The 138691-nt window shown below is 39.3% G+C and overlaps 5 protein-coding genes and 2 pseudogenes across 56 annotated transcripts in view; 5 read left to right on the forward strand and 2 right to left on the reverse strand.

Annotated features, from left to right (window-relative positions):
• The first annotated feature begins 1336 nt into the window (after window positions 1-1336).
• LOC143857152 (putative F-box protein At4g17565) lies at window positions 1337-3153 on the forward strand. Its single transcript, XM_077367478.1, has 2 exons — window positions 1337-1536; window positions 1770-3153. The coding sequence occupies exon 2, from the start codon at window positions 1810-1812 to the stop codon at window positions 2941-2943; it is 1134 nt and encodes a 377-aa protein (XP_077223593.1). The 5' UTR covers window positions 1337-1536; window positions 1770-1809; the 3' UTR covers window positions 2944-3153.
• A 2329-nt stretch (window positions 3154-5482) lies between these two features.
• On the reverse strand, window positions 5483-66478 carry LOC143857156 (uncharacterized). Of its 50 annotated transcripts, none has more exons than XM_077367491.1 (28): window positions 65912-66461; window positions 65638-65695; window positions 65137-65233; window positions 64978-64997; window positions 64840-64906; window positions 57703-57826; window positions 56914-57250; window positions 56385-56720; window positions 55814-56131; window positions 55217-55493; window positions 54012-54374; window positions 53398-53789; window positions 52910-53218; window positions 52271-52628; window positions 51709-52043; window positions 51231-51466; window positions 37028-37063; window positions 36634-36767; window positions 36500-36541; window positions 33229-33362; window positions 33095-33136; window positions 32242-32319; window positions 30203-30238; window positions 29802-29935; window positions 29668-29709; window positions 28815-28892; window positions 8026-8210; window positions 5483-5994 (listed from the first exon to the last, which is right to left on the reverse strand). In XM_077367491.1, the coding sequence occupies exons 1-6, from the start codon at window positions 66108-66110 to the stop codon at window positions 57740-57742; spliced, it is 528 nt and encodes a 175-aa protein (XP_077223606.1). In that variant the 5' UTR covers window positions 66111-66461; the 3' UTR covers window positions 5483-5994; window positions 8026-8210; window positions 28815-28892; window positions 29668-29709; window positions 29802-29935; window positions 30203-30238; window positions 32242-32319; window positions 33095-33136; window positions 33229-33362; window positions 36500-36541; window positions 36634-36767; window positions 37028-37063; window positions 51231-51466; window positions 51709-52043; window positions 52271-52628; window positions 52910-53218; window positions 53398-53789; window positions 54012-54374; window positions 55217-55493; window positions 55814-56131; window positions 56385-56720; window positions 56914-57250; window positions 57703-57739. The 50 variants fall into 50 exon arrangements, 46 of the variants coding, with proteins under 46 accessions (XP_077223606.1, XP_077223598.1, XP_077223641.1 ...); XM_077367483.1 differs by having other exon boundaries at window positions 8026-8213; XM_077367526.1 differs by lacking the exon at window positions 28815-28892 and having other exon boundaries at window positions 8026-8213; window positions 57707-57826; window positions 64840-64865; window positions 65912-66478.
• A 1139-nt stretch (window positions 66479-67617) lies between these two features.
• On the forward strand, window positions 67618-67953 carry LOC143857468 (18S ribosomal RNA; annotated as a pseudogene).
• Window positions 67954-70968: 3015 nt separating this feature from the next.
• On the forward strand, window positions 70969-76625 carry LOC143857236 (uncharacterized). Its single transcript, XM_077367653.1, has 2 exons — window positions 70969-72846; window positions 75081-76625. The coding sequence occupies exon 1, from the start codon at window positions 71367-71369 to the stop codon at window positions 72765-72767; it is 1401 nt and encodes a 466-aa protein (XP_077223768.1). The 5' UTR covers window positions 70969-71366; the 3' UTR covers window positions 72768-72846; window positions 75081-76625.
• LOC143857237 (F-box protein At2g26160-like) lies at window positions 76590-84659 on the reverse strand. 2 transcript variants are annotated; one of them, XR_013238535.1, is made up of 3 exons: window positions 83202-84659; window positions 78502-79909; window positions 76590-77358 (listed from the first exon to the last, which is right to left on the reverse strand). XR_013238535.1 is itself a non-coding variant. In XM_077367654.1 (2 exons), exon 1 carries the CDS (start codon window positions 84367-84369, stop codon window positions 83224-83226), a length of 1146 nt encoding a protein of 381 aa, XP_077223769.1. In that variant the 5' UTR covers window positions 84370-84656; the 3' UTR covers window positions 76590-77358; window positions 83202-83223. The 2 variants fall into 2 exon arrangements, 1 of the variants encoding a protein (XP_077223769.1); XM_077367654.1 differs by lacking the exon at window positions 78502-79909 and having other exon boundaries at window positions 83202-84656.
• Window positions 84660-109693: 25034 nt separating this feature from the next.
• The window catches only part of LOC143857330 (disease resistance protein At4g27190-like), a 63035-nt pseudogene continuing 34037 nt past the window's right edge, over window positions 109694-138691 (forward strand). The window contains exons 1-2 of the transcript XR_013238620.1: window positions 109694-110154; window positions 124683-124757. The product of XR_013238620.1 is annotated as a disease resistance protein At4g27190-like (transcript). The remainder of the gene's footprint in view (window positions 110155-124682; window positions 124758-138691) is intronic.
• On the forward strand, window positions 113100-114234 carry LOC143856939 (uncharacterized). Its single transcript, XM_077367220.1, has 2 exons — window positions 113100-113855; window positions 113950-114234. Exons 1-2 carry the CDS (start codon window positions 113100-113102, stop codon window positions 114232-114234), a joined length of 1041 nt encoding a protein of 346 aa, XP_077223335.1.

Below are 138691 nucleotides of genomic sequence, written 5' to 3' on the forward strand. Positions count from 1 at the left end.
AAAATGAATGATCAAGCGTACAACAATGTAATAAACTACATACATTTCAAACCAAGTTGCTAAAATGTAGGGGTGAAACTCGGGTCGGGTTGGATATGGTTGAGACCAACCCCGGCAACCCGAGATAGCATTCCCCCGACCCTAACCCCGAGCCTCAGGTCGAGGATGGTCAGCAGTAACCCAGCCCGCCTCTAAATCTCTCAGCCCCAACCCAGCCCATCTAACCCCAAATCGGGTTAGGTTGAGTCGGGTTCACCTAGGACCAAAAAGAAAAATACAAGAAGAAACATAACCCAAAGAAAATCATGATAAAATTACAGGACGGAGGTCGGGTTCGGGTTCGGGTTGGGTTGAGTTGCCAAGGCCTCAATCCTAACCCAACCCGAAATTAAATCGGGTTTCCTTTTCCCAACCTAACCCAAAGAAAAGCCACCACAACCCGAGCCAAAATCGGGTTGAACCCGTAGCGTTCAGGTTGAGCCCAGCCCAAGTTGCACCCATACTAAAATGTAGTGAAGGCAATAGTCCCCTCTAAAATTAGATCAATACAGTTTAATAAAAAAATGATAATCTAATCATACCTTCTTTGCAATTAAACAATGTGCAAGACATGGTTTTTCATCACATAAATGGTGGAAGCTATAAGCAACCTGGGCATCCATTCCTGTATTATTTACAGCAGAAGAACTAAGAAAATGCACAAAAACATCAGGGACTAACTAAGCGCTGCACGAAAAAGAGAGAACAGCATGGGATATAAAAGCAAAAAAAATGTTGATGTAAAAATTGTAGCAATAAGGTGGTAGCTCAACAGATGTTTACCAGCTACAAATATGATTTTTGAGCAGATGAACATACATGGAGCAGCATTTGTAGTTTCCACTGGAGAGAAAAAAGTTTCGAGCATATAACTTCAGTCGATGTAAGATAAAAACAAGGTGAAACCTTGGATACTGCTCGAAGCCCCTGAGTGTTGGATTGCTCAGAAAAGTAGAAATCAATAAAAAAAACACTAAATAATGGTGGGCCTGATATCTCATAAAAAACTAGAGCTGAATTTGGATTGAGAGAATCAGAAATCGAAATCGTAATCCGTACTCCAATTCCTACAACCTCTTGGGGGGGGCTAACAAATGAACGGTTTGGATCATCCTATGAAGATGATATATGTGTACAACTTATTTACATTGTAGATCATCCTAAGAAGTGGGTCCCACTCTCATTTTGAAAAAATAACGGACTTATATAAAAAGTCACCAAGTCTCCTAAAACAAAGAGAGTGCGAATATCATTTTTGACTCATATGTGTTTGTTCTATAGAAACATACGGTAGCCATCGGGAAACTTTAGTTGGCACTTTCCCCTTTCTTCTAACCTTTTAAATTTATTGGATTTGAGTTTCTAGGGTTTGTGAAGAAGAAAACCCTCCTTCTCTCTTTTTGACTTCGTGTAAAAAAAAAAAGGTTGAAGGCTTTTGCAGTTGGGAGAAGAAACGAAGAGAAGAACACGGTTTATTGGGGGAAAAATCTCGTTTTGGTAACATTCTCTATTACCCTTTTCTCCTTTCTTCTCCCCTTTTTATTTGATTTGAGCATCTAGTGTTGTCTTACCGCCTTTTTCTCCTTTCTTCTTCCCTTTACTTGATCTGGGTTCCTCGTGTTGTGGGTATTCTAGACAAAAATTAGATTTTTTTTTTCTAAATCAATGGATGCTGTAGAGCGTAGGTGGTCTGAACTTCCCATGGATATCATAGTTTTTATTCTAAATAGGCTATCCCTCGAGGATCATATCCGCTTTGGTGCTGTCTGTATGTGGTGGACAAGTGTCGCGAAAAAGAAACCTAACACATCATCTCCATTACCATGGCTTCTGCTCTCTGAGAATCAAAACAGTGTGACTCGGAGTTTTTTCAGCCCATACGAGAGCAGAGTTTACAATCTAAAGTTGCCAGAGGCACGTGGATTCGAATGCCGTGGATCTTCTGGCCAGTGGATGATAATGACAGATGGGTTTGCACGGTGTTTTCTCTTGAACCCATTTTCAAGATCCAGAATCCAGCTTCCATATAATGTGTCTTTTTTGCGTGGACTTAAATTCGACCCCTGGAGGTTGAAGAAGGCAGTGATATTTCCACCACCCACCTTTGAGGATCAGAAAACCATAGCTGATAACCGTGTAGTTGTGGCCCTTACTGTTTATGGAGGATTATTCTCCTGTCAAATTGGAGGTGAAACATGGACTCCCATTGGGAAAAAAGGCAGTGAGTATGAGGATTTCATATTCTTTAAGGGATTTTTTTATGCCATGACTGGAAGTGGAGAACTTCAGGCTTTCAATTTGGGAGACAAACCTAGACGACGTTGGAGCAAAGTTCTGTCACGGTTACCATCCAAGCCTAATGGATATTTGAGGGTCGCCCACCACTTTTCTTACCATTTGATGGAATCATGTGGAGAGTTGTTGATGGTTGTAGGATATTGTCTTGAACCAAGAGATTTTTGTTCTCATTATGAAGGATCCCTTTTCAGAAATATTTGTGCTACTGGAACCTTCCGTGTTTTCAAGCTAGATCAGAGTGCTCCAAAGTGGGTTTTGGTGGAAAGCATTGGTGACTACATACTGTTCTTGGATACGAGTGGCTCTGTTTCTCTTAAATCATCTGGCTTGTTGGGGTTCAAAGGAAACTCCATTTGTTTTGCTCACAGGGATAATGAACACCCCAGTACGAGTGGCTCTGTTTCTCTTAAATCATCTGGCTTGTTGGGGTTCAAAGGAAACTCCATTTCGTCCGCTCACAGGAATAGTAAATGTCGGGGTGTTAATTTATGGATGTTTTGCTTAGAGAATGGCGAGATCAACCGACACATTCCAATCTATCCACATCTGTCTCAGCTTTACAATTCATTAAAGTGGACAAACATTTCGTTTACACCGCAGTCATAGCAACAACAACTATATTTATTTCTTTATTTCTGAGTGGAGACTTTGAGCTTATCTTTAGTAATTTTTTCTTTCAGTGAAATTTAGGATTTTAATTGAGCTTGTATTCTTGTTTTGCTTTCTATGTTTCTAATTAAAGAATTTGAGCTCGTCTTTACTAATTTTATCTTTAGGGTAGGATTTACAATTTAAATTGAGCTTTTCTTCTTGTTCTGTTGTGCTCAAAGGGATTTGACTCTAATTTTACTACAATTATTTCCGATTTTAGTAGCTTCATCTTATTGGTATGGTTCCATAGTTTTAGAAAGAACCAAAATCGTTCTACATTGTTGTATATTTTTTTGCAAAAGAAACAAATATCATTGGCAGGTTTTCTTGCTTTATGATAATAGATGGCTATTAGTGTTGTTATTTTGGGACCCAATGATTCTCCACCCACCCCGTTTAACATGGCCTTGGAAGTGGATCATCGGCTGAGCTGAGTAATTCGTAACCAAGGGTGGACTTGAAAATTTCACATCCAGTGTTTATTATTATTTTTAAACCTTTTGCTTTTAAAGATACAAGAACACCCCCGCCCCCTCTTTCTCATTTTCCTGTTAAAGAAACAATGAGGTTTTAACATCCAGTGTTATTCGTAACCAGAAACTTATTGCCTGTGTGTGTTATGTTGAGCTTGTAGTGCACACAGGGTTCTCGAAGGTGTTGTATGAGTAGCTTTCACTTGGTCTTTTTGAACTGAGAATCAAGGAGGTTATGATTTTTTTTTTTTTTTTTTTTTTTTGTATTTTCAATACTTTAAATTGTGGTGTTAAATTGTGGAGCTATTCAATTTTTCGTTCTTATGATGTCAATGAAATGGAAGAATGCCAAAGAGTTCAAATTCAATTCTTGATTCCACTAGATTTTGAATCATGTAATGTATGGCATTTCATTGAAGTGTACTAACATATGGGTTGCACCACATTTTTAACGATAAAAATATTTATTTTGTATTTCTGATTGATGTGATCCAGCCAGGGTGACTAGACAATTTCCGTTATTTTAGATTAATTTTATTTCAGCACCTTGGATAGTTTCTATTTTTCAACCCTTTTTTTAGATTTAGATTGCCAGGGCTCACACCATCTCACTATTATCTCTCAATTTTGCCTTCAATTTTGCCTTGAGTGTTTTTCTTTACTTGACCATTAAGTATGAGCTTTGAGTCATTAACTAATGAATTAAGCGATTATATCCTATTGACTAATAGGGAGAGCCTATCAATACTTCACTTAAAACATTATAAAAGGATGCTGGCTGAGTGAGTCCTCAACGTTATAACATGATGCCTTGAGTGATTATATCCTTTTTTCTCCATCTAAACTCATGGTTTAAAATTTCGATTTCGGTACCGGTTTCGGACTTTCAAAAAACCGAAATTTCGACTGAAATTCTGAAATTGAGGTCGAAATTTGGTAATAATTAAAATAGAATATTTAATTAATTTCGGACTGAAATTCCGAAATTTTGTAACATATTTTTTTTGTTGAAAAAAAAAATTACTATTTCTCAAAATTTCGGACCGAAATTGTGGACCTCCTTACATGCTCGAATCTCATCAAAGAATAATTGTCAGGCTTAGCCAATTTGTCAGGCTTTCTATTAGCTGACCCCCTTAGCCAATTTGTCAGGCTTTCTATTAGCTGACCTCCTTACATGCTCGAATCTCATCAAAGAATAATTGGCACCAAACAGAAATAAAAATTCATGAAAAATTTACAATATTCTTACATGGTTCTTATCATGCTTCTGTAAAAGTTTCAACTGATTTGGATTTGATTTGGTCAATCACCGAGGGAAAAAAATCTCATTTTGGTAACTCTCTTGCTATTTGATTTGATCTTCTATTGTTGTCTTACCCCTTTTGTTCCTTGTGCTGTTGATGTTCTTAACCAATGTTCTTAACCAAAATTAGATTTTTTTTTTGAGTGGTTACCACTTGCCAAACTAGATCTCGGGCTATTTGAAAACTGCATAGTTAGGAAAACACGGGGATTTTTTTTTTCTGTAGGAAATATGGAGAACTATGATGTTGATTTGAGGAAGAAGTAAATAAAAAAAACAAACACAAATATCTGCCTGTCAGCCAGAAGGGGTAATCCGTCCTATTTATTGATGTTGCTGTATTTTATCACAAAGATATTAGAATCTGTTTCCACTTTCAAAATTTTTAAAACTAATGCAAAAAGGATTAGTGGGTGCTCTTTGAAATTGCTATCTTTTTTTTTTGAATGGTCTCTTTGAAAGTGCTGTAAGAAGTTTAAGGTGTGCATATCACAAGGAATTTAATATTTGTGAAGGAATTGAATTTGTATGTGATTAATGGTTTAGTGGGAAATAACAGAAGCATTATTGAAATTGGTAAAGTGTGCATACTATGAGGAATTTAATATTTGTCAAGATATTGAGATTTGTTTGTGATGGATTGTTTAGTGGAAAAAAACAGAAACATTTTTTTACATTGAAAAGGGTGAAGGGGTACAAAATGAGTTTTCAAAAGTGGTATGAAGACTAATTTCTTTAGTAATGTATGAAGACCTAGGGAGAAAACCCAAAATCTAGTCTACCATCCTGTAGTTGCAATGTCATAACAAGAAATTGAAAATCGTCAATGTAAATTGCACTTCTGCCTCTTCTGTCGGGCAAGCACTTGTAATTCTGTGATTGAAGGTCGATTGTAAACCTTTCCCGATATCATCCGATTTATTAACGCTGATTCTTCTGGATACTTTTCTTCAAAATCATGTGGCACTCCATGACGCTGGATGTCAGCAAGACAAAGACATCTTTCCACATTTGCTGCGGGTGATGTGAATACATATAGGAGCTCAAAAAAAATGACTCCTAAGCTGAAAATGTCTACCTTTTCATCCATGAGGTTAGCCTTTCTCTTCTTTTTCCCCTTCTTTTTTTCCTTCAATTTTCTCTTCAATTCAGGTGCTACATAAGGGGTAGGATTTCTGGAAAGCTGACCGATTTCACTGTCCTGTTGCAATAATGGCAGAGGCATTGCTGGAAAAGAATAAAAAAAAAAAGAAAAAGAAAAAATTAATAACGATGAATGGCAAAACACACACACACGTGTGCGTGTGTGTGTAAGAATTGTACTTACTGGGAATAAAACAGATATCATGAACAAAGTAAGCCAAAAACAGTTTACATAAATATTTCTAAAAGTATGGAGTCAACTCTCTACAAAGATTAATAAATTACACCGCTTCTTCTAACATGTGAATGCTTTAGCTGATTGTGGAAGTTTCTAGCCATACGATAGAATTCTGCAGGTTTTGTCAGTTGTAACCAATCTAGTATGTGGTCTACTTGTTTGAAGCAATTTTTTTTTATCGTGGATGCCATACAAAAAAGAAGGTGAGTGCTGTAATTGATTTTTTTTCCCTAAGAATTATTTCAAATTTAACAAGAAATTTAGATTACTCTTGATAAAATCTGTAACCTGAAGCTGGTGATTTGTTGAGCTGTAAATGCATACTGTATAATCTTAAATAAAAGATTTAAATAAACTGTTTATCACTAAGGTTCTATATTTGGAAGCTTGGTCCTATTTTTTATGTGTGAATGATAAGAGTATTTAGCTGTCATCAACCAAAATTCAAATGGAGTGTAACTCTATTATCAAATATGTCTAGTATACAAAAAATGAAGAACTTATTAGTAGTAGAAGAGGCAGTCTGAGTTTCATTGCTAGAAAACTGCCACAACTCTAAGTAATGATTGAGATTGAATGCAGATTGTGTAATGTTGTTGAGTTCAACATTTTGGTGTGCCTTTTACCATTATGGTGATATCCTTGGAGATTCTGTTCTTTTCTCATATGAGAAATTTCACTCCAAAAAATAACCTGCACTGAACCAAAATCGAACTAACATTAGTAAGGTTAATCAAATTCGGGATGACCTTGGTTGACGAACCTACACATGTACCTTTCCATTCCAAAGTTGTGCTCAGTAAATATTCAGCACATCCACAATACATAATGCCTTACAAAGTCTATATCACAAAGGGTTTAAAAGGGTTCTAACATGAAGTTTTGGAAACTATGAGAAGAATTTTTCTACTTTGTGTGTATTGAATGCGTAACTGGAGACAACGAGAAGTCCAATTTATGATCATATTGACACTCCTTTTAAAAATTTCTTTTTTTACTAGCATAATTTGTCTTGTATGCATGGACATGATGCTAGTAACGATCGGGAAGGCATAATGCTTTTTCAAAATCCTTGCACCGTACAAATACCAGATTCCCAGCAATCTTCTCCCCATATTTCTACCCAATATCTACTTCAGTAGGTTGGTCCCATCAATGGTGCCAAAGGGAACAATTGACCATGGTTGATCAGCCTGGTCCAGATATCAGATCTTTCAATAATTGGAGAAACTGAATCACACACATTCTCGACATCCCTAGTTGAATAATGATATGATTCACATGCATTTTAGGGTTGATGAGCATCCGAGTTGATTTGCATATAATGAGTGATGATATTCTGGAAAGGTTTTGATGTTCCATGGTTTGCAACTGAATATAATTGATAGTTTGAACCCATGCTTTGTCCTCCAACAGATTACATACATATAAAAGAGCCAAACACATAGTTTTCTCAAATTTTCAATATGCATGTTAGTAGTATGAAGTAGAGTTTAAACATAACTTCATACTAAGCTACTTAAGAATTTGAAATCTTCTCACATGTTCAAGTTTTCCGACCTTCGCTGACCCATCCTAAAAGACGAACACTTCTTCATTTCATATCCTATTCATTCATCTTGTTCAGAAAAATAAGGAACCCACTATATATATATATATATATATATATATATATATTTATTTATTTATCTATATGACCTGCATTCAAGCAGGTTACCCACATAAAAAGGTAAGATGATAAAGAATCAAGGCTGTCAACATGTTGGAAACAGCATACTAATCTCATTGAATAGGGAGATGATGAAACAAACATGAGAATACATTAAAAAAAATGAAGAAATAGTAAGACTTTAAATTCAAAGATTTGTGAATCTTACATTATCCAAAATCTGCAACTTTAATTTCGTCTCGCGCATCCAGAAGGATGTTGTCTGGTTTCAAATCGTTATGGACGATGCCGCGCCCATGCATATATGCGAGAGCATCAACGATTTGTCCAAAAAAATGCCACGCCAATTTTGCGGCGCCAGGAAAATTCGGAGCCTCAATGAATTTTTTCAGACTACTTCATTCCACCATGAAAATAATAGCGAGAAATAAATCAACAAATAGTGACCAATAAATCAACTTAAAACCTAAGTTGTAGAGATTGAAAAATTACCTTAACACGAAAATAATAGAAGCATCAATAATATGATTACATGTCTAAAAAGTAAATGCAGTTCAATTGTGTTCCCCAAACATCAGCTCAGATAGTCACAATACCAGCAACATAAACTTTATCAGAAAGAAGAGGAGGTCGTCAAATAAGGCCACGAAAAAGTTCTGAGCTGATTATATTCTAATTAGTCAATAAAAGTTTAGTTGACAAACCTATACCAAATTTTCTCAAAAGGATATAAAGTTAAAAACAGTTTAATATTCTGAAATTACCCTGTAAAAAAGAGTTGGGCATAAGAATTATTGATGGGCCGTTTTCTTATGAACCTTCCTCTCCAACATCCTGTAGTTGTTATCTCATGGCATGTTTCTTCTTACGTATGGCACCTTAATTTGTAGTTAGGGGTTCTATGAGGCTTAACTTTTCATGGGTTGGCAGTGATGATGATGCAAGGAGAAATTATGAACTCAAAGCCGCCCCCCCCGCCCCCCCCCCCCCCCCCACCCCACACACACCGCTTTGGTTTCATCACTCTACTTCCTATTTTGCTTGCGTAGGCAATCAAGGGATCATGATCCTTGACAACTGCAACGGAGACTCCATTTTTCTTGACGAAGTTGTGCCCTAATGGTTCAACATCTAAAGAAATGCTTGGGTTTGTGGGGCGGAGACTCTATTTTCCTCGAGGAAGTTGTGACCTACCGGTTCAACATCTAAAGAAATGCTTGGGTTTGTGGCAGAGGGTTGTTGTGGGGAGTTGTTGCAAAGAGAATGATTGTCAGCAATTTCTACCCATAAAAAGGTGAGGTATTACTCAATTCATGTCCCCTACACTGTTCACGTGGCAAGTGACGCTTCGGAGTTCATGTGTAGAAGGTTGATGATTGTGTTGCTGCCCTGTTAACAAGTGTCTAACTTGCTACCTAGATTGAGTAAATAGTTGCTGCCCCATTTGTAATCTGCTCGATTTCTTTCCCACTTGTTAATCCTCATTATCGGTGAAACTAAACATAATATTTCAAGCATTAAGGAGATACCCAGGATGCAACTTACATCTTTTAAGTTGAATGGACCCACTTATCTCCTGGCTAAATTTGTAGAGGTAGACGTGGGTTTTGACCATTTTGTGTGGGTGTGTGTCAGTGGCGGGGGGAGGGGGGGATGTTGTATTTGATATGCTCCTCTAGACTCCACCCTACATGTGATATTTAAATGTGAGTGAACATTCATTTGATGGAGATAATCCAAAGCTTGTCACATCAATTAAAATTTCAAACCATGGCCATCCACAATGTGCCACATTGATAAAAATAAACAGTACTAAACAGCATAAATTGGGTACATTGCTTAGAAATTGGGATGGGACTCACCTTTTTTTTTGTATGCCAACAGAATTGAAAGAGGCACAAACCGAGGAGAAGTGTCACATTGCAATATATTATACTCTATATAAGATAATAAACCCCAAAACTTGAAAGGCATGGAAGGAGGGGTAGAGCTGTTTTTTTTTTTCTTTCTTGTTCTTCCTCTAGTCGGAAGAAGAAAGGGTTAATTATCCTGCACTGAAGAAGAATATCACATGGATCTGGTACAATCAAACTCATCTTGCCACATTGATGAGCAAGTTTCACAGCTAATGCAATTAGGCCTCTCTCCAAGCAAGAGTTTCTCACTGTTTTTTTTCAAAACGCAGCCGCAGGTGAAAACGACGCCAAAACAAATCCTAGTCAACTCGGCACAGTGCGGTTGTGCATTCAGTTTACGTGGCTGAGGACTTGATTGATGCGGTCGTAACTTGGGAGAGTCAAACGAGTTTTGATTGATTTTATAGGGCAAAATGCGGACTCAGACAAGAAAATGGCCAAGGTAAAAGGGAGTCCACTCGGGGAAGTCCACAATGACGTGGGGGAGTTTTGAAACTATGGTTCTCACTTTCCTTCTGATTTCTTGTTTTCCTCTAAAGTACCTAAAAAGTATGGCTATAGTCCAATCCAACTGCCATGGCCACTGTAATGACCCTTTTCTTCAACCTCTATAAAGAACATTAAACACTCAAGAAAAAGACTGCATTGCATTCATATAGCACTAATGGCAGCACTCCATTTAATACACCATATGCAAAAACACAATATAAAGATAGATGGAAGATGGGCAATCTGAAGTTAATCTCTTCATGTAACAATTCAGTCGCATACAGAAGATTGGGGGCATTACATGGAGGGATGTTGTGGAGAATATGTACGGAAGGAGAAGAGTAGATGGGGAAGGATAGATGGTTGTCGCATCCAAGGGCGCACTGCTCATGGAGGGGGTGTTCTCTTGAATGCTTGTGGAAGATGGGTGATCTCTAAGTGCACACTGCTTCAAGGAGGATAGGGGATATAGGATTGATGGGGTGCTCACTGCACCTTCACCATGTAGGAGATGCACTATCTCACTACCACGGCTGATCGGCTAGACTAGCCAACTTCACTTCGAGACATGGAGATAATAGGCAAGCATACCCCTTTCCTTACCTATCCAACCTACTTATAATCGATGTTGCACGGATTCTTTGCCCCCCTATGCCGAAACCGTGTCGACACGTCTCCACATCCGAATCAGACTTGGATTCACGTGGGACACACCCGGATTCTTGTCGTAGCAGTGTCCGGGTGTGTCCCTTTTTTTTCGGGCGAATCCGATTCATTGTTGTATCTTTTGAAATGCGAATCCTGTATATTTTCCTTTTAAAGGTATTTTCTTCTTAACTTTTTTATATGATAGCAAAACCGGTACTCTTTTAATAAAAACCCTAGCTCCTCGATTCTCGATTATCGACCCCCTTCCTCCTTCAACTCTCTTAATAGAAAACTCACCTCAACCCTCTACCCTCAAATTTTTCATGAACACACACACACATATACTATGATTTGTGGACACAGACATGAGTGTCGCGTGTTGACACGGACACGGAGTGTCGGACACGGCAAACGTCCAAACTTTAGAAACAGGGACACGGCTAAAATAGAAAGTATATGTAATCATGATCTGTGGATATGGATTCGTGTGTTCAGTTTCGACATGGATTCGAGCTTGTCTAAATGAGGAAAACACAATATTCAATAAAAAAAACAGAATGTCACACTTGATACGGTACACAAACATGCCCACAAACCCACATTAAGTCTAATACTTCCAACAATACAAGTAAAAGTGTCCAAAGGAGTTTCGACACGTGTGGACACGCGTGTCGTGTCGGACACGGCAGGACAGGTGAGTCGGGAATAAATTTGAAGTGTCGACCAAATCATAGCATATATATATATATATATATATATATATTTAAATTTAAAATTTTGAAAATTTATTTTATTTAAAAATTAACGAATCCGAATCCCACTTTTGGGGGTTTGCCGAATCCGACACCTCGAATCCGTGTCGGATCCCGACACGCGAATCCGAATCCATGCAACACTGCTTATAACCAATATAAAACCAGGTGTCCATATCAAATCAATGCCCAAGCAAAAATGTCCAAGAGAGTGGCTTTTGCCCAATGCACACAGAAGGGGTGCCCATATCATTTTAGTACCACTCTGAGACACTCCAAAGTGTCATATCATATCCTCTTTGAATGCTATATGGCCCTTGACCCCATGCCCTATAGAGGGACTCCCACTCCATTTGCCTCACAAGTAGGTCACCTCCGCATGATCCGGCCCCACGAATGATGTCCAATCACACAAAAAGCTGTCCCATATGGCCCATCCATTCGATCCACAAACACTAGATCAATGTTCCTAAAAGAGAACATTACAAATCTCCCCTTCCCAAATTGCTTGCCCCCAAGCAATTGGAAGAGAAATGATACTACCATGTAATTGTGTTGTCCGCGATCAAATGGGAATCTTGGTGGTACATCGGCCTCAAGCGCTTGATGTACTCCATGAAAAAGGAGCAAATACTGATGGTAGCTCCGTCGATCAATGTTGAGGTCCCGAGGGCTCGGTTCCTAGAGATAGGGGACAATTATTGAGTGAGCTTCTCTAGGTGGCATGCTCGTAGGTGCTCCTTCCAATGTGAGGGTCAACAAGAGTGGGATCTGCAAAGCAATATTTCTATCACGGAGCACAGACCAAATTGGTAAGCCATGCACCTTTATTGTGCCCTCTACATATGGAGGAACATCAATAAGATGCATCTAAAGAGTTGGTGAGCCATCCCTACTATCACTGTCATCATTAACAGACTCTTCACCCTCGACCTTGGAATCAATGCCAAAGATCGCGATATGCATTGGCATCTGTTGTACTGACAAAGGCGGCATTGGTGTAGGCGTGCAAGCAAAGAGGTCACTTGCATCACTCTCAATTGATTTTGTATTATCCTTCTGCGTTATTGGAGAATATCGATGAAGGGATGTGTGGACCGCGATCCGGGAGCGGCTGAGGGGGCGTGCCCCCGGCGGCCTCTGGATCATCCACGTGATGGAGAGCTCGACCAAGGAACTCTCGAAAGGGGAGCCACTCACAGCATGGGTGGCGATGCGAAGTGAGGTACCTCCTGATTCGGAGATCGAAGTCTCGAAACCAAGACGTACCTGATATATGAAGAGTCGCCATCCAAGGAAGTGGGCCCTGGATCCCATACTGTGCTCTGTTGCAATGGATAACCAGAGATATAAAGGTCCGTGCCTGATGACGAATGGGGAAGGTCCGAAGAGCACCCCCAATTTGCCCGAGTGCAAGCACAAGGTCTCTTGTGCCATTTTTACTAACTCCAAAGAATTCTAGGCGAAAATCATATCAAATGGGAACTGATATCCCCGAGATAACGTCTACCTAAGCATGCACGTCCCGGGGAGGAAATAATAAGCACACGCAGAGTAAATGAAAGGGATATCACCTAAGAATAGCTAGGTTATGAGTGGCATGCCTAATTGGTGTCTGAGTTCTGATGTACAAGCACATGCACCCTACAGCTAAAGGTATGAGGTCTGTACAGAAAAGTAAGAAAACACATCAAAACACGCAACACGACCGGACTCCACACACGACACGACAAACCCTAAGACTCTAATGTGATACTCGACTCGGACCAAGATGGCCATCCATCTTGGCTGCTCTACGTATCCCAGCCTCGGGAAGAATCAGAGTCAACGTAGTTCGGTGACCTATTCTAAACTACGATGCCTAACCGTCTAGGACCGCTATCCTAGACTCGACCAACTAGACTCGACTAGTTTTTAAAGCTTCTTGATTGCTTAAGTTCAAGTAAATTGTGATTTTTAGACTCCCTATATGCCCTAACTAATGCAAGTTTTAGCCTTAAACTAATGCAGGTGGGCCCTACATCCTATGTATGACTAGGCTATGCGTCATAGGGAAACAATAGGATATCTAGTGTATCATAGTCTAGCCATCAGTTCGACCAAGTGTCTAGCCGACCACGACTCGAGGCCTCCTAACTCTAGGGACACTTACACGACGAGATACAACAAATCAACACAAGATCAAGACAGACTCCTAACTCTAAGACACCCCAAACTTCTAAGACAGACTCCTAACTCTATGGGAAGATCTTTTTGAAAATGGTTGAAGCATTTTTGTATTTTTTGAAGGTTAAAAACGTTTATTTTGAAAGGTTTGAAGTTCTGGAAGTTTTGAAGTTGTGAATATGTTTTTAAAATGGTGACTGGACTCAGAATGCCAACTGCATGCCTGAGCTGCCTACGTACCCCCAAGCTAGGGATCAAGCCATCCGTAGTTCGGAACAGATTTCGAAACTACTCCTAATGACTCTAGATTTTTTGGAATATTTTGGATTTTTCAGATGTTTTTTATGTTTTCAAGTTTTCAAATGTTTTTTGGGTTTTTGACACAAGAGGACAGAATCCTATCATCATAAGGAATGGGACAGACTCCTGATATCCCGAAAAGGTTGGACAGAATCCTATACTTTGTGGGGGGGAAAGACAGAATCTCGACTCTGCAAGGGTTGGACAGAATCCTATGCCTTGTAAGGATTGAAATGAATCACATGACTTGATGAGGGGTCGAACAGAATCCTAACCCCCTACGATGATAGGACTTACTCCTAGACTCTATAAAGGATGGACAGACTCCTAAACTCTCTATGACAGACCCTAAAAGGAAGGAATCCCTTAACCTGCGAAAACTCTAAGGCAGGAAGGGAAGGGTTGGCTCAAGAAGCATTCTGTCATAGCCTGAACCCAGGGATGCGCCCCTATGATCGGTCAAATCTTAAACTTAAGAGGCGATCCCGAGGGGCATGTGAAGAGCCATCTCAGAAAGAAATGAAACCTTAAGTCCCCACAGAAATCCTAAAATGAGATAGAAGGAAGGAAAAGTCAGGAATTATTTCCTTAAAAGGACAAGGTCGCTAGTCTTATTCCGAATCGGATAGATAAACACTGAGGCTCCTTTGAATCAAACAAGATCATCATTATCCTACACGGAGAATTATATTAGATCCTTCTCTCACAAAATTGGGAAGCAACTCTGAAGAACATCGACCTCTTGGCTTAAAGGACAAGAAACCACCTCTTTTACATGTCCAAATTAACCTTGGGGCGGCTAAAATTCCATCGGATGTACTCAAGGAAAGGGTATATTGAATGAAACTCCAACAGTAGATGAAAACATGCATTAGCCTGAATATCCTCATCTCCAAAAATGGTACAAAATCTATTGAGTCAATAAAGCTAGTGTAGGGAATCTATTTTGTACCTTAATGAAATACAGACATGTTGGACACACTAAAAAATAACCATGCTTAAATCTCGAAAGCTTAGAATCTCTACACCTATAAAACATCAACAGATTATTCAGGTCTCAGCTTTCATTTAAAGTAGCATGCCAAAAGCGAACCAAACATACCCCCATGCCATTCAAACACAGGTATCCTATATGATCTAAGTCCCAACCTAAAAAATGATCAGGTCCCATTACTATCTTTCAAGCATACTTCAAAATTCCGAGCAGAGAATGAATCACAATGAATGAAGGGATTCCTTTTGCTTTATATGCACATCGGTAACTAAAACCCAAGGGATGAATGAAACTGACACTCCTCATTTGAAATCTGTGACTTTTGAATCAACAAGTCCAAGCTATGAAACTAGATAAACATCAAGGGCCTAACACACAAGGAAGAAAATCTTAAACTTTCATATTACCTGGTTCATGCACCAAGGACTATTATAACTCCAAATGTAATGAAAGATACTTAAGGCAAAGAAGAGAAACTAACCCAATGTAATCATTTGAAATGGGTATGCAATAATAAATCGGGATACTTGGGGTTAGAAAAATCAAAACCAATCCAGATGACATGCTAAAATACAGGAATGCTATGCTCACCTCTTTTGTTATCCGGGTAACCTACATGTAGCGTTAAAAGGTAGCCATAAGCGCATCAGCAGGGGCCATCCGCGGAATTGAGTGGAGATAGTGATGGATGGGCTGTTGGTGAAATTGGGTTGAGATGATGACGAAATTGGTTGAAATGGGCAAAAATCCTTGGAAATGGAGAGGCCCAACCTTCTTCTCTTCCTTCTCTTTCCTTTCACAGCTCCCTGCAAATCCTAAATCAAAACCCCTTTTCTATTTCTACTTCTACTTCATCAACCTTCCAATACCCAAACCTTGGATTTCAAACCTCCTTTTGCAGCCTTCTCAGTTTGCTCGAGAATACCCAATGAGATATCCGACCCCTTTAAATCCAGATCTAAATCCCTCTGCTCCTTGATGTGGTTTGTGATGGTGGCTGCAGAGATTTGGGTGAAAATGAGGGGAGAGATGAAAAGGGGTTTGGTGGTAATGGGTTAATGGAGGTTATGATGCTCCGATTGGGTTGCCGGTGGTGGAGGGAATAAGAGAAGGAAGGAGATGGTGGTGGAAGGGTAATCGGCCGGTGATCGGAGATGCAGAGGCCGCCGGAGTAGTGGCTGTGGGAGTTAAAAACAGAGTAGGATGGTTGAGATGGGGTTTAAGGGTGAGACGGAGAAGATGGGGTTCGGATATTGTAGAGATGGGTTTTGAGGGTTCTGGCAGAGGTTGGGTCGGATTTTGGTCGAAATCGGTGGTGGGATTGAAGGGATCTCGCCGGAGCTTGGTGGATGGTGGTTGCAAATGGGGATGATGGTGTAGATGATGGTGATGGTGACTGAGAATGGAGGTGGCGGCGGTTTGGGTTTGATTGGAGAAGATGGGTTTACGAAGTGGGTTTGGCCGGAGAAGATGGCTGGCAGATGGGGTTGGTGGCTTGATGGTTGGCCGGCGGCGAGGATGGGAGGAGATTGGGGATGTGGTGGTGGCTGGCCGGTCGGAGGATGGGTTTGGGGATGATTGGTGGAGCTCCGGTGGCCGGAGATGGTGGTGATGGTGGCCGGTGGGAGCTCCTCCCTCTCCCTGCTTCTCTTTTCTCCCTCTCTCTGCTTCTCACCAAAAATTGGTTCCCTGTAGCTCTAATTCGAGAGGTGGTTTTTTTTTAGATTGGGTTTGGGAGTTGCAGAGGTGAGGGAGGTGGGAGTTGGCCGGAGATGGTTGTTGGAGATGGTGGCTCGGGTGGAGGCCGAAGGTGGAGGTTGATGGTGGTGGAGAGGTGGCTGCAAGGGAAGGTGGTTTCTGAGGGGGTGTGGTGGCCGAGGTGGTGGGCCGAGGTGGTGGGAGGAGGAGTAGCCGGCGGTTGGAGGGTGGCCGGAGAAGATGAAGAAGGAGGCCTCTCTCTCTCTCTCTCTCTCTCTCTCTCTCTCTCTCTCTCTCTCTCTCTCTCTCTCTCTGGTTTTCTCAAAGAAATGGGTTTTTCCTTGTGAAGCCCTAATTTGATGGGTTTAGTATAGGGAAGTGATATATTCATCCCCCCTCATCTTTCCAGGGATAACCCCATCCAGTGTGTTTACATCAACTCTCCTTCTTTACAGGGGGGGTGGCTCGGGTAGAAGAAAGGGGGTAAAATAAAAGGAAGATCCCCTTTTTCCCATGCAATCCTAGCCTTCTAACTTTATCCAAGGGCCACCAAGGATTGCTTAAGGTATAAGGAACATGGGAATTACAAATGCGCCCTTCTGAAGATGACAAATCCCCATGAAATCCTTTGGCTTTTATAATAAATGGGGATGGTATCCGCACTCCCATGTTTTGATACTTGCCCTATCTCCGCTCGTCTTATTCTAAATTCTTGGTCCGATTGTCCCGAAATTTTGCACGGGCAGCCCTGTGAACATAAACAACCTCCTGGGGAATTTGTACCCACGAATGTGGGCCATTAGCTGGCGGAAAGTCAAGCCACCCTCTCATTTTGGGCCCACTCTTTCTGGGAATTATTCAACTTAAGGATCACGACCCCACCTTAGGGACTTTAGGGCTCGGTCAAAATGGGGTGTCTACAGGATGGTATTTCTATGGCAAGTGATGTGGAAATGGAGCTCCCTAAATCAGGAGGCTCAGTTGCTGCCTTGAAATTTTCACCCCTCCTTGATTGAGCTACCAACCGCTCCATAGCCTCAAGTAGGGTGCGCTCAAGGTGGGCAAATCGTGTGTCGATAGCGGCAGCCAAACGTGTTACCACAGGTGCCTCAACATCATCATACCTAGACCCACTCCGGAGGGACCCCATGGGGGGTGCAGATCAGTCCCCTTATGTAGGATGCAACCCCTCTAATGGCTCTATCTTCCTCATGGGCCACCGAACAAACAGTTGGTGTGCAGAACGTGTAGTCCCTCACAGACCACTTGACGAACAGTTGGTATGCATATCAAAAAAACTTGATTACTCCTCGTAGTTACTCCTATACAACACCTGTGTTTGCAGAATCCAACCCACACAATCAAAATTTCATGGTGTGTTGATTGAGACGTATACTAAAACTAGGCCAATTTGTAATATTCTTTATGTAGGCTTTTCATCAAACACCTGGGGGAAACATGGTTGGTTGTCTCTACAGCCCTCAAGTAACCAGTATCACTAGTACATTTTGTCAAATAATTGAGGTTGGGAAAGCTTTTGCAAAACAACAGTTGGCCAGTCTCACTGCCGCATTTCGTCGAACAGCTTAGGGGCGTAGTTAACAGGGTGTTTCTAAAGGCCAAAACCTGCCAGAACCGTGTATTTCTCTTAGGCCTTTCCTCAAACAGCTAGGGGGTGCCACAGCTTGATCATCCCAATAACAATAGCTGGTTAGTCTCACTGGAAATTTCTTCAAACACCATGGATGGAAGCTATTACAACCAAAAGTCAGCAACTCTCATTGGAGCATTTCATCAAACACTTAGGGGCGTCCTTGCCTTGGCATTTCAGCAGCCCAAAACTGGCCAGAACTATGTACTTCTCTTCAGCTTTTCTACAAACAGTTTGTGGGCGCAGTCGCAAGTGTGTTTCTACAATTCAAAACAGCCCAAAACCGTGACCTTCACTTGGAACTTTCCACAAACACCTAGTGGGCTTCGTGGATGGAGAAATCTAGAATCTAAATGCAGTCCAGACGTGGACCAATACTCTCACAGTGTCTTTGTGAGTTCCCTTCGCCACCGAGGCTGGCAGGATGATGCTTTGATACCACTTGTAATGACCATTTTCTTCAACCTCTATAAAGAACATTAAACCCTCAAGAAAAAGACTGCATTGCATTCATATAGCACTAATGGCAGCACTCCATTTAATACACCATATGCAAAAACACAATATAAAGATAGACGGTAGATGGGGAATCTGAAGTTAATCTCTTCATGTATAAATTTAGTCACATACAGAAGATTGGGGGCATTACATGGAGGGATGTTGTGGACTGGAGAATATGTAAGGAAGTAGAAGAGTAGATGGGGAAGGATAGATGGTTGCCGCATCCAAGGGCGCACTGCTCATGGAGGGGGTGTTCTCTTGAATGATTGTGGAAGATGGGTGATCTCCAAGTGCACACTGCTGCAAGGAGGATGGGGGATAGAGGTTAGATGGGGTGCTCACTGCACCTTCACCATGTAGGAGATGCACTATCTCACTACCACGGCTGATCGACTACACTAGCGAACTTCACTTCGTGACATGGAGATAATATGCAAGCATACCCCTTTCCTTACCTATCCAACCTACTTATAACCAATACAAAACAAGGTGTCCATATCAAATCAATGCCCAGGCAAAAATGTCCAAGAGAGTAGCTTTTGCCCAATACACACAGAAGGGGTGCCCATATCATTTCAGTACCACTCTGAAACACTCCAAAGTGTCATATCTACATTTGTAAATTTCGTTTCGTTTCGTCCGAAATGGACGAAATGTTTCGGTGTCGGCCGAAAACCGGAACGAAATGATGAAAATTTCATTTTGGCCGAATTTCGGCCGAAATTGATCAAAATTTATTGAAATTTACAGAAATTTGATGAAAAGTGTGGACCGAAATTGACCAAAATTTCTGAAATTTCGTTTCAGTGGCCAAAACGAAATGGCCACCGAAATGAAATTTACAACTATGGTCATATCATATCCTCTTTGAATGCTATATGGCCCTTGGCCCCATGCCCTGTAGAGGGACTCCCACTCCATTTGCCTCACAAGTAGGTCACCTCCGCATGATCCGGCCCCACGAATGATGTCCAATCACACAAAAAGCTGTCCCATATGGCCCATCCATTCGATCCACAAACACTAGATCAATGTTCCTAAAAGAGAACATTACAGCCACATCGATGGGCAGATTTCGCAGCTTAGGCACCTATCTACGAGTAAGAGATTTTCCCTCTTTTTGATATCCTGTAATCATTCAAGATACCTAAAAAATGTGGATATGGTTCAATCAAAATCCAAAAGGCAAATTGAGAAGCAGATTTCGCAGCTCATGCAGTCCAAGCCTCCATCCAAGCAGGAGGTTCTCTCTTTTTTCCTTTTAATTTCTTGTTTTCTTGCAAAAAATCTAAAAGCACACCTTTCATTGGATATGTATGCTTTAAGTGAAAGGCATACAACTTTGAAAGCATTCGATGAGCCTGACCCCAAAACTCTGCGCCTTAACAGATTTCTGCATTTTCCTTTGCGCCTTGACGCAATTTGAATGTGTCTCACAGTAAGGTGTACCTTGTGGCATATGTCTTCAATGCCTTTGCAAACATTATGACTTGCAGTGCTCAACCATCTTAGCCGCGCTTTGTATCTTCTAATGATACTTGGATGGCCCCTGAGCCTTGGTTTTCATCAGAGCCTTCGCACTCTGTGAGCATAGCCCCTTCCTTCTCAAGGCCCCCTCGCCGCCTTAAAAAACCACTTTTGAGGATGAATTCTTTGCCTTCCTACCTAGGGAAAGGAAAGACTATATATCTTAGAAAATAGTGTTGGATGCCACGGACTCAGTTGTTTCACCATCGTCCATCAGATGCCTCGGATTCGGCTAGATGACAAGTAGCTTCAGCCACCATGAAGTTGTCACTGAGTAAATTGTTGCCCAATAAATGATAACACGCAAGTAAGAACAATTACAAAGTGTTCGTTTGAAGAGGAAAGAGGTTAGTCTGAAATTTCTTTAATAAGCGTATTTATTGTTAAACGTATGCATCATTGTGTAAATGCATCAACAAAAATATGTATCATTGCATCTGCACAATGATTTGTTGGAAGATTTGAATGATTAGGCGAGCTTGAATATCTGAGGGATTTGACTATTTTCCGTATGATTAGTCATTTTTACTGTTTTATAGTCATTGGAAGGGTATTTTCGTCTTTTTCATCTACAAGCAAGAAAATCTCTATATAAACCCATATAGTTCTTATTTCTGTTCCTTACTTCTTCTACCCCTCTCAGTAATCCCTACTCTAGACTCTACTCCTTTTTTTCCACTTCTATATTACTTTCTACTGCTTACTTTCTACTACTTTCTACCTCCATCATACTTACTAATCCCTATTCCAGAGGCTTCTAGTACAAACCAAGGTTTTAAATTTCGGCCGGATTTCTGTCAAGACAGAAACCGAAATCCGAAATATACCAAATTTCGGGCCAAATTTTGGTAATTTCGGTAATTTTGCCGAAATTTCAGAAAATATATTAATTTTTTAATCCTTTGCCAAATTTCAGCAGAAATTACAGAAATTTCAACCAACATTTCGACGCCCTTTACTGAATTTCGGCCGAAATTTTGGGATTTCGGCTGAAATTACGGTTTCGATGAGGACCGAAATTAACCCCGAAACCGAAATTTAAAACCTTGGTACAAACCACTACTAAGGCTTCTACTTCTAGTCGACTTTGGTGTGTATTTTCAACATTCAAACAAAGGCAGGCTTGGAAGTAAAGGATCCAAGAGCCATTTCTTCACAAATCACACACACACACACACACACACACACACGTATGAGTAAAGGGTTCCTGCGCTGCACTCGAGTGCAGAAAACAGGGGTGGGGCCACATTGTTGGGGTGACCCTAAGCATTCATTTGAAAGGCCCCATTATGGATAGGGTGTGTACCAAAAATCAACTTCATTGGATCATCATAGGGTGTCCATTTGTGAGGGTGAAAACGGAGAGATACTGTTTGTCCACTAATCTGCCCATTTTTTCACCCCACAAATGGACACCCTAAGATGATCCAATGGAGCTGATTTTTGGTGAACACCCTATCCATGAAAGGGCCTTCCAAATGAATGCTTTGGATCCCCCTCAACAATGTGGCCCCACCCTTGTTTCTGCACTGGAGTGCAGGAACCCTTTACCCTTTATATATATATGAGGAAAAGGATTGTGCGCTCGAGCGCACCAAGCTTAGGTGCGCTCGAGTGCCCCAAACTCATGTGGGCCCACTTTGTTAGGATGATCCAAAGCATTCATTTGAAAGGCCCTTACATAGATGGGGTATGTACCAAAAATTAGCTCCATTGGATCATCCTAACCCATCCATTTGTGGAGGTCAAAATGGACAGACTCTGTTTGTCCACAAATCTGCCCATTTTTGCCCTCCACTTTTGGAGGGGTTAGGATGATTCAATGGACCTGATTTTTGGTACACACCCTATCTATGATGGGGCCTTGCAAATGAATGGTTTGGATCAGCACAAAAAATGTGGCACCCATGTGATTTGGCACTCGAGCGCACCTAAGCTTAGGTGCGCTCGAGCGCACAATCCTTTTCCTCTCTCTCTCACCCCTAGCATATCTTACTTTTGAGTTTGCTAGAAAGGATAAAAATATTAAGAACCAATCTCTAAGAAATATCGTCGATAATAGAACAAGAAGAAAAATTTGAAAGCCTAAACAAAATAGTGTAAAAAGGATGTCATTTCTCTTTCTCTCCCTCTCTCTCTCTCTCTCTACACACACACACACACATATTCAAAAGAGGCACCCCTAGCATATCTTACTTCTGAGTTTGCTAGAAAGGATAAAAATATTAAGAACCAATCTCTAAGAAATATCGTCGATAATAGAACAAGAAGAAAAATTTGAAAGCCTAAACAAAATAGTGTAAAAAGGATGTCATTTCTCTCTCCCTCCCTCTCTCTGTCTCTAATTTGGATTTTCTAGAGATATAAAAAATCAATTTAGAGCAGAAACTTTGCTTCTTCGGGATAAAAAAAATCTCTTCCAATATAGAGCCGTAAAAAGCCATTTAGAGTAGAAAATTTGAGGTTTTTCGCGACATTATGTATTCGTTATTTTTAGGACATAAAAAGCTAATTTGGTCATATCAATATAAAGCATTTTTCCAATTTAGAGGGAAAAAGCCGTGAAGGAATAGGAGGGGTGCTAAGGAATCAAAGCATTTTTTACACTATTTTGTAAAAATACTTTGGAATCCAAAGGTTAGGACATATTATATGGAGTGCAACTTTAGTAATGTAAGGAGACAGGGCGAGGATATAGTAAATATGACTCGAAAGGAGGTACCTAAGAGGGATATCTTTCGCTATCTTGATTCAATCCTACATAAGGAAGGAGAGATTGAAGAGAATGTTAACCACAGAATACGAGCAGGTTGGTTGAAGTGGAAGCATGCTTCAGGAGCTCTGTGTGATCGTAAAATACGTACGAAGTTGAAGGGAAAGTTTTATAGAAAGTTGTGAGGCCAGCCATGTTGTACGGCTCAGAATGTTTTTTTTTTTCTTTTAATGATAACAATTTTATTTCAATAAAGGGTGTACAAAAACTTGGGACAAGATGTCACGGTGAAATACATGCATCCATTTATCAAAATTACATCAATCCATAGAAACCACCCCCTCCCCTCTTTGATCAGAGAAATGGACAATGACATCCGGGAGGCTGACGCCATCTTTGGCAAAACAATCTGCCACAGAATTTGTTGTTCGACGACGGTGCACAAAAGAAGGCCCAATGCACTGAATTAAATCCCGAATTTCATCAATAATATTTGATAATCTCCATGGTCCCACACATCGATTAGTAGCCCAAGAAATAACATTTGATGAGTCTCCCTCCACAATGAGATGCCCAAGATTGTGACTCCGGAACAATCGAAGACCAAATAATAGGGCCCGTGCCTCCGCTTCATTGGAGTCACACTCTCCGGCCGGACCAGAGAAGGTCATGATTTTAGTCCCATTTGAATCCCGTAATACTCCCCGTATCCCAGCTGGCCCCGGGTTACCCATCGAGCTTCCATCGAAGTTGAGCTTTAACATACCAACTTCCGGTGCTCTCCAGCGAGGTTTGATACTGTTGTTTTTTTTTCGCTTTTCAGACAACACTGTCACTCCATTTCTCAAAATATGAGTTATCGAATATGGATATCCCCTCTTCCCCTGGCCCCACAAAATTATGGTAACGATAATTGCAAGGCATATGTGTTGACTGGGCGTTGACTTGTTATTGAAAATTCTCTCATTCCTCTCCCTCCACAGAAACCAACTTATGGCATACGGGATGCAGTTCCACAATTTTTGTCCGGTACAACCATTAAAAGCACTCGGCTAATTGATAATAGTTTCCGAAATACTACTATGGATTACCCATTGCATCCCAAAAAATCTTATCACTCCCATCCACACAACAAAAGAGTAGGGACACAGAAGGAGTACATGGTCCAAACATTCCGTACTCTTGTGACATAGCACACACCAGCTAGCAAGTCGAATACTTCTCCTCTGTGATCTTTCACAAATGTTAATGCACCTATGAGTCACGGTCCAGGTGAAGGCCGCTATCAAGCTTTCCATACTCGCCTTATATCTGACATCCTATCATTCCCCCTCGCTGATTTTCATATAGAAGCTTCTAACAGAAAAACCGCCATTAGTGTTCGGAATCCAGAACCATCTGTCATGCATATTTCGAGAGAGATATTGAGTTGAAAGCAACTTAAGAAGTGCTGCCAGGGACCCGATCATATTATCTTTTAAATTTCGTCGAAGGCGGATATCCCAGAAAATCTCTCCGTGGTTCCTTTTCGGACTCAGATGATCTGAAATTCTTGCCTCGCGGTTTGTGGTTAATTGAAATTGGTCCGGGAATGCGATAGATAGGGGTGATTCACCGACCCAAAGATCAATCCAAAAGCGCACCACATCTCCCCTTCCAGGCCTGAATCTTACCCATGGATGGAATAAATCCCTTACATGTATGATCGATCACCAAGCTCCCGATCCCTTTCTACCGGACGAACCTCCGATCTCCCAGTCTCCCCAGCCCCTTCCATACTTATCCCCGATAACCTTGTGCCATAACGCCTCCTTTTCCACCACAAATCTCCATAACCATTTGCCCAATAGGGACTTATTACGGAGCTTGATCCTTCCAACACCTAAACCCCCCTGCTTTTTCGACTTGCATACTTGCTGCCATTTTAATAAATGTTTGACTTTCTTATTCCCTCCTTCCCTACCTTCCCATAAGAAGTCTTTTTGAATCTTTTTGATAAGGGCACTTACCTTTGCCGGAATTTTGAACAGTGACATATAGTACACATGCATATTTGCGAGGGCCACTTTGATGAGAGTAATCCGCCCACCAAAGGAGAGGTATTGCTTCTTCCAAGAGGCCACCTTCATCTCAATTCTTGTCAATACCGAATCCCACATTCCAATTTTCAGTATGCCAAAACCAAGAGGCAACCTGGGGTATGTTATTGGGAAGGATCTCACCTCACATCCAAGCACAGCAGCATGTTGCCATACCGATACTTCATCCAAATTAATACCAGCAATGGTACTTTTTGAAAAATTAATCTTGAGTCCAGATGCCATCGCGAACCATTGAAAGACCCTCAGATTCTTCATATATGGTAGTCCCACTTCCAAAAATATTAGAGTGTCATCCGCGAACTGCAGGTGCGATATTAATTCTGAATTTTTTGAAGCTGCAAGACCCCGTAAGAAGCCCTTTCCTTCCGCCAATACTAATAGTCGGCTTAACACTTCAACCACAATAATAAATAAGTAAGGTGAAAGCGGATCACCTAGGCGAATTCCACGAGAGCTGTTAAAGAATCCATGGGGAGACCCATTAATAAGAATCGAAAATGAAGCAGTGGACACGCAAGGCCTCATCCACTTCCTCCATTTATCCCCAAAACCCATTTTGCCTAAAGCAAGATCCAACATCCCCCATACGACGTGATCATACACTTTTTCCAAATCTACGCGCGCAATTATACCACAATCCCCATGTCTCTTCATTGTATCAAGTACCTCATTCGCAATCAGCACCCCATCCAGTATCTGCCGCTTGTAGACAAATGCACCTTGAAATTTAGATATAACATCAGCCATCACAGTGCACATCCTCATGGCCAACACCTTTGATAACAGTTTATAAAGACTATGCACTAGACTAATAGGCCGAAAATCCTTGAGCTCGACAGCACCCTCCTTTTTGGGTATTAAAGTTATTAAAGTGGTGTTAATCCCCTTATTTAATATGCCTGTCTCATGGAATTCATTAAAGAACCGCCATACTTCAATTTTCATCATATCCCAATATTGAATATAGAAGTCTGCGGGGAAGCCGTCCGGACCAGGCGCCTTATCCTTCCTTAATACGTGTAATGCCGCTTCGATTTCTTCCATCGAGAACACCCTTTCCAGTCATCCCATTTTTTTCTCACTGATTCTTTTGAAAGTTAAATCGCCCAATTTAGGCCTCCAATTATGCGACGTGGTATATAGATCAGTAATGCTTTGTTTATCTTCCACAAGAGCACCGTTAATCAGTAAACAGTTAATCGAGTTAACCCTTCGCCTAGCATTGGCCATCTTATGGAAGAATTTAGTGTTTTTATCGCCCGCATTCAACCATACCACCCGTAATTTTTGTCTCCATGTCATCTCCTCCCTACGGATGATGCTTTCATATTTGAAAAGAATCTCCTCCCTGCCCTGCTTCTCAACATCCGAGAGAGTTCGATCTGCCTCTTTCTTTTCAAGGTCTTCTAGCTCCCGGAGTATTTCATCCTTACGGCCATGATTTAAGTTCTGATCCAGAGATGCCCAAGCCCTAACCTTTTCTTTAATCACCCGGAGTTTTTTACACACGGGCCCACCCATCCATTAAAAGACTCCGAGTTCCACCACTCCCCAATCTTTTCACCAAGAGACAGATCTTCACACGAAGCCATGTTCCACCGAAATGGAGTAGGCCCACTAGAGAATTCGCCAAGTTCCAGCAACATAGGATTGTGATCAGATAGAGGTCTGGGGAGGGCCCGCTGATAAATACTTGGAAACATATCATTCCATTCCTTCGAAATTAAAATACGATCAATGAGAAATTGAACAAGCTGCACCTGATTATTCGTCCTAGTAAATTTGGCCCCTTCCAAAGGCAAGTCAATCACCTCGCATTCGTTTATCATCTCAGACAGTTTACGCATACTAGCAGTAATACCACCAGCTCGGTTCTTTTCACCAGGGTACCTGATTGTGTTGAAATCTCGCAAAGTGAGCATATGTGAGTGCACTCTCATGCAACAACTTTTCCGAGAAAATCCCAAATCTCAATATGAGTTTTTATATGGTGTATGCCCGCGAAATGTCTTCCGCAACGGTCCCTAGCAAATCCCAAATTTTGATATGAGTTTCTATCTATAGAGGTTTCCATAACATGCCGTTCCTCTATAGATCGAAGTTCTACGGCTATCCAATGTAATGATTTATTGGGCACAACCATTGTGGCCTATCAAATGGACGGTTTGGATCATCCTATAGTGCGGGCCATACAATAATTTTTTGAAAAATACTAGACTACACGGGCTTACATCGTAAAATATCCCACCAACATATACCTCATCTTGTTACATCAAATTTTTTTTCTGATCTAAGGTAGGTTTAATAATGTAACTTCTGAATCAAAGACGCTTTTTTCGTAGATGGTTCATTACCATATTACCCTCCATTAATACCAGTGTGTCCCAGAGTGGTCCTATTAAAATCTTCCGTTGCAATAGAAAAATACTAGTGGGGCAGCCTGTGCGATGCATGGCACAAGGGTAAATTTAAATTAAAAAGTTGCATTGCTAAAAAAAATAGTTGTATTTTTTATTTTTTTGAAATCTATAAAAGATTAAATAGCGCCATCTCTAACAGGTTAAGCTTTTGGGGTAATTGGTGGTTTGACATAGTATCAAAGCCTAAAGAGATCTCCTTTCTTCTTCAAAAAATTCCACCATGTCTGCTTCACCCGCCTATCCCTATCCAAATACAATCAGTGTAGCCAACTTCGTGTCTCTCAAACTGACACAAACGAACTACCTGCTGTGGGAAACACAGATTATCTCAATGATCCAAAGCCAAAGCTTACTCGGTTCCAGCTTGGCTTGTTTCCCAGCCACCTGAAGATTTTCCGTTGATGCCGCCACCAGCCCGCTATTGCCGCAAACCACAAGTGGCCTTTTAAAGTACAAGCTACACACCCTCGAATCACCTTGGTTCAGACTCCTCTTGATTCGATCAATACGGCCGATGCACATGTGTAGCTGTCAACCTGTTGACTCACCCAGTCAACCTTGGAGAGGGATCGATCAATCAATCCTCCCCAACATAAGTAATGTCACCTTCTCACCATCGTCTTCAACTCGGAAACTAGTCTCTGGCCCAATTATGAAAGACACCCTATGCGTGCACACGCTTTCACTCTGTCGACTGCCACGCCATAACTGCCTCGGTTAAGGTTGCAGGTTTTATACGAGCCAGTCGACTGCCTCGGTAAAATCCCGAATTTCTCCAACACTTTAAAAATTCATATTTTCTTCGTTCGGGGTCCAAATTACGCGAGATCGGATCCGATGGATTCGTATCAATGAAAGGAATCCACCAAACTCGATTTCACGCTCCGAATTCAAACACACGATTTATGAAAAATCGCTAAAGATTCTTATTTGAATCTCTAAAGTTCTAATTTCTAAATACTGATTCTAATTGATCGGTTTCGAGTTCCTTGGGATCGTAAAACAATATCGAACCCAAGAAAACTCACAATCAATCCAGAGGTTCAATTTTTTTTTATTCATATAATCCTTGATTCAGGATTCCTTATTATCCAAATTATTCACAGTTCAAAGATCTTACCTGGATTCGCGGCTTCGACTCCGAATTCGCGATCTCCTTGCTCTTCTTCTTCTCTTTATCTGATTTCTCTTTCTAGGGCTGCACAACCGATTTAGGGTTTGTTTAGCCACACAGAATCTATTTATAGGCTTTATTAGAAAGCCCTAATCTGAGTCAAATTCTAACTGACAAAAACGCCCCTCTTTTTCAAGGGGGGACGAAAATTTTAGTAGGGGTATTTTGGGTATTTACACACACCTTCCCTCAAATGAACATATTTTGATATGTAGGTAGTCTAATTTTGTCTATAGTTGTCTATTAGTGTTTAGCTCTAGATATTAATTTTAATTCCTCCCAATTCAATATTTATTTGGTAAGATCCATGGCCTTTTAGTTTATTTTCCTCTTTATTTTCATTGTTTCAGTTTGTTATTTTGGATATCACAATCACGGTTCGTTTCATCTTTTTTCTAAAACCTTTGAACCCTTGTTATTGTTTGCCTCCCCAAAGCCACTACTACTATAGAGCTTCTTTTTTATCTTTACTTATTGGATCTTGAAAGAGAGATAGGGGTAAATGAACATAGAAGGGTTTTCTTGGATAACATGGAATCGTAGATGCGGAGGCCCGATTTTCTTTTTTTCTTTTAGAAAATTTTCCCATTCAGTTTTTTACTATCACCCCTGTACATTACACGGGTCTTTTACTAGTGGATTATAAGAAGATAATTCATGTCTGATATTTTAGTTTGTATTTGTTAATGATAGAAACAAAAATAGGGCTACTGGAAAATAAATATAAGACTTCGAGTAATGGAAGAGAGAGCTTAGCTGGAAGAGAGAGTTTAAGACGGATTATGAATAGTATACACACCTTTTGTTTTCCTATATCACCAGTTCCATAGCCTTAGTTAGCCTGAAATGCATAAATATGACAGTTAAAAGAAGCAAGAGAGATGGTATTTTAACCTACTTTTCTTTTAAACTTAGAGGCAATGAAAAGTTTACCCATAGCCTTGTCTATTAGAGGAGGTGGTCTGAATTCCATGAGAGCTTTCGAAATAGGAGCAGACAATGTAAGGCTAAGTAAGACCAAAGAGGAGAAGTGCTTTCTGAGTAACAAATACCCAAAACCTGGATTTCTGAGAGAAACACCAAACTACCCAAATAAAATGTAATATTCCAAAATAAAAAATTAATTCTTTAATCTACAAAAACAATCATAAGAAGAAAATGATAATAGAGAAAATTATCCTATAATCTTCTACAGAACTATAATCAAGGGTTGATAGTAACAATTTGACGAAGAAAAAAAGAGAAAAAACACAAGAAGAAAGTGAAAATAAACATATAAAAAAAACAAAAAAAACAAAATTACAAAAAAAAAGGGGGGAAAAAACAAAAATTGCCTTTTTTGTTCCTCCTCTTCCAGTCACTTCAAAGAACTGCAGGAAAACCGAAAGTGAAAAAAAAATATAAAGAAAGAAAGAAAGAACCAAAATTAGAGTATAGCGAACAAGTAGAACTACATACATTGAGAAGAGCTTTATTTTTTTTAAGAGCTGTGGGTAGGGAGAGATAATAAAGTTATGACTTATAAGCAACAATCCCGTGACCAAGTCACTTGAATCTCGCCTAGGTCACGAGGATCCCGTGACCAAATAAAAATAAAGAACACCCCACCATTATAATAGCTACCACGTTGGGAATTAACCACTGCAAAGAGTTTTTATAAAAACTACCGCAGCATACACCTTTTAAAAATCTCGAGCTTACACCATATTATGAATTAAAACCAATAAGGAAAAAATCTTTTGAAAAGTGAGCATATGTGAGTGCACTCTCATGCAACAGCTTTTCCGAGAAAATCCCAAATCTCAATATGAGTTTTTATATGGTGTATGCCCGCGAATTGTCTTCTGCAACGGTCCCTAGCAAATCGCAAATTTTGATATGAGTTTCTATCTATACAGGTTTCCATAACATGCCGTTCCTCTATATATCGAAGTTCTACGGCTATCCAATGTAATGATTTATTGGGCACAACCATTGTGGCCTATCAAATGGACGGTTTGGATCATCCTATAGTGCGGGCCACACAATAATTTTTTGAAAAATACTAGACTACACGGGCTTACATCGTAAAATATCCCACCAACATATACCTCATCTTGTTACATCAAATTTTTTTTCTGATCTAAGGTAGGCTTAATAATGTAACTTCTGAATCAAAGACGCTTTTTTCGTAGATGGTTCATTACCTTATTACCCTCCATTAATACCAGTGTGTCCCAGAGTGGTCCTATTAAAATCTTCCGTTGCAATAGAAAAATACTAGTGGGGCAGCCTGTGCGATGCATGGCACAAGGGTAAATTTAAATTAAAAAGTTGCACTGCTAAAAAAAATAGTTGTATTTTTTTTTTTTTTGAAATCTATAAAAGATTAAATAGCCGCCATCTCTAACAGCTTAAGCTTTTGGGGTAATTGGTGGTTTGACATTGTATCAAAGCCTAAAGAGATCTCCTTTCTTCTTCAAAAAATTCCACCATGTCTGCTTCACCCGCCTATCCCTATCCAAATACAATCAGTGTAGCCAACTTCGTGTCTCTCAAACTGAGACAAACGAACTACCTGCTGTGGGAAACACAGATTATCTCTATGATCCAAAGCCAAAGCTTACTCGGTTCCACCTTGGCTTGTTTCCCAGCCACCTGAAGATTTTTCGTTGATGCCGCCACCAGCCTGCTATTGCCGCAAACCACCAGTGGCCTTTTAAAGTAAAAGCTACACACCCTCGAATCACCTTAGTTCTGACTCCTCTTGATTCGATCAATACGGCCGATGCACATGTGTAGCTGTCAACCCGTTGACTCACCCAGTCAACCTTGGAGAGGGATCGATCAATCCATCCTCCCCAACGTAAGTAATGTCACCTTCTCACCATCGTCTGCAACTCGGAAACTAGTCTCCGGCCCAATTATGAAAAACACCCTATGCGTGCACACGCTTTCACTCTGTCAACTGCCACGCCATAACTGCCTCGGTTAAGGTTGCAGGTTTTATACGAGCCAGTCGACTGCCTCGGTAAAAACCCGAATTTCTCCAAAACTTCAAAAATTCATATTTTCTTCGTTCGGGGTCCAAATTACGCGAGATCGGATCCGATGGATTCGTATCAACGAAAGGAATCCACCAAACTCGATTTCACGCTCCGAATTCAAACACACGATTTATGAAAAATCGCTAAAGATTCTTATTTGAATCTCTAAAGTTCTAATTTCTAAATTCTGATTCTAATTGATCGGTTTCGAGTTCCTTGGGATCGTAAAACAATATCGAACCCAAGAAAACTCACAATCAATCCAGAGGTTCAATTTTTTTTTATTCATATAATCCTTGATTCAGGGTTCCTTATTATCCAAATTATTCACAGTTTACAGATCTTACCTGGATTCGCGGCTTCGACTCCGAATTCGCGATCTCCTTGCTCTTCTTCTTCTCTTTCTCTGATTTCTCTTTCTAGGGCTGCACAACCGATTTAGGGTTTGTTTAGCCACACAGAATCTATTTATAGGCTTTATTAGAAAGCCCTAATCTGAGTTAAATTATAACTGACGAAAACGCCCCTCTTTTTCAAGGGGGGACGAAAATTTTAGTAGGGGTATTTTGGGTATTTACACACACCTTCCCTCAAATGAATATATTTTGATCAGTAGGTAGTCTAATTTTGTCTATAGTTGTCTATTAGTGTTTAGCTCTAGATATTAATTTTAATTCCTCCCAATTCAATATTTATTTGGTAAGATCCATGGCCTTTTAGTTTATTTTCCTCTTTATTTTCATTGTTTCAGTTTGTTATTTTGGATATCACAATCACGGTTCGTTTCATCTTTTTTCTAAAACCTTTGAACCCTTGTTATTGTTTGCCTCCCCAAAGCCACTACTACTATAGAGCTTCTTTTTTATCTTTACTTATTGGATCTTGAAAGAGAGATAGGGGTAAATGAACATAGAAGGGTTTTCTTGGATAACATGGAATCGTAGATGCGGAGGCCCGATTTTCTTTTTTTCTTTTAGAAAATTTTCCCATTCAGTTTTTTACTATCACCCCTGTACATTACACGGGTCTTTTACTAGTGGATTATAAGAAGATAATTCATGTCTGATATTTTAGTTTGTAATTGTTAATGATAGAAGCAAAAATAGGGCTATTGGAAAATAAATATAAGACTTCGAGTAATGGAAGAGAGAGCTTAGCTGGAAGAGAGAGTTTAAGACGGATTATGAATAGTATACACACCTTTTGTTTTCCTATATCACCTGTTGCATAGCCTTAGTGAGCCTGAAATGCATAAATATGTCAGTTAAAAGAAGCAAGAGAGATGATATTTTAACCTACTTTTCTTTTAAACTTAGAGGCAATGAAAAGTTTACCCATAGCCTCGTCTATTAGAGGAGGTGGTCTGAATTCCATGAGTGCTTTTGAAATAGGAGCAGACAATGTAAGCCTAAGTAAGACCAAAGGGGAGAAGTGCTTTCTGAGTAACAAATACCCAAAACCTGGATTTCTGAGAGAAACACCAAACTACCCAAATAAAATGTAATATTCCAAAATAAAAAATTAATTCTTTAATCTACAGAAAACAATCATAAGAAGAAAATGAAAATAGAGAAAATTATCCTATAATCTTCTACAGAACTATAATCAAGGGTTGATAGTAACAATTTGACGAAGAAAAAAAGAGAAAAAACACAAGAAGAAAGTGAAAATAAACATATAAAAATAAAACAAAAAAACAAAATTACAAAAAAAAAGGGGAAAAAAACAAAAATAACTTGCCTTTTTTGTTCCTCCACTTCCAGCCACTTCAAAGAACGGCAGGAAAACCGATAGTGAAAAAAAAATATAAAGAAAGAAAGAAAGAACCAAAATTAGAGTATAGCGAACAAGCAGAACTACATACATTGAGAAGAGCTTTATTTTTTTTAAGAGCTGTGGGTAGGGAGAGATAATAAAGTTATGACTTATAAGCAACAATCCCGTGAACAAGTCACGTGAATCTCGCCTGGGTCACGAGGATCCCGTGACCAAATAAAAATAACCACGTTGGGAATTAACCACTGCAAAGAGTTTTTATAAAAACTACCGCAGCATACACCTTTTAAAAATCTCGAGCTTACACCATATTATGAATTAAAACCTATAAGGAGAAAATCTTTTGAAAAGTGAGCATATGTGAGTGCACTCTCATGCAACAGCTTTTCCAAGAAAATCCCAAATCTCAATATGAGTTTTTATATGGTGTATGCCCGCGAAATGTCTTCTGCAACGGTCCCTAGCAAATCCCAAATTTTGATATGAGTTTCTATCTATAGAGGTTTCCATAACATGCCGTTCCTCTATAGATCGAAGTTCTACGGCTATCCAATGTAATGATTTATTGCGCACAACCATTGTGGCCTATCAAATGGACGGTTTGGGTCATCCTATAGTGCGGGCCATACAATAATTTTTTGAAAAAAACTAGACTACACGGGCTTACATCGTAAAATATCCCACCAACATATACCTCATCTTGTTACATCAAAATTTTTTTCTGATCTAAGGTAGGCTTAATAATGTAACTTCTGAATCAAAGATGCTTTTTTCGTAGATGGTTCATTACCATATTACCCTCCATTAATACCAGTGTGTCCCAGAGTGGTCCTATTAAAATCTTCCGTTGCAATAGAAAAATACTAGTGGGGCAGCCTGTGCGATGCATGGCACAAGGGTAAATTAAAATTAAAAAGTTGCATTGCTAAAAAAATAGTTGTATTTTTTTTTTTTTTGAAATCTATAAAAGATTAAATAGCGCCATCTCTAACAGCTTAAGCTTTTGGGGTAATTGGTGGTTTGACATAGTATCAAAGCCTAAAGTGATCTCCTTTCTTCTTCAAAAAATTCCACCATGTCTGCTTCACCCGCCTATCCCTATCCAAATACAATCAGTGTAGCCAACTTCGTGTCTCTCAAACTGACACAAACGAACTACCTGCTGTGGGAAACATAGATTATCTCTATGATCCAAAGCCAAAGCTTACTCGGTTCCACCTTGGCTTGTTTCCCAGCCACCTGAAGATTTTCCGTTGATGCCGCCACCAGCCCGCTATTGCCGCAAACCACCAGTGGCCTTTTAAAGTACAAGCTACACACCCTCGAATCACCTTGGTTCTGACTCCTCTTGATTCGATCAATACGGCGGATGCACATGTGTAGCTGTCAACCCGTTGACTCACCCAGTCAACCTTGGAGAGGGATCGATCAATCCATCCTCCCCAACATAAGTAATGTCACCTTCTCACCATCGTCTGCAACTCGGAAACTAGTCTCTGGCCCAATTATGAAAGACACCCTATGCGTGCATACGCTTTCACTCTGTCGACTGCCACGCCATAACTGCCTCGGTTAAGGTTGCAGGTTTTATACGAGCCAGTCGACTGCCTCGGTAGAAACCCGAATTTCTCCAAAACTTCAAAAATTCATATTTTCTTCGTTCGGGGTCCAAATTACGCGAGATCGGATCCGATGGATTCGTATCAACGAAAGGAATCCACCAAACTCGATTTCACGCTCCGAATTCAAACACACGATTTATGAAAAATCGCTAAAGATTCTTATTTGAATCTCTAAAGTTCTAATTTCTAAATTCTGATTCTAATTGATCGGTTTCGAGTTCCTTGGGATCGTAAAACAATATCGAACCCAAGAAAACTCACAATCAATCCAGAGGTTCAATTTTTTTTTTATTCATATAATCCTTGATTCAGGGTTCCTTATTATCCAAATTATTCACAGTTCAAAGATCTTACCTGGATTCGCGGCTTCGACTCCGAATTCGTGATCTCCTTGCTCTTCTTCTTCTCTTTCTCTGATTTCTCTTTCTAGGGTTGCACAACCGATTTAGGGTTTGTTTAGCCACACAGAATCTATTTATAGGCTTTATTAGAAAGCCCTAATCTGAGTTAAATTATAACTGACGAAAACGCCCCTCTTTTTCAAGGGGGGACGAAAATTTTAGTAGGGGTATTTTGGGTATTTACACACACCTTCCCTCAAATGAACATATTTTGATCAGTAGGTAGTCTAATTTTGTCTATAGTTGTCTATTAGTGTTTAGCTCTAGATATTAATTTTAATTCCTCCCAATTCAGTATTTATTGGGTAGGATCCATGGCCTTTTAGTTTATTTTCCTCTTTATTTTCATTGTTTCAGTTTGTTATTTTGGATATCACAATCACGGTTCGTTTCATCTTTTTCCTAAAACCTTTGAACCCTTGTTATTGTTTGCCTCCCCAAAGCCACTACTACTATAGAGCTTCTTTTTAATCTTTACTTATTGGATCTTGAAAGAGAGATAGGGGTAAATGAACATAGAAGGGTTTTCTTGGATAACATGGAATCGTAGATGCGGAGGCCCGATTTTCTTTTTTTCTTTTAGAAAATTTTCCCATTCAGTTTTTTACTATCACTCCTGTACATTACACGGGTCTTTTACTAGTGGATTATAAGAAGATAATTCATGTCTGATATTTTAGTTTGTATTTGTTAATGATAGAAGCAAAAGTAGGGCTATTGGAAAATAAATATAAGACTTCGAGTAATGGAAGAGAGAGCTTAGCTGGAAGAGAGAGTTTAAGACGGATTATGAATAGTATACACACCTTTTCTTTTCCTATATCACCTGTTCCATAGCCTTAGTTAGCCTGAAATGCATAAATATGACAGTTAAAAGAAGCAAGAGAGATGGTATTTTAACCTACTTTTCTTTTAAACTTAGAGGCAATGAAAAGTTTACCCATAGCCTTGTCTATTAGAGGAGGTGGTCTGAATTCCATGAGAGCTTTTGAAATAGGAGCAGACAATGTAAGGCTAAGTAAGACCAAAGAGGAGAAGTGCTTTCTGAGTAACAAATACCCAAAACCTGGATTTCTGAGAGAAACACCAAACTACCCAAATAAAATGTAATATTCCAAAATAAAAAATTAATTCTTTAATCTACAGAAATCAATCATAAGAAGAAAATGAAAATAGAGAAAATTATCCTATAATCTTCTACAGAACTAAAATCAAGGGTTGATAGTAACAATTTGACGAAGGAAAAAAGAGAAAAAAGACAAGAAGAAAGTGAAAATAAATATATATAAAAACAAAATTACAAAAAAAAGGGAAAAAAAACAAAAATAATTTGCCTTTTTTGTTCCTCCTCTTCCAGCCACTTCAAAGAACTGCAGGAAAACCGAAAGTGAAAAAAAAATATAAAGAAAGATAGAAAGAACCAAAATTAGAGTATAGCGAACAAGCAGAACTACATACATTGAGAAGAGCTTTATTTTTTTTAAGAGCTGTGGGTAGGGAGAGATAATAAAGTTATGACTTCTAAGCAACAATCCCGTGATCAAGTCACGTGAATCTCGCCTGGGTCACGAGGATCCCGTGACCAAATAAAAATAAAGAACACCCCACCATTATAATAGCTACCACGTTGGGAATTAACCACTGCAAAGAGTTTTTATAAAAACTACCGCAGCATACACCTTTTAAAAATCTCGAGCTTACACCATATTATGAATTAAAACCAATAAGGACAAAATCTTTTGAAAAGTGAGCATATGTGAGTGCACTCTCATCCAACAGCTTTTCCGAGAAATTCCCAAATCTCAATATGAGTTTTTATATGGTGTATGCCCGCGAAATGTCTTCTGCAACGGTCCCTAGCAAATCCCAAATTTTGATATGAGTTTCTATCTATAGAGGTTTCCATAACATGCCGTTCCTCTATAGATCGAAGTTCTACGGCTATCCAATGTAATGATTTATTGGGCACAACCATTGTGGCCTATCAAATGGACGGTTTGGATCATCCTATAGTGCGGGCCATACAATAATTTTTTGAAAAATACTAGACTACACGGGCTTACATCGTAAAATATCCCACCAACATATACCTCATCTTGTTACATCAAATTTTTTTTCTGATCTAAGGTAGGCTTAATAATGTAACTTCTGAATCAAAGACGCTTTTTTCGTAGATGGTTCATTACCGTATTACCCTCCATTAATACCAGTGTGTCCCAGAGTGGTCCTATTAAAATCTTCCGTTGCAGTAGAAAAATACTAGTGGGGCAGCCTGTGCGATGCATGGCACAAGGGTAAATTTAAATTAAAAAGTTGCATTGCTAAAAAACATAGTTGTATTTTTTCTTTTTTTGAAATCAATAAAAGATTAAATAGCGCCATCTCTAACAGCTTAAGCTTTTGGGGTAATTGGTGGTTTGACATAATATCATAGACTAAAGACATCTCCTTTCTTCTTCAAAAAATTCCACCATGTCTGCTTCACCCGCCTATCCCTATCCAAATACAATCAGTGTAGCCAACTTCGTGTCTCTCAAACTGACACAAACGAACTACCTGCTGTGGGAAACACAGATTATCTCTTTGATCCAAAGCCAAAGCTTACTCGGTTCCACCTTGGCTTGTTTCCCAGCCACCTGAAGATTTTTCGTTGATGCCGCCACCAGCCCGCTATTGCCGCAAACCACCAGTGGCCTTTTAAAGTACAAGCTACACACCCTCGAATCACCTTGGTTCTGACTCCTCTTGATTCGATCAATACGGCCGATGCACATGTGCAGCTGTCAACCCGTTGACTCACCCAGTCAACCTTGGAGAGGGATCGATCAATCCATCCTCCCCAACGTAAGTAATGTCACCTTCTCACCATCGTCTGCAACTCGGAAACTAGTCTCTGGCCCAATTATGAAAGACACCCTATGCGTGCACACGCTTTCACTCTGTCGACTGCCACGCCATAACTGCCTCGGTTAAGGTTGCAGGTTTTATACGAGCCAGTCGACTGCCTCGGTAGAAACCCGAATTTCTCCAAAACTTCAAAAATTCATATTTTCTTCGTTCGGGGTCCAAATTACGCGAGATCGGATCCGATGGATTCGTATCAACAAAAGGAATCCACCAAACTCGATTTCACCAATTCGCACCCGGAAGGTGACCAAAACGCTCCCAAATCCATTAGCCGTCAAAGGGAGAGGTCAAAGATGATAAGTCTTTGTGGTCAAACCTCAAAAATAGAAACTTTCTTATTTGGCTCCATTGGATAGAGGAAATTAAACAGGGTCGGATGGGATCCCCTGGAAATGCCCGAAACGCCCTTGTTTCACGAAATTTTCAATTCAAGTTAAACCCCTGAGAAGTTCTATTTTTAGCAGCTTTTCCAAAATTTAGGGAATCGCTCAAGATTTCTCAAACACGACTCAGGGGTCAAACGGAACACATCAAAAATGACCAAAATACCCCCGTAGTGCAAAAATGGGTCAAAATGCGTAAAACCCTAAATATTTGAAAAATAGCAGTTTTTCTCACTTGATTAGAAACTTGATTTTGCAGCTTCTGAAGGCTAAAGGGACCCCCTAGAGACCTTTAGAATCGCGGATCAACTTCAAAACACCTAAAATGAGGTGAAATTCACTATAAAATGCAAGAATGCCTAACCTAATGCAGATGACTGACACAGACCAAACAAACCTTTCGCTTTTTAAAGCGTAGCAAAATGGGGGTGTCTACAGATGCCCCTCTTTGGTAGAGATGACATAGTCATTGAATACCAAAGTAAAAGTGACAGGGCCATTTTGCGTAGGTTTAATTAATAAAAGATTCACTACACATAATGCAACCTGAACGCTTCCTAATGCAAGACCTTAGATGAAGTCCTAGAATTTTGAGAAATTGGATTATTCGGATGGAATTCTTTTTCATAGAGGCACTAAGCTTTTTGTCTGGGGCAGAAGAAAGAATCTTTTTGGTTTAGAAGCTCCTACGCTTTTACTCTAAACTAAAAGGAAGAAGAATATCTCGATTCAGAGGCACTTTCGCTTTTTCGCTGAAAAGAGGAGAAATGGAAGATGAAATTTCGATCCAGAGGCACTTTCACTTTTTCTCTGATAGGAAAAGGAATTTTCAATTCAGAGGCACATTTGCTTTTTCTCTGAAAAGAAGGGAAAATGAATTTTCAATCCAGAGGCACCTTCGCGTTTTTTTCTTAAAAGAAGGGAAAAGAGATTTTCAATCCAGAGGCACCTTCGCTTTTTCTCTGAAAAGAAGGGAAAATGAATTTTTAATCGAGAGGCACCTTCGCTTTTTCTCTGAAAAGAAGGGAAAATGGATTTTCAATCCAGAGGCACCTTCGCTTTTTCTTTGAAAAGAAAATGAAAGATGAATTTCGATCCAGAGGCACTTTCGCTTTTTCTCTGAAAAGAAAGGAGGATGAATTTTCGATCCAGAGGCACCTATGCTTTTTCTCTGAAAAGAAAGGAAGAAGGATTTACAATCCAGAGGCATTTTTGCTTTTTCTCTGAAAAGAAATGGAAAATAGATGAATTTCGATCCAGAGGCACTTTCGCTTTTTCTCTGAAAAGAAAGGAGGATGAATTTCGATCTAGAGGCACTTTCGCATTTTCTCTGAAAAGAAGAGAAAGATAGATTTTCGATCGAGAGGCACTTTCGTTTTTTCTCTGAAAAGAAAAGGAAGATAGGTTTTCGATCCAGAGGCACTTTCGCTTTTTCTCTGAAAAGAAGAGGAAGATAGATTTTCGATCGAGAGGCACTCTCGCTTTTTCTCCAAAAAGAAAAGGAAGATAGGTTTTCGATCCAGAGGCACCTTTGTTTTTTCTCTGGAAAGAATGGAGAAAAGATTTTCAATCTAGAGGCACTTTCGCTTTTTCTCTGAAAAGAAATGGAAAATGGATTTTGAAATTTATTCTGAACTTGATTTGATGACCTAAAATGAACTTGAATTTGGAAATTTGAAATGGACTTGAGTTGATGATTTGAAATGAACTTGAATTTGGAGATTTGAGCATGAACTTGAATTAGATAAATTTAAAAATTGATGAACTTTAGATGTGTGAAATCGGATTCGAGGACAATCGATATTGTGCAAAACCGAATGACTAGACAACGCATATCAGGAGCAAAATGCAACGACTATTGACATTTTTATCCTTAGAGCAGAAACGATGAAACATGACTTTGTGAAAATTGCTGAGAATGCTTTGAGGAAGCTTTAAAAAAGAGTTTATTGCATAGAGACTGTTGGTCATTACTGCTGGGAATTCTTGGTATTGGCGAACTGAAATCTTGATCTAAATTCCTGAACATGTAATCTAGAACAACGGCTTTCCTGGATACTGAAATTGGAAGGTGGGATTCGGACAAAAATTTCTTGATGAAGATGGTATTCAATTGACTGAAAGAAAATTCAAAATTTTAATGATCCATCTTGCTGAGAAATCGGCCCAATCATCATCACCTATGAGACTCTCCCAAGCCTATGGTGCCTTTCTGGGACAGGGTCTTCTTATGGAAACCATATTTTCTGATATTTATGCTTCTGAATACTTTCGGAAGTGGGCACCGCCTGGGCGGTGGGAGGTCAGTCAGCCGCCTAGTTCCGCCCAACGCTTTTTAGAACACTGCTCAATTGTTACTAGCATCTTGCCCTTGCATACAAGATAAACTTTTTTTTTTTTTTAATGAGAAGTCAAATGTTATGGATGTGCTGAATATTTACAAGATAAACTATGCTAGTAAGGAAAATGTAATTTTTAAATGGAGTGTCAATATGATCATAACATTGGACTTCTCATTGTCTCCGGGTCCACATTTGACGCACACAAAATACAAAAATTCTTCTCACAGTTTCCAAAAGCTCATGCTAGAGCCCTTTTAAAACCCTTTGTGATATAGATTTTGTAAGGCATATTGTGTTATGGATGTGCTGAATATTTACTAAGCAGAACTTGGAATGAAAAGATAGATGTGTAGGTTCATCAACCAAGGCCATCACGGATTAACCTGAATAATTTTAGTTCGATTTTGGTTTAGTGCAGGTTATTTGTTGGAGTGAAATTTCTCATATGAGAAAAGAACAGAACCTCCATGGATATCACCATAATTGTAAAAGGCACACCAAAATGTTGAACTCAATAACATTACACAATCTACATTCAATCTAAATCATTACTCAGAGTTGTGGTAGTTTTGGAGCAATGAAGCTCAGACTGCCCCTTCTACTCTACTAATAAGTGCTTCATTTTTTTGTATATTAATCATATTTGATAATAGAGTTACACTTCATTCGAATTTTGGTTGATGACAGCTAAATATTCTTATCATTCACACATAAAAATAGGACCAAGAATATAGAACCTTAGTGATAAATAGTATATTTAAATCTTTGATTTATGATTATACAACATGCATGTACAGCTCAATAAATCACGACCTTCTGGTTACAGATTTTATCACGAGTAATCCAAATTTCTTGTCAAATTTGAAATAATTCAGAAAAAAAAGAAAATCAATCACATCACTCACTTTCTTTGTTGTAAGACATTCATGATAAAAAAAAAAGTTGCTTCAAACATGTAGACCATAAACTAGATTGGTTACAACCTTAGTTAGATCTGACAAAACCTGCAAATACACTTGCTGAATTCTAGCCATGTTATGCAACCCGCATACTTAGCCATGTGGTTAGCTTAGTCGAATTTTAACTTAATGGGCATAAAAGTGTGAGACCCATCCAGAGCTTAACTTAATAATAAGGCTTCTATTCCATAACCTCTCTTATTGATCTCCCAATCAAAGGACAAGGTCTATGTATAATTCATCTCCTTGTCCCAACACTATTCATGGCTAATCATCTGTTAAAAGGTGTTTATGATTCCAATGAAGCCATAGACATTCAAATTGCAGAAGTGCGGCATATGGACTGTATTTTGGAGAATGAGACTTTCTTCATGTAACTCGTTTTTTTGGCTTAGTTTGTTCCTGATATCTGTTTTTTTCCCAGTAAACATAATACTTGTTCGATATTGGTTTGCCATACATCTTTATTAATTTTTTCTTTGTTGATTATTTTTCAACAATGCCCCTGACGTTATTGCAGCAGGACGTGAGAAATCGTTCTACTTCGCTTTCCTTAAATCCTACTATTTACTTATCACCTGAATTGAAGAGAAAAGCAAATGACATCGATGAAAAGGTTGATATGTACAGTTTAGGGGTAATGTTTTTTGAGCTCTTCCATGCTTACACATTGGATATGGAAAGATGTAATTCTCTTACCAATCTGCGTCGTGGAGTGCCTCTTACTTTTGCTAAAAAACATCCTGAAGCGGCAGCCTTGATAAGTCGGATGATGTCAGAAAATGCTTCCGATCGCCCCTCTGCTACGGAGGTTCAAGATGAATTACTTGTTCGTCGGAAGAGGCAGAAGTTCAATTTACACTGAAGATTTTGCAACAAGTTGTTTCTATTTTCTATTTCTTGTTGTTACAAATTGGTAACTACAGGAATTTAGGATTTCTCCACTGTGTAACCTAGGGCTGACTTCCTCTCCTCCCTCTCTCTTGCAATTTTGTGTTTGCTTTCCTTCGCTATGGCACTCACACTATTTGACATAGATGTTGGTCAGGAGGTGTTCGTGCAGATCCCTTATTTAAAGTCAGGTAAAAGATGTTATTTAAAGTCTTGTAAAAGATGTTGAAGTTGATGAATTGAAAAGACAAGTTCTGTAGTAGTTAAAGGAACATCTTCTGAGAAGATAGCAGAAATTACACTTTTATTTCTGTTTTGTATGATGATTTAGAGTGGATAGTAATGGGGGAAATGACTTTGGATTTTTCTGTTAGGGACCGGGAGTCATCTCCTAGGTCCTCATACGATGTAATTTCATGAGGGACTCCTGGTCTCTCTCTTATGTAACCCTCGTATGATCTAGCAATATATTTTGTCGTCTTTCAAAAAACAAGGGAGGGGGGAAGGGGCAGAAGTGATCATGGAGCTCATTGTCCCAGTTTGGGAGGCTGGATAATGGTGACTTAAAGTGGATTTATCTGAGTTTCAATATAAGAGTACACCTCATGAATGTATTAATTGACTTAGTATTGTTAGATGATCCGCAACAAGTATACTTACCACAGAGGAAAATGACCAAAATACCAATATTTCAAAAAAAATGGTAAAAATACCTGTGGCTCATATAAAATGACCCTATCTTATAAAATCACCAAAGTACCCCTATCTTAGGAATAAAATGACCAAGATATCCTTTTCTCATAGAAACTGATCATAATACCCCTATCTCTTTAAAAATAACAAAATTATCCATCTTATGTGAAATTACCAAGCTACCCATATATATCATGGAAAAAGAGCAAAATACCCTTATCTCGTAGAAAATGACTAAAGTGCCTAATCTCATGAAAAATAGCTAGCCAATGTGCTAACTCATAGAAAAACAACCAAAGTACCTCTATCATAGAAAAACAACCAAAGCATTCTTATTGCATGAAAAATAACAAAAGTACTCCTATCTTATAAAATATAATCATAGTACTCCCTATCTTATAAAATATAATCATAGTACTCCCTATCTTATAAAAATGAAAAAATACGCCTGATTCATGGAAATTAGTGACAATATACACGCCACATGGGAAATTATTAAAATATCCCTATCTCATTGGGGTGCAACTCGAGCAGCGCGGGGCGAGATTAGTTTTCTTTTGGAAAATCATAGATTCATAAACCTGACCCCACCCAAAATAGTTTCTCGGGTTGTTTCCGGTCGGGTCGGGTTTGTAATATTTAGCATATGATAATTTCAAAAATTGTAGAAAACGATAAATTTTAGCACCAAAAATCTCTAAATTTATATCATCAAGTGCATAAATTTAAGAAGGAAACTATTTTTTCACATCCCAAACATGATTAGCCCGATGAAAACAATTCTATTAATATATTAGAAAATAAATTCTCATATTTTTTAAGAGATATTTAAGAAAGTGATAGTACACCTATAAGAGTTGGGCCGGGTTTCGGTTTTTTTTCCCCTTTAAACCCCACCCGACCCAATCTTAGGTCGGGATTTTTTAAACTAAAACCCTACCCAACCCAAGACCCATGATTTCTAAACCCCACCCGAGTTATTTTCGAGTCGAGTCGATGCAGTTTGGGTAAACCCGACCCGAGTTGTAAACTTACTATCTCATAAGAATAACTAAAATACCTCATTCTCATCAAAATCATAAAGATATCGTTATATCATTATAAAAATGACCAAAATATCTCTCATAAAAACCCACGAAGTACCCCTATCTCGTTTAAAAATGATGAAATCACTCTTATCACACAGAAATGGGGAATGACAAAAATATCCATATATTTTACCCCGATCTCATAGAAAATGACCAAAATGCAGCTATCCTGCGAAAAATTACCACAGGACGATCTCATTGAAAATGACCAAAATAGCCTTCTCTCATAGAAAATGAACCAACATATCTCATGAGAAATAACCAAAGTACCCCTATGTTATAGAAAAAAACTAAAATACCCCTAGTCATATAAAATAACTAAAGTACCCCAACCTCATTGGAAATGTTCAAACTATCTCTATCTCACGAGATAGCGGTAATTTGGTCATTTTCTATAAAAATACGGTTACTTTTAGCATTTTATTTGATGGGGAAGCCTTTAGTTTTCCATGGGATAGTAGGTTGATATTTTTTCATGAAATAAGGAAACCTTGGGTATTTTCCACTAATGGTATTTTCGTAACTTTCTATGAGATAGGGAATTTTTTGTCATTTCTATGAGATATATGTATTATTTTTCATGAGATGATCTCTTTTTTTTATTTTTTATTCTTTCCTTTTTTATTTTTCATTAGATTGATGTACTTTGGTCCGTTTTTATGAGGTAGGGTATTTTGGTTATTTTCATGGGTTAGGGCTGCCTTTGAAATTTCTTATGAAACATATGGATATTTTCATTATTTTAATGAAATAGAGGTATTTTTATCATTTTCTATGAGGTGGATCTTTTTAGTCATTTTTCTATGAGATAGATGTACTTTGCTCATAATCTATGAGACAATGGTACTTTATCTATGAGACAAGGGTACTTTAGTAATTTTTCTACGAAGTAGGGTAAGTTGGTGATTTTTTCCATCCGATAGGTGTACTTTGAGCATTTTCCATGAGGCAGAGGTGAGAGGTATTTTGGCTACTTTACACAAGGTAGAGGTATTTGGGTCATTTTCTATTGAGTATTTTGGTCATTTTTGAGGTAGGGGCATTATAGTCATTTTATGAGATGGGAGAACTTTGGTTATTTTTCATGAGAAAAGGGTGACATTTTTAATTTATTGGTTTTCTCACTCCAATAGAACTTCTCCCACTTCTTCGTCTTCTTCACCAACCAATATATTTATAAAGAATGTATTGTCTTCAACATCGGCTAAACAGAAGATAAGTCATTTTAAAGATAGAGGAACGATAGACTGAAGGCTGCCCTCATTGGCCAATTTCAACAAAAGTGTGTTTACGATGGCACTGAAAAAATTAGATGGCGCCATTGTGGGACCCGATCCCACGAGAGGGATGGAGCATGGAGCGCGAGCCGCCACACTCTCCCCTCTTCTCTTGGTCTCTCGTACCCACGCGGTTGGTGTGTGCCGTTTATTGTTTATTGATTTAATTCATCATTTCCGTGAACTTGGGATCGCTGAACCAATCTGAATTTCACACAAAGAAAAATAACAGAATCGCCACCTAGATGAGGGATCTAGGACCCATAAGTGACCAAAAATTTAGATTCGTTATCTGGTTACAAGAATGGAAGGTATGGGGAGTTACCACCACAAGCATCATTCATGCCCGATAATCCGGTCTTCAATTCCAAAAGTTAACTCTTTTGAATTTCTTTTAAATGGCTCACTTAACTCTTCATTAATGTGCAAATTATGTGACATGCATCCTAAAATCTAATTTCAATATAATGCCTAATGTGTGTTTTGATTTTTATGCGTTTGGATTCAATATATGTGAAAGTTCTCCTAAAATCTAGTTTCATGAAAAATCCTAGGTATTTTAATTAATTCAGTTAAGAATTCATAAAAAAAACTAATATACAAAACCCCACCATTTATGGTGGGCCGACTCGGACTTGGTATGCCATTCAAATATCCAAGTTGCCTACGTATCCCAGCCTCACTGGAATCAGAGTCGATCGTAGTTCGGTGCACCTAAACTAAGCAATATGCCTAACATCTAGGACACCAATCTAGACTGGATTGACTGTTTCAACAGTTTTCAAGAGATTATTTTTAGTTCAAGTTGAAGGTTTTATTATTCTAGGACTTCATCTAAGATTCTATATGGTCCTAACTAAGTGCAAGACATCCCTTAGACTAATGCAGGTGAACCTACATCCTAGGTAACTAGGCCTGTCCTGTGGGAAAATGGGTAACTAAATCTATGGCACGGTTGCTATCCGTAGCAAACGGCCGTGATGAGGCTGAACTCCTAACTCTAGGACTCCCTAAAACCTAGGACGCAACGAGACGTAAGTGTTCCTAAGGGGGCCCTAAGGGTTCCTATGATAGGAAACCGCAATCCAACGGTTCCAAAACGCGGATTTAAAATGATTCAGTTTATTAAAATTATTGATTTCTAGTTTTCCTTTTCTCATTTTTTAAGGGATTGTATCTTTGACTCTTGTATAATTTAACACGTAAGTTATAGTATATTATTGCCTGGCATGTTTCTCAGGATTTCTGGGAACAGTGGACCTCGGAGCCAACAACATACTATAATTTAAATGTTCAAATTATGCAAAGCCGATTAACTTTCGATTTTAGGGGATTTCGATTCCTAAACAACTAAGGAATACCGAAGGCTCTATGGTTCACAAGTTTCGACCTTGATTCGCAACCATGGAAGGGGATCGTGCTCTCAATCCTTGTATAATTTAGCACGTAAATTATAGTATCTTATTGCCTGGCATGTTTCTCAGGATTTTCGTGGACAGTAAATCTCGGAGCCAATATCATACTATAATTTACGCACTCCAATTATGCAGGGTTGATCGCAATTAATATACAATTATGGTTGTAACCTTGGCCGTTAAACTGTCACGTTGTAGCGAATTTACAAGGGAGACCTATGGACCCTAAGGTTTCTGTTTCAGATAAGTTTGGGATGAAATTAATGATAAAAATTTAAAGCTTTCTGAAAAATATCAAGGTATACTGAGTTCATTACGATTTTTGGCTGAATTTACAAAAATTAGGCCAGACTATGGTTTTACTCACAAACACATAGCAAATCAAATTCAAATAATCCTAAATTTTTATAGTAGCTTCCTTATGACCATATAATCTCACTGCATGACTTTGAAGAATTTTCGGGGTGGCTTAATATCAATTTTCTAATTTTTAATATCCCTAACCAGATTGCAAGTTAACACATAGACCTATAGCAAATCAAATCCAAATCAGTCGAATCATTTACAGAAGCATGCCAACAATTATGTAAGACTACTGTAAATTTTTCATACAATTCCATTACTGTTTGATGCCAATTAAAATTTACCCAAAAATCGGATGAAATTGAAAAACTAATTAAAAGACAACCCTAAAGGTATTCTAACATTCTAGAAACATTCCAGTAGATGCATAATAGAATATAAGATTTGTTAACAAAATTTTAGAACCTAAAGATTAAAGCTCCTCCAAAAATCGGTTTTTTAAATTGAAAGAACCAATTGATTTTCTAGGAATCGAAACCCGTTTAATAAAATAAATTGTAAAACCCTATCAAAACTTTTCAAAATATCTTGAAACTTTTTTTCTACTATTCCAGTAACCTAAGTTACTGGTTTGTGAAAAAAAAATTTAAAAAATCATAATTTTAATATAAAAAAGAATTTTGGCACGTAAAATGGAGAATCGAATAGAAAGCGATGAATAAAAAATATTTATTTAAATTTTTTTTCATGAAAAATTCAATTTTAAATTAATTATAAATTCTGAAAAGTTTCGTTAATTTTTTAAACATTTTGATATTTATTAAAAATACCTGAAATTTAAAATAATTTAAAACAGGATTAAAAAAAATAAAAAAATTCCTAAATTTTTTGGATGTTCTGGAAATACAAAAATCGGTTTGGGGACAAAATTTCATTGGATTTGGACTTGGTTTGACCCGTTTTCCATTTTATTGTTCAAAAAACAACCCTTTACTGGGTTACTTTTCAAAAAATAAAACGGAAACCGAGATGGCCAAACCATGGTCCAAGATCTCACTTTTCAGTTGTTTTGGAATTTATATTAATGCAAAAAAAATTCTTTTTTGAAAAAAGAGTGTGTTTTCAAGTACTTGTTTTGAAAATCCAAGTTTAATCTTTACCGACATAGAAAAGAAAGAAAACTAATTTTATATGAAGGAAAATCAATTTTTTAGCGAAATTATGAATTTTGAAAACTCATATTCTATATTACATTCTACTGAAAATTTGAAAGATGATTCATTAATTTGATATATGAAAATCAAAACCCTAGCATGCTTTTCTACTTGAAAAAGATATGCGATTCTTACCGTTGATCGCGATCCTCGTCTCTAGGGTTTGTAATCCGAGATATTCGCTTTGCCCAACCCTCTTGTGCGCTCAAGAAGATCCAAAAGATGGTGCTCCAATAATCTTTGGTGATGTGTTGAGGAAGAAGAAATGATTCAAGAATCCCTTCTTGAAGAACACTTGAAAGAGATTGATTAAACTACGAGAGGGCTTTTTTCTTTTCTTTTTTTTTCTTTTGGAGAAAAAAGAAATTTTTTTATTTTTTTTTATTTTGGGGAGGAGAGGGAAGGACGAATTTTTTGATCCCCCCTAGGGTTTTGTGGTTTGCTTTTTATAGAAAAACCCAAGTTAGAGTGGGAAAAGGAATCTTATCACTTGAGGTGTCCTTCCTTGGATAGGTTTCTTTGTTTTCTATTCATTTCCACTTTCTAAGTTTGGATATCCTTTTCAACTAAGGTTACTTGTGCACTAAGTAATTCTAGAAGCTTCCAAAACCTCCTTTGAAAGTTACCTTTTCCGATTGAAACATTGCTTTCCTTTTTCTTCTTCTTTCCTTTTTTTCTCTTTTTTTTTATTCAAATAATGATGTCACAACCTTATCCGTAAGGTTGGGCGCCCAACCCATGTGGGCCAGCCATGTGGGGCGCCCACCATGGTGGTCGACCCACATAGGTGGGCCCCATGGGCCCGCCACTCCATGGCTTTTGGCCCAACGGGCTTTTTCCACTTGGATTTCGGTTTTTCGATAAAAAGTCGGAAAAATCCTCTTAAATTCAAAATTTTAAAGATATACCCAACCCGTGTAGCCTCTATGGTGCACCCTTTGACACTTGGTTGAGCCGTACACTTTAGGAAAACTAGTTTTTCAGACCAAAATGACTGTTTTTGACCAATTCGCATCCGGAAGGTGACCAAAACGCACCCGAATCCATTAGCCGTAAAAGGGAGAGGTCAAAGATGATAAGTCTTCGTGGTCAAACCTCAAAAATAGAAACTTTCTTATTTGGCTCCATTGGATAGAGGAAATTAAACAGGGTCGGATGGGATCCCCTGGAAATGCCCGAAACGCCCTTGTTTCGCGAAATTTTCAATTCAAGTCAAACCCCTGAGAAGTTCTATTTTTAGCAGCTTTTCCAAAATTTAGGGAATCGCTCAAGATTTCTCAAACACAACTCAGGGTCAAACGGGACACATCGGAAATGACCAAAATACCCCCATAGTGCAAAAATGGGTCAAAATGCGGAAAACCCTAAAAATTTGAAAAATAGCAGTTTTTCCCACTTGATTGGAAACTTGATTTTGCATCTTCCGGAGGCGAAAGGGACCCCCTAGAGACCTTTAGGATCGCGGATCAACTTCAAAACACCTAAAATGAGGTAAAATTCACCATAAAATGCAAGAATGCCTAACCTAACGCAGATGACTGACACGGACCAAACAAACCTTTCGCTTTTTAAAGCGTAGCAAAATGGGGGTGTCTACAGGATGAAGGGCAATCAGACGCATTCATCGACATTAGACGATTTCAGATGGCTTCCACTTCAGGATAATTGGCCTTCTAGGAATCAGGTGCCCTATTTCGATACAGGCAACCTAGCATACGATTTCTCTCCATAAACAATCATTTAGCATTTTTAATAACTTAAATCGCTGAAAAATAGGATTAGTATAAAAACATGTCAATTCTTTTAGGTGTGCGACAAAAATTGCTAATAATGTCCTAGACAATGAAATGATGTAAATACAAAACAAAAATGCCACAATAGTCATATAAATCTCAACATTTCATCAATAAGTTCATCTTTTACCTATAGTCATATAAATTTCAGCATTTCATCAATAAAATCCATAGTCCAAAGAATACAAACTATTTTACTTGACTGTCACAGTAGTGCCATGCGAATTGCTGAAAATTAGATGTATTGCAATTAGAAATCTCCAATTCCATACCTCATCTTCTTGCCGCAGGAAAATAGTTCCAGTTTTAACTACTCAGCTAAAAGACAATCGGACGCATTTGTTGAGATTAGACGATTTCGTATGGATTCCACTTCAGGACTATTGGCCTTCGAAGTGTTAGGTGCTCCATTTTGATACAAGCGTCCAAGCATATGATTTCTTTCCAATCCTGATTTAAATATATGGAATAGTTCAAAATGAATCACCCCTAAACTGTACATATTGACCTGTATAAAAGAAAAAGCGATTAGCATAAACAACCATTTAGCATTTTATAACTTAAATCGCTGAAAAATAGAACTAGTATAAAACATTTAATTCTTTTAGTTGTGCAACAAAAAGAATGAATGCTAATAATGTCCTGGACAATGAAATGATGCAAAGACAATAAAAATGCAATACAACTCATATAAATCACAAACTTTTCATCAATTTTCCCAACATTTCGAGCGATAGATAGAAGCCATACTCCAAAGAACGCTAACCATTTCTACTTGACTGCCGTAGTAGTGCCATGCGAATTGCTGAAAAGTAGAAGAATTGCAATTACAAATCTCTAGTGCCATACTTCATCCTCTTGCGGTAGAGAAATAGTTCCAGTTTTAACTGCTAGGATGAAGGGTGATCAGACACATTTGTCGACATTAGACGATTTCGTATGGCTTCCTTTTGAGGATAATTTGCCATCCAGGTATCAGTTGCTCCATTTCGATACAAGCGACCAAGAATAAAATTACTTTACATTCCTTATACAAGAGGATTGAATAGTTCAAAAAGAATCACCCCTAAACTATACATATCGACCTGTATATAAGAAAAGAGATTAGCATAAACAATCATTTAGCATTTCATAACTTAAATCGCTGAAAAATAGAACTAGTATAAAACATGTAAATTCTTTTAGTTGTGAAACAAAATGAATGATTGCTAATAATGTCCTAAACAATGAAATGATGTAAATACAAAATAAAAATGCAACAATAGCCATATAAAAATAAACATTTTCATCAATAAGTTCTTATTCTCCTAACATTTCGGTCGATAGAAGCCATACTCCAAAGAACGTAAAACATTTATACTTGACCGCCGCAGTAGTGCCATATGAATTGTTGAAAAGTAGAGGAATTGTAATTACAAATCTCTAGTGCCATACTTAATCCTCTTGCGAAGGAGAAATAGTTACAGTTTTAGTTGTTCGGCTGAAAGGCGATTAGACGCATTTGTTGACATTAGACGATTTCGTATGTCTTCCACTTCAGGACTATTGGCCTTCAAAGTATCAAGTGCTCCATTTTGATACAAGCGACTAAGCATACGATTTCTCATCAGTCCTTATTCAAACTGATGGAATAGTTCAAAAAGAATCACCGCTAAACTGTACATATCGACCTGTATATAAGCAAAATAGATTAGCATAAACAATCATTTAGCATTTCATAACTTAAATAGCCGAAAAAATAGAACTAGTATGAAACATGTCAATTCTTTTAGTTGTGCAACAAAAAGAATAATTGCTAACAATGTCCTGGACAATGTAATGATGGAAATACAAAATAAAAATGCCATAGTAGTCTTATAAATCTCAAACTTTTCATCAATATGTTTTGATTTTCGTAACATTTTGGGTGATAGATAGAAGACAAACTCCAAAGAACAAAAACCATTTATACGTTGATTGCCGAGTTGTGCCATCCGAATCACTGAAAATTAGATGAACTGCAATTACAAATCAAGTTCCACACTTCATCCTCTTGCAACGAAGAAATAATTCCAGTTTTAGCTGCTTGGCTGAAAGGCATTCAAATGCATCTGTCGACATTAAACAATTTTGTATGGCTTCCACTTTAGGATAATTTGGCCTTCCAGATATAAGGTGCTACATTTCGCTACAAGCGACGAAGCATACAATTTCTTTTCATTCCTCCTTCAAATGGATGGGATAGTTTAAAAATAATCACCCTTAAACTATACATATCGACCTGTATATAAGAAAAAAAGATTAGCATAATTAATCATTTAGCATTACATAACTTAAATCGCTGAAAACATGTCAAATCTTTTAGTTGAAAAACAAACTGAATGATTGCTAACAATGTCCTCAGCAATGAAATGATGCAAATACAAAATAAAAAGCCAAAGTAGTCATCTAAATCTCAACCTTTTCATCAATATGTTTAGATTTTCGCAACATTTTGGGTTATAGATTGAAGCCATACCCCAAAGAACGCAAACCATTTCTACTAATGCCGTAGTGGTGCCCTGCAAATTTGTGAAAACTAAAGGAATTGCAATTACAAATCTCCAGTTCCATACTTCATCCTCTTACGGAAGAGAAATACTTTCAGTTCTAATTGGTCGGCTGCAGGGCGATCAGACGCATTTGTCGACATTAGACGATTTTGGGTGGCTTCCACTTCAGGATAATTGCCCTTCCAGGAATCAGGTGCCCCATTTCAATACAAGCAACGTAGCATACAATTTGTCTTCATTCCAGATTCAAATGGATGGAATAGTTAAAAAAACAATCACCCCTAAACTGTACATATCGACCTGTATATAAGAAAAAGAAATTAGCAAAAACAATCATTCAACATTTCATAATTTAAATCGCTGAAAAATATAATTAGTATAAACATGTCAATTCTTCTAGTTGTGTAGCAAAATGAATGATTGCTAATAATGTCCTGGACAATGAAATGATGTAAATACAAAATAAAAATGCCACAACAGTCATATAAATCTCGTCATTTTCATCAATAAGTTCAGCTTTACCAATATTCGGGTGATAGATGGAATCCATACTCCAAAGAATACAAACTATTTCTACTTGAGTGCCGCAGTTGTGCCAAGCGAATTGCTGAAAATTAGAGGTATTGAAATTACAAATATCTAGTGTCATACTTCATCCTCTTGCAGGGGAAACGGTTCCAGTTTTAGCTGCTCAACTTAAGGGCGATCAGACGCATTTGAAGACATTAGATGATTTCATATGGATTCAATTTCAGGACTACATGACTTCCAGGTGTTAGGTGCTCCATTTCGACACAGGCGACCAAGCATATGATTTCTTGTCATTCCTGATTCAAATAGATTAAGCAGTTCAAAAATAATCGCCCCTAAACTGAACATATCGACCTGTATATAAGAAAAAGAGATAAGCATAAACAATCATTTAACGTTTTAAAACTTAAATCGCTGAAAATAGAACTAGTATAAAACATGTCAAATCTTTTAGTTGTACAACAAAGAAGAACGATTTCTAACAATGTCCTGGACAATGAAATGATGCAAATACAAAATGAAAATGTAATACAAGTGATAAATCTAAAACTTTTCATCAATTTGTTCTGATTTTTCCAACATTTCAGGCGATAGATAGAAGCCATACTCCAAAAAATGCAAACCATTTCTACTTGACTACCGCAGTAGTGCCATGCGAATGGTTGAACAGTAGAGTAATTGAAATTATAAATCTCTAGTGCAATACTTCATCATCTTGCGGCAGAGAAATTGTTCCAATTTCAGCTTCTCGGATGAAGGGTGATCAAACACATTTGTCGACATTACACAATTCCGTAAGTCTTCCATTTCAGGATAATTTGCCTTCCAAGTATTATGTGCTCTATTTCGAAGCAGGCGACCAAGCATACTATTTCTTTACATTATTGATTCAAATGGATGGAACAATTCAAAACGAATCACCCATAAACTGTACATATCGACTTGTATATAAGAAAAAGACATAAGCATAAACAATCATTTAGCATCTCATAACTTAAATCGTTGAAAATAAAATTAGTATAAAACATGTTAATTCCTTTAGTTGTGCAACAAAATGAATGATTGCTAATAATGTCAGGGACAGTTAAATGACGTAAATACAAAATAAAAATGCAACAATAGTCATATAAATCTCAACATTTTCATCAATAAGTTCATCTTTTTCCAACATATCGGGCGATAGATAGAATCCATACTCCAAAGAATAGAAACCATTTCTGCTTGACTGCCACAGCAGTGCCATTCAAATTGCTGAAAATTAATGGAATTGCAATTACAAATCTCCAATGTCATACTTCATCCTCTTGCGGCAGGGAAATAGTTCCAGTTTTAGCTGCTCGGCTGAAGGGCGATCATTCGCATTTGTCGACATTAGACAATTTTGTATGGCTTCCACTTCAAGACTATTGGCCTTCCAGGTATCAGGTGCTCCATTTCGATACTGGCGACCAAGCATACGATTTCTTTTCATTCCTGATTCAAACGAATGAAATAATTCAAAAAGAATCACCCCTAAGCTGTACATATCGACCTATATATATGAAAAAGAGATTAGCATAAAAATAATTTAGCATTTCATAACTTAAATCGGTGAAAATAGAACTAGTATTAAATTGCCAATTCCTTTAGTTGTGTGACAACATGAGTAATAATGTCATGAACAATGAAATGATGCAAATACAAAGTAAAAATGTCATAGTAGTCATATAAATCTCCAACTTTTCATCAATATGTTCTGATTTTTCTAACATTTCAGGGCAATAGATAGAAGACAAACTTCAAAGATCACAAACCATTTATACTTTGACTGCCGCAGTAGTGCCAAGCGAATTACTGAAAATTAGAGTAAGTGAAATTACAAATCTCCAATGCCATACTTCATCCTCTTGCGACGTAAAAATAGTTCCAATTTTAGCTGTCGGATGAAGGGTGATCAGACATATTTGTTAACATTAGACAATTTCGTATGGTTTCCGCTTGAGTATAATTTGGCCTTCAGGTATCAGGTGCTTTACTTCGATACAGACGACCAAGCATACATTTTCTTTCCATTCATGATTCAAATGAATCGAAAAGTTTATAAGGCATACCCCTAAACTGTACATATAGACCTGTATAAAAGAAAAAGAGATTAGCATCAACAATCATTTTGCATTACGTAACTTAAATAACTAAAAAATAGAACTAGTATAAAACATGTCAATTCTCTTAGTTTAGCAACAAAATGAATGATTGCTAACAATGTCCTTGGCAATGAAATGATGCAAATACAAAATACAAATAGCACACTAGTCATATAAATCTCAGCCTTTTCATCAATATGTACTGATTTCCCACATTTTGGGCGATAGATAGAAGCCATACTCCAAAGAACGCAAACCAATTCTACTTGACTGCCGCTGTGGTGCCATGCGAATTGCTGAAAAATTAGAGGAATTGCAATTACAAATCTCTAGTTCCATACTTCATCCTCTTGCGGTGAAGAAATAGTTCCAGGTTTAGCTGCTCGGCTGAAGGGCGATCAGACGCATTTGTCCACATTAGACGATTTCGGATGGCTTCCACTTCAGGATAATTGGCAATCCAGGAATCAGTTGCCCCATTTCGACACAGGTGACCTGGCATACGATTTCTCTCCATTCCGGATTCAAATGGATGGAATAGTTAAAAAAGAATCACCCTTAAACTGTACATATCAACCTATATATAAGAAAAAAAAGTGATTAGCATAAACAGTCATTTTGCATTTCACAATTTAAATCGCTGAAAAAATAGAACTAGTATAAAATATGTCAATTCTTTTAGTTGCGCAACAAAATCAATGATTGCTAACAATGTCCTAGACAATGAAATGATGCAATAAAAATTCCACAATAGTCATATTAATCTCAACCTTTTCATCAATATGTTCTGATTTTTCCCAATATTTCGGGTGATAAATAGAAGTCATACTCCAAGGAATGCAAACCATTTCTACTTGGCTGCCACAGTTGTGCCATACGAATTGCTGAAAAATTAGGTGAATTGCAATTACAAATCTCCAGTGCTATACTTCATTCACTTGCGGCAGAGAAATAGTTTCAGTTTTAGCTGCTTGGCTGAAGGCTGATCAGATGCATATGTCAACATTAGACCATTTCATATGGCTTCCACTTCAGGATAATTGGCCTTCCAGGTTTCAAGTGCTCCATTTCAATACAGGCGACCAAGCATACAATTTGTTTCCATTGCTGATTCAAATGGATGGAATAGTTCAAAAAGGATCACCCTAAACTGTACATATCGACTTGTATATAAGAAAAAGAGATTAGCATAAACAATTATTTAGCATTTTGGTAACGACCCGGATTTGGAGCAAATTTTTAGGCATGAATTTCCTTTTTCCCTTTTTTTCCAAATCCCCAAAATCTGAATCGCTACCCCAAAAAGGAAAATAAACTGACACACATCTATATTAATTCCACAAAACTCAATTCTTAATAAAAAAAGAATCACATAGTATTTCGGTAACGACCCGGATTTGGGGCAAATTTTTAGACATGAATTTCCTTTTTCCCCTTTTTTCAAAATCCCCAAAATCCGAATCACTACCCTAAAAAGGAAAACAAGCTGACACACATCTATATTAATTCCACAAAACTAAAAATTCCACTAATACAATTCTTAATAACAAAAGAATCACCTACTACTATGGGATATGACGAACTCGGCATTCAAACTCAATCTCTATGAAGACTCTTCCCCACCCAAAGGTATGGTTCATGTTTGTTCGTTGACGAAAGCTCCTTCCTCTCCACCTTCAAACCCTGTGAGTAGTATCCAGATTAGTATGAACTAAACAAAATCATATAGATGACTCTTATAATAAAAATGCATAAATGAAATTTCACTATAAAGATGATCCATAAATCAATATCAAAAGTTAATCGAAATAGGATAGGTATATGAATGTATCAACAAAAGTGTGTGAAAAGTAGCAAAAAGGCATAAGTGTAGGCAATAAAGGACGTGAATAGCTCATGGTATAGAAATATAATGGCAATGGTCAAACTACTCCAAATATCACATCATATCCAAAAGATACGGTTCAAATTCATGCACCCTGTGTATATACTAGAGTCAAACATCACAAGACGTCGCAAGTGGATCAAAGTCACCATTATATATATATATATATATATATATATATGTCATCAAGTATATACATCTGGACCTAAAATAAAAATCCTAACAATAGTCCACATGATTATTTTGAAAATCCAAGGCATAGGAATAAAAGGTGTGAGTATGATATGATAGAGGAACAAGTCATAATATCAATAACATTAATATCATTGTTATTATAGAGTCAGTCATCACTTGCCTTGAGTCTTTCGTGAGTGAGAAAGATAAGATATCAAGCTCTAGGTGTCACTCGAAAGACAGCCTGTAAACATAACGTGTCAAAGGTGTCAACCCAATTATCCTTAGTGTTTCAAATATTTCTTTATTTCACTTTGTTCCTCTTAACCTATTTATTTCCCCTTGATGTAATTTACCTAACTTACTCCACCGTATAACCTAAGTCATTCTTTTCATTCTAAAAGTCCCCTTTTTAATCTTATACGATATTTATGATTTGAACTTATCAACCTAAGCCTCTTTAAAATTCTATAAACATATTCTTTTCTAAAAATTCAAGTTAGGTAATAAAATTTTAACTCAAAAGATTTCTTTTACAAAATAGTCAACCTAACACATATATTCAAGTTTGAAAATACTTTTCCATATTATACAGTTATTTCATACATAAGATGGTTGTTTTCACACAAAACCAGAAAAGACAAACGGATTTGGTGTAGTTATCAAAACCTATTTTTTGCTGAAATTGGCAGTTCTTCACATAAAATCAAAAAAGACAAACTGATTTGATGTAGTTATCAAAACGAATTTTGTGCTTACATTGGCAGTTTTTCACATAAAATCATAAGACAAACTGATTTGGTGTAGTTATCAAAATGGATTTTTTGCTGAAATTGACAATGTTTCACCTAAAATCAGAAAAGACAAACTGATTTGGTGTAGTTATCAAAACGTATTGAGTGTTGTAATTGGCAATTTTTCACATAAAATCGGAAAAGACAGTGATTTGGTGTAGTTATCAAAACAGATTTTGTGCTGAAATTAGCAATTTTTCACATAAAATCAGAAGACAAACTGCTTTGGTGTAGTTATCAAAATGGATTTTGTGCTAAAATTGGCAGTTTTTCACATAAAATCAGAAAAGACAAACTGATTTGGCGTGGTTATCAATATGGATTTTTTGTGGGATTTGTGAGTAGGGTTTAGGTTTAGGATCTTGTTAGGTCTAAAATTACAAGAAAAAATTCAAGTTTTAGGGACTTATTTGGAACGAAGATCGAATCAAAGAAACCCTAGCTTCCCCCTTTCTCTTCTCTTCTTCTCCCTTCTCTCTCTTTCTCTCTTCCTCTCTTTCTCTCCTCTCGGTTTTGGGGTGGGCTTGCGCACAAGGTGGGGAAAATCCATGACTTTTGGGTTATTATAAAACCAACCTTTGTGGTGTTTTAGGTTGTTCCTAATTAGGACTCCTAATTCTAGTCTAGTCTATTTCCTATTCTAATCCATCAATAAAAAGTAAGAGTCCATTTTAATTTAGGGCTCTCTAATTCTTATCTTTTATTTACGTGAGATAAAAGGAAAATCAAATTTTGTGACACATATGGTCCACTTACTATATATAGTAAAAATAGATTTACTATTTATAGTAAAATGGAATTTATTAATTTATAATAAAACTTCGATTTACTATTGTAAAAAATGAAATTTACTAATTATAGTAAAAACGGGATTTACTATTTATAATAAGAAATGGGATTTACTATATATAATAAGTGCGAATCTGACGGCCCGAACAGCTCCAAATCAAGGATTTAGATTGTTGATCTTGATCGAAGGATCCATGGCTCAGATTTAATTAAAATTATTAACTTTTCCGACCTTTAGTGGGGCCGGGTTATTACATTCTACACCCTTGAGGAAATTTGTCCCCGAAATTCAACTCCTCCAATTTCCTTTAAGTTAACAATTTTTTTCTCCGGTAATAAAGTTACAGGACTAAGGAGATATGCAGACAATATCGTCAATGGAGAGTGTAACTCTCGAAACAACTTTAAAAAAATTCCTAAGTTAGATATAGTCTATGAATTTGAAGGGAAAATTTAATAGTTAACAGACAACATATTTTTGTAATTCATTAATCTGTCTTAAACAAACAACATATTATAGAGTTTAGTTATTAAACAAACAACGTTTTATGATGCGATGTTGGTCCATTATTTGTATTATGATCAAGTATTATATGTTGGTGTTGTGTTTTTATTTAATTGTATTATGAGAATCAGAAGGGACGTGCATAACTTTGAATTAAGTTTTGTCTAACTACCCTTTCCTAAGAAGTACATGTACTCACAACGTATCAAATTTCTTAGAAACCTAAAACAGCTTACTCTATTATGTGAGATATTACGATCTACCCTCCTTGGGGCCCAACGTCCACGTTGGGACAACGGAAGGTAGGAGGGACACTGGATTTATGTGAGACGACTAAATTGCCCTTGGGGCTCACAACTAACTTTTTTAGTTTTTGCAGACATAACTCGCTCATATTTCGAACCAGGCATCCCCGGTGCACTTGAGTTCGTTATGTGGTTGTTAGAACCCAATTGACTTATGTGCCTGCAGTACACACGAATCCATTCTGTCAATCCTATGTGTTCCTTGCCTAGTTTTACTTATCTCATAACTTTGCTAGACAGCCTAAAATCTGATACCAACTGTAACGACCTGGATTTGGGGCAAATTTTTAGACATGAATTTTTTTCCCAAATCCCCAAAATCCGAATCGCTACCCCAAAAAGGGAAACAAACTGACATTCATCTATATTAATTCCACGAAACTAAAATTTCCATTAATAAATGAATCACCTACTACTATAGCATATGACAGACTCGTCATTACTAATACAAACTCAAACTCTGTGAGTAGTACCCTTGCTGCACTCTGTGAGTAGTACTCTGTGAGTAGTACAAACTCAAACTCAAACTCAAACTAAAATTTCCATTAATAAAATTTCCTTGTAATGTTGTTGACTTTGTATAGTTACAATCAGTTTTTTAAGTCGTTTTTAGGGTAAAAACTACCCTTATATTGTTGCTTATTTTGTATAGTTACAATCAGATTTCAAGACTGTTTTTAGGGTAAGGACCACCCTTGTAATGTTGCTAATTTTATGTACGCACAATCAGTTTTTCAAGAGTGCATTTAGGGTAAAAATTACCGTTATGTTGTTGCTGATTTTGTACACGCACAATCAGTTTTCCAAGACTGTTTTTAGGGTAAAAACTCCCCTTATTTTGTTGCTGATTTTGCATAGTTACTATCAGTTTTTTCAAGACTGTTTTTAGGGTAAAAATACCCTTATCTTATTGCTGATTTTGTGTATGTTTTTGTGCCCAAAACTGGGCAGCAACATAGAGATAGTGTGTGTGTGTGTGTGTGTGTGTGTGTTTTGTGCCCCAAAATAGGGCAGCAGCTAAGCGATTGTGTGTGTGCACTTTGTGCCCCAAAACAGTGCAGCAATTAAGCGATTGTGTGTGCTTTGTGCCCCAAAACAGGGCAGCAGTTAAGTGATTGTGTGTGTTTGTGCCCCAAAACAGGGCAGCAGTTAAGTGATAGTGTGTGTGTGTGTGTGTGTTTTGTGCCCCAAAACAGGGCAGCAGTTTAGTGATAGTGTGTGTGTGTGTGTGTGTTTTGTGCCCCAAAACAGGGCAGCAGTTTAGTGATAGTGTGTGTGTGTGCGCGCGCGCATGTGTGTTTTGTACCCCAAAACAGGGCAGCAATTTAGTGTTTTGTGGGTTGTTTAGTGTGCATATTTTCTTATTCCCAAGACAGGACAGACTTAGGACGTGTCGTGTTTGTGATTGGGAAAGTTTTGCCTCAGCTAATTTGACACTGATTTTAACTTCAGGATTATTGCACTCTATTTCCTCGTTGAGACCATTTCAGATTTCTAAACTTCGTAAGCCTAGAAAGCAGGTGACAGCTAGACTTACATGTATAGTTTACTATAATGAATTGGTTTATGTGATGTTGCTTCTTCTATTACTATTAATATTTTGTTTATGTATCTGGGACGTGGCAAAAGCAAAAATTGAGATTATTTCATGAAATCTAGCTATGTTACTCAAGAAAAGAAATTATGGTCGAACCGATAACTTAAGTAACAAGGACTTGCATGGGTATGATTAGATGAGGTGGTTAGGTGGCCGTGGAGTCATCCGGAGACTATTAAAATCCAAAGTCAACACGAGCAGCGTGCGCGGCCTCCAGTTTGCAATGTTCTGAGGGGACCATAATCCCTGAGGCGGCATGGCAAAATGCATGACCATAATCCAGACCGTCACACCACTAACTTCGGATGGGGGAGTGAACCGGCATGAGGCAAATGTAACAGGCAAATTGGGAAGCTGGAGGACCTTAGGTAGCCGCCCCGTATCAACTTCATGGCACACTCTACGCACTTATAGCACACTATTCGTACTTTACTCTCTTTTACATTGTTGTAGTAGTCTTTATGATCTGTATTATCTCCCATCTTATACTTAGCCTTTACGATCTCCATTTACTTCTCCCTTATACCGTTGTGCATAGGTTGTTACAATCTTTAAGGAACTGTATTGCTGAATCTAATTCCTATATTGTTCTCTAATACATGTTTTAAGTTGCTGAAAGACCTTCCTAGTTCTTGGAACTAATGCCATTCTCACCACAGGATTCGCGACAATGGACGATGAAACCAACACTAATGGGATGGCATATTGTTTGGGTGATCCAAACCATTTATTTGATTGGCCCTCACATAGATAGGGTGTCCACAAAAAATCAGCTCCATAGGATCATCCCAACCCTACGATTTGTGGAGGTAAAATGGACTTGTATAAACATTCACAAATCTGTCCATTTTCTCCCATCTTATACTTAGCATTTACGATCTCCATTTACTTCTCCCTTATACTGTTGTGCATAGGTTGTTACAATCTTTAAGGAACTGTATTGCTGAATCTAATTCCTACATTGTTCTCTAATACATGTTTTAAGTCGCTGAAAGACCTTGCTAGTTCTTGGAACTAATGCCATTCTCCCCACAGGATTCGCGACAATGGATGATGAAACCAATGCTAATGGGGAGGCCTAAGGGGTATACGCCAGGAAAAGGATATTGTCAAGTGTGAATGACGGACCGCGTCATTGTTCATCTAGTTTTATTTCATTTCGCTGATGCCTATGGAACTTTTAGAGATGTTTGGAACTCTTATGTTCTGGTGGATTACCTTTAAGTTGGAATAATAATCATGGATGTGGCTACTAATAGAATGGAATTAAATTTGGATCTTTTTCCTTTATATTTAAAAAAAATGATGGTATTTGCAGATTTCTTTTCCGTAGCGACCCGTTGTCATTTCCGTATCGTTACAACTTTCTACAAAGATCAAATATTCTATGTTGGCTAACTTCTAATGTCCTAGGCATGGAAAGGGTATCGGGGGACCCAAACACAATTGGATGAGGATGGATGTCACTTCTTCAGTAACCACAATAAATGACAAAAAATATCTAACCTCGAACCATCCTTGAGGTTCAGTAATCCAAATCCATTTGTTGGCACCATGGCAATTCATTAGTTAACAGTTCACTTGCTTTAAATAGAGGCCATGAGGATTTCTTGAGCCAATTTATGATAGTTAAAGAATTTACTTCCATGCCCAAGATCAACCAATTGTGGCCAAAGCACTTAAGGTGAAAACAATCAGCTTTGACCTTGATTGCCATCTCATCATCGTTATCGCATGAACTTCCATCAGAGTTCGAGATGATTTCCTGTAGACATCTCATTTTGTTCTTACTGACATGATCCGTTTCAAAAGTTGAAGAGGTAGCTCCAATGATCGTGTGCCTAAAATGAGTAACTATCCCTTTCTAGAATTATTTATCTATATTTTTCTAGGTTATCTTGTATTTTTTCTTAGTGCTATGATTTTAAATTGCCTATTTCCATTCTATTGTAACTATTTATTACATGTATAGAATGTTATTGGTTAGTAAATTTTGAATAGCCGTGGTTGACATTGAAAGTCTTACAAACACTTTTTGACCTAATGTAAGTGTTTGTGTGCAATAGATAATCTGTTGATGGTTTTTATTAGAAAAGGGGCGTTATTGAATTTTAGACTAGGTATAGAGAATTTGAAGAACACTTTTTCTAAGAAAATTTTATTTTTGTTGTTAATTAATATTTTTATTAATGATAAGGTGACCTGATTATTAATTTAAATTTTTAATTGTACTTCACTCTTTCACTTTTGAAGGACTTAAAATATCCAAGTGTTGTTAATGAGTACTAATAAAGTGGTAGGAAAGGTGTGAATCCATTATTACATATTGGTTGAATATATGATATGTTTATGGCCTTAATCAATTTTCATAGCAAGGTTGTCGTTATCTCATTATCTCTCTTTTTGTATCATTTCCACAAAAGGGGCATGGCCCGAGATTAGACAAATCCAAGTTAACAAGTGCCTCGGACAACCCCATTTAATAAAACAGCTTCATTTCAAGCATACCCTGAAATCATTATTCCATGTGATCAAAGTACGAGTGTTCATTGATTCAAAAACAGTTTTCGACTATTCTAATTTCAAATTTTTAGAGTAGACATTGATCAAAGAATTACTTTAACAGATTAGACCTCAAATAGCATACCTGGATTTGCATTGCCACGTACACTGCTGTTGGGTGTCCCAAGTAATCAAAAGGGGTGGATTTATCACTTCCCAAAAAGAAATATCAGCCTTGATTAATGGAAGAGAGTTGAAGATGGATTATGAAAAGTATACACACCTTTTCTTTTCCTGTATCACCTGTTCCATATACTTAGTTAGCCTGTAATACATAAATATAACAGTTAAAAGAAGCAAGCGAGATAATATAACATGGAGAAGATATTTTAACATACATTCCTTTTAAACTTGTAGAGGCAATGAGAAGTTTACTTATAACCTTGTCTATTAGAGGAGGTGGTCTAAATTCCATCATGCAAAAGAACTTTTGAAATAGACTGAAGAGGAGTGCTTTCTCAGTTGCAAATATCCAAAACCTGGATTTCTCATAGAAACACCAAACAACCCAAATAAAATGTAATATTCCAAAATAAAAATAAAAATTAACTCTTCAATCGAGAGAAAACAATCATAAGAACAGAAGAAAATGAAAATAGAGAAAATTATCCTACAATCTTGAACAGAACTCTATAATCAAGGGTTGATTGTATTAATTTGATGAAGAAAAAAGAGAGAAAAATCACAAGAAAGTGAAAATAAATAATAAACAAAATGACTAAAAACAAATGGGGGAAAAAACAAAAATAACTTGCCCTCTTCTTCTTCTTATTATTATTCCAGCCACTACAGGCAGCTTCAGCAAAACCGAAACTGAAAACAATATAAAAGAAAAAGAAAAACGAAATAAATAAAAGAGGGGGAAAAAATCAGAAATACATACCTTGTTAAGAGCTTTGAATTTTTTTTCTCTTCTTCTCCTTCTTCTTCTCTAGATAAATCTAGAGAGTCAAAAGCGTGAGAGAAACTTCTAGAGAGATGAAGCTACCTAAAACAGAAATCTACCATTACAAAAATAACCGATGGAAATCTCCCAAAAACCACATAAACAATGGAAAACTCACAAAAGAAACCCCCAAAAATCATGCCATCTAAACCCCAGAAATCTATCATTACAAATTAAAAAAAAAAAAACAAAGAAAGAAAAAAAGCCTTACCTAAACTTCCAAAGACTGAGTAGAGAGTTTTAGCTTGGAGGAGAGGACTTAGGGCTGGCAACGGGGCGGGTCGGGGCCGGATGTTGGGGTCCCCTTCCCCTTCCCCTTTGCGGGGAATTTTCCCCCTCCCCTTCCCCTCCCCTATGCGGGGATGGTGGGGAATCCCCTCCCCTCCCTGCGGGGAATATTTAATCCCCATCCCCTTCACTTTGTTAAATGTTAGGTTTAAAACTAAAGATTTCCTAGGGACAATCACTTCAGGTATGTTGCGACTTGGCTAAGATTTTGTCTTATTCATTTTATTAATCTGGGGACAAAAGTGGCTGCTCTCAGATTTATTTAATTGATCGATAGTCCCTAGCAGATCCCTAATTCCCAATCCCACTTGCCAAAAAGTATTGTACGTGCCACACCATAGGAAGATCCAAACCGTCCATTTGATGGGCACACCATACTACTATAAGCATAGGATGATCCTAACCTTCCACTTGATGGGTACACTGTAGGATGATCCAAACTGTCCATTTGATGGACCACAACGTAAATTGGTTGTGGCCCAAAAATCATTTCCATAGGATAATCCCAACCCTATGATCTATAGAGGAATTGCATATTATGGTACCTTCTATAGATCGGAGGGTTGCAATCATCCTATGGAAATGATTTTTGGGCCGCAATCTATTTACGTTGTGGCCCATCAAATGGACGGTTTGGATGATCTATGGTGTGGCCTGTAAAGTACTTTAAAATTGTGGCCTATCAAATGGACGGTTTGGATCATCCTATGGCATAGCCCATACATTACTTTTTGAAAAATAATGGACTATACGAGCGTACACCATATAAAATCTAATCACTCATCAGAGAGATGTTGCCTTTATTTGAGGGAGGGAGATTTTCAAAGGATTTAATATTACCTTTCAGTGATGGTTCGATGGAGAGATTTAGGAATTTCTAAAGGTAATATACTAATATAATGAGGGCCAATGCCCAATGGATTATGGGTAAAAGAAAATATAAAAAGCTATTTCAGGGACAAAACTGTACTAATGGTAATTATGAAAATTTTGGGGGAATCTTATAGATATGTTTCGATCCAAGGGGTTTCTAGTAGTTTTTCAAAAAAAAAAAACACTTAAAAAATTACAAAAAAAATGGCATTAATCGGGGCGGGGCGGGGCGGGGCCAACTCCATCCCCTTACCCTTCCCCTTTCAAATCGGGGAATCCCCTCCCCAAGCGGGGCGGGGCGGATCCCCGCTTCCCCGGGTGAAATTGCCAGCCCTAGACTCACTGTTTTAAGTCAGGACAAACCCTTAAAGGGAGTTTTTATATGGTGTAAGCCCTTATTCTCTCTTTTATCGTAGGGTCACCAGGATCGCGTGGTTGCTCACAGGCATCCCGTGTAATACCTCCTCCACGTGATAAGCACGTGACTTTTGTGTAAGATCACGAGAATCCTGTGTTGTATACTTGTATACTTGTATGGTCACCAGAATCCGTGCCCCGAGAAATAAGCGTTTTTTGTAGGAGGGATCTTAACCGCTCGATTGAGAAGATACAGTTAGATTGATCCAAGGTTTTAAATTTCAACGGAAATCTGAAATTTTTGGTTGATACCGAAGCCGAAATGGCCAAATTTAAATTTCGATCGAAATCCGAAATTTCGTCGAACCGAAATTCCGGATTTCTGTAAGACCGAAACCGAACTGGCCAAAATTTGCCTAAATTTACCAAATTTTAGAAATTTAGGCAAATTTTAGTTAAAATATTATTATTTTTATTTGTTTATAGAATTTCAGGTGATTTTGGCCGCGAAAGCACTCTGCTGGGCCGACACTGACACTGAGAGACGAAAGCTAGGGGAGCGAATGGGATTAGATACCCCAGTAGTCCCAGCCGTAAACGATGGTTACTAGGCACTGTGCGTATCGACCCGTGCAGTGTTGTAGCCATCGCGTTAAGTATTCCTCCTGGGGAGTACGTTCACAAGAATGAAACTCAAAGGAATTGACGGGGGCCCACACAAGCGGTGGAGCTACCAAATTTTGGCTGAAATTTCGGTTTCGGCTAGAACCAAAATTTAAAACCTTGGATTGATCTACTGCGGGTCCTCTCATCCTACCCACCCAAATGAACTGCTGCTAAAGGATCAATTTGGAAATGAAAATCGTCATAGACCCTCATTCCATCTATAGGAAAATTCTTAGTAAAGCAAAGTGAAAAGAGAAGTTACTTTTTCTCTCCTGCAAGGTACTCATCAGCTCTTACTTGCCTAGTTTCTGCGGTCAGATCCATTGATCCGAATGGCAATCATAACCCTACCCAAATTCCCTTGAGAATACCTTGATCGGATGATCTTTGGACTTTGATCCATCAAGACCGCATGTTTTACCCCATGATTTTCTACGAGATCAATGGTCTTCACCTCACATACATATCCCCCTTACAGGACACAAAAATTAAAGAAAATGGCACTGATAAATTCACCCCCTTTACGGTTTGTGGCTTCATCACCAACTCTCTCTCCCCTTAGTGGGGCCAACAACTTAATTGTTTACATCTTTGAACAAGGTAGGCCCCACCTATATTTATTATCACAACCCGTATTCTCTCTTCCTCTCCTGTCTTTGTAATGATACAGTCAATGGCTCCCAAAGAGGCCTTAATGTCTAATTTTCAAGTTAGAATAAACTAAACTATTCTCATTTGCAAATGATGACCAGAGGCATGTACAGAGGCCCTTACCTTATGAAGGTATGTTTGGCCTTTGGGAGTTCAAAGCTCCAAATTCAAATAGATAGAATGATCCCAGCCATCCGGAAACATTCCATTAATAGATGTTAGCTGTTGATCATGTCTCAAAATTTGTGTAAAGATCATCATCTATCTTGTGGTAAAATCGTCCCTAGATGCAATAGGGCTCACAAGATCAATGGTCATCCGGCCAGTCAATCAAAAATAAAGTGGTATTTTCAATTTTCAACATGTACGTAAATTGTATCGTATTATGCCCTAACTCGATTGACAGTCTGAACATCGATGCGAGCTATTCTACCTTGACCTGGCAAACGGGTAACCCGCGTGGGTATGGTACGACCCGTGCGGGTACGCGGACGCGGTGGGTACGGGTAAAAAATACCCACAATTCTGTGGGTAGCTATTTCATATACCCAGACTCCACCCGAGCTGGTACGGGTATACCCGCGGGTAACCCGGCAAATTTTGGAGTTCTATTGGTATCACATTCTCCAAGCCTCCAAGGTTACTCGACAATCTGAAAATTGCCCCATTTGATGGCCACAATTATGGAATACCCATCACATAGAAGTGTTTCCAGTTCGTGAAAAGTAATCAATTGAATACATGAATTGTGTGACAATGAATGCTTAATCAACAAGTAGAATAACAAAATAAATGCAATAAACTTCGCATTGATGAATCAAGAACAGACATGTCAGCTTTTAAAGGCACATACCTAATACCTTCAGTCTATTCCAAGTACAACCGGCAACCTGAAAATTCCACTACAACAGGAAACCTGAAAATTCACTGAGGGAGAATATATATATATATATATATATATATATATATATATATATATATATATATATATATATATATATATATATATATATGGCGGAGTTTCTTCATGTACATGAGGGCATTTTGGTCTCTAAAAGTCTTTCGGAGCCTGATTTTTTCATTTTTCATTTTTTGCTTTTTGTGATGCTATGCCTGCGGGCACCTGCTGATTTACCCGGCCCAGCCCAGTTTTGATTGGCCAGGTGGACCCGCGGGTCCACTTCAAACGGGTCACTAATCAGAGACCCACACGTGCAAATTTGCGGGCAGGCCGGGTGGACCCGCGGGTGCGGGTCACTTTTTGCTAGGTCTAATTCTACCCCAAGACCTACATCTCTGATTAAACGTTCCCAAACGGTGGATTTCTAGTTATTCTGGTAATTGATCAGTTTCATTGGATCTCATGTCACCACATGGATGTGATCTGGTTTGTTGATATTTTTTTAATACACACAAGTCTGTCCAATTGCCATTGGCCCCACCTTGATCTGATTGTCAGAGTTTTTATATGGTGTAAGCCCTTATATTCCAGTATTTTTCAAAAAGTATTGTGTCTTACATTATAGGATGATCCAAACTGTCCATCCATTTGATTAGCCACAACAGAAATAGGTTGTGTCCCAAAATCATTTCCACATGATGATCCCAAACCTCCGATTTAGAGTTTTGCAAAATATGCAATTCCTCTATAGACTGTAGGGCATCCTAAGGAAATGATTTTTTGGCAACAACCTATGGACAGTTCGGATCATCATCATACACCGTAATACTGGACTATGCGGCTTACACCATATATTATAAAGAGTAAAATGATATGAATATAGTTTATGTAAAGGGATAACATTATAAATTGAAGGTCCCTTTAAATAAAACTTGAACTGCGCTAGTTCAAGTTACTTTTTTCACGTGTGGTCGAACAATTGAAAATCAGGAAAAAAAATTCTTTTCCAAACATTTTCAAAAATTACCAGCAAACCAAACAAGGCCTAAAGGATCATTTTTTTATAAGGCTTTTTTCCTAACATTGTGAAGAATGCAAATGATTTTTTTTTCCTAGGCCTTAGATCCAGGGATGAAATGTATCTGGCGTGGGATTAGCACTATGAGAGTCGTTGATGTGCGGCCAGATCAATGGTCCCAAATTTACGTGTCTTAATCAACTGCCGATGTGATACATCTTTAGTTCAGTCAGGTTCTGATATTCAAGCAACAACTCCAACATCACAGGTTATTAAGCAGAGGATCAGAGGACAGCCAAAATGGATGGCAGATTATGTGAGGGGTTGAGGATAAACAAGGCTTAAGCAGGAGAGGGTGAGTCAGCTGAGATTGGGTGGAACTAGAGTTTGTTAGGTGGTTAAAATGATGTAACTTCAGTCAATAGTTAGTTGATGGTTGTAACAGAAATAACTGAATGTACTAAGCTATAAATGAGCTCATTGTGAATGGAAAAGGAAGAAATTACTCAGAACTTCTTCTTTCTCTTTCTACTCTTCCTCTGTTGCTTCTCGAGGATTTCCTTTCTTTTTTCTTGATTCTTTCTAATTTCAGAAGTGCAGATTGCATTATCAAACAGATTCTTCTTCAAAGAAGCATCATTGGTGCTTTCATTGATTTCTGATCATGGCGGATGGAACTCGAACTAGACAAAATTCTCAACCAGATGTTAACATTGATAAAATTTCCGCTCAAATGCTGCTATGCAGAAACAAATGAGAGAGGATTTCTTGGCTCTTCTCCGCCTAATGCAGCAGCAATTGGATAAATTGTCATCCGATTTCGAATCCAGTAAACATCAGTAAAACCATAACCCATCCACTTCTTCCCAACACAACCAAAATCCATCCAATTCTTCTTCCCAACAAGGAGATATGCCTTCTTCTGTTCTTTCTATGCCTTTCCATAAACTTGTTAAACTTGATTTTCCCAAATTCTGTGGAGGAGATCCGACGTCATGGCTCTTCAAAGTTACCCAGTTTTTTACTTTTCATCAAACCCCAGAAAATCAGAAACTTCAGATGGCTTCTTTCCACATGGAAGGTCCTGCATCAAGCTGGTTTCAATGGATGTCCAACAGTAATCAGGTACGATCTTGGCCTAAATTTGAAGCTGCACTAAAAAATCGTTTTGGCCCTTCAGCTTATGCAGATCCCCAAGGTGCGTTGTCAAAATTAACTCAGTCTGGTTCTGTTCTTGATTACCAAACTGAATTTGAGGAATTATCAACCAAAGTTTATGGTATGTCTGACCATTTCTTGAAGAGTTGTTTTGTATCTGGACTCAAACCAGAGATCAAACGAGAGGTGATAGCTCATCAGCCATATGGGTTACATCAAGCTATCGGTCTTGCCCGCTTACAAGAAGATAAAATTGCAGAATGTTGTCTTATGAATCGTCAATGGAATTCAAAATTTGGTACTCAACCTTCTATTCTAGGTCCTAGCCCAATTTTTTCTGCTAAAAAAACTTCCCAAAATTTTCCAACCAATGTATCAACCTTTAAACCTTCGACTTCAAATTCTAATCCAACAAACCAAAGAATTCCAATCAAGAGACTTTCCTTTCCTGAAATGCAGCAAAAACGAGAAAAGGGTCTTTGTTTTAATTGTGAAGAACAATTTCATCTAGGCCATAAGTGTAAAAATCAAGTCTCTATACTACTTTTGGAAGAAGGTGATGACATTTTTTATTCTGAAGAACCAGATTTATCAGAAACAAAGCATCTTGATATGATGGACAAACCCACCAATATGATGGACAAACCCACCATTAGTTTTCATGCTTTGATGGGTCTCACTGTTTCAAGAACACTAAGGCTCGAAGGATTTATTATAAATCATAAGATTCAGGTATTAGTTGATGGAGGAAGTACACACAATTTCATCCAAGAAAGAGTAGCAAAGTTCTTGGGGCTTCCTATTACTCAGTCCCCTCATTTCAAAGTTCATGTGGGGAATGGGGAGTTTATGATGTGTCAGGGCCTGTGTTCCAACATCAGAATTGAGCTCCAAAATCATTCCTTCGTCACAGACTTGTTCGTCATTTCTCTTCAGGGTGCTGATGTAATCTTGGGAGTTCAATGGTTACAAACCTTGGGTCCAGTTACCACTGATTATACTTCGTTAGCCATGAACTTTATGTGGCAAGGAAAAACAATTCAATTGCATGGCATTCAAGAGCACCAGTCAGATTTTATTTCACCTACACAGTTACACAAATGGCTGATGATGGGGGTTCGCGTGTTTCATGCTGCTGTCTACATCAACAGCTAATTCTTCTGGACAATTCACCATTGATTCATATCAAGAGGTGGTTCCTGCTCTACAACCAATTTTAAACCAATTTACAGAGGTATTTGCTGAACCCTCTTTTTTACCTCCTTCACGTTCTACTGATCACAAGATTATGTTAGAAAACAATTCCAAACCTATTAATATAAAACCATATAGATATCCATACTTTCAAAAATCAGAGATTGAAAAATTAGTTAAGGAAATGTTGGATTCGGGTGTCATTCAGCCTAGTACAAGCCCTTTTAGCTCCCCTGTTTTATTGGGAAAGAAAAGAGAAGGCAGTTGGAGGTTTTGTGTAGATTATAGGGGCTTAAATTCTATTACTATTAGAGATCGGTTTCCTATACCCACTGTGGACGAATTACTCGATGAATTGCATGGAGCAGAGGTGTTTTCTAAGTTGTATTTACGGGCTGGATATCATCAAATCAGAATGGATTCGTCGGATGTTCCAAAAACTACTTTTAGAACACACGATGGACACTAAGAATTTCTAGTCATGCCTTTTGGCCTGACAAATGCTCCTTCTACCTTCCAAGCAACCATGAATCAAGTTTTTCAACATTTCTTAAGGAAGTTTGTCATTATATTTTTTGATGACATCCTTGTGTTTAGCAAATCGATGGCTGAACATATTATCCACCTTACCCAAGTCCTTCAAACTCTCAAAAACAATTCATTCTATGCTAAGCTCGGTAAATGTTCCTTTGGACAAAATTCTATTGAATATTTAGGACATTTCATTTCTAAGAAGGGAGTTCAACCTGCTCAACGAAAGATAGAGGCCATGTTGCAATGGCCAGTTCCTTCCAATCAGCAAGAGTTGAGAGGATTTCTAGGTTTAACAGGGTACTATAGAAAATTTATAAACGGATATGCCACCAACGCCGCTCCCTTGACAAAATTGCTTAAACTAAATGGATTTTCATGGACCTCTTTGACACAACAAGCTTTTGAGAATTTAAAAAATGCAATGACAAGAGCACCTGTCCTTGCATTACCGGATTTTTCATTGCCTTTTTGTGTGGAAAGTGATGCTTCCGGTGTAGGAATTGGAGCTGCTTTGATGCAACAAGGTCATCCAATTGCTTATTTTAGCAAGAAATTCTGTCCGAGACTGCAAAAGGCTTTGACTTATGTACGGGAATTTTATGCCATTACATCTGCTGTGGCTAAGTGGCGACAATATCTGTTAGGGAATAAATTTTTTATTCATACAGATCAAAAGAGCTTAAGGGGGCTTATGGATCAAGTGATTCAAACCCCTGTGCAACAGCATTACCTCACCAAATTATTGGGTTATCAATATGAAATCAGTTACAAACCAGGAAAAGAGAATTCTGCTGTTGATGCTTTATCCGGACTACGAGCTGAAACATCAGTCCCTTCTTCACTGAATATGATGGCTGTTTCTGTTCCTCAATTCGATTTTTTGAAGACACTCAGACAAGAGTTGGCACTAGATAATCATTCGCAAGCTTCGAAATTTACAACAACAGTCCGGCGATTCATTGAATTGGTCAGTTAAGGATAATCTGCTTTTTTTTATAAAGGAAAACTTTTCTTGCCAGCTAATTCTGAACTTAAAGACTGTATGATTAGTGAATTCCATTCTACACCCATTGGAGGGCATGCGGGTGTTCACAGGACTTATGTTCGATTAGCAACTAATCTCTTTTGGAAATCCATGAGGTCAGATGTTCACAAATTTGTTCTAAAGTGTTTAACTTGCCAACAGATCAAAAGCCCCCCTGTTCCTTCTTATGGTCTTTTACAACCGTTACCTATTCCATAGCAGGTTTCGGAGGATTTAAGCTTAGATTTCATTACTCATCCGCCTATTTCTAATGGATTTTCTGTGATATTGGTGGTGGTGGATAGGTTCTCTAAGAGTGCTCATTTTGGACCTTTACCCAAGCATTATAATGCTAGTAAAGTTGCAACCTTATTTATGGATATTGTGTGTAAACATCATGGGATTCCAAGATCAATGGTCAGTGATAGGGATTCAATTTTCTTGAGTCAGTTTTGTAAAACTTTATTTCATTTACAAGGAACTGAGCTGAGGATGAGTTTTGCATATGACCCTCAAACTGATGGGCAAACCGAAGTCGTCAATTGTTGTTTGGAACAATTCTTGAGAGCCTTCACATCTGATTATCCTACAAAGTGGTCCTTCTTTTTGGGATGGGCAAATCACCATAATACAGCTTTTCATTCATCCTTGGGTAGATCTCCATTTGAAGCTGTTTTTGGTCGATTACCTCCTCCTAACATACCAGTATATTGCAGGGGCACTTCCAAATTAGAAGCATTGGATCAGGATTTGGGTACCAGGGATGAACTTCTACACTGTCTTAAAGCACACCTTCAGTCTGCCCAATCTCGTATGAAAGCTAAGGCAGACGCCCACAAAACTGAACTACAACTTCAAGTAGGTGACTGGGTCTAATTGAAATTACAACCATATCGTCAAGTGACAGTAGGACATAAGCCTCATCATAAATTGGGTAAAAAGTTTTTTGGTCCTTTTCAAATCATCAAAAAGATTGGGTTAGTCTCTTATAAACGTCAGCTTCCAGAAGGATCACAAATCCCTCCAGTATTTCACATTTCCGTACTGAAACCTTGTTATGGGGATCCAAGTTCAGTTGTAGTGCCACTTGAGTTACCTTTGGTCAGCATTGACAACCATCCAGTGATTGAACCTTCGGCTATTATCAATGAGCGACAAGTTTTTCGACAGGATAAATGGATTAAGCAATGGCTGGTGCAATGGAAGCACTTACCACTCGAAGACGCTTCTTGGGAAGATGCTACTGAATTACAAATTTTGTTTCCTGCTCTTCACCTTGAGGACAAGGTGCTTCTCAATGAGGGTGGCAATGATACATCTTTAGTTCAGTCAGGTTCTGATATTCAAGCAACAACTCCAACATCACAGGTTATTAACCAGAGGATCAGAGGACAGCCAAAATGGATGGCATATTATGTGAGGAGTTGAGGATAAACAAGGCTTAAGTAGGAGAGGGTAAGTCAGTTGAGATTGGGTAGAACTAGAGTTTGTTAGGTGGTTAAAATGATGTAACTTCAGTCAATAGTTAGTTGATGGTTGTAACAGAAATAACTGAATGTACTAAGGCTATAAATGAGCTCATTGTGAATGGAAAAGGAAGAAATTACTCAGAACTTCTTCTTTCTCTTTCTACTCTTCCTCTGTTTCTTCTCGAGGATTTCCTTTCTTTTTTCTTGATTCTTTCTAATTGCAGAAGTGTAGATTGCATTATCAAACAGATTCTTCTTCACAGAAGCATCACAATGTCACTCCTAAGTTCAGTCTTCGGAGCCAGGCCCACCTTGGATTGTCCACGATCCATAAATCACACCAATTTTTCAGTGGGACCCATAGTCAATGGGCCACAGCAAAACCAATCTATTTGATGGCCCAGATTGTCCAAAAATTTGCTTGCAATTCCAATAAGAAATCGACATCCAGTCCAATCTTTACTTTTGGGCACTTTTGGGGCCAACCCTGCCCGTTATTCAAAACCTGCCTTTGAAACCAAAGGACAGTCAATTCGGGCAGTTCTTATTCACTCATTTCCACATACTTCATCGGCTCAGAGAGACAGAATGAAAAGCAATGCCAAACGAGACCCAAAGTCCCATGAAATGGAAGGCCTGGATCAATCTACGCAGTGCACAGTGTAACAGGGCACAGTGTTATATTGGCTAGGAATAATAATATAGATCAAATGTACATCAATACAAGTTCAATAGTTAAAAAGGGAGCTTTGAAGGTAATAAATCAAAACTGTAAGCAAACTGCATATCAATCAAAAGCAAACAAATAAGGAGATAGGTAATATTACAGTACTGCACATCATATTACATTGTGATAAGCATTTATCATCTCCCTTGATAGTAGCACTCATTATTTTAGACTGTCATTTCCTATTACAGTCTCTATCAATATATGAGGGTGCTACTGTAGAAATATCATAAATAAGGGGAATGCTAAATTGTGAGTACAACTCAACAAGCGACTCAAGATGATATCATAGCGAATTTGTTCACCTTTGTGTTCAGAGTGGATTACCACATTCATTGCTTGAACAGAGCATAAATTATGTTTCTTCTTTTCTTTCCTACTCCATTATTGCTAAGACGATGAATTCTTGACATAGCTGCCTCCATTTCAACAATCCAGTTAAAAATAATCTCACTGCAACTTCAGAGGATTCAAACATCTATTTGGGATTCCCATTCAGAGCTTGAACTACCCCATGGAGGAAACAATCCATTTAAACAATCCAGTTAAAAATAATCTCACTGCAACTTCAGAGGATTCAAACATCTATTTGGGATTCCCATTCAGAGCTTGAACTACCCCATGGAGGAAAACAGACATGAGAATCAGCGCTCCGGACGAGGAAAATGTCCAAAAGTGTGGCTCCAAACTTCATATGAAGAGAGATAAAAGGCCACGATCAGATCATATTTTTTATGAATACAGGCACCTATAATTCGCCTCGAAAAGAATCTTCTCCTCGCTACTTTCCACAGCCACCTTCATAATTAAATACAGAATTAGTCTCTACTAAGAAGAAATTAGCAGATTTTTGTTGAAAGGATCAACAAAATGGAAAACATAAATCACACAAGAGAGTAAAATACAGTTTGATCTGTTAGATCTAACAGTTGTTTTATTTATTCAAGTCCTATGGTCTGCCTTTAAAAAAAAAATATCTCCAATCACATGAATCTGGGCTGCGCGATGAATCAGACAGCTTTTTTTGCTTTATATCTTTTTACATATTCATTGAAGAACTATTTGCTGTATGAGTAACTTTGACCATTTCGTTTCATTTGTCCAATGCGTATGGATCTAAAAATGGCAGGTTAAAAGATGTCTGAGCAACCAATAATAATCTTCAATGAAGAAGATGAATAATCATTATTATTGCAAAAATCAACTCAATATTGCCCATTGTGCACATTAGAACTTGGGAAAAAAAATGACAGATATCTCAAGGCAAAATCTACAATGGCCCGCGAGGATCACCAAAAGAGCAATACTCATATTGCCAAGAAACAGTAACCCATTTTTCATAGGATAAGTCAGTGGTGCCAATTCCCTGACTGTGCATGTTAGAATGACCTGTTTTTCATATAGTAAGGTCTACTAAGTACTAACTAGGGGACAAACACTAACAATTACTTTGCTATTGCCGAATTCTGCCTCACAATTAATAAGCTTTATGGCTACAAGAAATTCTGCCTCACAATTGTTGAAAAGAAATATTTCATAAAATAAAAACAATAGTGCATATATGATAGGAAAATCCAACAAAACAAGGAAATATGAAAAAAAATGGGTTTAACATATTAAAGATGATTTTACCAGTTTCGCTTTACAGGTACACGTTTTACCAAGGTACTATCTTTCGACCTTATGTACCTTTTATAATAATAATTGTATCATTAACACCAATGAAATTAAAACATGAGATGTTTCTGAAAGGATCGGAAAATCTGCACCACCATCCATCACCGTTTATATCCTCTTCGCTCTAAGATGAACCACCATTGTTATCCCTTCCACTATATGACGAAATACACTACTTAATATTACAGGATTGAAAAAGAGAAAATGGGTAAAAAGAAGATGGATTGTAGAGACGATGATCCCTAAAAATATGATGCGTTGTACCTAGCAGTTGGAAGGCAAAGAACATCGGTTGTCGTAGGGCCTTGCAGATGTCTTCTTCTCTTCCCACATCAATCCTTCCCACCACTCCCTTTATGCTTCAATTTTTTGCAGGGACGATGCTTTATGTGGCCGTCCAAACCGTAGCTTCTTCCTATTTGGCCATGACTCTAACCAAATGGTTTCCAACGAATGCAAATCAAGTGGTCATACATAAAAATATTCCAACTTTGGTAGGTTTTCTAATCTCAAGACTCAAAATTTAGGTAGGATTCCATTCTCAACCCCCACCACCTCCTCCACCTCCGAAATTATCTTCTTCACTTCACTATCGTCAACTGCGAATGTTACAAGATAGAGAGACCTTTCATCTGAACGGAAGTAAAAATTTCATCCAACCCATTGCACAATGAGATGGAGAGTCGAGTCAGGCATTGTACCGTTGTAGTGTTGCCAACCCCATCCACATATTTTCCATTTAGGAAGTTGATCTAGATTCAAACATAGAACTTTAGGAAGCACAAGGTTATTTTCTATTGGCACCACAAACAGGTGTTCAGATGAAAAAGAAATTTCTTTCGATTTCGATCTCAACAAAAACCTAAAATTTCGGATTTCGGTCGAAATTTACCATGCGTCCCGCCACCAAAACTGTGTCATAGGCAAATACAAATCTGAAGCTAAGAAGGATTTTTTAACCAAGAGATAACCAGAGCAATCACTTTGCAATATAGGAAATGAGATCCTGTGGAAAAACCTTTGAATACTCTAGCATTACGCTCTTTCCAAATAACCCATAAGATAGCTAAGAAAGATGCATCCCACAAAATCTTCCCCTTTTTCTTCCATGGAACCATGGACCAACTAACAAAGAGCTCCTCAAGAGAGGCCGGAAAGACCCATGCAATGCCAAATCTAGATAGAATTTTGCTTCAAACTTCCCTATAACAATCTTCCTATAACATCTGATCTCACCTATCAAATTTACAACAATCGAAAACCCAGCAGAAATCTTAAAAAATCTGCAGTAGTTCAAGAACAAAGTAGCACAAAATTCTGCACGCAATTCTTAACCCCTGCAACCTTTTTTCCAGGAAACTTTTTTCTCTGGTTGTTGATCCTTGAAACTAGCTCTTTCTGGAATCTTTATATATCGTTCTTTTTCCCTGCAACGAGTTTCTTACCAGAATCTTTATCTCTAGTTCTTTATCCCTATAACCGGGTTTTTTTCAAGAATCTTTATCTCCGGTGCTTGATCCCTGCAAAAAGATTTTTCAAAAATCTTTATCACCAAGTCTCGATTCCTGCAACCAGTTTTTTTTTTTCTTTTAAGAGTCTTTTCCCCTTCTGAAACCTCAGATGCATAATCAGAAACTAGGAATCCAGAAATCTTTGCGAGAAAGTCGAATCCCTTTGAACACAACCAAACAAGAAGACAAGCATAATTTAAATCCCAAATCCTACACAATGAAATAAATTACTGAAGACTTGATCAGAAATATTGAAATAGATATTTGTGGCGAAGTGATATATTCGCCCTCTTTTCTTACGTGGGACAGCCCCTCTAGTGTATTTATGACTATTCTTTTACACTAAAGGGGGTTGTCCCAAGTAAAAAAAGGGGGTGAATATGTTATTTCCCTGTTTTTGTAGCTATGAATGTGGTGAAACCCACATGTTTGAACACTTTAATGAAATGCAACACATGTCATGATTCAAAACTGATGTAGAGCAAGCCGATGGTAGTTGGAAGGAAAGTATTCAAGAGGCCTCTGACTCAATGTACCTTTCGGTTCTTAATTTCTCTCATACAATTAAAAACAAACAGCAGGCATGAAAGGGAATTAATGGCAAAATCCTTTGAAAATGACAGTGTAACTTCATCTTAGGTTGTCCAATTGTGAAATATTTTCCATTCAAGTTCAGGCAGCCGTTAGCATTCTGGAATTAAACTTGATTTGATCCATACAGGTGTATAGGATTAATAGAGCTTGTGGCTTACTGTCATTTCACTAACTCCTTCTCTGATAACATCTTATTATACTGAATTGAGTTGGTATTGGCATTCAAACATACATGAACTCAACTCAACAAAGGCGTTGTCCCAAACTAGTTGGGGTCGGCTAAAATGAATCCTTTAGAAAAATTTCATGAAGAAGGTGAAGGGAATCTACCCGGCTCTAATCCTGGCTCTAGTTGGGTTCTTCTACGTGGATCATTTTCTTCCATTCTATCCTATCCAAGGTCATGTTCTCTGTTATGTTCCTAGCTACCAAGTCTTTCTTCATTGTTTCTACCCAAGTTGTTTTCGGTCTGCCCCTACCTCTTTTACTCTATCAATTGGGCACGAGTCGCCGCTTCAAACATACATGAAGCAGGCACTAATTTTCACCTCTGAAATTTAGACTCCAAGAAGATTTAAGACATTAAAATACAAGATGGATCCAAAAGGAAAATGGAAATTACAAAGAGAAGACGATCAATCAATGGCACCAATAGATCATTTTGTCCTTAATTGCGATTTGTTCGGATCTATGGAATCAAGCAGTATTGCTTCGGATCTTATGGTATTTGCCTACAATTCGTGCAGGGAAAACTATTTCCAGCTACAACTCTGAACCGGATGATGATGTCGAGCTAAGCTGTTTCACCTGATAGTGTTTTTAATGAACTAACCTTCAGGTGAAACCCTCTCCAAGAGCTAGACAGGATTTTGCTATTCATGGACTCAATTACTGATGAAAATGCAAAAGAGACAAGGGAGCATATAGAAAATGCAATGAACAGAAGTTCCCTAAGGAATGTTCCTTGAATTCATCAACATCAATTACAAGATAGAAAGAAATTCAGAAGATGATCTCCTCTTGTGGGGAGAAGGAGAAACTTACTGAAATTTCTACAATGATAGAAGAATCCTTGCGTACGGCTAGGATTTACAAGAGAAAATCGCCAGAAATTGGAAGCGATTTGCTAACTCGATCTTCCCTGTCTCTGTGTTTTCCTTGTTTTAGAGAAATGGAGCTTAGATCCCCAATTCAAGTTTCCGTTACTCTCCTCTGAAAATTTTTCCCGAAAATAATGTCCCCCAAAATGAAAGCCCCATTGGCTTTTATATCCCATTACAACCCTGAATCCCTAAACTACCCTTATTTAATGAAAACAAAGACAATTAAGTACTAATTTCCTAGCCTACCCCTACATGACTACATCCAATGAAATAAAAGGAAAAAAAATCCTATACTAAAGAGCGATGAATAGCCGATGTATCTTTGCTATGGGGATGCTCGTACATAAAAAACCTAGTGGAATCAAGAACTAAATATGAACTCTTTGGCATTCTTTCTGTTCATTGGAGTCGAGGTTTAAAATTTTGGTTTCGGTTCCGGTTTTGGCCTCAGCTTTAGCCTAAAATGAAATTTCAGCGGAAATTTCATTGAAAATCTTATAATTTCTCCCAAAATTTTTAAATTTTGGTTTCGGCTTTAAATTTTAGTCCCGGCTGAAATCCAAAATTTCGATATTTCAGCCGAAATTCAAAACCATGATTGGAGTCATACAAAAAAGGAGAAACCTATTACGACACGAAGAAGAAAACGCATAACATTCCGCCGCTTTAACGACGAACTCCACAACTTAACACCATAGCTTCAAGAAATGAAAATACCAAAAAAAGAAAAAAAAAAAAAAAAAAGATAAAAACAATCTCCTTGATTCTTACCATTCAAAAAACAAAAAACCCTCCTTGATTCTTAGTTGAAAAAGATTTAAAGCAAGCTACTGTCACTACACCTTCGAGAACCTTGTGTGCATTGCAAGCTAAACACAACACACACAGGCAATTGGTTTCTGGAGATTGGAGATGTGAACGACCACCATCATCAGATAGGTAGATATTGACATTTCTCGCAGGTTAAAGAATCCAAGAGAAGATGAAAGAAAGACAAAATTCACAAACAAATAAAATTTAAAAAAACACCCACTTTCTAGGCAACAACTCCACCAACTATCCCATTAAACTGCTGGCAATGTTTTAGTTTCGAGAGTGTTGAATTTCTGATTTAAAAATGAGGCATTCACTTTGAGTCACCTTGTTACAGTTTTAGTTTTCTTATTGTGTGGAGAGAGAGAGAGAGAGAGAGAGAGAGAGAGAGAGAGAGAGAGAGAGAGAGAGAGAGAGATTTCTTGTATCTTAAAAAGTAGAAGGTTCAAAACATATAAAACTCAATGTGAAAATTTCAAGTCCGCCCTTGTTACCAGTTGCTTACCTCAACTGCTAATACGCTTCCAAGCCCCTTTAAAGGAGGCGGATGGGAAACCATTGAGGGAGAATTAATCAACGTCCTAAAAAACAACACTATTCTTTCATCATAAAGTGAACAAACCCGTCAATGATATTTGTTCCTTTTGCAAAAAATTTAACTATGATGAACTATTTTGATTCTTTCTAAAATTGCGGAAGCATACCAAGAAGATGAAGAATCTACAATCATGAGTAGTAAAATTAGAGTCACATCCTAATCAGAAATCAGGAACCCAGAAATCTATTGTGAGAAAGTTGAACCTCTTTTAGCAAAACAAAACAAGAAGACAAGCTTAATTTAAATCATAAATCATACTCAGAAGATAAAATTACTAAAGACAAGCTCAAAGTCTTTAATTTGAAATACATAATAGATATTGTTGTCGCTATAAATGTGGCGTACCCCAAAATAAATATTGTTGTAGTTATGAATGTGTTGTAACCCAAATGTTTGTGCACTTCAATGAATTGTAAAGCTGAGACGGATGTGGATCGCTTGGAATATGTTGCCTGATCTTGCAATTCTCTAAGTAAAACATCCATAAATCAACACCCCAACATGGAGCATCCTTGTGAGTGAAACAAATACAATTTCCTCTGAACCCCAACAAACCAGGAGCTTTAAGTGATATGGAGCAACTCTCCCCCAAGAACAGTATGGAGTCACAAACACTTTCCACCGAAACCCACTTCGGAACACTCTGATCTAGCTTGAAAAGACGGAAGGTTCCACGACCAGCAAAATTGCTGAAAGGAGGCCACTCACTCCAATCCATTCCTTGACGAGAGTATCGTAAAACCACCAACAACTCTCCACATGATTCCATCAAATGGGTAGAAAGGTGGTTGGAGACCCCCATACTGAAAGAAGGTTTGGGTGGTAACTGTAAAAGAACACTGCGCAAATGTATACTTTTGGCTCCCAAATTGGAAGCCTCAAGTTCTCCACTTACAGTTATGGCATAAAAAATTCCCTCATAAAATATGAAATCCTCATACTCGCAGCTCTCTTTTCCAATGGAAGTCCATCTTTCATCTCCAATTTGGCAGGAGAATAATCCTCCATCATGACAAAGGGCCACAACTACACACTCAGTCATAGTTTTAGGATTAGAAAACGTGGGTGGCGGAAATACCATTGCCTTCTTGATGTTACATGGGTCGAATTCAAATCGACCTGAGCAAACCTCACATGGAAGCCGGATTTTGCTTCTTGTAAATGGGCTCAACAGAAAATAGCGTTCAACCCGATCCGTCATTATCATCCACTGACCAGAAGATCCACAGCATTCGACTCCACGAGCCTCTGGCAACTTTAGATGATAAACCTTGCACTCGTACGGGCTGAAGAAACTTCGAGTCTCGCTATTTTGATTCTCGGAGAGCAATACCCATGGAAATTGAGATGATGGGTGAGGTTTCTTTTCCGTGGCCGTTTTCCACCACATACAGACCTCACCAAAGCAGATATGATCTTCTAAGGACAGTCGATTTAGAATTGAAACCATGATATCCATGGGAAGTTTAGACCACTTATGCTCTTCCACATCCATTGATTTTTCTTTCTTCATAATCGAGGGGAAAAAATCTAATTTTGGTTAAGAATATAGACAGCAGGAGCAACTCAAATCCAATAAAGGGAAGAAGAAAGAGGGAAAGGGCAGTAAGACAATAGTAAAAGATCAAATCATATAAAAGAGGGAGAAGAAAGGAGAAAAGGGCAAAAGAGAGTTACCAAAACTAGATTTTTTTTTCCTATAAACCCTTTTGGTCTCTTCGTTTCTTTTATACAGGAAGTAAAACTAGAGAAGGGGGGTTTTTCTCTTCACAAACCCTAGAAATGCAAATCCAATTAAAAAGCTAGAAGAATGACTTTCCGCGAAATTTTCTAGCAAATCACTTTATATAATAGAGATTTTTATACTTTCCTGTAGATCACTACATTGATATGATATAAACCCAGTAGGTCATATAAATATGATGATCTTAACCATCCGATCAAGAGTGACTGAGGGTTAGGATCAGGGAGGTTCAAAAACTATATTTTTTTACTGTTTTTAACTCGTAGATTGGTGTAATTAGTCAACAGGGAGGTTCCATGCATTTGATTTACCTGAAACTTAAGTCGTGGAATAGTAGTAGTAGTAGTGTTTGGTTGTCAACGTCATAGAGTAGTGGTTCCTAAGAAATCCAAGTAAAATTTCACCTTTTTTGTGTTCTTTTGGACTTGCGTTTTATTGGGAGGGGACAAGGGTGACACATCATTTACCAATAAGATCTTGGTAGTTTGCCATGATCTAGCCGGGAGAGCCCAGTCTCGACTATATGGCGGTGTTTGCGCTCAACGACCTCGTCTTGTTGGAACAAAACTTGGCTACGTAACGTTGCGCAGGAGGTTCCCGCCCAATGCCCTAAAATAAAGAGAAAACAGAGGGTGTGGAAATATTGAACATGGGATGTGAAAATATCAGACTATGGAATTGATATTTTCACACCCCCTTACTTTTAGTTTATTCTAATGTGTTGCGTAGCCAAGTTTTGTTCGTTTTGTTCAGGGGTGTGAGATAAAATGTCGAATTGCATTTGTAGAGAGAATATTAGAGAATGTACGACTAGTATATTCACTACCACCGTTAGTCTCAATGGATTTGATTTTATGGGACAAGACATTTTCAACAAGCGTCTTAAAAGTAGTAAAGCATTGACTTACATCGGACTTGTTGTGCATCGGAAATAGCCATGAAAATTTTGTAAAATCACCCACACTCTCCCGTCTTCTCTTGGTCTCTCGTACCCACGCGGTTGGCGTGTGCTTTTTTTTATTATTTGATTGATTTAATTCATACTTTCTGTGAACTTGGGATCACTAAAGTAATCCGAATTTCACACAAAGGAGAATGACAGAGTCGCCACCTAGATGAGGGATCTAGGACCCATAAGTGACCAGAAATCTAGATACGTTACCTGGTTACAAGAATGGAAGGTATGAGGGGTTACCGCCACAAGCACCATTCCTGCCCGATAATCCGGTCTTCAATTCCAAAGGTTAACTCATTTGAATTTCTTTTAAATGGCTCATTTAACTCTTCATTAATGTGCGAACTATGTGACATGCATCCTAAAATCTAATTTCAATGTCATGCCTAATGTGTATTTTGATTTTTATGAGTTTAGATTCGATCTATGTGAAAGTTCTCCTAGAATCTAATTTCATGAAAAATCCTACGTATTTTAATTAATTTAGTTAAGAAATCATAAAAAAACTAATATACAAAACCCCACCATTTGTGGTGGGCCGACTCGGGCTTGGTATGCTATGCAAGTATCCAAGTTGCCTACGTATCCCAGCCTCACTGGAATCAGAGTCGATCGTAGTTCGGTGCACCTAAACTAAGCTATATGCCTAACATATAGGACACCAATCTAGACTGTATTGACTGTTTCAACAGTTTTCAAGAGATTATTTTTAGTTCAAGTTGAAGGTTTTATTATTCTAGGACTTCATCTAAGATTCTATATGGTCCTAACTAAGTGCAAGACATCCCTTAGACTAATGCAGGTGAACCTACATCCTATGTAACTAGGCTTGTCCTGTGGGAAAAAGGGGTAACTAGTGTAACTAGATCTGTGGCACGGTTGCTATTCATAGCAAACGGCCGTGATGAGGCTGAACTCCTAACTCTAGGACTCCCTAAAACCTAGGACGCAACGAGACGTAAGTGTTCCAAAGGGGGCCCTAAGGGTTCCTATGATGGGAAATCAAAATCCAACGGTTCCCAAAGATGAGGATTAAGTTGATTCAACTTATTGAAGTTATTGATTTTTAATCTTTTAGAGATTGTACTTTCGACCCTTGTATAATTTAACACGTAAGTTATAGTATATTATTGCCTGGCATGTTTCTCAGGATTTCCGTGGACAGTGAACCTCGGAGCCAACAACATACTATAATTTAAATGTTCAAATTATGCAGAGCCGATTAACTTTTGATTTTCAGGGATTTCGATTCCTAAGCATCAAAGGAATACCAAAGGCTCTATAGTTCGCAAGCTTTGGCCGCGAGTTGCATCCATGGGAGGAAATCGTGCTCTCAACCCTCGTATAATTGAGCACGTAAGTTATAGTATCTTATTGCCTGTCATGTTTCTCAAGATTTCCGTGGACAGTGAACCTCGGAGCCAATATCATACTATAATTTAAGCACTCCAATTATGCAGGATCGATCGCAATTAGTATACGATTATGGTTGCGAAATCGACGGTTAAGCTGTCCGATGAAGCAAATTTACAAGGGAGATCTATGAACCCTAAGGTTTCTGTTTCAGATAAGTTGGGGATCAAACTAATGATAAAAATTTAAAGCTTTCTGAAAAATATCAAGGTATATTGAGTTCATTACGATTTTTGGCTGAATTTACAAGAATTAGACCAGATTGATGGTTTTACACACAAACACATAGCAAATCGAATTCAAATAACTCTAAATTTTTATAGTAGCTTCCTTATGACCATAGAATCTTACTGTATGAGTTTGAAGAAGTTTAGAGGTGGATTAATATCAGTTTTCTAATTTTTAATATCACTAACCAGATTGCAAGTTAACACATAGACCTATATCAAATCAAATCCAAATCAGTTGAAACTTTTATAGAAGCATGACAAGAACCATATAAGAATACTGTAAATTTTGCATGAATTTTTATTGCTGTTTGATACCAATTAAAATTCTCACAAAAATCGGATGGAATTAAAGAACTAATTAAAAGACATCCTAAAATCATATAAAAATTCCAGTAGATATTTTATAGATTATAATATTTTTTACCAAAAATTCAAAACCTAAAAATTAAAGCTCCTCCATTAATTGATTTTAAATTTGAAAAGACCAATTGTTTTTCTAGGAATCGAATATCGTTTAATAAAATAAATTGTAAAACTATGTCAAAACTTTTCAAAATCCCTTCAAACTTTTTATCTAACATACCAGTAACCTAAGTTACTGGTTTGTGAGGAAAAATTTCAAAAATCCTTAAATTTAGTATAAAAAAGAATTTCGGCACGTAAAACGGAGAATCGATCGGAAAACGATAAATAAAAAATATTTTTCGAAATGTGTTTTCATGATACCATTAAGTATAAATTCTGAAAAGTTTTATTAATTTTTAAAACCTTTTGGTATTTATTAAAAATAGCCGAAATTTAAAATAATTTAAAATTTGATTAAAAAAATTCAAAAAAATCCGAAAATTTTTGGGTAATCTGGAAATACAAAAATCGGTTTGGGTATAAAATTTCATTAATTGGTTTGACCCCTTTTCCATTTAATTCTTCAAGACACAACCCTTTGCTGGGTTACTTTTCGAAAAATAGAACGGAAACCGAGATGGCCAAACCATGGCCCAAGATCTCGCTTTCCAGTAGTTTTATAATTTTTACTAACCTAAAAAAAATTCTTTTTTTGAAAAAGATCCATATTTCAAACACTTGCCTTGAAAACCCAAATTAAATCCATATCGATAAGAGGAAGAAAGAAAATTATTATTTAATGGAGGAAAACTAATTTTTTGGCGAAATTTTGAATTTTGAAAACTTATAATCCATATTACATTATACTGGAATTTCAAAAGTTAATTTATTAAATTGATGTATGAAAAAAATAAAACCCTAGCATGCTTTTCTACTTTAAAGAGATATGCGATTCTTACCGTTGATCGCGATCCTCGTCTCTAGGGTTTGTAATCCGAGATATTCGCTTTGCCCAACCCTTTTGTGCGCTCAAGAAGATCCAAAAGATGGTGCCCCAATAATCTTTGGTGATGTGTTGAGGAAGAAGAAAGGATTCAAGAATCCCTTCTTGAAGAACACTTGAAAGATTGATTAAACTAAGAGAGAGAAGGCTTTTTTTCTTTTCCTTTTTTTTCTTTCGGAGAAAAAAGAAAACAAATTTTTTTTTCAAGGGTTGTGTGGTTTGCTTTTTATAGAAAAACTCAAGTTAGAGTGGGAAAATGAATCTTATCACTTGAGGTGTCCTTCCTTGAATAGGTTTCCTTGTTTCCTATTCCTTTCCACTTTCTAAGTTTGGATATCCTTTTCAACTAAGGTTACTTGTGCACTAAGTAATTCTAGAAGCTTCCAAAACCTCCTTTGAAAGTTACCTTTTCCGATTGAAACACTGCTTTCCTTTTTATTCTTCTTTCCTTTTTTTCTCTTTTTTTTTATTCAAATAATGATGTCACAACCTTATCCATAGGGTTGGGTGCCCAACCCATGTGGGCCAGCCATGTGGGGCGCCCACCATGGTGGTCGACCCACATGGGTGGGCCCCATGGGCCCGCCACTGCATGGCTTTTGGCCCAACGGGCTTTTTCCACTTGGATTTCAGTTTTTCGATAAAAATTCAGAGAAATCCTCTTAAATTCGAATTTTTTTATAAATATACCCAACCCGTGTAGCCTCTATGGTGCGCCATTTGACACTTGGTTGAGCCATACCCTTTAGGAAAAATGGTTTTTCGGACCAAATGATTGTTTTTGACCAATTCGCACCCGGAAGGTGACCAAAACACACCCGAATCCATTAGCCGTCTAAGGGGGAGGTCAAAGATGATAAGTCTTCGTGGTCAAACCTCAAAAATAGAAACTTTTTTAATTGGCTTCATTGGGTAAGGAAAATTAAACAGGGTCGGATGGGATCCCCTGGAAATGCCCGAAACACCCTTGTTTCGCAAAATTTTCAATTCAAGTCAAACCCCTGAGAAGTTCTATTTTTAGCAACTTTTCCAAAATTTAGGGAATCGCTCAAGATTTCTCAGACATGACTCAGGGGTCAAACGGGACACATCGGAAATGACCAAAATACCCCCGAAGTGCAAAAAGGGTCAAAATGCGGAAACCCCTAAAAATTTGAAAAATAACAGTTTTTCTCACTTGATTGGAAACTTGATTTTGCATCTTCTTGAGGCGAAAGGGACCCCCTAGAGACCTTCAGGATCGCGGATCAACTTCAAAATACCTAAAATGAGGTGAAATTCACCCTAAAATGCAATAATGCCTAACCTAATGCAGATGACTGACACAGACCAAACAAACCTTTTGCTTTTTAAAGCGTAGCAAAATGGGGGTGTCTACAGACTTGTTGTGCAGCGGAAATAGCCATAAAAATTTTGTAAAATCACCCACAAGCAGGAAATAATATCTAAAACCATAATTCCTTAAAATAGGAGTTGGGCCCTATAAGTACAAATGTAGAAGTTCCAAAGGTACAGAACAACGAACAGAGCTAAAATTAAATGGCAGTTTGCAATGTCTTCCCAATAAACAACTAGATCAAAGATGTCCCGAAGGAGGAAAAGAAGAAACAATAATAAGATTATTTGAAGCTAACTGGCGAAGAATAGAGTTAGCCCGATGACCCAACCGACGATGCTAAGCATCATAATCCGAACTCGTAGCCGATTGTGCATGATGAGAGACTTCAGGAGCTGTCAAATCAATACGGAGATGATACACCCCTCCCTTACTCGGTCCTCTGTGAACCCATTGCTCTGTCCTGTATCTGTAGACACCCTATTTTGACCGAACCCTAAACCGTCAAGTTCTAATAAAATTTCCATCAACTCTATGAGCTAGAGTCCCAAATTTCTTCCTAGAGTAGATTAAGATCCCGAGTAAGTCCCTCTAAAATTTGAAAATCCGATAATAGGCCCAATTTTAATGGTGGCAACCCAAGATGGGGGGAATTGGGTTAAAATAAAAACACCGTTTATCCTTTTGAAAACTTTAACCCAAATTAAGATTAACTATCCAATTAAGAGATCAAAAAATAATTTAAGCAAGTAAGTTAAATCTAAAGTGCAATGCAAATTAAAAGAGCAAAAGTCAAGAAAGAGTGCACTCGAGATTTAAAGTGGTTCGGTCCTCAAACCCGAGGCCTACTCCACTCCACCAACCAAACCCGTTGATGGCTTCACTATGTTGATCTTTTTAACCTTGGCGAAGACCGGTGCCAATTACAATCTCCAATTACTTTAACCTTGGTGGCAATCCTCACCACGGAGAGAGGGCTCCGCTTCTCCGAATACTCGCCCAAATACAATGAAAGAAAATGAAAAATACAAATTCCCTCTTCAAGGGTAGATAGCTTTCATTATAAATTGGAAAACCTGTTGGAATTAGGCTTCTCGGAACTCCGAGATAATTCTCGGAGCTCCGAGCTCGGAACTCCGAGAGAGTCGTCGGAGCTCCGAGAAATAGTCCACTAACTATTTTTCAAATCTCTGTTATTTTTCCCGGAACTCCGAGAAAGTCTCTCGGAACTCCGAGAAAGTCTCTCGGAACTCCGAGACCACTATGTCAGAACTCCGAGCTCGGAACTCCGAGAGAGTCGTCGGAGCTCCGAGAAATAGTCTAGTAACTATTTTTCAAATCTCTGTTTGTTTTCCCGGAACTCCGAGAGTAATTCTCGGAACTCCAAGACTTTCTCGGTTTCTCGGAACTCCGAGAAAGTCTCTCGGAACTCCGAGACCACTAAGTCGGGAAAAAATATATATAGCCGTTGGGAATTTTTGCAGAATTACGACTATGCCCCTGTAACGGTCATATTTGGGTTTTCTCTATATATATGTGTTCTCTATGCCTTAGAATATATCTCTCTCATTCCTAAACATGTTCTAAACATATTAGAGAGTGGAAAACACCCGTGTGCCTCAATTTGGGATATCTAAAGTGATTAGACCTAGGCTTGAATTTGTACATCCTTTTTAAGAGTGAAATTTGTGTGAGCTTGAGAGCTATCCACCCTTGAAGAGGGAATTTGTATTTTTCATTTTCTTTCATTGTATTTGGGCGAGTGTTCGGAGAAGCAGAACCCTCTCTCCGTGGTGAGGATTGCCACCAAGGTTAAAGCAATTGGAGATTGTAATTGGCACCGGTCTTCGCCAAGGTTAAGAAGATCAACATAGTGAAGCCATCAACGGGTTTGGTTGGTGGAGTGGAGTAGGCCTCGGGTTTGAGGACCGAACCACTTTAAATCTCGGGTGCACTCTTTCTTTACTCTTCCTCTTTTCAATTGCATTGCACTTTAGATTTAACTTGTATGCTTGATTGTTGTTTGATCTCTTATCTTTAATTGGAGAGTTTTTAAGATTGCGTTAAAGTTTTCAAAAGGTTAGATCTTGTTTTTTATAAACCCAATTTCCCCCCTCTTGGGTTGCCACTATCATACTTGGGCCTATCACATTGAATTTTCACCATCCCTGGGTCATGCATGCTTAGATAGACGTTTTCTCGGGGATACTCGTTCCCATTTCACATGATTTTCACCCAAATTCTTCGAAGTTACTTAAAAATGGCATAAGAGACCAAGTGCTTGTACTTGGGCGAATTGGGGGTGCTTTTCAGATCTTCTTCATTCGTTACCACGCACGGACCATCACATCTCTGGTTATCCGTTGCGACAGAGTATTTTATGGGGTTCCAGGGCCGACTCCCCTGGATGGCGACTCTGTGTTATTTTAGGTACGTCTTGGTTTCGAGGCTCTCGCCTCCGGATCAAGAGGTATCACCTATTTCGCCACCCATGCTGAGAGTGGCATCTGTTTCGAGAGTTCCTTGGTAGAGCTTTCCTTCACATTGTGGAGATCTTAGAGGCTCGACAGATGCCACTCTCAGCATGGGTGGAGAAATAGGTGATACCTCTTGATCCGGAGCCGAGAGCCTCGAAACCAAGACGTACCTAAAATAACACAGAGTCGCCATCCAGGGGAGTTCAAGACTTGAAGATGTGCTTCAAAGTAGAAGATTTGAAGGCTTAAGTCTTGTGTTAGATTGTACATGTAATCCGTCTTAGGTACCCCACCTTGAGGCATAATGGAGTCCCAAACAACTGACCCTAATTGGAAAATTGAAAGCCCTTGAAGCCCAAAATAAATCAGCATTACAAATTGGAAAACCTGCTGGAATTAGGCTTCTCGGAACTCCGAGATAATTCTCGGAGCTCCGAGCTCGGAACTCCGAGATAATTCTCGGAGCTCCGAGCTCGGAACTCCGAGAGAGTCGTCGTAGCTCCGAGAAATAGTCCAGTATCTATTTTTCAAATCTCTGTTTGTTTTCCCGGAACTCCGAGAGTAATTCTCGGAACTCCGAGACCACTATGTCGGGAAAAAAAATATAGCCGTTGGGAATTTTTGCAGAATTATGACTATGCCCCTGTAACGGTCATATTTGGGTTTTCTCTATATATATATATATATATGTGTGTGTGTGTGTGTTATCTATGCCTTTGAATATATCTCTCTCATTCCTAAACATGTTCTAAACATATTAGAGAGTGGAAAACACCCGTGTGCCTCAATTTGGGATATCTAAAAGGATTAGACCTAGGCTTGAATTTGTACGTCCTTTTTAAGAGTGAAATTTGTGTGAGCTTGAGAGCTATCCACCCTTGAAGAGGGAATTTATATTTTTCATTTTCTTTCATTGTATTTGGGCGAGTGTTCAGAGAAGCAGAGCCCTCTCTCCGTGGTAAGGATTGCCACCAAGGATAAAGCCATTGGAGATTTTAATTGGCACCGGTCTTCACCAAGGTTAAGAAGATCAACATAGTGAAGCCATCAACGAGTTTAGTTGGTGGAGTGGAGTAGGCCTCGGGTTTGAGGACCGAACCACTTTAAATCTCGGGTGCACTCTTTCTTTACTCTTGCTCTTTTCAATTGCATTGCACTTAAGATTTAACTTGTATGCTTGATTGTTGTTTGATCTCTTATCTTTAATTGGAGAGTTTTTAAGATTGGGTTAAAGTTTTCAATAGGTTAGATCTTATTTTTTATAAACCCAATTTCCCCCCTCTTGGGTTGCCACTATCATACTTGGGCCTATCACATCGGATTTTTACTTGGTATCAAAGTTAGAACTCTTGTTTTAAAAGCCTTAACCGGTAAAAGTTAAAGATCATTTTTGGCAAAACCCATGGATTTTAAAGTTGGTCATGCCATCTCTATCCCTCCATCCTTTGATGGAACCAACTTTGGGAAATGGAAAACCCGTATGAGGTTCTTTTTAGGATCCTTGGATTTAGAGATCTTGAATCTTGTAGGAAATGGTTTTTCTAAAAGGGGGAAATTAAGTTCCAAATTGCATGTATTGAATAATAGAGCTTTGATTGCAATTTGTTGCTCGTTATCTCCAAATATGTTTGAGAAAATTTCTAGTTGCACAAATGCAAATGAGACTTGGACAAAACTTGATAGTATCTTTTCAAATCTTGTTTGTAATTTTGAATTAGTGGATGTAAATACATCTCAAACACATGATAATTGTGATGCTTCTCATAAGGATTTGAGCAAAAAATGTGAAAATCTTTTAAATGAAAATAAGAAGCTCAATTTATCAATTTCAACATTGAAAAATCAAGTGGAAGCTTTGACAATTGAAATTGATAATCTCTCATCATGAAACGATGATTTGAATCAAATGAACAATGATTTGATTAATGTAAATAAAGATTTGATTCAAAGATGTAAATCATTTGAAAAAGAAAATGAAATATTGGTTTTTGAAAACCAAAATTTACAAGAAAAGAAAATTGTTGAAAATCTTAAATCTTCTTGTATTGTTACATGTCCATCTACTTGTTGCACAAAATGTCATTTTTCTGGTAGATTAGGACATTTCAAATATGAATGTGTGTTTAGAACTTTACCTAAATCTAAGATGGTATGGGTTGATAAGAGTATTCTAGGTAAGTCTAAACCTATTGGAACCAAAGTGGTTTGGGTTCCAAAAGCCCCAACCTAACTTTCTATGCATTTGCATTAGATTAGAGGCTTATGCTTTATCTTGAAAATCTTTATGTTTTTGGCAATGTATGTTTTGCTAATTGTCCCAATCTATTCATTTTATATTCTAAATAGGGGGGGAATTGATTATGGGGGAGTTTGAAAAAAAATGTTTATCTTTCAAAACCCCATTTATGTTCCTAAACCCTCCTTGTTTTGAATTTGGATTTTAAAAAAGGGGGAGTTTTGATTTGTTTCATTCCTTGACAAAGGGGGAGCTATACATTGCATAATTTTTCCCTTATGTTTAAAACTTTCATCCATTCTTTTTGTGATGACAAAGAGGGTGAAGTTTTATGTTTAGTGCGCTTAAATGTGGCAATCACCTTGTGTGTTATCATCATAAAAAAGGGGGAGATTGTAAGCCCAATGGTTCTCACCTTGGCAATCTTCTATGTTTTGATGATTCCAAACACAAGTTGATTTGTGTTGTATTTCTAACGTGTTTGATGTTTTAGTGCATGTATTGGAAATTCAAGCATTTCAAACACTTAGGTCAAGGAAAATGCCATGGATCAAGGCTTGTGCATCATTGAACACCATTGGAAGCCAAAGGATGATGAAGGCTTGGAGCATTCAAATGAGAGATCTTGAAGAGCCAAAGAAATGGAGGCGATCCATGCAAGAGTTCAAGACTTGAAGATGTGCTTCAAAGTAGAAGATTTGAAGGCTTAAGTCTTGTGCTAGATTGTACATGTAATCCCTCTTAGGTACCCCACCTTGAGGCATAATGGAGTCCCAAACAACTGACCCTAATTGGAAAATTGAAAGCCCTTGAAGCCCAAAATAAATCAGCATTACAAATTGGAAAACCTGCTGGAATTAGGCTTCTCGGAACTCCGAGATAATTCTCGGAGCTCCGAGAGAGTCGTCGTAGCTCCGAGAAATAGTCCAGTATCTATTTTTCAAATCTCTGTTTGTTTTCCCGGAACTCCGAGAGTAATTCTCGGAACTCCGAGACCACTATGTCGGGAAAAAAAATATAGCCGTTGGGAATTTTTGCAGAATTACGACTATGCCCCTGTAACGGTCATATTTGGGTTTTCTATATATATATATACATATATATATATATATATATATATATATATATATATATATATATATGTGTGTGTGTGTGTTATCTATGCCTTTGAATATATCTCTCTCATTCCTAAACATGTTCTAAACATATTAGATAGTGGAAAACACCCGTGTGCCTCAATTTGGGATATCTAAAGGGATTAGACCTAGGCTTGCATTTGTACATCCTTTCTAAGAGTGAAATTTGTGTGAGCTTGAGAGCTATCCACCCTTGAAGAGGAAATTTGTATTTTTCATTTTCTTTCATTGTATTTGGGCGAGTGTTCGGAGAAGGAGAGCCCTCTCTCCGTGGTGAGGATTGCCACCAAGGTTATAGCAATTCAAGATTTTAATTGGCACCGGTCTTTGCCAAGGTTAAGAAGATCAACATAGTGAAGCCATCAACGGGTTTGGTTGGTGGTGTGGAGTAGGCCTCGGGTTTGAGGACCAAACCACTTTAAATCTCGGGTGCACTCTTTCTTTACTCTTGCTCTTTTCAGTTGCATTGCACTTTAGATTTAACTTGTATGCTTGATTGTTGTTTGATCTCTTATCTTTAATTGGAGAGTTTTTAAGATTGGGTTAAAGTTTTCAATAGGTTAGATCTTGTTTTTGATAAACCCAATTTCCCCCCTCTTGGGTTGCCACTATCATACTTGGGCCTATCACATCGGATTTTCACTTGGTATCAAAGCTAGAACTCTTGTTTTAAAAGCCTTAACTGGTAAGAGTTAAAGATCCTTTTTTGCAAAACACATGGATTTTAAAGCTGGTCATGCCATCTCTATCCCTCCATCCTTTGATGGAACCAACTATGGGAAATGGAAAACCCGTATGAGGTTCTTTTTAGGATCCTTGGATTTAGAGATCTTGAATCTTGTAGAAAATGATTTTTCTGAAAGGGGAAAATTAAGTTTCAAATTGCATGTATTGAATAATAGACCTTTGAATTCAATTTATTGCTCGTTATCTCCAAATATGTTTGAGAAAATTTCTAGTTGCACAAATGCAAATGAGACTTGGACAAAACTTGATAGTATCTTTTCAAATCTTGTTTGTAATTTTGAATTAGTGGATGTAAATACATCTCAAACACATGATAATTGTGATGCTTCTCATAAGGATTTGAGCAAAAAATGTGAAAATCTTTTAAATGAAAATAAGAAGCTCAATTTATCAATTTCAACATTGAAAAATCAAGTGGAAGCTTTGACAAGTGAAATTGATAATCTGTCTTCATGAAATGATGATTTGAATCAATTGAATAATGATTTGATTAATGTAAATAAAGATTTGATTCAAAGATGTAAATCATTTGAAAAAGAAAATGAAATATTGGTTTTTGAAAACCAAAATTTACAAGAAAAGAAAATTGTTGAAAATCTTAAATCTTCTTGTATTGTTACATGTCCATCTACTTGTTGCACAAAATGTCATTTTTGAGGTAGATTAGGACATTTAAAAAATGAATGTGTGTTTAGAACTTTACCTAAAACTAAGATGGTATGGGTTGAAAAGAGTATTCTAGGTAAGTCTAAACCTATTGGAACCAAGTTGGTTTGGGTTCCAAAAGCCCCAACCTAGCTTTTTATGCATTTGCATTAGATTAGGGGCTTATGCTTTATCTTGAAAATCTTTATGTTTTTGGCAATGTAGGTTTTGCTAATTGTCCCCATCTATTCATTTTATATTCTAAATAGGGGGAGAATTGATTAAGGGGGAGTTTGAAAAAAAAAATGTTTATCTTTTAAAACCCCATTTGTGTTCCTAAACCCTCCTTGTTTTGAATTTGGATTTTAAAAAATGGGGAGTTTTGATTTGTTTCATTCCTTGACAAAGAGGGAGCTATACATTGCATAATTTTTCCCTTATGTTTAAAACTTTCATCCCTTCTTTTTGTGATGACAAAGGGGGAGAAGTTTTATGTTTAGTGTGCTTAAATGTGGCAATCACCTTGTGTGTTGTCATCATAAAAAAGGGGGAGATTGTAAGCCCAATGGTTCTCACCTTGGCAATCTTTTATGTTTTGATGATTCCAAACAAAAGTTGATTTGTGTTATATTTCTAACGTGTTCGATGTTTTAGTGCACGTATTGGAAATTCAAACATTTCAAACACTTAGGTCAAGGAAAATGCCATGGATCAAGGCTTGTGCATCCTTGAACACCATTGGAAGCCAAAGGATGATGAAGGCTTGGAGCATTCAAAGGAGTGATCTTGAAGAGCCAAAGAAATGGAGGCGATCCATGCAAGAGTTCAAGACTTGAAGATGTGCTTCAAAGTAGAAGATTTGAAGGCTTAAGTCTTGTGTTAGATTGTACATCTAATCTCTCTTAGGTACCCCACCTTGAGGCATAATGGAGTCCCAAACAACAGACCTTAATTAGAAAATTGAAAGCCCTTGAAGCCCAAAATAAATCAGCATTATAAATTGGAAAACCTGCTGGAATTAGGCTTCTCGGAACTCCGAGATAATTCTCGGAGCTCCGAGCTCGGAACTCTGAGAGAGTCGTCGGAGCTCCGAGAAATAGTCCACTAACTATTTTTCAAATCTCTGTTATTTTTCCCGGAACTCCGAGAAAGTCTCTCGGAACTCCGAGACCACTATGTCAGAACTCCGAGATAATTCTCGGAGCTCCGAGCTCGGAACTCCGAGAGAGTCGTCAGAGCTCCGAGAAATAGTCTAGTAACTATTTTTCAAATCTCTGTTTGTTTTCCCGGAACTCCGAGAGTAATTCTCGGAACTCCAAGAATTTCTCGGAACTCCGAGAAAGTCTCTCGGAACTCCGAGACCACTATGTCGGGAAAAAAAAAATATAGCCGTTGGGAATTTTTGCAGAATTACGACTATGCCCCTGTAACGGTCATATTTGGGTTTTCTCTATATATATGTGTTCTCTATGCCTTAGAATATATCTCTCTCATTCCTAAACATGTTCTAAACATATTAGAGAGTGGAAAACACCCGTGTGCCTCAATTTGGGATATCTAAAGTGATTAGACCTAGGCTTGAATTTGTACATCCTTTTTAAGAGTGAAATTTGTGTGAGCTTGAGAGCTATCCACCCTTGAAGAGGGAATTTGTATTTTTCATTTTCTTTCATTGTATTTGGGCGAGTGTTCGGAGAAGCAGAACCCTCTCTCCGTGGTGAGGATTGCCACCAAGGTTAAAGCAATTGGAGATTGTAATTGGCACCGGTCTTCGCCAAGGTTAAGAAGATCAACATAGTGAAGCCATCAACGGGTTTGGTTGGTTGAGTGGAGTAGGCCTCGGGTTTGAGGACCGAACCACTTTAAATCTCGGGTGCACTCTTTCTTTACTCTTCCTCTTTTCAATTGCATTGCACTTTAGATTTAACTTGTATGCTTGATTGTTGTTTGATATCTTATCTTTAATTGGAGAGTTTTTAAGATTGGGTTAAAGTTTTCAATAGGTTAGATCTTGTTTTTGATAAACCCAATTTCCCCCCTCTTGGGTTGCCACTATCATACTTGGGCCTATCACATCGAATTTTCACCATCCCCGGGTCATGCATGCTTAGATAGACGTTTTCTCGGGGATACTCGTTCCCATTTCACATGATTTTCACCCAAATTCTTCGAAGTTACTTAAAAATGGCATAAGAGACCAAGTGCTTGTACTTGGGCGAATTGGGGGTGCTTTTCAGATCTTCTTCATTCGTCACCAGGCACGGACCTTCACATCTCTGGTTATCCGTTGCGACAGAGTATTTTATGGGGTTCCAGGGCCGACTCCCCTGGATGGCGACTCTGTGTTATTTTAGGTACGTCTTGGTTTCGAGGCTCTCGCCTCTGGATCAAGAGGTATCACCTATTTCGCCACCCATGCTGAGAGTGGCATCTGTTTCGAGAGTTCCTTGGTAGAGCTTTCCTTCACATTGTGGAGATCTTAGAGGCTTGACAGGGGATCTCGCGTCCCTCGCTCAACATCCTCGAGATCGGGGTCCACAGATGGCTCCGCGTCCCTTCACACTCGCCGAATATACAATGATCTTTTAAAGAAAGAAAACTAAAAATCCCTTCAAGTGGGTTACAAAAGATGGATGAAGGATGTACAAATATAAGCCTAATCCACTTCTTTGCTTAGAGATGAGAGAGGCACTAAAACACTTTGATTTTCTCTTTTAGATCTTCAAAATATGTTCAAGAGATGCTTTAGAAAGGTTTGGATAGTGTATATATAGCCCATTTGAAAATATGACCGTTTAGGGGGTAAAACTTTAATAATCTGGGTTGAAAAAGTCAAGCCTCGCAGTCCCCAACTGCTCTTTTGCCAGACCGGCACGGTCGACCGAGCCACAGCGGTCGTCCGCCCCTATCGGGCAAACCTTTTTAATTTCAAATTTCAAACCGTCGAGGTCGCCGGCGAGGTCTACCTGTTCGCTCAAAAATTCAGCTCAAAACCTTTCCGCGGTCGACCGGTCCATGGAGGTCATCCGCCCAAACCATGCTGGATTGTTTCTGCCGAAACAAAAACATATCCGCGGTCGACCGGATCACCCCGGTTGACCAGCCCGTTATTGAAAGCCAAGTGCTGGATTTCTATCACGGCTTCCGCAGTCGCCCGGGGAGCCCCGGTCGACCGGCCCTGTATAAAATTCCATTTTAACATTTAAACTTCAGGGACTTTTGGGCCATGGTCTTTGGGCTTAAGTCCTATGTTTTCAAATACATTTTCAAGTTAGTTTTAAAACATGGTTAAGTGCCTTTGGTGCCTTTGGCATCTCTAAAAACAAAGAAGAGGAATACAAACTAAATTGACTTGACAAGCACTTTAATCTTCTCTTGAACTTCAAGGCTTCAAGTCAACATGGATCATCTCTTCCATTCTTTTGGCTTCACAAGGTCTTCATGAAATGCTCCAAGCCTTCATCTTCTTTTGGCTTCAAATGATCTTCTCCATTTGATTCATGCCACGATCCATGCAATGTCCTTGACTTTTGTGTTTGATTACTTGAATCTCCAACACATGCATTTCAACATCAAACACATTAGAAATACAACACAAATCAACTTGTGTTGGGAATCATCAAAACATAGAAGATTGCCAAGGTGGGAACCATTGGGCTTACAGAATTAAAGACACCATTCTCAAAAGGTATCATCACCATATGTATGTCATCGTCATCTCTAATGTCATATAACAAGATTTGATATGGATCCACGACATATTGACATTTTATAGATAATGACACGTCGGTTCCTGTGGTCCCAATTTTCTGCTAGATAAGAGACTGCAATTCCGAAAATTTAATGTCACGATTTACAATTAGACACATCTTCGTCCCACCAACTTATTGGAATGATACTTCATCCTTCAAGTACCCATCAACATGTAAGATAAAGAAGCCCTTCTTCCTACCATTTTCGCAACAATCCACCGTAAGATCAAAGAACCACTATTAGGACATCTAAACTGTGAACCACCATAACATCTGAGGGTTTAAGTTAATATTTTACAATTGTACATAAATTAATGACAACTTTCAGGCCCAATGAAATACTATTAGATTGTGTGAAGCAATATTTCTACTCTGGAACCACTATTTATACCTTGGATCTACTATTTATACATTGGAACCACTATTTATACCTTGGAACCACTACATACTACTAAATAGTGGTTCCTAGGTATAATTAGGGGGGGTTCTTATAATTAGTGGTTCCTAGGTATAATGAGTGGTTTTAACTGTTTAAAACCCTATAAATACAGTGATTCTCACTTTTTATAGTGGTTTTGACTGCGTAACTTTTTTAATCTCAGAATTTAAACTCTCGGAACAAGTATTAGGCCATCTAAACTATGAACCACCATAAGATCTGACTGTTTAGACAACTATTTAACCCATTGTTCATACATTCATTGCAACTTTGACAACCAATGAAGTACTATTTATTAGATTGTGTGAAGCAATATTTCTACTCTGGAACCACTATTTATACTTTGGAACCACTATTTATACCTCGGAACCACTACATGGTAGTAAATAGTGATTCCTAGGTATAATTAGTGGTTCTGGCAGTTTAAAACCCAATAAATACATTGATTCTCACTTTTTATACTGGTTTTGACTGCATAACTTTTTCAACCTCACAATTTAAACTCTCAGAACAAGTAATAGGCCATCTAAACTATGAACCACCATAAGATCTGACTATTTAGACAACTATTTAAACCATTGTTCATAAATTCATTGCAACTTTGACAACCAATGAAGTACTATTAGATTGTGTGAAAGCAATATTTCTACTCTGGAACCACTATTTATACCTCGGAACCACTACATGGTGGTAAATAGTGGTTCCTAGGTATAATTAGTGGTTCTGGCAGTTTAAAACCCAATAAATACAGTGATTCTCACTTTTTATACTGGTTTTGACTCCATAACTTTTCCAATCTCACAATTTAAACTCTCGGAACAAGTATTAGGCCATCTAAACTATGAACCACCATAAGATCTGATTGTTTAGACGACTATTTAACCCATTGTTCATAAATTCATTGCAACTTCGACAACTAATGAAGTACTATTAGATTGTGTGAAGCAATATTTCTAATCTGGAACCACTATTTATACATGGTGGTTCAGAGTTTAGATGGCCTAATACTTGTTCCGAGAGTTTAAATTGTGAGATTGAAAAAGTTATGCAGTCAAAACCAGTATAAAAGGTGAGAATCACGGTATTTGTTGGGTTTTAAACTGCTAGAACCACTAATTATACCTAGGAACCACTATTTACGACCATGTAGTGATTCCGACTATTTTGACAACTACTTAAACCATTGTTCATAAATTCATTGCAACTTTGACAACCAATGAAGTACTATTAGATTGTGAGAAGCAATATTTCTACTCTGGAACCACTATTTATACCTTGGAACCACTATTTATACATCGGAACCACTACATGGTGGTAAATAGTGGTTCCTAGGTATAATTAGTGGTTCTGGCTGTTTAAAGCCCAATTAATACAATGATTCTCACTTTTTATACTGGTTTTGACTGCATAACTTTTTCAATCTCACAATTTAAACTCTCGGAACAAGTATTAGGCCATCTAAACTATGAACCACCATAAGATCTGACTGTTTAGACAACTATTTAACCCATTGTTCATAAATTCATTGCAACTTCGACAACCAATGAAGTACTATTAGATTGTGTGAAGCAATATTTGTACTCTAGAACCACTATTTATACCTTGGAACCACTATTTATACCTCGGAACCACTACATGGTGGTAAATAGTGGTTCCTAGGTATAATTAGTGGTTCTAGCAGTTTAAAACCCAATAAATACAGTGATTCTCACTTTTTATACTGGTTTTGACTGCATAACTTTTTCAATCTCACAATTTAAACTCTCGGAACAAGTATTAGGCCATCTAAACTATGAACGACCATAAGATCTGACTATTTAGACAACTATTTAAACTATTGTTCATAAATTCATTGCAACTTTGACAACCAATGAAGTACTATTAGATTGTGTGAAGCAATATTTCTACTCTGGAACCACTATTTATACCTCGAAACCACTACATGGTGGTAAATAGTGGTTCCTAGGTATAATTAGTGGTTCTGGCAGTTTAAAACCCAATAAATACAGTGATTCTCACTTTTTATATTGGATTTGACTGCATAACTTTTTCAATCTCACAATTTAAACTCTTGGAACAAGTATTAGGCCATCTAAACTATGAACCACCATAAGATCCGACTCTTTAGAGAACTATTTAACCTATTGTTCATAAATTCATTGCAACTTTGGCATCCATTGAAATTCTATTACATTGTGTGCAGCAATATTTCTACTCTGGAACCACTATTTATACCTCGAAACCACTACATACTGGTAAATAGTGGTTCCTAGGTATAATTGGTGCTTCTGAGTGTTTAAGTACTGGTTCCCAGATATCAACAGTGGTTCCGAGAACAACATATTGCTCCTACACATTTAAATAGTGATTGTAATTGTATAGACATGACTTTCGCCCAGGTTTACTCTAAATAGAAACATAGAGGGCACTAGAGAGATAGAGAGGTGATGACAATACACCATAGCATTGTAAAGAGGATGATGGCAATAACAAATGCCTAACAAAACCGTAACAAATCCCTAACAAATAAACAAGATGATGACAATACACCCTAGCATTGTAAGGAACATGTTAAACCTCTGCAAATGTATCACAATGGACCTTCCTAAGAAGCTTAGGTTTGATAGCCAAAGAAAAATAAAGAGATCTAATAAAATCTAGATTTTAGATTTTAGGAGAGGGGACTTTCACTTCTCTGCAATGGAATTTCGTAGGGGATTTTTACAACAGACAATGGAGTTTGATTTTGGAGTGGGGAAGAAGAAGGTAAAATGGTCAAAATGCTAGGTGAAATGCATTGGGATCGTTGCTTTCTTTCTTGGAGGGAAAACCAACACAAGGGCATATTTGTCATAAAAAACTCCTTGGATGCGTTTCAACCTTTTTTTGAGAAATTAGCCAACTCTACCCTTTTTTGAGATTATCAGATAAATAACATTTTTTTGAGAATTTTCCCTTATATAAATCCTCATATTCATTTTGGAAGCGGCTTTTGATGAATTTTATCTGAGACCCTAGGGTTTGCGGACTTGGGAGTCTTGCAAGAAGGTTTTCTTGGTTGTCATTTCATTTGGGAAGAGGGACTTCAAAGCTTTGAGTTGAAGCTTTCCCATCTTCTCCTATCTTTATCCTTGTGAATCAAGGTTCGGGTAATTGATCTTGTCTTTGGCATCCCATCGCCTGCCGGTTGTTTCTTGCAAGAAGATTCAATAAGGAAGCGTTGATTGGCGCATTTCTAGTTGTGTAATTGAAACTCTGCTCTTGTGGAAGTTTAAGATGAAATGCATGGTGTGTTGAGAAATAAATGTCATTCTCTTTAAGGCTCTGTAAGTGATTGCTTCCACTATTTTTTTTTCTCAATTATATAATAATCATTGTTATGGTGACAAGCTTGGAAGGTTTTGAAGGCAAATACAAGAAAACCTAAGTAAATGAGGCTTCATCGTTGACTGCCCAGAAATTTCCCATATAAATTGATGTATTGAAAATGTGAAGGGATGTCTCTATAGCTAGTAAAGAAAATTCACTTTGGTAAGTGAGTGCCCTAGAAATGGAATTGGTCTTGATTTTCTATTCACTAAGCCCATACATTATCTTGTAGAGGGTCATGGAAAGGTCCATATCTTCTATGGAAGTGAAACAATCAGATCTATAATAAGGCAGTTCAACTACTTGGGTCTTGAATTAGTAGCCTACCAACTATTTGTGAATTAGTCTCAACCGAGACCTTGCTGCCCTTCCATTACTTAGACTGTTGGTAGTGGAAATTTAGCCCAATTCTTGTCTTCCTTGGTCACCCTGTTGGAATAGTAAGGCCCATTGATACGTTTGCCTACTTGGGGCAGCTTTGAGTTTTACACTTCCGCTGACCCGCCCTGCATCAAAATGGTATCAGAGCTTAGTGGTTGCAGAGATTCTCATCCCTGCAGGCCTGAGCAAACAAAAGCTGTTTGGGGATTTTATTCATAACCTTCTTGGCTTTTAAGTGTTTGATGAAACCCATGTAACAATTTTATGAGGAACTTGTGCAGAAAGCAAAGTCTGTAGTGCTCAATAAGCCTCCCGACTATCAATTCTTATTGGTAAGTGGTAACTGCATTGAACATGGGTATTATGTTGCAAAACTACAAGATCTATCGTCTTGCTTCCATTTGAGCACTTCTAGTTGCACAAAAGCCTTGAATTCTCAGAGTTGAAACCACAGAACAGCAACCTCCAAAATCCTTGCCTTCTAACAGTCAATTATCTAGTGGATGTTATGAGGACCTGACCCTTAAGAGATTTCTGCATGTAGTCTTCAAGTGAACACTTCCGCATGCTAATCCCACATGTCTCACCTTGGAAATCAAAAGGGTGTTGGGCGATAACACTGCACTCTTCAACAATGAATAATTTAGGCTCTCTTTCTTATCTCTGCTATCAGCCTTTGCATTTATTCATTGCTTCGGAACAAGCTTCCTCTTTCCCGCCTCCAAGAGTCAATTGAATTTAATAGCAGCAACTTGTGTCAGACCTCATGAATTTTGCCCTGCACAACTTGGTTAAGATGGTACTTCTCCACTCCAAGCATTGAGGCCTGGGTCACAAAATTTCAGCTCCATTTTATTGTATTGCCATTGCAAAGAATTAACTTCTACCTCAAGGAATCACTATGCATAAGGTTCATGGGTGCTAGTACTGCCTTTATATTCAAGGAGACCCTATTTTGAGTGTTACTGGGTTCCATTGCTCATGAAGGTTGCCAAGGTTGTTTAGGACTGTTTATGAAGACCCCTAGAGTCCAACAGTCATTATAGCTCAGCCTCAAATTCAGTTTCACAGAGAACCAATTTGAGTGGGTGTGTTAGTTAAGAAGGCCTGAAATTCGGTTGCACAATTATCATCAACTTTTGTAGAAAAGTGTGAGAACTGCACAGACCTTCTAAGGCCGTTATTAGATGTCACTTGTCAGCATGAAAGAACCTTGTCTGTTGATTTGCTCTCAGTACTGATCCTAATTCTTGGTTAAAAACCTTATCGTGTTGCAAGCAAACTCTGGACATGGTGTAGCAGCCAACCTCTGAGATTCAGACCACACATTGCACTGTTGATTGTTGTCATAGTTGTATCTCAGTTCGCCTTCATCAGTGAACTCAGAAATTATTGAACCTGCAAAGAAAACCAGCCAGCCAGTGATCTTGAAGTTACAACACCCGGATTGATTCAGAGTCACTGGTTTTGGGGTGTATACTTCTGCTAGTCGCGAGTGTTAAAACTTGAAGCAAGCTTCTGCAACTCTTTAGTAGCGAGTTCACTTAATGACCGGTATTGATCATTTTGGCTACAACCTTAGAGCAGTTTGGGCAAGGTGCCTTCCCATTTCAGCATTGAGCACTGACGCACGCTTTGTTCCGCACTATGGTTCCACCATATGTTCCGCATTTCGACGGCTACGATTATGATGGTGATTGTGAGACCATGTGCTTACGATGGATAGACGCTCTTGAGGCGTATCACAAATTCTATGTTCGGAACCACCGAGAGACTTTATGGTGTGTCAGGGAGACTATAACACATCGTGCCAAATATGTATGGATGTGTTGGGACAACGAGCACCTTGCTTTTGGTGACCCTTCATTCCATAGGTGGGAGGATGTCTATGACCGATTCATGAAAGAATTTGCACCCAAGGCCTAACGTCAAAGACAAGAATCAAAGGCCCAACGCAGAGAATATGAGCCCAGGTAATTGAGACGGAAACTTAAAGAGAAAGTAAGAGAAGACCCACGGGAAACGTTCTTGGAAGAGTATAAAAAAGAGCGGGAGAATCATAAGAAATGGAAGTATGACCTTGAGGAGCAAATGGATAAGCAACATACCCAGTGCTTTGTACCCCCTATACTACAAGTGGAAAATCTAGAGGCTATTAGTGATGAAATGAATAATAAGGTCACAGTTGAGCAGCCGGACAGCCCACTAAGTTCAGTTCAACTACATCCAGATGAGAGCCCACAGTTCCCACTATTATCTACCCCAGTTGAGCATCAAGAGCTTTTGGAATCAGACCAAGAATTAATTGAGGTTATTGAACAATCCAAGACACCAACGAAAGCACATGCATCTATTACAGACGAGGAAGAATTTGGGGTTGATGTTGATTTCTTAGGGTTGGGGGCTATTCTTGGTAATGGCCGTGGTAGGATTATCTTACTAAGCCACTTGAGGCAGGCAAACACATTAGAGCATCTGGCAAATATATTCTATGGATTCCAGGAAATGAACCAATGTAATGCACCAATGGGAAGTGCCGCCGACCTGGCGGCATGAAGCAGAACTGATACATGGACATGATGATGGTACAAATAAGCTTCGGATCAAGGGATTGGCTTTGGAAACATTCGTATTTGATCCCGGCATTGGTGTTGTCACTATCTTTGGCCTAGTAGAAAAGGGATGACATCCCTGCTTACCCATTGACCTGGGTCTATACTTCTTCTTGCAAGAAGGAACCGAGCTTGAGGACAAGCTCTTTTCTAGGGGCGGGGAGTATAATGTAGAGCGGCTCCCGGCCAAAGATTGTGGGTAGTATTTCTCGTAGGGAAACTATTCTCTTCTCACCATTTCCATGTAATAATCCATATAAGGGGTAGTTTTGTCCTTTTATGCTAGTAGGGATTAGTATAAATAGGGAGGGCTTTGTCAATGTTAGGGGACTTTCACATAACACTGAATTGGAGAATTAGGGTTTTTCTTCTTGAAGAGAATTCCAAGTTGTTTTATCTTTGGGAGTGTTCTAGGAACGAATTTCCGAGTGATAATTCGGCATCTTGGACTCCTCTATTTCCCTGTTGCATGCTGGTATTTTACATTTTTTTTTTTTTTCGGAGTTTGTTTGTCTTTAATGGTTGCAAGATACAGGAGATTAGTTTTGCAAACAAAATCCTCTAGATCCGAACAGTTCTGTGCCTTGCCTTATATTTGCTCGAGTTATTTCCTCAAATCCAGGTTTGAATCGGTTTATTAGTGTTTGAATTGCAAGAAAGCTCATCTCAGTTTCAGATTATTTAGAGGTGAAGTTGGCTTCTGAGAAGTTCCTATTGAATCTTCAACCATCGTTAATCTATGTGACATTACAACTTGAAATCCGTGGCTAAGTAGGAATTAGTTCCAAAGTAATTCCCCAACTACTCTTAACTAGTTTTTCACCTTCTGCTTTTAATAAACTCCATTGCACATTGCCACCAAGACCCGTTGTCTTGATTGGGAACCTAGCTACAGCATCACATATATGTGATTGCTGCCATTCCTCATGGGAAAATCCAATACATGGAATTAGTCTTTCAGTTGCTTGTGAAAACAACAAGGCAAGGAAACCCCAATGGCTAGCTCAGGGACTGTTTGTGTTAATGCCAAAGAGAACTGCTAGCAACCGCTAACATTAGTTCTTGAGCCCTGGAAAAATATTTGGACACTAGGAGACCTTTCCCAAGCCATTTTAGAGCAACTGTAAGGTGCTGAATGGGAGACTTGGGGATATGATTCTTCGGTATTAATGCCAATGAAATCACCAAGAGTCAGAGAGCCAATTGAAGCATCCCAACCATTGGATTTTCTTTGTGAATTTCACTTCCGCACAATTTTACCTATGTCAGAGTGCAACTCGGGTCGGGTTGGGTCAGGTTGAGGTCAAACTGAACCAAACCCGTGGAACCATTTACTCAATAACAAAAAAACTGAAGAACCCTTTTTCCAACCCGATGAGGTTCAACCCGACCCAACCTGAAGAACCCTTTTTTTCAAACCTGACCCAACCTAATTTTTTAAGCTTTAAATGATAAAAAAAAAAAAAACAAAAAACTAAAAAACTGTCGGGTTTCTTCCCTAGCCCTCAACCCGAACCCGACCCGAACTCAACCCAGGTTAGGAAATCCGAACTCGAACCCGGCCTGAAAGATACCCAACCTGACCCGGCTTTTTCAGGTTGAACCTAGGGCTGTGCATTGTTCGGCTAAAAGACAAAATTTTGGATTTCGGATTTCGGTTTCGGCTTCAGTTATTGTTCTCAAAAATTCGTTTTATCCAAAAAACCGAAGTGGCCCGTTGGTTTCTTCCTACATGCAAAATAATCAAATAATTAAAACGCTAGTATTTCGCTTTGTCGTATTATGGAGAAGCCTTTGGACAGCTGGTTTCGAACTTTCGTCGTTTTCTTTTTCATTTGTTTTAATGAAAAAGAGGGTTTGCATGTGGATTGTTGGGGAATGTGCGACATTTTTAGAAATTTTGGTGTATGACAGCTGTTGTTTGTTGATACGAGGAGGACCATGTGCCATTTCGTAGAAATCAAATGTAGAAAGGGGCCCTACTTATACTAATAAAAAATAAAAATAAAATGTAGAAAAGGGCCCGATCTTTCTTTGACCTCTCTCTCGATCTCTCTCTCTCTGGATTTGTGTTTGGGTCCTCTTAAGATCTGAGACTTGAGGGTTTAGGGAAGAAAGGAGAAGGGGACGAATTTAGGGTTTGGGAAAAGAAAAAAAATAGAAGAAGTCGAAGAAGAAGAAGAAGAGGGAACAGAGCTCTCTATTCCTAGAGCTTGAGCTTGGAGAAGAGAAAAAAGAGCTTGTAGAAGGGAAAAAAGAAGAAGAGTAAGAGTGCTCCAGATCTTGAGTTTCTTTAGGGTTTGGTGAGGAAGGGAATAGGAAAAAAGTGAATCAAGAGGTCCCTCTCCGATCTCTATCCAGTGATTTGGATTTCTAAAGAGGGTTTGAAGCTTGACTTGCAAGCTTCCTATGTAGTCTCCATCGTTTTGGATCTTGTAAATCAAAGAATTAACAGTGAAATTCCAGACATTTTCCAAGGTATGCTTTTGAATCTGGTCATCCTCTTGTTTTAACTCTCCCATTTGGATAGAAACACTGTGTTGTGTGTTCAACTCATTATTCGGTTCAAACCGAACTAACCGAAAAATCGAAATCATTTTTCGGTTTCGGTTCGGTTCGGTTAGAATAAAATTCGGTGCGGTTTCGGTTGTAATATTTAGGTAACTGAAATTTTTCGGTTCGGTTAGTTTTTGTTCATTCGGTTCGGTTTTAACCGAATGAACAGCCCTAGTTGAACCGGACACAAATTGTACCCATCGCCTGATTGCCACATTTATAAAGCTTGAAAAGTAAGAGCACTTTTAAGTGTTCTTACGGACAAGACAAAGGATTGTCTTCAAATTCCACTATCAGACCGTAAAGACTATGAGAATATACAGTCACTCCACGTTAAACACATGGGAGGCCAAAAACAAAAATCAAAACCCATTATCTAATGCTTGAAATAATCTACTGTAGAAGAATGTCCAGTCCCAGTGTCCCACTCTCCTCCTTTCTTTCTTTGTCCTTTTAGCGTTATTTCTCTACGAGTATGAGTGCTTTAGACCAGGGTCAATAATGCCCCTATAAAATGACAAAGAAAAAAAACTAACGAACAAAAAGAAAAAGTACGATTCCCTGTGCTTTACAGCCTAGCAAATGGAAAAGGCAATGTCTCCTCTCTTTTTTTTAAAAGAGAAAACACCTTTATATTTTGACATTAGAGCGAGCAAGACAAGTGTATAGTGTTTTGCTTATGTTTTTGGGGTCTGATGGGACATATATACGGCGGAACCCCTGAATCTTGCCACGTGTCGCCCATGCGGCGGAAGAATCTAATCATGATTAAGAAAGACATTAACACACGGTAAAACCATGCGCTCTCACCGCGTGTCACCTCCCCGCCTCCAAAAATTCCATCATTACGATTATGGGCAAGATTACAAAGCCACGCGCGCCGACGAACCAGGGGGGCAGCCCAATCCAACGAAAGAAGGTTTTCCCTCTGAAATGACGAAAAGACCCCTTGGCGCCCCATGAGAGGGAGGAGCATACAAAATCAAAGTATAAATACCGCATCCAGCCCAAGACAAAGGGACTTTCTTTCGGGAGTTCCCTTCCTGCTTCTTCTGTTTGGGGGAATCAACGATCGATCCCATCCTGTCTTCCTCCTAAACCGACTTAAGCAGAGGAGCTGCTCTACCAAACGAGGCACCTTCGAAGGGAGCTTTGGTTCAGTCATTGAGGGTCCGGTTCAATCATCGAGGGTCCGAACCCTAAGCAAGGAGAGGGCAAAGAGGTGCTGGACGCCCTATTCCCTCCTCTCCTTTCGCCTCCGACCCACCTGCCTGGGCGACAGAGAAAGAACCCGCATACCGATCCTGGTAAACCTGTTTATACCTCAACCATTTCTTGCTGTTCTTTATATCAATGGTCCAGAATCTGACTTGGGTGTCGAAGTGGTCATCCAGGACCCACCCCCCTCCCCCTCGACCCCTTCGTTTGTAATTGCAGACCCCAGCGGAGGCCCTCTACCCACCGCGCGATCGCAGACCCGGATTCCGGCCCCATCATATTGGCGCCATCCGTGGGACTCGTTTGAGTATAGGATACGACGATGAGAAACCACGCCCAACAGTAAGAAACAGGGGTAATGACCAGGAGCCAAGCCCAACATGCACAAACCCGTACCTCCAATTCCCGGGAGCTGAACTCGAGGGCCTCGAGCCAGCATCGCCCCGCCTCCAGCACCCCACAGATGGTCCCCACCATGGAAATGTTCAACGAGCTTCGCCATGAGCTCCTCCTATGCTTGCCCCCACCACCAAAGCCTCCGGGTCCAGAAATACCCCACACAGCGAACGGCCAGACCGAAGCTTACGAAGAGGACAACGGAGAATCGCCCAAAGAATGTCACCCCAAACGGAGGCCTGCACCGGTCCGTGTCGCCTCTTTGTCGACAAATAGCCCCTTACCCCTCGCAGAACGGGAATGCCAGCCAAACATCGGAAGGAAATCTACCCGGGGTCATGCTCCCCCTACCCTGACAACTCGATTTAAGAGTCACACCCGGTAGGGGCGGAAGAGGTGGCTACCTCGGCGCAACTACTAGGGCTAGACCAACTGGCCGACCTGCAAAGACAGATTCGGGAAGTCAAGCAAGAAATCAAGAAGCCCTATGCCCACGACATCCTGGATGAATGGGAAAGAGAGACGGCATCCCCATTCACCGCGGAGATCCTGAAAACGCCCGTGGAGACAAGAATAGATCTCTCCCGATTCGGTTGCTACGATGGTACCACGGATCCCCTGGAGTTTCTCCAAACCTTCGGAAGGGTGATGGCGCTCCGAGGCGCGTCGGACGGATTTATGTGTAAAGCCTTCGCCTCCTTGCTGAGAAAAACAGCCAACGACTGGTACCTGCGTTTGGAGCCAGACTCCATCCCATCCTTCCACGAATTCGGGAGGAAGTTCATCGCCTGGTTTGCGAACAATCGCCTCTGCCACTACCCGGCGGACGCCCTTTTGGCCCTCCGACAAGGGAGAAATGAGACCTTGAGAAACTTCATGCTGAAGTTCAACACCGAACTCGCTCAACTTTCCAACATCGACGTCCAAATCGCGGTCGCAGCTCTGAAGCACACTACCACCGACCAGAATCTCAAACTACACCTCACCCTCAAGTTGCCGCGGGACCTGCAGGAACTCGAATCCAAGACTAACAAGTTCGTACGAGCAGAAGAAGCATGCATTCGGGAGCGGGGCCGGAGGAAAAAAGGAAAGAAGATGGTAGAGGAGCCGGGAAACAGCGGGCCGAAGAGAGACCGGCGAACCAGAACACCGCCCTCGTCTTTGAAAGGTTAGGAAGTGCTCCCCTGAAGGTCCCCCTCTCCCACGTCCTGTTTGCCATCAGGGACCAGGGTCTCCTAACCCCTCCCAAGAAAATGAGCACGGACCCAAAGAAACGTTCCACCGGAAGTTTTTGCGATTTTAACAGAGACCACGGCCACGAAACTAACCACTGCTTCCATCTCAGACTCCAGTTAGAAAGATTGGCCGAGGAAGGTCATTTAGATCAATACCTTAGGAGCCCCGCACGAATAGGGCGCTCGCATGAAGCGCTCCACCTTTCCCATAAAGACAGGTCAAGAGGACGACACCGATCCTGCAGCAGACATCGATCCCGCAGAAGGCACCGATCCCGTAGCAGGCCTCATTTCCGAAGCCACAGCCACCGCTCGCGGCGCAACCAATCCCCCAAAGAAGTAAGACCCCCTCGTCAGCCACCGGCCCCCGAGCAGCCACCCGCTATTGTTGGAAAGATCAACATCATCACAGAAGGGCCGGCCGCGAGGGGACCAACGACAGCACGTCGACGAGCATACGCCGAGCGAGTATTCTCCATGGAAATGCCTTCTAAAAAGGTCCGGAAGGATCTCCCTCAAGAAGGCCAGATCATCTCTTTCTCTTCCGAAGACTACGAGGGACTGCAAGTTCCACACTACGATGCGCTCGTAATCAGGTTGATTATCGCCAACTTCGACGTAGGAAAAATCTTGGTGGACACGAGGAGCTCTGTCAACGTACTACACCTAGAAACCTTCGAAGAAATGAGATTGAGAGAAGAAAGACTGGGGCCCGCGGAGTACTCCATCTACGGCTTTTCGGGGGCTTGTCGGGGGCGTCCGTGCAAGTCAGTGGTAAAATTGACTTACCCGTCACCTTCGGGACGTACCTGCTCCAAAAAACTATTATGACCACATTTTTTGTCGTGGACATACCTTTCACTTACAGCGCATCATAGGACTCCCGGCCCTGAGAGACCTGGGAGTGGTAGTTTCCACTCCCCACCTCAAAATGAAGTTCCCCACGCGGACTGGGACAGGGGAAGTCCGAGGGCAGCAGATGGTAGCACGCCAGTGCTATGCAGCAAGCCTAAAAGGAAGCAATGCCCCGGCTGAAAATTTCGCGATCGGAAGCGAAAACCCCCGAGAGCGAGCTCTCACGGTTAGAGGGGAGCCAATCGAGGAGCTAGACTCCATCTCCATAGCCGAGGACCAGCCAGAGAGAGAAGTCTGAATTGGTTCCCTACTGAAAGGCACCTTGCGAGACCAAATGATCAGTTTCCTCAGAGCTAACAAAGATGTTCGCATGGTCCGCCTCGGACATGCCCGGCATACCAGCGGAAATGGCGACTCACAAGTTGAATGTCAGTCCAACCCTCAAACCCGTCCGATAGAAGAAGAGAAATTTCGCGACAGAGCGACAAACCCACATCAAAGCGGAAGTACGAAAATTACTGCCAGCCGGTTTTATCAGAGAAATCCGGTATCCCGAGTGGCTGTCTAATGTGGTCATGGTCAAAAAGGCTAGTGGAGGTTGGCTGGCTTGCATAGACTTCACAGATCTAAACCGATCCTGCCCAAAAGACCCCTACCCCCTGCCACGCATAGACCAACTCATCGACGCCACTTCCGGGCACGAGCTCCTCACCTTCCTAGACGCTTTCTCCGGCTACAACCAGATAAAAATGCACGAGCCCAACGTTCCGAAAACAACATTCATTACTGACCAGGGCGTCTACTGTTACACCGTCATGCCCTTCGGATTGAAGAACGCAGGGGCCACGTACCAGCGACTTGTGAATAAGCTATTTGAGAAGCAGATAGGCAGAAACATGGAAGTGTGCGTGGATGACATGCTGGTAAAAAGCCTGGAAGCCGGCAAACACATCTCCGACCTCCAAGAAACCTTCGACACCCTGCGGCGAGCCCGAATGATACTCAACCCAGCAAAATGCGCCTTCGGAGTGACCTCCGGAAAATTCCTAGGTTTCATGGTCAACCAAAGAGGCATCGAAGCCAACCCCGAAAAGATACAAGGCATCCTAAACATGGAGCCCCCTGCAACGGCAGTAGAGGTACAGCGACTCGCGGGATGGGTCGCCGCCCTCAACCGCTTTATGTCCAGGTCAGCAGAAAAATGCCAGCCATTCTTTAGGCAGCTAAAGAACATACGGGAGTTCGAGTGGACCCCATCATGCCAGGAAGCTTTCGACGCCTTTAAGAAGTACCTCCAAACACCGCCAGTGCTGACGAAGCCCGAACCCCTGGAAGAATTGTTCCTGTACTTGGCTGTCACTCCTACGGCTGTAAGCGCGGTGCTAGTCGGACAAAGAAGCAAGCGGGAACATCCGGTATATTACGTGAGCAAGATCCTCCATGGCGCGGACGTTCGGTACCTGGATATAGAGAAGTTCGCTCTCGCCGTCATCACAGCTGCCCGCAAGCTCCGCCCCTACTTCCAAGCGCACCCTATAGTAATCTTGACCGACCAGCCGCTAAGGAAAATCCTGCAGAAGCTGGAGACCTCGGGAAGAATGGTAAGGTGGGCAGTCGAGTTGGGAGAATTTGACATGCAAGTCCGACTAAGGCCAGCCATCAAGTCCCAGGTCCTCGCCGATTTCTTAGTAGAGTTCACCGACCCTGCCGAGAGACCAACCATGACAAATGACACTGAGGTCAACACCGAGCAAACGACCCAAGGAGAATTTCGCGAGCGGCCTAGATCACCGGAACGTGACGGCGAGGCCCATTGGACCCTGCATGTAGACGGTTCAGCCAGCAGAGAATTTGACATACAAGTACGACTAAGGCCAGCCATCAAGTCCCAGGTCCTCGCCGATTTCTTGGTAGAGTTCACCGACCCTGCCAAGAGACCAACCATGACAAATGACACTGAGGTCAACACCGAGCAAACGGCCCAAGGAGAATTTCGCGAGCGGCCTAGATCACCGGAAGGTGACGGCGAGGCCCATTGGACCCTGCATGTAGACGGCTCAGCCAGCAAAGCAGGGTGCGGAGCGGGAGTGGTCCTGAATGGCCCGGATGAATTCTTAGCAGAATACGAGGCCTTGTTGGCAGGGCTAAGTCTAGCCACGGAGCTAGGCGCAAGGAAATTAAAAACCTACAGTGATTCGCAACTGGTGGTCGGACAAGTCAACGGGGCCTACGAAGCCAAAGAGCTCAGGATGAAGAGATATGTCCAGAAGGTAAGAGAAAGGTTGAAAGGAATGGGGGAAGTCGAAATTCTCCAGGTGCCACGGGGCATGAACGACCGCGCGGACGCCCTCTCCAAAATGGCCTCCGAGGAGACCCATGATTTCGGCTCCGTATACACAGAGATATTGCTTCACCCCAGCATTGATGAAATGCAGGTGCTGGAAATCCTGGCGAGGCCAAACTGGATGTACCCCATAGTACGGTACCTAAAAGGTGGAATACTACCCGAGGACCGACTAGAAGCTCGGAGACTTGTCGCCAAGGCCGCCCATTACGTACTCCACGGATCCAAGCTATACAAACGGTCATACACCTGGCCATACCTCCGGTGCCTAGTACCCTTCGAGTCAAAATACGCATTACGGGAGGTTCACGAAGGGATCTGCGGGGATCACGGAGGCAGAAGGACCCTAGCCCAGAAGATTGTAAGACACGGCTATTTCTGGCCTATGATCCTCAGAGACGCCCAGGAATTCGTCAAGAAATGCGGCTCATGTCAGAGATTCGCTACCACCCCCCGACAGCCGGCCACCCCCTATTCCCCAGTGGCAGGACCGCTGCCCTTCGCCATGTGGGGCATGGACTTGGTCGGCCCCTTCCCTAAGTCCCCTAGAGGACATACAATGCTGTACGTCGCCATTGATTATTTCACCAAGTGGGTCGAGGTCAAGGCTGTGGCAAAACCAAACTCTAAGGCAACAGAGAAGTTTTTCTACCATGACATTGTCTGTCGTTTAGGCATCCCAAAGGTACTCATAACCGACAACGGGCCCCAGTTCGCGAGTGCCGAATTCTGCAAGTTCTGTGATAACCTTGGCCTCGAACATAAGTTCGCCTCCTTAGCTCACCCTCAAGCCAATGGACAAGAGGAAGTGACCAACAGGATTCTACTCCAGAGTCTCAAAAAACGATTGGGGGACACAGGGAGGAGCTGGGCCGACGCACTCCCCAATGTCTTCTGGGCCTACCGGACAACGCCGCGGACCGCAACAGGGGAATCACCTTTTAGTCTAACCTTCGGGGTCGAAGCTGTCATCCCGGTCGAGATTGGTCTACCCTCTTTCCGTACAGAAAACTACGACGAGCATGATAATTCCGAACTCCTTCGGAACGCTCTCTACCTGGTCCTAGAAAAAAGAGAGCAGGCCCACCTCCGGACTTCCTCCTACCAACAAAAGGTGGCGCGATACTACAACTCCCGCGTGAACAAACGCTCGGTAAAGCCCGGGGATCTGGTATTGCGGCGAGCAGAGGTCTCCGACCCCCGAAACTCAGGAAAGCTTTCGCCAAAGTGGGAAGGACCCTACAAGGTCGCTCGAGCACTCCGCCCCTGAGCCTACCAACTTGAACGCCTCGACGGGACCACGGTCCCTCGAAGCTGGAACATGGACAACCTCCGAAAATTCTACCAGTAAAACTAATGGGTAAGGCTTGTGTCTTCCTTTAAGTTGTTATATGTGTTTTGTTTCCCTCTTTCTTTGTTATTTGCAGCACATATATATGTATTTCCTTTTGCGATCAATGAAATTACATTCTCTCCTAAAACTCGCGCATCTCCACTTTCCGGCCGAAAGGACACAGGGAGTGAGAGAGAGGTAACATCTGGGTTGATCCCCCCGAACATACCCTAAAACGCTCCCCTTGAATTAAAAAAAAAAAAGGAAGAAGACCTGTCCCTTTTTTCTTTTCTTTTTTAAAAAGGGACATGCAGGGCCCATCAACTCCGAGCTGATCACTCGAGAGGAAGATGACCTTTCCACAAACAAAATGCCCTAAAGTGACACCCCGCGAGGGCGCACTCGAGGTATTCTTACCAACAAAATTTGAAATCAACGACATTCCATCAAGAAGAAACCTGCAAAAAAGGGCTCAACTACCCTAAACATTGTCTCCCAAAAAAAAAAAAAAAAAAAGAGGAGTGCAAAGAGTTATTACAACCCAAGCTCATCGACCCCCAAACCGGGTCCCAAAGAAACAAGGTTCAGATAAATGTTTTACTGGCCTCCTACGGGGGCCTCCGCTTCGGTAGGAGCATCTGGAGCAACCACCGGGTCCTTAATCGGTTCCCCGGCGTCTGCCACGCCTTGAGGGATGTCCTCCGCAACCATGTCCTCCGCAACCACGTCCTCCGCATCATGAATCAGCTTTTCCAAGGGGAAGGAGGGATCTACCTCACGAACGCGCCGCCGGCATTCGACGAAGGCATCAATCTCGATATCAATACTAAACGCGGCCGCGGCCTTGTAGAACTCGTCCGAACCCCGCCATTCCTCCCGCGCCTTCGCTAGCTCCTCATCGCGTGCCAATCGGAGCACCAACAGGTTGTTCTCCTCCCGGTCCCTAGCCTGCTGAGACATTTGCAGCTGCCCCTGAAGGTCCTTAATGGTATCATCAAGCGCCGCCTTCACGGCTTGGACCCTCTCAAGATCCTCGCCCAGCTTACGAACGCGCTCTTCGAAAGCTCCCATCTCGGACTCATCCTCGATCATATGCTGCAGCATCCTCCTGGCATAACTCTGAGTCTGCAAGAAACGGACCGTTAGCAACTCGCCACATACGATCACAGGACTACGGAAGAAACGAAGGCCAACCACGTAATACTTACACATGACATAGAGTGGAGGTACCGAGCCCCCAGCGACTGGCGAGGGAAGTTCTCCAACTCGGCCTCATCACCAGGAAGGGCGGTCATCCACCCCAGCTCTACCCCGGCCCGCGGGTTCGAAAGGACACCGTCATCAACACCAATCTTCCATTCCGGCTTGAACGTCTCCCCTTGCGCCTGGTTGCAATGCGCCGGGAATTCTATTCTGTCCAAAAGCAACTTGGTCATGAGCGACCCCTCCATGCGGCTAGGCATGTCCTCCACAAATGCGGTCGAAGTACGGACTGACCGACCGGTTTTTCCCTGAGCAGCGCGAGGCAGAATGACCCTCTTGGTGGGAGGCTCCAACTCCTTAGTAGGAGACCTCGACGTGTCCTTTGCTCCAACTGAGCGGCTGGAGGAACCGGATAGCGCGGGGTCGGGAAGCTGGGCCGCCGACCGATCCTTCCTGGCCGCGACCATGAAACCAGAAGGAATCTGGGACCGACCAGATCGACCCTTCGGTGCCACCACCATGACCCCTTTCCCTTTAGCAACGTTCTCGGAAGAAGACATTCCTGTCGCCCAAAAAAAAGAAAAAAAAGGGCTCAGAAAAGAACACCAAAGAAAGAAAAAGCCCAGGAAAAGTTATTAGCAAGGAGAGGGGCTCACCACGATGACTAGCCGAACTTTCCCCCGACCGGCGGGCCTTCTCCTCCATAGCCCGGAGCAGACCATACCTTGCCAAATTCTCCTCCCACCTAAACTCGGAAACATCTATAGCCTCCCCGGAAGCAAGCTTCCCCAGATCAAACTTGCTATAATCCGACTCATTGGGGTGGACTTCCTTCGCCACTCATCGGAACGCCTCCAGGACCTACGAAAACCCCAACCCGCATCCGACAGAGGGACTATAAACACGAACTCCTCTTTCCACTTCTTAATGGAGTTAGGCAAGATCGCCGCAATCTTCACCTGAGGGCGCTGGGTCAAGTACAACCAGCTGTCCTTGCCCTTCACCAGAGGGCTGAGGGCGACACAGCTCCTCAGCAGAGGGAGGGTGGGCTGAATCTGATGAAGGCCCGCCTTGGCCACAAAGGCCAAGAGAGTGCGCCAACTATTGGGCGCCAGTTGCGAAGGAGCCACCCGATAAAATTTGAGGGCCTCGACTATAATACCCAACAGCGGAAACCTAACCCCTGCCCTGAAGGCCTCTACGTAAAAAGCCACATCTTCCTCCGTAACACCCTCCCACACCCTATCTCTAGAACAAGGAACCCTAATCCTGTAATCATCGGGAATGTGATACTCCTTCCTAATCCTCTCCGCCGCCCCTTTCCCCAGGGAACTTTTGAACGACGCCACCCGCCTAAGACGGATGACAACGTCAGACGTAATGTCCCTAATCTCCGCCTCGCGAGTGGATGGGACTGGAGCAGGGGGTCCCGAGGAAGTGGTCCCCGATGACGAGCTAGAAGCCCCAGGACTATCTTCCAACTCCTTGGGTATCCGGTCGTCTCGGGAACCTCCACCCCTGCCCTTCACCAACCGCCTCCTTTTCCTGGGCGGGTCCCTCTCCACTACTTCTACTGACTCATTGGAAGGGTTTTGAGAACCACTTGCATCAGACATCGCAAAAAAGAAGAAAAATATATCAGGAATCAGTGGAAGCAGAAGTCGTAGAACTCACCGGAGCAAATAAATGAAGAAGGGTGGGAACCGGAGAAGAATCGACGAAGATTGGTCACCGCCGCAGAGGAAAGCACCCAAGGAAAATGAAGAAATAAGACGGAACAATCCGTAAAAGGCCTTAAAGGTTAGGGTTTGGACACGTGTCAACCTACCTCCGTCCCTTCCCAATCGGATGGGGTGTACGCACGTGGCGCCGTTTGGGGAACCGCCGAAAAGCGAAGCGCCATTTCTTAAAAACCGAAAGACATTTCTACCCTTGCCACTAACTTCCCAAGCAAGTTATCCCACTACGTTCCCGCCTAAAACAAGATGAAACGCCATTTGAAGCATCCTCCCAAAACTCGGCCCCACCTAACAAGGAAGGGCTCGGAACCTATCACCAGGGTCCGGCCTTGTTGCTACAATTCCTCCAGATGGAAAATGCACAGTACAGCAAGGAAGGGCTCGGAACCTATCACCGGGGTCCGGCCTTGTCACTACAATTCCTCCAGATGGAAAATGCACAGTACAGCAAGGAAGGGCTCGGAACCTATCACCAGGGCCCGGCCTTGTCACTACAATTCCTCCAAATGGAAAATACCCAGTACAGCAAGGAAGGGCTCGGAGCCTATCACCAGGGTCCGGCCTTTTCTCTACAATTCCATAAGATGGAAAACACCTGGCACTACAAAGAAGGGCTCGGAACCTATTACCAGGGTCCGACCATATCACTACAACCCCACGCGAATGCAAAAGTGACCAGACTAAACAGAAAGGGTCCGGATCCCATAGCGGGGATCCGGCCCTACCATTATCACTCCACTCAAACAAACTCAACTACCGCGCAGATGAGAAAGGAAGCGTAAGAAACATGTTAAAGTGCGAAAAAGAAACTTGTCATTGATTAATCTCCGTCTGGCCCGAAGGCTTACAAAAAAAAAAGAAGAGAGAAAAATAATAGGGCACGCAGGCCCAAGCCCCCAGGAACCCCCTAACGAAGAAAAGGAAAGGCCCGACCCTCGAGTCAACCCGAGCGGCCAAACAGAGATTTCTCTTCTGAGGAATCCCCTTCCTCCTCCCAAGAACTCTCCAGCAGGGGATCCACCTCATATTCGACCAATTGCTCATTGAGGACATGGACTTTCCTTTGCAGCTCCTCGTTCCTCCGCTTCAAATCCTCAATCTCCTTCTCCATCTTCGAAACACGGTCACACAGTTCCATCCCCTATCGATAGGCTATGACAAAGACGGAACGTTTCTTAGCAACATAAGGAGGAGACGGCCTATCCTTACGAGATAGGGAGGAAGAGCGGAGAGGGGAAAAGCCCGGAGGCGGGCCCGGATCCTTCCCGACTTTCCTTCGAAGGACTCGAAGGTCCTCCTCCGAATCCGAGTACAGATCAGGGTCACTGGAGGACTCCACAGGAAGAGGGGCCTTACCCTTGACCCTCGAGGAAGAGCCGGCTGAAAACTTTGGCATGTTGTCAAGAAAGGAGCGAGAAAACGAAAGAAGACTTGTGCAGAACAGAGCGGGCGAACCCTCCTTTATAAACCCAGAGAAAAACCCTTGTGTCAGAATGCGAAGCAACTATCCCGGTGTGTATCCACTTCCGATTGGGCGGCCAGCCAACACCATGTAACTACGCCGCGACTCCTCGGGAAGGAACCGTCGAACGAAACGACACGTCCCATCATATTCCAAGGCTCTCATAAATGCCTTCCCCGCTATATTGTTTGACCGGATAACGAACTTACTCCCTTGGTCCATTCAATGGACCAAAGAAGTAGGGGGGTATTATGATGGGACATAAATACGGCGGAACCCTTGAATCCCGCCACGTGTCGCCCATGCGGCGGAGGAATCTAATCATGATTAAGAAAGACATTAACACGCGGTAAAAACACGCGCTCTCGCCGCGTGTCACCTCCCCGCCTCCAAAAACTCCATCATTATGATTATGGACAAGATTACAAAGCCACGCGCGCCGACGAACCAGGGAGGCCGCCCAATCCAACGAAAGAAGGTTTTCCCTCTGAAATGACGAAAAGACCCCTTGGCGCCCCATGAGAGGGAGGAGCATACAAAATCAAAGTATAAATACCGCAACCAGCCCAAGACAAAGGTACTTTTTTTCGGGGGTTCCCTTCCTGCTTCTTCTGTTTGGGGGAATCAACGATTGATCCCATCCTGTCTTCCTCCTAAACCGACTTAAGCAGAGGAGCTGCTCTACCAAACGAGGCACCTTCGAAGGGAGCTTTGGTTCAGTCATTGAGGTGCTGGTTCAGTCATCGAGGGTCCGGACCCTAAGCAAGGAGAGGGGAAAGAGGTGTTGGACGCCCTATTCCCTCCTCTCCTTTCGCCTCCGACCCACCTGCCCGGGCGACAGAGAAAGAACCCGCATACCGATCTTGGTAAACCTGTTTATGCCTCAGCCATTTCTTGCTGTCTTTTATATCGATGGTCCAGAATCTGACTTGGGTGTCGAAGTGGTCGTCCGAGACCAACCCCGGACCCCCCTGACCCCTTCGTTTGTGATTGCAGACCCCAGCGGAGGCCCTCTATCCACCGTGCGATCGCAGACCCGAATTCCGGCCCCATCAGGGTCTTCAAAGTGTTAAGCTAGTTTCATCTGTGTTCACGTTGGTGAAAGCAGGTATAGTCATTTTCATATGCTCTTTTTGCTTTCTTAGAAATTAGAGAGTGATTTAGTGGTTTTCAAGAAATCTGTTTTTGGTACCACGAAGATTAGAAGAATGCTTTAGTAGTGCACAATACTTCCAACTGCTTGAGAGCTAGGGGTGCAACTTTGGTCGGATCAACCCGAACCAGACGGATTCAACCCGACTTTTTGTGCGGGTTGGGTTGAACTTTTCCGGGTTGGATTCGGGTCCGGGTTGGTAATTGTCAACCCGACCGAAAATCGGGTTGGGTTGGGGTATCGCGCAACCCAACCCGACCCGTTACCCGACTAATATAGTAATATGTATTGATATTTCACGTTTTTTATAAGTTTTGCCGTTTTGGGGGTTTCTCGAATGTTGCTGAGTTGGAAACCACAATCTATAATTAATTCATTAATTCATTTTTTATTTCATATTTAGATTTGATAATTGTATTATGTAAAAAAAAAAGAGACAAAACAAATATAAACTTTGAAAATGAATGATGTATGGTGCCTATAGAGTGGAATGATGATAGGTTGCTTTGCTTTTCTAGGTAACAAGCATATGCTCAGAGGGTCAACCTGACCCAACCCGACTTAGGAAATCGGGTTGGGTCGGGTCAGGTTCGGGTTGGAGGTTGAGGTTTCCGGGTTGGGTCGGGTTGGCCTCAATCTGACCCAACCCGACGCGAGTTGCACCCCTATTGAGAGCTTGAAGATTGGGATATCTCGACTTCAAATTCTTATACCCGCTTTTAAAGATAAGATCATCACTGGGTACTCCGAAGTGGTCTTGCAAAGCCCTATACTTGTCTTGCTCCTTGTTTTTATTGAGACCACTTTTTGAATCAATCCCCCACTTGTTCTTGGTGAAACAACCAATTACTCCAAAAGATTAAGCTCTAATCATTTATACTTCAACACTCCCCCATTGTGTGGCCCCTCTTTTGGGTTCGCCGTACACATGGCTTTTTAATATTAAGGAGTTGTTGGGTTTTGAACCCCGGACCTGTAGTGAGGCAATAGGTTTGATACTATGTGAAACAATTAATTACTCCAAAAGCTTAAGCCGTTGCAGATGGCATTAATTAATCTTTTATACTTAAACAGTGGAACTGGTGTGTGGCTCCTCTTTTTAGGGTTGGCCTGCAGGTGGTACATGTGGCCTCTCCTTTAAGGGTTGGCCTACACGTGGCACATGTGGCCCCTCTTTTGGTTTGGCCATTACATGTGGATTTTTTTTAATATCAAGGAGTTTTGAACTCAGGCAATTTGCTCTGATACCATGTTAAACGGCCAATTACTCCAAAAGCTCAAGCTGTTGGAGATGGTGTTAATTAATCTTTTATACTAACAATTCTTGAGTGTATTCATCTCCTTTCTTTTGAAAAGTAAACAATTCGAAAACGAAAATCTCAAATGTCGGGTAGAAATCAAGGCTAACTTTGACAAGAGTAATAAAATGACATACATAATAAATTGAAGCAATAGAAGGCATGCAGAAATATATTATATAATTATTAAAAGGTGACACTCTTGTTTTATCAGAGCCACCATTGGCATCAGAGCGACCATCTGCATCTTCTTTGCATCGTCGAGGAGAGTTCACGTTGGTGAACGCAGGTATGCTTGTTTCTATACCATCTATTTCTTTCTAAATATTAAATAGTAAGTAAGTGGGTTTCTAGGGAATCACTTTTTTCTTAAATATTACATAGTAGTTTAGTGAGTTTATGTGAAATCTCATCTTTCATGAATATTAAGTAGCAATTCTTTAGTAGGGCGAGGCCACTAATTGTAATATTGTTAAAGCATAAAAGATTTAATAACACCTTATCCAACAGCTTAAGCTCTTGGAATAACTAGTAGTTTCACATGGTATCAAAGCAAAAGGTCTCGAGTTCAAAGCTCCTTGATAGTTAAACAAAAAACTCCTTGATAGTAAAAAAAATCCACATGCAATGGCCAAACCCAAAAGAGGGGCGCATGTGCCTTGTAGGCCAACCCTAAAAGAGAGGGGCCACATTTGAGGGGAGTGTTAAAGTATAAAAGATTGAATAACACCTTCTCCAACAGCTTAAGCTTTTGGAGTAACTGGTAGTTTCAAAAATATAATTATGTATGCCTTCTATTAACATAATAGTGGGCTTGTCTCAATGTAAATGTCAGCCCCTACTAAGCATTCCTGAGGAAGACCGTTTGGTTGCCATCGAGATAGTATTTTCTTAGGAAAGGCAAGTAAAATGACGTCATTTTCCCATTCCCAAGTTTGTTTGGTTGTAACACACTGTTCATTCTACTTTCTTTACGGAAACTAATCAGGCGTCTTCTTCAAAACGTGAAATACAAGAAACTTTTTTCTTGAGCACTGCTACCAAACGGGATCCCGTTTTGTGGAAAAAAAAAAAAACAGTAAATTCACTCCCGTTTTTATTTTCAACACGGGATCCCGTTTTCTAATTGTTTTCCCTTCTTTAATTCATAATCAAAATCTTATGTCCGCTTGGCATTTTTAATAAACACCTACTAATTTTTCTCCTATAAAGTCCCAAAACAATAGGCGCATGGAGGAGGAATTTTGATGCCAAAGCTTTATAAACTTCAGATCCTCAAAGTAGAAAAAGTCCTACAAAATAGCTCCACTTCTTTTGTCCAGCTTCAACTCCAGATAAAACTCTAGACTTTCGGCCATTTCCTATGTTAACCGTTTAAAAAAACTAAAACCTTCTATTCGGCCAATTAAAACAAAATAAATTACACCCAATACTTCTAAATGCTCATAAAAACATCTGGAACTCTACACTTCCTGTGAAATTTGTTGTGATAAATATGAAATCGACAAAGGTTGGGATCTTGATGCCACTCCAATCCTCTGAAGATATGGGGGCGATCAGCCATCGAATAGTTCTTTCCTGCTTGATCCACAATTTGGACAATGGTTCATCGATCTGATGGTCTGGAGCTATCCGGACACAGTTCTAAAGCCTTCGGCCAATGATTTGAGCAATCCAATCAATCCGATTGCTGATCTAGATCATCCAACCATCAATTGGTTGAGATGCACTTGCATCACTTCTATATAAAAGGATACAAAGAAAAGGAGAAATGGATGGAGGACTCACTAGTATTTTCAGATAAATGAAATGAAAATTTTAGAAGAAAAAATTTGACTAGAATGGCAAACGAATATTTATTTCAAACCTCACCGTCCTTACTGTTACACTACCACTTGGGTAAATATTGTATAAAAGTGGAATGATTAACAAAAATAGACACATTAAATAATTCACACGTAGGCACTTATCACAAATAATGGATATAGAAAGACTACAATAAAGTATGTATTCATTGGATATCAATAAAAAAAATTTCTAATTTTTTTAGGGAAATGATATTCTCGCTCCCCCTGCTGTACGCATTCGCGCCCCTTTTGGCGTGATTTGACATAAAGTAGCCCACTGTTCACGTTATAAGGGGCGCGAATGTGCACTTCAGGGGGAGCGAGAATATCATTTCCCTTTTTTTTATTGTTTATGAATATATTATAGTATACAATCATTGGACATCAATTATTTTATTCCTCTTTTTTTGTTGAGTGAGGTCCCTAGTCAATCTCTTTAGCACACCTTAAATGTCTACCTCCTTAACTCTTCCTTATATCTCTTTCCCTCCATCTCAAACTCCCATGGCCACCACTTTATCCATGAAATAAAATTTACAACTAAAATTTCAATCATCAATTGATCTACAAGTTCAACAAAATATTGGATATACTTTGGAACATAGAGTCATCCTAATGATGCGGAAGCTCTGATACCAAATAACACGTACAGGTTTAGATAGCGACAGTGAAATCTCTGATATTAATTCATGTAGAGAATGCGGAAGCTTGAAGATTAAGGACAAAGTCTCGGTAGTAAAGGGAAAAAGGAAAGAAGGATAATGAAAAGGGAAGGAAAAGGGAGAAAATTTTGACAGGGCACGGTGAAACAGTTGGAAAGGGCGTTAAAAAGGGTCTAAAGGGCATGCGAAACTAATGGAAATCTTTGTTGAAGGGGTTGAAGGGAGGGTGGTTAAACATAATGTAAGCCCAAAGGTTTCCACCTTGGTAAATCTCCTTTGTTTTGATGATGACAAACACAAGTTGTGTTGTTATTAATAATGTGTTTGATGTTTAAGTGCGTGTATTAGAGATGTTTCAATTAAACACTACAAAGTCAAGGAAAGCATGGATCATGGCTTGTATCCATGATGAAGATCATGAGAAGCCAAAGGAAGAAGAAGGCCTGGACCATTCATGAAGGTTATGTAGAGACAAAGAAAAGAGGAGAAGATCCGTGGAGAAGAAGACCAAGGCTTGTTGAAAGATCATATTGAAGATTGGAGTCAAGTCTTGAGTTAGATTGCATAAATCCAATCTCTCGTAGACTCCCATGATAAGGCACTCAAAGGACACCAAAATAGGATATATAGACCATGGAAAAAATGCCTAAGATCTCCAAGAAGCATGGTTAAAATTGGAATAAAAAACTGAATTTGATGAAACGTAGATGGAGTTGTAGACGCCTACCGCATCATCTACCGGCAACCAGAATTAATTTTCAGCTTCTAGAAATTTCATAGACGGAATCGTAGACGTCTACATTGTCATCTACCGCGGCGAAAATATAGTCGTTGGAGGTATAATGGCTAGTTGATTTTTAGGGCTAAAAATTACGGTTTTGCCCTCAACTGGCTATATGTACTATTCCGCTATATATACATGTTTAATTTAACACTTGTTTTGACTTTTTTACTCCCAAACATGTTTTGAACATCTTAAACAGTGATTAACACCCTTGTGCCTTGTCTTTATGAGTTCTTGAAGGGATTGGATCTAGGCTTAAAATTGTACATCTTTTAAGAGAGAAGTTTATTGTGAGCTTGAGAGCTTCATCTACCCTTGAAGAGGGAATTGTATTTTCATTTTCTTTGGGAAAAAACTTTGTATTGGCAGAGTGTTGGTGGAGACACAGAGCTATCTCCACAGAGTGAGTGTTGGAGACGTAGAGCTATCTCCGAATTATAATTGAGTTGATTCCCCTCTGTTAAGGGAATTAGATAGTAAAGCCATCAAAGTTCTCGGTGGAGTGGAGTAGGCCTTGGTGTGGATCCTAAGTTGAAATTTCTTAGTTTCAAAGATAGTTGAAGAAGTAGTTCTTGAATTCAACATTTGTTAAACTCGTAGAAGGTTAAAGAATAACAATTTGGGTGTTAATCGGTTAAAAGGAAACAAGATTGGTTCAAGTTGTAATCAATTGAAGCTTCAGCATAGGCTATTGTCGACTAAACTAAGATGTAATGGGCTGAGAATGGGTTGGCAGGTGTGGGCTCAATTTCTAGGTATCTGGTGAGGCTAAATCTATAGAAAAAGATGGAGATTAGGGAATGTTAGTGGGTTGGCTAGTGTGACTAACAGTAAGTTTGTTGTTGGCTAATCGTGTGCCTTAAAGCATCGGCTGTTTTGTAGGGAAATTCATGAGGGAGTTTAGTTTAGGATGTTGGTACATGGAAAAAAATGAAGGTTTTGGGACTATTTGGTGGAAAACAGAGGGTGTATAGAGGACAACAGAAACTTGGCAGTTACATGGGAAGCTAAATTATGAGTGAGAAGTGTAGTGGTTGTGCACGGTTTATGGGGCTCTGTATGATTAAGGAAAAAGCCTTCTGGTTTGTCGGTTTTGGCGATGAAGTGTCGGCAGACGAAGAAGGGTGTCCTTGCGGATAGATAGTGGGGCGGCAAGATGACTGAGAAGACGTAAGGGGGTCTCGTACTGCCTGCTTAGGGCCCACTACCCCAGTGACTGAGATAAGCCACCCCAATGAGTGTATGGAGGCAAGGTCTGATGCTAGTTGTATACAGGAAGTGATGTCATGTCTCAACCCCAACCAGGAACTTCTAGACTTGCAAAGCACTGGAATATCATATCTCCCCGCCCCTCAGGATCTGTGAATCTATGGGCATGATATTCCTACAATGCTACGTAAGGACAAACATATGTGCATGTACTGCATTCCTTTAATGTATTCATTAATTGTCATGAAATCCATTAATTTGCTCTTATGCATTGCACCATGACTGGATTTTAGGGCATATAATCTAACATTTTCAACATCAATTACATCTTTTGTTAAGGAAAAAAATTCCTCAAGAATGAAGTTCTAACATCATCATCATCATCATCATCATCATCTCTCTCTCTCTCTCTCTCTCTCTCTCTCTCTCTCTCTCTCTCTCTCTGCATTGCCTCTAATGCAGCTTGAGCAGCTTACTCTCTCTTCATCACATTCCATTTTCATCAAGCATTTCACTCCTTAATTCCCTCCTGGTTTGATTACAACGTGTTTAAGGAAAGGTTGAACCGCAGTATTAAGATAGTGGTGTGAAAGGATGTTGGTTCTTTTTTAAAGTTTTGTAAAGATTGTTCATATGTTGAGGAAATTTAACTAGGATGAAGAAGGTTATGAGGAGATTGAGATGTTCCCAGATAATAAGGTTCAAATAACACCTGAATGTCAAAAGGTAGAACCATATTTTTTGGATATTCATCATCTATAGTACAATCTGGATGGGATACTTGTTGGGAGAGGGTGGTACCGTTTTGATGACCGCGAAGTCCCGTCAAGGTGGTACGTCAAAAGTACCACCCTTGATATTTGATCCAACAACAGCCTCTTAAAAAGTGTGCTACCGTTGGATCAAATATCAAGTGTGGTACCGTTACTTGACAGTTGGGCACCATATAAAAACTCTTGTCGGGAAAAGGTATCGTAAACAAAAGTTTAAAAAACAAACAAATTTTTGAAAAAATGTATTTAAATTTTTTCCCTCTATCAAATTTTTGAGAAAACGTATTTAAAATTTTTCCCTCTATCCTGCTCAAGATCCTAGTTATTAGATTTTATTGGTTTTGAAAATTAAATTCAAAAGATCTAGAATTATATACCCCGAAGATCGAAATAATGATCTCTCTGCTTGATTTACTCCCCACTCGGTTTCTTATCTGCCCTAGATGGAAACCCTAGAAGTTGGAGTAGTGGCTTCCCTCAAACACACAGACAACAAAGGATCTACATTACTCCTTCTCTAGGCTCCAAGCCAAAACACCAAGATTGGAAAAGTGGAATTCCAATAGTAAAAAAAAAGTACAGAGGAGAGATGTGGGTGTGAGAGAGATAGATTTCCTTCACCACCTCCCTCTCCACTCTTTCAATTTTAATAATGGTGAAACTTATTTTTTTCAAACACAACTGCTAGACACCCTTTTATGTTATTGAGTTATAGGAGATTCCAAAAAGCACTCCTTTATTCTCTCCATTATTCTCTCTCCTTAATTTCCTCTAATCTCCTGTGAAATACAAGTGTGGCAACCCAAGAGGGGGGTGAATTGGTTAATTAAAAAATTTTGCCTTAAATAGAAGTGATATTGAAATCAAATTACAAATTTGAGTTGTTTATATCTAACCCTTATTAATATAGATTAAAATTAAATACAAAAGGGAAAGAAGTTACCAATCACCAAGTGAGAAGAAGGGGAGAAGAAGAGGCACACCACAATGAGGAGACACAAGATTTTTACAGTGGTTCGGTCTATCAAAAAGACCTACTCCACTCTTCCAAGTTTTACTCCTTGGGCACTCCACTAATGATGAGATTTCACACCTCGAATTTTCAAGCTTTACAAAACACCTTATCCGCCTCCGAGGGAACAAACCCTCTTTGCTTCGGATTCTCCTTTGTTACCGGGCCGAATCGAAGACCCTCTTACAACCAAGCTTCTCTTTCAAAGGCCGAAGCGAAAACCCTCTTCACAAAGTCGATTCACCTTTCTTACCGAACCAAATCGAAGACCCTCAATACAAAGAAGAACAAAAATGAAAAACACTCTTAGCCTCTTGATTAGGCTTGATACAAAGATTTTAGCTCACAATCTTTCCAAAGAAAATAAGAAAGTGAAAAGCCCTATGGAGATCCTGTTGATAAATGTGGATTTGCAAAATCAAAGCTCAAAGAGGAAAAACCTTTGATGTGAAAGTGTAAGCTCAGATAGATTGAAAAATAATCTTGCAAAAGGTTGTTTGGTAAGGTTTTGATAGGGTATAAATAGCCCATGAAGAAATATGACAGTTTTGGGGTAAAACCGTAAAAAATTTTCGACCAGGGTGTCGGTGTCGCCCGCCCTATCGGGCACTCTCTTTTTAATTTGAAATCTCTTATCGCCGCGGTCGACCGGGAATATCACGGTCGTCCGCCGAGAGCAACCTGGACTTTTTTATTTTTGTCCAGATCCCTATCAGCGGTCGACCGGCCCTATGGCAGTCGACCGGCCCGACCATAATGGATTGTTTCTGAATTTTCAGAAGCACATCCGCGGTCGCCCGGGAGGTCCCGGTCGACCAGCCCGCTATGTTTCGGTAGGTGCTGGACTTCCAGCCACCTTACCACGGTCGCCCGGGGAACCCCGGTTGACCGGCCCTGTTTAAAAAAAAAAATTTAAGTTAAAATCTTAGGGACTTTAGGCCATGGTCTATGGGCTTTTGTCCAAGGTTTTCAAACACCTTTTGGAGAGTGTGGATGGTTTCTCCTTGGCTCCTCCGCACTTTCTTGGACAACTTGAGCTTGAGAGAGAACTCTTCGACTTTCTTTAGCTCTTGTGACTTCCTACATTCTTCAAACATCTTCTATGTTGCATGAGATGGTCACCAATGCTGGTTCATCTCCAAGCTTCTACTGGCACTTGCAAGGCATGCTTGTGGGATCTTTGACTTGAGCTCTTTGACTTGAACATCTTCCAAGGATGATGTCTCCCATGTGTGTACAAGCTCTTTGGTCCATGGTGCATGTTGATCCTCAAGCCATGTGTTGTGTTGAGTTGTGTAATGGCGATATGACATGTCAAGTTCCTGTCTAAGACACAACACTCAAAGGCAACAAATTAATCCATAAGAACTAATCAATTTAGGCTTGCTAACATCAAAACAAGAAGGTAAAGGTGAATGATTGAACCCATGGGAACCCTTGGGCTTACATTCTACCCCTTTTTTCTGATGGCAAACCAAATTGATTAGGGAGGTAAGAGATATCAAAAGAATAGACAAATAAGCATTAAATGATATAACCATAGAGCATACCTCCCCCTCACTATATGCACAGGTGTAATATGACAATAAAAAGCAAGCCATACATATAGACTATGGACTGCCTAATCAATTCTGAAATTATCCCCCTTTTGGCAGCAGCAAAAATGAAGGATTTTAACACTTAAGGTTCAAACTATAGTGCCATGATTACTCCCCCTATCTACTTATCATGGATATGATATATTTAAAGTGAAAACATACATGATAAGAATAATCAAACATAGAAATATGAACTGACAGTGTGAAACACTTCTATGTTTGTGGATGGGCATAGGTGAAAGAGTGTCAAAATACTATGATCTACTTCTATGGCCCATGAAACTAATAAGGATATAACATTTAAGCTCAACTAATGCTTATCATAAAGATTTAAGAAGAAAAATCAAGCATAGTTCTTGATAAGCAGTTTTTTTTTTTTAATCTAAAAGATTTATATGTTAAGCACAACTAATGGGGCCAATGGACATTGTGAGCACATCACTATGGTCCATATAAACATGAGAATCAAACAATTTGGCTCTTCTCCTAAGTATTTGTCATTAGCCTTTGGTAAAACCTATAAGGCAAGGCATGACAATACAAAATGGCTATGGATATGACCGTGAGTGATTAGCCAAAGAAACTTATCATGAAAATTGAGTGCAAATGACTTATAAAGCACATGATAAGTGAATGAAATCATAGGCAATAGGATTGATCAAGTGAGATAAGATCCTATGAATGGAGTTTCAAAGATTTGCAGGATAAGCAACAAGGATAGAAACTTATCAGTGGCAAATGTGATAACTATCATGAGGCCATTCAAGATAAGATTGAAGCCTAAGAATGATGTGACATTGAAGCTCAGGCTAAGAGTATTTGTCATAAATGAGACATGATCTCAGATTGAAAGCATGAGACAAGCCCTGACTACAACACATATGGAGCAATAGGGCTCCACATGAGTTTACTTATCATATGTAATGTAGTAAACATATCAATCAACATATGATAAGATAGAAGAATAACAGATATTACATATATATCTCCTCCTTTGTTAGTGACTCATACAGAGTATGAATCCAAAGGGCTGTCCAACACAGAGTCACCAGGGTTTGAGAGGTGAATAATTGAAAAGCAACCCCTGGGCTACAATTTGCATGCTTGCTAGGGGTAATCAAATGATACCAAATGAGATGATAACCTAGCAGACCATGCTCCCCCTAAATAGGTGCATAATATATATATATATATATAACAATTTAAGGCACATATGACTGATCATGGTTAAGATGCTGGCAAGAAACCAAAGTAATTAGATGCATTGATTAAAGGTGAGGGTACAGACTTCTTCTTAACAAGTAAGAAGGCTAAAAGCACCAATTGAGTAGCTTTTAACTTTAAGGTTTAACATCTTCACCATTCAGTTAATACCATACAGGGGGATATCACATATATTGAGTGCTATACAAATAGACAATTATACACATACCAAGAATAGCTACTGATGACAAGTATTTAAGAATCTATCATAGCACAAGCAACTCTATCATATTGTGAGGACAACTAATTCTAGAAGATTTCTTATTAAGGCACAATAGTTTCCAACTATTTAGGGAATGTTCATTTTTATTTTCATCTTCATCTTCCCATTAGCTTGTTAGATGTGTTTTGATGAATTAAGTGTAATTAAATAATTTGAGTGTGATTATCAAAACACATTTCATTTCACTTCTTCTCTTTTTAAAGCCAATTATATATCTCAATTTTAGCACATTTCTGACTTTTTAGGTATAATCTCATGATTTCAATGATGTTTACAATTTTGCCAAAATGGTCATGAGATACAAGTTTGAGTATATGATGAAAATATTTTCAAATAACTCAAACTTATGGTGATCTAGCTTGGGAGTCTTTACTATGATATTCATAGATCACATATAATAGGCAAATGTGTGTGTATATATCACTTTAAATCACATGCCTCTCTTTAAGTGGATTTTAATAATCATTACATTTGATACTTCCACTTAAGTTTGAAGTTCACATATCTAGAATGTGTCAAGTACAATATTTTTGTGAACTAATCAATGTCATATGGATAATGTAGTTATTCAAATATGAAACACTCCATAGTGACAATGTATTCTACTGTGCACACTTATGTAGATTTTAACTAAGTTTTTATTTTTCTAGTGCACTTTTGTTTATTGTGAAGGGTTAGGAATGACACAAGTTTCTTCTTACTTCACAATCATTTAAAAGATTCACTTGTTTGATGTTTTAAAATGATATTAGTTTCTATCAAAACAAGTGATGTACATGTCATATATGAATAATCAAATTGAGTATCATTGACATAATTAGTTCAATGAGAGAATAAGATGACCCATGTGGATTTCTCATATTGAACCAATATCAATTTCAATTAATTGAAATAAAACTTTAAGTTCAAAGGGAATACTTCAAAGGCCAAGTGATTTTAATAATTTCTCATAGATGAAAATCACTTTAGGCTTATGAAACAACTAATGAATTTCTTATGATATATTCTATAGATTTGAAAATTCATCAAGCTTTTTGTTTTGACTCATCCAAGTTTACTAGATTTTCTAAGAAGAATGATTAAAGGTTTCAATTTTCATTTTCCATCTTCTTTATCTAGATTAACTAATTTTGGCTCCAAAGTCATTAAGTTCTTTAAGGATATTGGTTATTAGGAGCATATGTTTGTTTTGGTTTTGCTAGACAACATGTGATAGACTAGGTGAATCCTTTAGGATCTAGCAAACATTAAATTTGACCTAATAGAGTTCAGGATACTAAGATATCTAAACTTCGAAACCTATCTTTAACCAATTAGGCAATTCCTATGGGTCAATGATGGTACTAAGTGCATGAATAAGTTTCAAATGGAATATCAAGCACTTAACCATACTACATGATCATACCATTATAAGAGAGTGTAATCTATTGTGCATAATAACATGAGTGTATATAAATTAATATAATATATCATGTTATTAATGGTATGAAGACTACTTTATAGATACATAAGAATCAAGCCAGTATATGAGTATCTATAAAATATTTTTCAAAGAGATGTGATCATTAAGCACTAATAGATACATGAAGATAATCAATAATGAGCACATGTATCAAATAACTCATTTCAAATGATATATCTTTAAGCACATGTAACTAGATACAAAATGTGATGTATCTAGTGAACATTTTCATTAGATTTAACAATATTAGCACAACCCCTAAATCTAACATATAATCATGATTAAGATTTAAATAAGGGGCTTTGGAACCCAAATCATCTTGGGTCCAACCAAATTTGTGTTATGCAATGAATCTTTTCTAACCCAAACAAACTTGCAAGATTTCACAAATCTAAACCTACATTTAGATTTGTGATGTCCTAATCTACCACAATAAGTACAAGAATAAGAGTTGGTAGATGAAGAGCAAATAGAACTACAAGAATGTAAATGAGAACATACATGTTTATCTTCTTGTAGTTTTTGGTTTTTCAATATAAGTTCTTCATTTTCTAATTTCGTCTCTTCTATTTCTTCTTTTAGAACATTTAATTCATGAGATGAGTTTGTCCTATGTTCTTCTTCTTTCAGTTTTCATTCTTCTATTTCTTTTTGCAATTTCATATTATTTTCAATTAACTCATTTTCTTCATCTAATATATCTTAATAATCTTTTTTCGATTCTAACAATTCATTAGAAATAGAGGTAAGAGAGTGTTGAAGTCTTTTATTTTTTGAAAGTTCAATATTTAAAGCTTCCTTCAATGTTTCACATTTATCAACAAGTTCATTGATATTTGGAGCTTCACAAGACATAATATTATTTGCATTATCCAAAGCAATGAGACATGTTGGATCAAAATTGTTTTCAAGTCTAGAGCATATTTCATTAGCATTTTTACAAGTAGAAATCCTATCAAATAAATATGCTGGTAAAGCACAACATATGACACTCATAGCTTTAGAGTTTAAGGAAAATAATTGTTTGTCATATTCATTTACTCTCTTAAATTTACATAGGGTGAATCTGTTTTCAATAACTTTTAATAAGTCATTATCTAGACCCTTTAGATAAGACCTCATTTGGATCAACCAAGATCCAACGTCGGTTCCATCAAAGCTAGGAAGCCTAGATGACATTGGATTGCCAAAAGATCTTTCTCTTGTAGATTTTAAATTTAAAACCTTTTTAAGAGCCTTAGCTTTAATACCAAATGAAATACAAGTGTCACAACCCAAGAGGGGGGTGAATTGGTTAATTAAATTTTTTTGCCTTAAATAGAAGTGATATTGAAATCAATTTACAAATTTGAGCTGTTTATGTCAAACCCTTGTTAATATAGATTAAAATTAAATACAAAAGAAAAGAAGTTACCAATCACCAAGTGAGAAGAAAGGTAGAAGAAGAGGCACACCACAATGAGGAGACACAAGATTTTTATAGTGGTTCGGTCTATCAAAAAGACCTACTCCACTCTTTCAAGTTTTACTCCTTGGGCACTCCACTAATGATGAGATTCCACACCTCGAATCTCTGAGCTTTACAAAACACCTTCTCCGCCTCCGAGGGAACAAACCCTCTTTGCTTCGGATTCTCCTTTGTTACCGGGCCGAATCGAAGACCCTCTTACAACCAAGCTTCTCCTTCAAAGGCCAAAATGAAAACCCTCTTCACAAAGTCGATTCACCTTTCTTACCGGGCCGAATCGAAGACCCTCAATACAAAGAAGAACAAAAATAAAAAACACTCTTAGCCTCTTGATTAGGCTTGATACAAAGATAATAGCTCACAATCTCTCCAAAGAAAATAAGAAAGTGAAAAGCCCTATGGAGATCCTCTTGATAAATGTGGATTTGCAAAATCAAAACTCAAAGAGGAAAAACCTTTGATGTGAAACTGTAAGCTCAAATAGATTGAAAAATAATCTTGCAAAAGGTTGTTTAGTAAGGTTTTGATAGGGTATAAATAGCCCATGAAGAAATATGACCGTTTGGGGGTAAAACCGTAAAAAACTGGGTTGAAAAAGTCAAGCCCCGAAGCCCCAACGGCTACTTTTCGAGACCGTCGCGGTCGACTGATGTGTCACGGCCGCTCGCCCTATCGGGCGTTCTCTTTTTAATTTGAAATTTCTTATCATCACCGTCGACCGGGAATATCGCGGTCGCCTGCCGAGTACAACCTGGACATTTTTATTTTTGTCCAAATCCCTATCCGCGGTCGGCCGGCCCTATGGCGGTCGACCGGCCCTACCATACTGGATTGTTTCTGGATTTCCAGAAACACATCCACGGTCGCCCGAGAGGTCCTGGTCAACCGGCCCGCTATGTTTCGATAGGTGCTGGACTTCCAGCGACCTTACCGCGGTCGCCCGGGGAACCCCGGTCGACCAGCCCTGTTTAAAATTCCATTTTAAAGTTAAAATCTTAGGGACTTTGGGCCATGGTCTTTGGGCTTTTGTCCAAGGTTTTCAAACACCTTTTGGGGAGTGTGGATGGTTTCTAGAGATATCAAATTTGTTTTAAGAAAACCATTTTGAAAACCTTTGAAAGTGCAAATATACATTTAAAACAAGAGGACTCCAAATACAATCTAAAATGATAAAACCTTGAGTCTTCTTGGATTGCTTGGCTCATCCACACTTTCTTGGACAACTTGATCTTGAGAGAGAACTCTTCGACTTTCTTTGGCTCTTGTGACTTCCTCCATTCTTCGAACATCTTCTATGCTGCATGAGGTGGTCACCAATGCTGGTTCATCTCCAAGCTTCTACTGGCACTTGCAAGGCATACTTGTGGGATCTTTGACTTGAGCTCTTTGACTTGAACATCTTCCAAGGATGATGTCTCCCATGTGTGTACAAGCTCTTTGGTCTATGGTGCATGTTGATCATCAAGCCATGTGTTGTGTTGAGTTGTGTAATGGTGATATGACATGTCAAGTTCCTGTCTAAGACACAACACTCAAAGGCAACACATTAGTCTATAAGGGCTAATCAATTTAGGTTTGCTAGTATCAAAATAAGAAGGTAAAGGTGAATGATTGAACCCATGGGAACCCTTGGGCTGACATCCTGAAATATACCTCCATCTCATAAATTCTCTCTCTCTCTCTCTCTCTCTCTCTCTCTCTCTCTCCTTAGCCAATTATAACTCTTTTTCTCTTTATCCAAAATTAGGAATTAATTAATTCACATATACCACTAATACGACATATGCACTTGAATGCATACATGATTCCTAGTCTATATATTCTCAACTTTACACACACACACATCTATATATAATAAAGAGGAAGGGAGGTTTACTGTTCACCGCTGATGTGGCAGCCCTCCCCTTCGTCCCTCAAGTCTA

This window comes from Tasmannia lanceolata, unplaced genomic scaffold (genome assembly GCF_043159265.1).
Source record: "Tasmannia lanceolata isolate RefF3 unplaced genomic scaffold, GAP_Taslan_0.1 ptg000024l, whole genome shotgun sequence".
NCBI lineage: Eukaryota > Viridiplantae > Streptophyta > Magnoliopsida > Canellales > Winteraceae > Tasmannia > Tasmannia lanceolata.

What these genes read in the sequence shown, in the direction of transcription:
- LOC143857152 (XM_077367478.1), top strand. Translation starts at nt 1,810, where the DNA reads ATGTGGTGGACAAGTGTCGCGAAAAAGAAACCTAACACATCATCTCCA.
- LOC143857156 (XM_077367523.1), bottom strand. Translation starts at nt 66,110, where the DNA reads ATGGGGATTAAATATTCCCCGCAGGGAGGGGAGGGGATTCCCCACCAT. An exon ending in CACCTCCTCTAATAGACAAG is followed by an intron (nt 64,998 to 65,136) that starts GTTATAAGTAAA and finishes TATATGGAACAG; the next exon opens with GTGATACAGGAAAAGAAAAG. An exon ending in GTGATACAGGAAAAGAAAAG is followed by an intron (nt 64,907 to 64,977) that starts GTGTGTATACTT and finishes CTTTTTGGGAAG; the next exon opens with TGATAAATCCACCCCTTTTG.
- LOC143857236 (XM_077367653.1), top strand. Translation starts at nt 71,367, where the DNA reads ATGCCTTCTTCTGTTCTTTCTATGCCTTTCCATAAACTTGTTAAACTT.
- LOC143857237 (XM_077367654.1), bottom strand. Translation starts at nt 84,369, where the DNA reads ATGAAGAAAGAAAAATCAATGGATGTGGAAGAGCATAAGTGGTCTAAA.
- LOC143856939 (XM_077367220.1), top strand. Translation starts at nt 113,100, where the DNA reads ATGAGCACGGACCCAAAGAAACGTTCCACCGGAAGTTTTTGCGATTTT. An exon ending in GGCGTCCGTGCAAGTCAGTG is followed by an intron (nt 113,856 to 113,949) that starts GTAAAATTGACT and finishes TTTCACTTACAG; the next exon opens with CGCATCATAGGACTCCCGGC.